Source organism: Oreochromis aureus, linkage group 7 (assembly GCF_013358895.1).
Source record: "Oreochromis aureus strain Israel breed Guangdong linkage group 7, ZZ_aureus, whole genome shotgun sequence".
In the NCBI taxonomy this organism is placed as follows: Eukaryota; Metazoa; Chordata; class Actinopteri; order Cichliformes; family Cichlidae; genus Oreochromis; species Oreochromis aureus.
Window position 1 is genome coordinate 47,285,195 of NC_052948.1, and position 130,125 is coordinate 47,415,319.

At 40.5% G+C, this 130,125-nt stretch overlaps 1 protein-coding gene across 3 annotated transcripts; it reads left to right on the forward strand.

The window, feature by feature from the left end:
• The first annotated feature begins 40,869 nt into the window (after positions 1-40,869).
• ctif (CBP80/20-dependent translation initiation factor) lies at positions 40,870-102,116 on the forward strand. Of its 3 annotated transcripts, none has more exons than XM_031754537.2 (14): positions 40,870-41,085; positions 52,795-53,033; positions 54,292-54,363; positions 55,885-56,007; positions 57,181-57,254; positions 58,840-58,944; positions 59,077-59,155; positions 77,973-78,049; positions 82,910-82,990; positions 86,015-86,588; positions 88,804-89,103; positions 91,557-91,709; positions 97,986-98,039; positions 99,133-102,116. In XM_031754537.2, the coding sequence occupies exons 2-14, from the start codon at positions 52,857-52,859 to the stop codon at positions 99,352-99,354; spliced, it is 2,091 nt and encodes a 696-aa protein (XP_031610397.1). In that variant the 5' UTR covers positions 40,870-41,085; positions 52,795-52,856; the 3' UTR covers positions 99,355-102,116. The 3 variants fall into 3 exon arrangements, with proteins under 3 accessions (XP_031610397.1, XP_031610398.1, XP_031610399.1); XM_031754538.2 differs by having other exon boundaries at positions 52,795-53,024; XM_031754539.2 differs by lacking the exon at positions 82,910-82,990 and having other exon boundaries at positions 40,871-41,085.
• The last annotated feature ends 28,009 nt before the right edge of the window (positions 102,117-130,125 follow it).

Consider the following 130,125-nt stretch of genomic DNA (forward strand, 5'->3'; position numbering starts at 1 on the left):
ATACAACCACCAGTGACAAAGGAAAATGTATATTCCCCTGACTGGTTTGTGAGTGGCTCCTGGAGGTTGCTGACTGTTGCTAGGTGCTGTGCTAGAAACCTGATTGCACTTGGTTTGCTTGCCTGTAGTTTGCACGAAAGCCTCGTGTTTCAAAAAATAAAGCTTTTACTGTGAAGTCAAACAGTGTCTGTTTCTGATTTATGTCATACTTTTTATAGGTTCTCTACTGCTCAGAGAGCAACTAGCAAGTGTTTGCAAACAAGTTGGTGTGTTCTGTGCAAACGGTTGGCCACCACAACAAGAGGCTTTGGGGGGGGTTTTTCAACCAGTAAGTTAGATAAATGCAGTAACTATACAGTAAAAACGGTAATACAGTAATCTTCAGGAAAATGTGTATCTGTATAATTATATTCTTCTGATTTTTGCAGACCATAAGGAAGACTAAGGGCCAGGGGCACCTCCAGAATTTGTTGGGAGGCACTAAAAATATTGGGGTGGCACACCAAAACCAGAATTTCCAGTTGTATTATGTTGTTGTCAAATATAGGTTAAGTTCCTGTTATCAGAGTAGATATAACTGAAAATGGGTACATATGAAAACAAAATTAGATTTTAGAAGTTAATGTTTCAACTCATTGACTCATTATAGGGTGTCTTGTGCTCACATATATTAAAGTTATTACCAACATAGGACAGCCTTGCCAGTGGGGGCCACTGGGGGGAGGTCAGTGTCCCCCCCGGTGGTACCCCTGCTAAGAGCCTATAGCCGTATTATTAAAGTCTGAATTTAGGAGATACCACCAGGTTTGCCATTTCAGTCTAGGGTTTTTTTTTATGCTAACATTTGTATGTTAGTCTGATGGGATATATTTGAGTTTGATCACTGGCTTGAAAGGAGTCTAAATTTTGATGAGATAGTGATGCCAAATAAAACCTTAAGAATCAGAAAATTATTTACAATTCATCCTAAACGGCAGGTAAATGACTTTACCAAATTGTGTATCAAAAATAATAGCTGTTGCGATCTATCCTGTACCAAAGTGGTGGGCTACAACATGGACAAAAGTACCTAACAACTTACACCTACATGGAAACGTTGAAACCCATACTATGAAGCTCCCGGCGCACAGTTTGTGTGCTGATGTTAATGCCAGAGAACATTTGAAGCTCTGCAGTTAATGAGTCAGCGCACCGTTAGCAACTTTTACGCACTACGTACCTCAGCACTCTGGAACTTGACGTGGTTTAGCAGAGTTGCTGTGGCTCTTAAAAACTTCCACTTTCCAGTAATACCACTTATAGCTGATCTGAATTCAAACATTAAGAGTTGTGGCCCAGAACCTTTGGCCTTATACTGTATTTGAAGTTTCCCATGTTTTCCCATCTTTGTCAAATTTTGCCACATTACCCGAAATACCTTCAACATAATGCAATCTGCCACAGTCTGAGAAATACTTGGTAAATGGTGTGTTTTTTCCGCCTGTCAAAATTCTTAAACTTGTGACATACTTCAAAAAGCATCTCCTTAGTTTAAAGCTTCAAGGAAGCAAAAGAACAACAAAAGAAAAAGAGGGAAAAAAACAGGAGACGAGCTCATGTGAACCAGTCTTGCCACTTCAGGGGTGTAACGCTGGTGTACGCTTTAGTGAGAATTGTCGGCACTGCCCATCTCTCAACCCCCTCCACCCGTCTTTCACCAGATCCATTCCTACCTCTCCCTCTTTCTCTCCTTTCTCTTTCTTTCTCCCCATCCCTCCCCGTCTCCCAACGAGCCCCACCACAAAACCCCACCCATAGCCTGGGATGACATGGAGAGAATATGATCTAACCACACTCTCAGAGATATTAGCTCAGCGGCCACCCCCACCCCTTACACGCACATGCACACGCACACGCAAACATCAACTCTTCCATTCCCCTCTGTCATGCCCATGCCCACCCCCACACACCCTCCACACCCCCAGTGTTCCCTTCCCTCACTCCCCCAAATCTCCTCCTCATCCTCCACTCCCTACAACATAGCTGCCAGGCCGTAATGTTTTTCTTAGCCTCTCCTACACAGTGTTCACACAGATTCCCTCTCCCTCTACATACAGCAACATCCCACACACCCTGGGCCCAGCTGACCCACTGAGAGAGGAGGTGGGAGAGCTTTGGTTGGGCAGTAACGCCATCACAGAGGGACACGCAGTGTGACTGTTTCACTAAAAACACGACAGCAGGAAATGTGAACGTGATTCCTCTATCTGCTGCTTTGCTTTCGGTGAATTGAAAAAAAGAAAAAAAAACTTGAGAAAGTATCTTTTCCAGGTTTCGATCCTTCAGCTGGCCCACATTTTTGCTCTCTTTGTTGCGTGCTGATGTTTGCAGCAGCCTTGTCGAGGCCATGATCATGTGGGGTTGACAGGATGTGGTGCAGGATCCACTCCTCTCCACAGAGACAGAGAGAGAGACACAGCTTTAAAGGTTACAGTGTCTGTTATCAGCGGGCCGATACCTGCGATCAGTCTGCTGTGGTTTTCTCAGCATGGCCCTTGAACAGAAACAGCATCCATCTGTGGATCTCAGCAGATTCACTCCCCTGGTGTAGATGTGACAACAACTATTGAGAGTGAGACTGAGGGAAAGTTGATCTGCTCTCTTTCCATTGTCTCATACAAAATATTTGAGTTAGTGGTTACAGAAAAACAAAGAAAAAAAACAAAAAACACTGAGCCTGTCCCACATATATCATCACCCTAAATACAAGAAAAGCTATGCTAACCTGCAGTTTGCTGCATGCTCAGCAACTAATAGACAGACAGTAAATGACTATCTGGTGAATATTTGGAGTATTGAGCACCTGAAGAGCCAGTCAGGAGTTAATGGAGACAAAAACAGAGCTTAAAGACAGAGTTGGGCTAACTTGACAAGAAACATTTATAAAAGTAAAAAACGAAAACAAAAAATCTACTTTTTTTAAATAAAAAAAAAAATCAGCTATTAGGCCTCAGATTTAAGAGAAACAGTCAAATAAGCCTGTTAAGATGGTGGTAACATTTTGCTGGGGTTGTGTTATACTAACCCTGTTTCAGTTTTGATGCTTCTGTTAGTTCTTGTACTGAGGAGTGTAGTTCAAAATCAGACAAGGCAAGTTGTGCACTGATTGGTAATGACGACTGAATCATTTGACTGCGATTCTTATGCTCACTGCTGGACTTTACAGTTACATTTTCAATCCTGACAACACCTCTAACTATTGGGTGGTGGGTTTAATATGTACAGACTCTAAGCAGACAACAGTACAATACTGGCAGCCATAATGCCTGATAATTGCTGGTGTTAGCCAGAGTAGCTAATATTTTCATTACCATTGGTGCTGATGACATAGTCTACTCACACTGGATCAAATTTTGTTAGCGGTCCAGGGCCATGTCCAAAGGGAGGGCATGGGGTGGCACTGGCCTTAAATATCACTGGCCCTCTCTGGAGCTCCAGAGGAGCCTCCCACAAATGCCATGGACTAGGTCACTATTGATCTTACACTACCCAGCACCATGTACTTGAATACTGAAGTACTGGTTTGATGCACTTGTTCTTTAGTTAAGTAATTCTTTGTTATGCTACTTTCAGTTTCAGGTCCATGGCATTTATTTTAAAGCTTTAGTTGCTTATTGCACATAAACTGTATTATTATAGGTCAAGCTAATCAGCAACATATAAGTACTGAAAATCTTTACTTTATGCACTTGAAATATAGTTTGATTGTAAAACTTTTGCACTGTGAAGCTACTTATGTAGGATTATAAGTCTACTTACTTTATGTGAAAGTACATTTGACTTAACAAACAGTTATCACATGAAAATATTAAATTTAAACTCTTAATAAATTTGCAATAGGACACCAAACTGAACATGAACCTCATAACTGTGCCCAGTGTTTGATTTTATTTCTGATTACATATTTTCCCGGCAGTTCAGCTACATAGCCAGGATATCAAACATTGGGAAATATACATCAGTACATGCTTATCTTATTGACCATGATGACCATTATCAAAATGGACCAAAGTATAAAGTGGAAGAATGCATTTTGATAGCTTTTTTATCACAATAGTTTTATTCAGTCTTAAGCTAAAGTCTAGGAAAATAACATATTAAGCTTATAGTAGCAGTCATTCATAAAGTCATGAGTGTGGCTAAAAATACAAGCAAAAATGTATTTTGTACTGACTGAAAAAAGACATAGGAGAATGAGATCAAAATTATTTTCTTTATCATCTGTCTTTTTTTTCCAAACAGTCAAATATGGTATAGTGTCCCATTTGAACAATGTACAAAAAAATGTAAGACATACATTGATGAAGAATCACATTCTTATTTTTAATTTTACACTTTTACACATTTTACAATTTTTTGCATGCATTTTGGACATTTTCTCATAGGAAAAACATGCATCAATGTTAAAGTATAATGGAATTAAAACACATTTTACAATATTTTCACATTATGCAGCATACAGTGCTGGTTCACAGGAGGTCAGATTCCAACTCATAGCTGTCCAATTAACCCCCAACTACAGCCAAGAGTGCTTATATTAAAATGGTTTTATTTATACTAAAAAAAATATGTGAACATTTTGCTCTCCAAACAAAAGTGCATGGTGTTGACCTCAGATCCACAGAGCAGCCAATTTGAGCAGATGATTTTATCAACTCAGATTAAATATTTTACAAAGTATGAGCACACCGAAAGCTGTCTCCTGACTTTAGATAACATTTTCATGAATTTAGTGCATTTCAGAAAAAAACCCACTATGTTTATATTTTATGGATTAGTTCAGTTTGCTTTGGACATTTTCTATGTTTATGATTCTTGGTTATAATCACATATTCTTAAGGTAAAATATGCACGAATGTACGTATTATGGGGCAACCTCAGGTCACAGAGGAAAGAAGCAAAGACAGAAAAAAAACAAAGGCAGAGTGAAAGAAGGATACATGATTGCTTGTTTTCTGCTTTCCAGATTGAGCCAGTCACATGTGGGACAAAATAAAAGCATATTCAGTGAACGATAATAATCCCCCTGGTCTATCAATATCCACATAGTCATTATACCTAGCAGAGAGGAGAGGGTGCTGGTCAGTGGAGGATTGTGGGTTTTGCAGTTCGGAACAGCTAAAATAGCCACGCCACTGGTTGGGCATGTGACTACAGGGTCCGGCAAAACTTGAGAGTGTCCTGGCAGAGTTGACGAAACCACACGCTGACACAAATGACTGGCCTTTTATGCCTTTCATCTCAACACGGAATCAGAGGCTCTTGTCAGAAACAAGCATGCAGTTATAGGCCACAAAAGCACAAGTTACGGGTGTCAAGCCGCGCTAGTGAGAGGGGAAAAACACACAGTGCTGAAAGGACAGGAAATGTTTTATTTAAACATCTTCATGGTCGTTTAATTGAGGAAGACACTCGACTTTTATAGGGTAGGAATGCCTTTATTTGAATGCTATTAGATGTTCTGGGACATCTGGGCCAACATACATGAGGGAACGGATGCACCGCTCGTGTCAAGCAAAAGTATTTAAGCACAAAAATAGCTCTCTTGACTGTCATACACATAGAAATATCCATAAATATAATACTTATAGTTATCATAGTTAACTAATCATGCAAGTCACTGTTAAAACTATAACAATGGAGTTTGATTTATAAGCTTACGGTGTCAAATATAAAATCTCAATCTTTAAGGTCACTAATACCTGTGGTTCTAAAACAACAAAACAAACAAAAACAGATGACCTCACTTAAACCTCACTTGGAATTATAACTTACAGTCATACCTGTATCTGCGTATGAGCATGTGCTTTTGTATGCGCGTGCTGCCTTGTGCTGGAGCCCCCTCATTGGGCGGCAACAGGGCTGAGGTAACATCACACGTTTTCTTTTTTTTTCCCTTTCTTTTCTCTTTTTTTTGATAATATATATAGCTGGAAATAAAAAGCTCTCATAACTACTGTGGTTTTAAGTGTTGCCAGGTCAACCTACCCACTCTACACTCAACAGCACTGGGATGGGATGGGTTGAGCAGGGGAAGAGGTAAGAGAGGAGAAGTGGGAATAATCGAAAGAATTTGGGGAGCGAAAGAGTGAGGACAGGCGTATGGTTTCGTGGCAGGGTGGGGGTACGACGAGGAAGGAAGGGGTTGAGCGGAAGAGGAAGGAATGAGGTGAGGGGTGGGGAGAAATGAAAAGCAAAAGACAAGCTGACAAAAGAGTAGAGCTAAAGAGGAGACAGTCGAAGCATTGAGGACATCACGATGATGAAGGGGGAACAGAGGAGGATGAAGGCTAAGGTGAGGTGGGTGACGATTGGTGTTTTGGCTCCTTTTGCTCTTTAACCCCAGCACTCCACCCTGCGCTGCAACCATCAGACCCTCTATCCTCTTATTCTACATGAGAGATAAAGTGTGTGTCTGTGTGCAATCGTTCATGCGTATCACTGTGCGTGTGTCTGTGTGTGTTTGCGCTGGCCTGGCCTGCCAGCTGCCAGTGTGTAGCACTCAATCCAGCAAAGGCGAAGCCTAATTACAGACGCACGGCTACAGATTTAGCCGGCATGCTAACCATAACGGAGGAGGCAGCAGGGAGGGGATCACTTGGAAAAGTCACGGCTGGACGGGAGCTTCACAAGAGCGGACCACAGGGACAAGGGAGGGGGGGTACTCTATTTCAGGATCTGGTGCTCTCATTATTTATCATAGCAGAAGTCTCGGCAAGAAGAGGCAACCTACAATTGACTACACGCATGGGAACAAATTGGCACAAACCGAGCAACACCCCCCAGCCCCCACCCCGCCCCAAATCCCTCCCACCCAGATCATTTATCCTTCCATCTACAAGCTGCGTCCAAACCGTCCTGCACACAGTTGCATTTCCCTCATTCTTATGCACCAATATTGCCTCAACTGTTGCTATAACCAACTTGTCTCCAACAATGTAACATCCAGTGTGAGTGGGGTGGCACTGAAAGCACACGACTCATTACAGGGACAGATTCCTCTCGTGTCTGGCATATACTAAACGACATAGAAAGTTTTCCAGGTTGTCAAGCTGAAACTCTGCATGCTGGTGTGTATGCATGTGCAAGCCAGGATGTATGTATGTGAATGACTGCGTGTGTGCAATGTGTGTGTGTGTGACGGACAGTTTGTGAGACCAGGGAAGGTTGGCAGTTAAACTCTGAGCTCACCCACGACTCTACCACTTCCACCCACAGTGTCCTCTATACAGCTGCTCTCACTGAGCCAAACTCACACTTCATCCTCATCCCTCTCTCTTTTTCTCTCTGTGCTTCTATCGCTTTCTAGCTCCCTCCCTCATCCATCATCCATCCATCCATCCACCCATCCATCCAGCTCTTCCTTTTAATGCCTAATCTTCCCTCCCTCCAACATCCTTTCTCCGCACTTGTTACCCTCTACCCACCTCTCTCAGTGTGTTCATTTTTATGCAATCTCTTCACACTGTTAAGTTTTTTGCTTACTATTTTAAACTTTTGGACCTTGACACAGCCTACAGATCCCGTATAAGGTCTCGGCATCAGAAAAATGAGTTCACATGTGGACGGATCTCCATTTGGCGGTCTTCTTGTGCCTCCTTAAAGATGCCAGCCTTTACTGACATGAGCTGAAGGTTGAGAAGGGTCACGAAACACAGCTGAGTGGAGGCAAGGTTTGGCAGTGTATAGAAAGAGGTGACTATACATCCAGAAATGTAAGGTTGCAGTTACATTCTCAAACTATTTGCATGTTACAGTACGTTGAGATAAAATTATCAAAATTCACATTTAGCATCCTATTTTTTGAGCTCATATAATTACTGTATAAATAATCTATCAGCCATTAGTACAAAAAGATGACTCACTGATGAAAAGTCATCCACAAGAACAGAGGAGTTGACTCACACAACAACAGCACATACTCAAAACCAAGTCAGTGTTTGTGCTCTGTTTATCAGGGATTAGTTGTCATGCTCAGTCTTTCATTGACAAAAAACCCCAAAAAACTTGCTCTTACAGTCACATTTTTCGGAGACTCTCCATACTCGCTCTGCTGACAAACCTTCAGCACTTCCCGTCAGCTTCATAATAAATGTCCGTGATGTAGCGGCTGTCCTCCTGAAGCTGCCAAACAGAATTGACAAAATTGGCTCTTTTTTGGATATGGCAAGAACAATTGCGCTGATAGAGGTGGATGCCAATTTTGTTGTGTGCCCTTAAAGCAATTTTCATCATCTAAAAATAGGCTTCACTCCCCTTAAAACTGCACACACGTACACAAAAATAATAATTCGAACAATATCTAATGCAATGTTTGGTGCAATTTGAAACTTTGTTGCGTACACCTTTTTCCAACAGTTCAGTCACCCTAGGCAAATTAGAAAAGAGAGGTAAGAGGAAAGAAAGAGAGGAAAACCCAAATAAAATAAATGCATTTGAAAAAAGCAAATTAGCCTTTGTTCAAATGTTAATGAACTGTCACATTTTGTTTCATAAACACATAAAACGGTGCTACTTTTTCTGAACTTTATCACCTGTACCTACTTTTTAAGGATTGTTGAACTGGCTTACCCAATGAGTCTTAAAACCCTGTGATAAGCTGCCACATGCATTGTGCCACTAAGCAACAAACTGAACACCTGATGACCTAAAAATGAAAGTAACCCTACGAAGCAGGGAATAACAGTGAAAAGACATCAAAACACTTTGAGCATACAGTTTCCACTGTCTAAAGCTTTTAAGGGGACCTGCAGAAATCAAGAAGATCAAACAAGACCAGAAAACTTTCAGACTGAAGCTTGTGCTTGCTAGACAGAAAGGCAACCCCCCCCCCCTGCACACAATCAGCGGGATGGTTCAACCACCGCAGGGTGGTGGTGCACATTTCCACTGTGCAGCCCCGATGCACAAACAGGGTCTGCACAGAAGAGTAATACCTGCTAAGTCAGCACAAAAGTCATACCACAAAAGGCTAAAGTGCACCTCTGGAAAGAAAAAGGACATGTTGTATGGTTAGATCTTAGACATTGTGTGAATGCAAAAAGTCCTAAAAGTACATCTGAAAAGAGGGAATCACAAATAAATAAAAAATTAATGTGGGATTGGTGCAAATGGTGATATCTGGAAGGAAAGTGGATTATTAATTACTGGTAAACGGTAAACAGAAGAAAGGTATACGGTTATATATCTGCTTCTTTGCGACTGTGGATGATGGTTCTCTGCAATGGCTTTTTAATAGTACACATAATGGTAGTGAGCAATCATTCATTTGATTAATTCTACAAGTGCCTCTCCTGACATTTGAAAATGTCTGTTGTGAAAAAGAAAATAGGTCTGTGCATATATTTAAGTGTTGACACACTTTTAAGTCACATACCGCAATTCTTATAGTAAATGACTTGAGTTGCAAGTGGTGCTATGCAAAATACAAGGTGGGCAAAATTGTGCCCACAAGCACACACATAACCAGAAAAGCTGACAAACATAAAAACACAGAAATGTCTGTTTCGCACAAACAAACACAGACAGACAGACATACCATACAAATAGATAGATAGATAGATAGATAGATAGATAGATAGATAGGTCTTAACCCCAAAACTCACCTTAAAAAGCACCGCCTACCATTTTGAGCTTTGCCATGTCAGCAGTGCGGTATGGGAAATGAGGAGTGGGTGGGTGGGTGACCTGACGACCTATCAACAACTCGCTCAGGGCCCACCACACACCATCAGCATCTCCCTGCACTCAGCTCCAGCTCAATCGATCGCCCTCATTTTTGCATGTGCAGAAGGAAAAGCAACTGTTTTACAGTTGTGTTGCAAGACGTCTGTGAACTGGGGGAGGTGGAAAGGAAACTGCATCGCAGATGGCTGTTGTGTTTCTTGAACACTCAGTTTACTCACCTTCTGGGCTTGTTATCAGTCTTACGTGGTAGTTTTAGGAGGGACATGACATGAGCTTATGGCTGGTTAGAGTTAATAGATTTAACCTTATGTCTAACATGATTGACAGGGTTTTAAAACCACCTTTTTGCATTTGAATTGTGTTTTGTTTTGTATCCACTGGGCTTCAGATGTGATTTCACTTTGAATATGCACCTCACGTGTGTCTTGCCAGCATGCTCTCCAAATTAAATGCTAAGAGTACCTCTTAGCTTCATCCATGGCTGTGCAGCAGAGCAAACAAGTAGCCTTTGTGAGACTGGACATCTTCACACAAACGCCAAGTTGTGCACAACATACATCAGCTACTGTCATCTTTACATTTAGCTCAATGTGTGTAGTAGAAATATAGTATAGTAAGTACAGCTTGTGCTTAACTGTAAGACTGCAACTATTTATCAAGGTTATGAAACCCTCGAAGAGACATAGCCAGAGGAGACTCTAGCTCTCTTTCTTTCACTGTTCAAGGTCAAAATGAACTTTTTTTTTTTTTTTGCAGTGGACAATGTAAAAGACCCTAGGCAGGTCATAAGTCCATTGTAGGGCTCGAACAGGCATGCAATTGAAATCAATCAAAGTAGCCATCTGAGATTCCTGAAGATATCAGCCGGCGATCACAGACGTCATGCCCTGACAGTCAGGTAGCTTGGCAGTTCGACAGATGGTGCTGGTATTTCACTCTTGCTAATCACACAAGTCACACTCAGCGGGGCGGTTCAGTGTTTACAGAGATGATCTGTCAACCAGCGCGGTAGAGTTTAAGAAGTCTCTTCGAGCCTTTTCTTTGACCGTAACAAGAGCAGAAAAACATGGTAAGAAAAAAAAAGAATAATTCCCATAAGCTTAAATTATGTACAGTATATCGCGCTGTTATCCCGAGTTTGACCGGTGAATGGGTAGGGCTGAGCAGATTTCTCAGTGGTGAGTGATAATGGAGCCAGATGTGGTTGGGTGCTTGGTCTTAACAAGATTCTTGGTGAGATTGAGCAGATGTGTTTCACCATCCTTAAAACTTAGGCTCAAAATAAACAAGCCTATTACAAACATTATCCCATTTACTTCCAAATAAAATTAAAATGATAAAAGACTACATCCTCAGAGCGAGCACAGGACCACTGCCTTGGCCCACCCAAATGCTATTAATTACACCTGTGTTTACTCAGCAGTGACATGATATTCTGTTGGGGAACCTTAGTTCCTGGCAGTCATGTGGATGTTACTTTTTGTACCACCCACCAAAACATTACCACAAACCAAGCACCGCCTCAGTGGCAACGGTAATCCCCGATGGCAGCAGCCTTCCCCAGTAGAATAATACCCCCTTACACACTACAAAAACTGCTCAGGAACAGCTCAGGGAACACAATAAAGAGCCTAAGGCACTGATTATTCCTCTATGTTTCCCCCCTTCCACACTGTCCATCTTGTTTTGGGAACATGACATGATGAATATCACAGCAGTGCATATATCGTATAAGTGTTTCCTGGATTCTCTGAGTGTTTTAGTGGTATTATCTACCACAGATGATAAAATCTGCATACTCTCTACTTTAAAAACAAACAAAAAAATCTTATTTGCCCCACAGTCCTTATTAGAGTAGGGTGTCACTTTAATAGTTAGTTAAAAATGAAAGAATTAGCCTTTAAGGGACGCTCCTGTTATACCCGATCATATTAGCAGTAACCCTAATTAGTTGTAATGCTTTCCACCAAGTGCATTTTTAAAAAAGAAATTATTATTATTATTATTTTGGCCTTATACAAGTTTTGCCTTCTTTATAAAAATAGCATATTATTGCATTCAGATTTTAATTAGGTTTTACAACACATCCAAACTTTTATGAAACTGGGTTTGTTCTTGTGAAATACTCCTACGCATTTACTCAATGGGGCACTAAAATAAAGAAAAATGGTATCCTTCTTATGTATTTGAGATAAACAAACACTGAACAAGATCGCGAGAGCTACGCTTGGTAGAAGAAGTGTCAAAGTAAAATCAATACTTCCCCCCCACAGTAACTGAGGTCAGGGCTGGCTTGTATCAGGTATGAAAATCTTGCAAAAACAACGTGAAAAGCGAGGTTCGTCTTTTTTTCATGGCTGTGGCTTCGGACAATTCAGATAATGTCGTTATCTCAGCAAGGCAAACGGTGCTTGTGCACATTTAAGGGGACGAATGCGTGTGAAGTGTTCATTGTTTTGTTTTTTTTCTGATTTTCAGTGCTGAATCTGCAAGACAAAAGGAAAGGGAGTAGCACTTTTTTTTTAGAGTGAACGAGAACCATTTCTTTCAGAATTATTATTACAGATATTACTGCTGTATAAAAAGCATGAAAATGTTTAAGTAAAATTATTTATTCTTGGTTTATTAACGGTTTTTAAAACCATGTGAATAACTTTAACCCCATTAATGACTGAAAATTAAGAGACAAAAGGATGTACATCTGATAAGAACTGGTGTTGCGTCGTTAGATCGGTGAAAATGACTGCACAAATGAGTAGTAGAGAGATATACTGGTTGAATCACGACGCGAGAAAAGCACTCGATCTTTTTATGTGTGTGCGTGTATGAGAAAGCGAAGAAAGCAGAGAACAGGAAGAAGCTGAGGACAAAGGAAGGAAGGAAGGGGCATCATGGGAAAGGGCTGTGGCTGCTGCGTGCAGCTGACTGCTGTACTTTGTCTTGGAGAGTCATGCCAGGGTTAAAAAACGAGGTGGTGATGAGATAATAAGTGATTGGGAAAGTTGAGACTGGGATGCACGACTGCGCCATGTTAAAGACGTTGTCATATATCTACCAGATCAACCAAAGCAGCTGTCTTTACTCTTGCTACCTATGAATTTTGGTGACACGTTATCATATAAACCACTGAACTGGATTACAGGCAGAGGAAGCCTGAAGAGGCTTTCACAATTGATAAGTTACATAAACCACACGATACTTGAGCAGTGCAGTTATGTGCAAGATTCACTTTTATTTACTTTATGCAACCATTTGGATTTTCAAACTACTTTATAGTTCAGGCAATTGCATTTGTTTAAAATTATAGTTTTAAATAAATGCACATCAAGTTATTGCACAGTTTATTTAGAAAAAAATCACACTGATGATGTAGAAGTCTGACAAAATCTGTGTCTATCAAATATGATACATTAGGTTGTAGGGGTTAATCCTGGGGATAAAATTCAGAAAACTGTTACCAAATAATAATAATAAACATTATTATTATAGTCTATATAAATGCAATCCGTTGTTTTTGTATGTTATCAATTAAAATGTAATTTTTTATAATAATATAATAAAATGATGAGCCAACCTTTTTGAAATAAATTTTGCAGATGATATTCTGACAGTTTTATGTATGTAATAGTTACTGTGTGGTTAATTGGCAACTCTAAAATGCCCGTAGGTGTAAATGGTTGTCAGCCGAGTCCCTGCTTGGCAATCTATCCCGGGTGTACCCCACGTTTTGCTCATTTTCAGCAGGGATTGGTTTCAGCACCTCTAAATGATAAAGGGGGAGTGATTTTATTAACCGTTAAATCACTGAAATAAACAACATTCATTGGTCATTGTTTTTACTAGTCTATTATTTATGGCTGCAGTATACATAACATTCATGCAGGTACCTTGTGTGACATAGAAATTTTCATATCCTTGTCTTCCTCTTCTTATGTCTTCACAGCCAGTACTATGAGTGAAAGGAAGCTGCCTATAAGTGACCTTGAAATCAAACAACCTGTAAAGACTATGTTGTATTGTAAATACACTTAATTCAAGCGGTTTAAAAAGTTGGCTGTGCAGTTTTGTCTATACGTTTCACTGTAACACACATTTCCTCTTTGCCTGCTGTGACCATTGGTGCTGTATTGTGTGGCGCCAACAAGCACTAATCAGCTTACCTCCTTGGGCATCAGTCTCTGGCCGACGGCACAAAAGGCCACGCTGGGACCACCAAAATCCTTCCTTGGGACTTTCACTACCTTATTAAATACCACAAACACACTCACAGGCGTGCACACATAAACACACACAAACATCCTGCTATACCCACACACTCACATTTTGGGATTGCATCAATTGGATCTAAACTCTGGATTTGGGTCAATGTGGTAAGTGAATCCCATTTGTCCTCAGCTCACAGAGAAAACACTCATAATAGAGAAAAGGTAATACAAGATCTTCAGATGACTCCAAAGATTATGAGTGAATGACTTATTAAAAGTCACCTTTTCCCCTCTGCACAGGTGGAAGTGCAAGCATGCACGTTGGTTTGCCAGTTTTAGAACGTGAAGGAAATTGTCTGATGCGCGAGAGACCTCCTTACCTCTTTACCAAACTCGCAGAGTCGTCAGTTTGGGTAATGAAACCACGACGTGTTTCACTGCCTCTCCTAAACTTTAACAGTCTAACTGTAAATGTGACAAGATCATTGCACAAACGATAAAGTTAAATGGGCGTATACAAACACAAGCTCTGCTAGTTATTTAACCTGCATAAAATGCCAAAGCACTCATCAGAAAGTAACCACTGCAGATTTCTTCTTCGTCTATTTTTTTAAATAACAAACTAAGATAGTGCTTCTTCCTCTTCCACGAAGATCAGTCTAATAATGTGCTTTTTTTGCAGTGTGTGGCATTTTTGTACATGAATGGAAAGGGCCTAAGTTTTCTGGGTCAGGCCTGTGAGTAGGCCATATCAGACCATTATGAAGTGGGCCTTTAGACTTTGCGTCTGAGTCACAAACTGATGGCAAAGATGAGACGCATATGCAAATGATGACCCCTTTAGATTAGAAAATCTCTACTGTGCATTGTGTCTGTGAAGATATGTGCATTTCCCTTATTGCTTGATTGTTTAGTGGGGCGTAGTTTTTCAGGTAAACTGAAATTAAATATCAAAGGTATCCAAATGTGAGAGTTTCTTTCTTCCTTTCATCAGTTTCATGATGTGCTGCATCCACGATGCACAAACAAGATTTGCAGCATTCAATTACTTAAAATCACATTACACTATAATTGCAAAAATACTATAAATATACATACTAGAAAAATATAGTGTACGAAAAATAACATGAATTATAATAATTTCTAATAGTATAAATAATTGTGAAATTATAGTAAAATTAATAAAAAATGACTGCACCTTATTTACCTTTAACCAGCTTCTAACCTTTACTATTAACATCTGTAATTAATTTGATTTGTGTTTGATTTGTTTTATGCTCTTTATACCATCACTGTGCATAATTCATTTTTATATCATTAATGTTGATTTAACCAGAAAGTGAAACTCATTAACCTAGCATGTTTTTTCAATGGCCTGATGTCTGATCATATTTTAATTTAGGCAGATAAAATACAACTTTAAAAACACAGGGGATTTTATAGTAGTCTACCATTCTTTGTTAACACTTACTGACCTTCTGATTAGTTAATGATCTGCTCTACCTCCTGAGCTAAAGCAACCCCATAGCTATCACTAGTTTACTGCAATAACTAATCAGTCTTCAAACCTATATTGAATTAGTGAACTTGGAACTCTATTCCAGTCATTTGGTCAAATTTGTCTGGCACAGAGCAACAAAAATAAACACATAAAAAAAGCTGCTGTGTTCTGGAGTATTCTGAACAACATCACGGAGAATTTATCCCCAGCAACAGCTTATTGCCACAGTTTATGTACGCTGCACATCTACGATAATCTCTTGAATCATATCTGACATTGCAAAGCTTGCCTGGCTACAGGGAGGCAATTAGCTCAAACCTGCACTGTTCACCTAATAGTTGGGTCAGATCAAGGTTGGATCGCGTTCTCGGCACAAATGAACCATTCTGGAGTTAATCTGGAACCTTTTGTTCTGCACCTGGATGCGATTACCATGCTAACATCTGCAGAAACCAACTGCGCCAAAGGGGGAAATGAACGAGAGTTTGATTTAAATAAAATAAACAGCACAGGTGTGAAAACACTCTCAATCTAGCTGCCAGTACCTAAGCGATAACAGGGACATTCAGACATTGCAGAAGTTGTATCCACACATGTCCAGAAAACAGTTTTATGGAAAACGATGCACTTCACTATTCCTGCTGTTTACGAGGATTCTTATTTAAGCATAACTTGGAGTTATCGATTAAGATGGTCTGACATGTCTGATGACATTTCACTGGTTGCCATGGTGCACATGAAACTACAGTGTGATCAGTGTTATTGCCATGGTGACAGCATTTCCCCTTTGTGTCCTGCAGGATCAGACTACATTGTAGGCTGATAAGTGTGTGTGTGAGCGAGTCTTCCTGCAGGTGCAGTGCACATGCAGCAGCACACAGTTTATCCAGTTTCGCTTTACTGTTTCCATGTTCTCATCCCTCCACCCTGCAGTTCAGCCCTCCCCTTCCAAAGTCTTTCCTGTCCGCCTGAGAAGCAGAGACATGCCCTGGTAGCGCTGACCTCACCCTCAGACCCCAAGGAGTTGCTGTCCATTACTGTTTCACAGTCAAGCCAGTTATCCCTGCATGTACTAAAATAGCACTGGCTATTTGCCTTCACATCCACTCCCTATTAGTAGTCACATTAGCTCCTACCACTGTCATTGTTTTATAAGAGGCCTGAGTGTAGAGTGCTGTGCAAAAGGTAAAAAAACCAAACAGGAAGATAAAGGTTTGATGGTGCTGATTTTTTTGCAGGTTATGACTGATTTTTTTTCTTTATTTGATATTAAACTAACCTTTAAAAACCACTGAATTATATTTATGTAAGTGAAACCATGTGAGAAGCCTTTGGGAGTCACAGGCCAAACACAGCTGGCTTTTCTTTTTTTTGACAGTATGTTACATTTAATAATCTTCTTTTACTTTTAATCTGAAATGGAAGCAGCAGCTGTCGGATAAATGGAACAAGTAAAATGTAACATAAAGTAGCAAAGATGAAAATAAATGCACAGACTGAAGAAGTAGCTAGAATGAGTAATGAAACATTTCTCCGACTCAAAATACTCAGTTGCTGAAGAACAGAATCAACTTTTTGGGATTTCCTCGCCTGGATTATTGCGCACACATAAAGTCATAAACCCTCAGCATTGTACCTAAGTACAGTGTTTGAGTAAGAGTAACTAGTTACTTTTAACCTTCTGGGTATTATTCAAGTTATTAACTGTGAGCAAATGACACAGTTGAACGAGGTCACCTCTCAGTTTGACTGAATGAATTTTGACATAAGTGGTGGAGAGGAGGATGGCGTGAAGTGACCTTGAGGAAAAGAACTCTACAGGATTTTTCAGGCCCTTACTAAACAAGAAAACTGTAATTGGAAAACGCGCTTTAAATGTTTATGTAGTGATAAGGCTCTTTGACATCTGTAGACATGTGGGGCTAGATGTGTGTATTTAGCATTAATAAAGTGACAATTTTGCAAAGAAATGAGTCTCGCAAGGAGGAGGAGCAGCCAGTTTTATTACTAAATCATCTTGGAGGATTTAGGAGACAACAGGTATAGGGTAACTCACAGATTCACAAAAACAATCACTCAGAGCCTTCCAATTTAAAAATGTATAAAAACAATGAACTTTTTCTTAAGAGTGTACAAAAACACATAAATTCTACATGTTCAGTAATAAAGAAACACATGTACGATTGTATAGTATAGGTAAGAGAATGTAGGTTCTTATTCTTTGGAGGGCTTTCCATTTTTGTGCCGCAAAGTGTAGCTCGGTATGAGCAAGAGGTACAGCCTGTTTTTGTATAAACGTGAAGATTTTCCTCTTAAGTTTTCTTGACTGATATGTAAGAGTCTTATAAGTGAGACTACATGGCGACTCTCTCGTAACCACTGGTCACTAAAATGTGTTCCCTGACCATTTGACGAGAGGTAGCAGAAGGTTGCTTTATGTTGCTACAGGAAATTGGTCAAAGACAGGTATACAGCACTAGTAGATCGCCAAGGTCACTTGTAGTTTGTATTTGCCGATTTGCCTACAAATGCTTGCCAACTTAGCTTGGTGAGCAGTGAAACTGTAAAGCGTTTGACACAAAATGGAAACAAATGGAGACAATTTGGCTTTAAAGTAAAAGCTGCACATTTTGAAACATGTCGGTTTCAGCGGTAAGGCACAACTTTCACTTAGAAGGTAAATGTCCTGCATTTCAGCTTTGCATCTTACTAACCACTTAGTGGTTAGTTAGCCCGAGTTTAAAGACAAACTTCAGGCGACCGCAGCAACCTGCTGGCGAACAAGAGGTTTTTGATCCAGCTCACCCCTTTATGACAGATTTCACCCAGGAACAGCCAGCAACCATTTGCCAACTGTTTGAAGAATACGCATGGACACTGTCAGGGCTAAAGGCTCATGTTGATTCTTTAGTTGCACAAGTGCAGAGTTATGTACCTCAGTCCAAAATAATACTAGGAGGTCTAAGTGTTTGCGTTTCTTATTAGACTTTCAAGAATGAGTTGAAGCAGAATGTGACTGGAGTCTGTGCGTTTAAAGTAGTAAAGGATCTTAAAAATGCAGGTATACAGATATGCTAATAAAGATCCTAGTTTAGCTAATTTGCAATTAGAATTTAAATGAAACCAGCGAGGAAGGTTAGAGGGAAGTGAGACAGGCTACAATACATAGCATACACGTACACATTTTTCTAAGTAGGTGAAAGACAAAAGGATTGAGCACCACTGGCTCAGTTTTTAACAGTGTACTGTATTTTAAGTTAATGTAGTGGAGTCAAAAGTTCATATTAAAATGTACTGGAGTGGAGTACCTTTAAATTGTTGCTAAAAGTACAGCAGCTGCTGTAAGTAGACATAACGTGGTTACTGTCACGGTCAAAAAAGAATTGGTTGATGGAAGAGAACAATAGCTGTGGTTCAACGTGTTTTAATGCTGCGAGAATAAAGTTCAGCTTTAGGATAATAACCCACACACATTCACAAGACGTCTTACTAAATGTGGCATCACATTTTCAGTGCCATGTACAGGGAAAGAGCAGAAACAAAAATCAACAGTTTATTTTAAGAGCAAACAAAGAAAGAGCCTAGCAGCGAGAAAGGACAGGGAGAGCAAACAACACAAAGGAGAAAACACCACCTACAGCAACTTCAAGTGATTGTATTAAACTCTCCTTTCATACATTTTCGACATGTTTAAAAGATCATGTCAGGTTAGCAACAGATGTGTCCCATTTTGTTCTCATCATAACAGAGTGAGTCTGATTGATTTATCTGCTGTACTTTTAGTAAGATTTTTGTATTTTTTTTTAACATAATCTGTTTGTAATAATCTCTGTTGCCACAATTTTTTTCTTCATTATCTTTTAACTTTACTTTTCTTGATTTGAGCTGTTGTAACAAGTAAATTTCCCCAGCGTGGGATCAGTCAAGTCTTATCTCATCTTATCTTAACATAATTTTTGCTACAGCTACGCCGGGCTTTGGATGGCACTTTTGAAACTCACTGATACCCACTTTGCAGTAACTCACTGATAACTGCGTCAACGCGCTGACTGTCTTACTCATGGCAGAAACGTGGCAAACACCTACTGAGACATATATAATGATTTGATACTGAACCATTAGAAGCTGAGTGGGGCTAATGACAAATGCAGGAGGGAAATTTTGCTGCAGTTGGTGGGCCTTCTAAATCATTCATTGTGAGCCCCGCTCCTCAAACCCTACTAAAATCAATTGAACCAAAACTGTTTATGCATTCACTCCTTATACTCAGTGGCACATTACGTTCTGCAATGCAAATAAGGGTGCTGGTAATGAAGCTTATACAGTGTGAAAAGGCCAATTATTCTAGTATGTGGTGGCTGGGACAAGAGTGTGCTTGGGCTCCCTCCAGGCTAAAGACAGAACCTAGTAAACACCTCATCACCTGATGAGACACACACACACACACATATATATAGTGCAGAAGAGCCTCATGACTATTGTGAAACGTGCAAAGGCACCCTCCAATAAAAGGCGCACAAACAAGTGCAGAGGGATGCATTAAAAAGCATATGTAGATGATTGCATCTAAACATAAACAGAGAAGTACATCCAAGAGGTATAAGAAGGTGCACATGCATCAGATCAGCATCAAAACGCTGTATACAAAAAATAATAATAAGTATCTGCATATTTGCAAGCGCAACCTTGCCAGTGGATGAGATGGGAGGAGAGGAGAGGGAGAGCAAAAACGTGAGGTGAAGATCACGGCTTTTTAAAAATTATTATTTCAAGCGTTTGCTGCTCAGTTGTTGTTTGTTTTATGTATATGCTTACAAAATGTGTGTTTTTTTAACTGGAGCGTAAGAACAACATAGACCTGAGAAAAGTGAAGCATGGCGGAAATAAGAGCAAATCGAGGAGACGGGAAAAAGGGGGCAGACGGCAGAGGAGAAAACAGGAGAGGCGTGCAGCAGGAGGCCACTTGTGTCACCAGTTGCAGAGGGTCATGGAGGGGGAGGTGAAAATTAAAGCACGCAGGCGGCGTCTTGCACCTCAGCCCATGCCCTCGTTGGTGTCAGTGGCCTGTAGATGAACGTGTGTGTGTGCAGGATGGGTTCTTGGGGTGGGGGTGGGGGAGTGGGTTAATGGGTGAGGGATATCTCAGAGGTGCAGAAATGCGCAGGTGAGTCACAGGTGTAGCCACACGCTGCATATTTCAAGAGTCTCATCACTGTGCAGTAGGGGCACCTGAGCGTGGGGCGAGCCATGTGCCTCCCTGCTCGTCAGACAAATTATTCTGATGTCTCATTGTGTAGAGCAGGGAGTGTGGATTAGAAGAGGCGAGACCTGTTAGTTGGGTTGACAGAAAAGTGTGCGAAGTAAAGTAGTTAGTCATACTCGGAATGGTTTCGGAGAAGAAGCCGCATTTACCTGTTAATGTGCCAGTGCTTTGTTCTTAAAGCAGGGGATGGGAGACATGTTTGGAGTTCAAATGACCTATAATATTCGATAGGATCTGGATAATAGTAAATGGTGAGCGGGTGTGTTACTAGATGGATTTGTATAAGCGAGATTGTCACTGTGCTGGTATAGTTTCTATTTTAGGTACATAAGTTCACAGCCAGTGTAGGTACACAGTACATGGTTGGTGTAGTCATGAAGGTAAATAATGTTAGTGCGTAATGCTTTATATTTTCTCACCCTCAGTGGTTGCCAACTTGAGTAAGTAGCCAACCAGTTGGAGGCTATTCCCTCAGCAGTGATGGCAATGTCACTGCCATTTAGCTAGCTAACAGGTAATAATACATTTTATTTAAAAATAGCGCCCAAGGACACTGTACAATGAATAAAAACACAAAAACTGGAAATATACACAGAAATAAGAATAACAGATAAAAGTTACAGAGGTTTAGACATAAGCAATTTTAAACAGATGAGTTTTGAGAGTGGACTTAAAAAGAGGGAATGAACTAATATTTCTGAGGTCAGGGGGTAAGGAATTCCAAAGTCAAGGGGCAGAGCAACTAAAAGCTCTGCCCCCCATTGTAATCAGAGGAGCGGAAGGAACAGAGAGAGAAAGAGAAGATGAAGATCTGAGGCACCGGGATGGGAGGTTCATCTGTACTAAATCAGAGAGGTATGGTGGAGAGAGAGAATGAATAGCCTTAAATGTATAAAGGATTATTTTAAAATGGATGCGAAATTTAACCGGGAGCCAGTGTAGCTGCTTCAGGATTGGGGAGATGTGGTGGGTAGAAGAAGTCCTAGTAATAATACGGGCAGCAGAGTTCTGAACACGTTGGAGCTTGTTAATAGATTTTTGTGTGAGACCAAATAATAATGAATTACAGTAATCAATCTGAGAGATGACAAGATTATGAACGAGAATGGCAGTGGCATGAGGAGTGAGGAAAGGACACATACATTTTTATATATGACCCGCTCATCACGGCTTTTGTTACCTGAAGAAGTTTTGGCTCTGGCTGCTATGATGGGGTCGGCATTCACTCAGCTTTAAAATCATAACGAGATCTTGGCTAGCTTGGTGTTAGCATCCTGTCTATACAGAAGCTCTGCAAAGAGTGAAAGTTGTGTTAGCAGTACAATCCAGTTGTTGCTGTCCTGGACGTTTGCGTTTAACCTTCACGTTTGTCCTGCACACAGACTGAAATCAGCTGATTGCAGCGCTATTGCACAAAAACAAAAAAGCATGTTTGTTTGATTTTTTTCAGCGTGCAGACAACTGAAGAGGTTTTGTGACGCAAGTGACAACATAATTGTAATTGAAATGTAATTACATAATTTAGTACAGTAACAGGTTACTCTACCACGTTAATGAAAAATGGTTGTGGGGAAATTTTTAGGAGTTTATAGGTACAAACTTTGTTTTTCTTTCTTTTTTTCACAGAAAGAAAGATCTTTATCATTATTGGTATTGTCATTTCCAAAAAGTGCGAAACTTGCTGTGTTTGATTTAGGACGCTAACGCTAACCTATCAAAATTCCCACAATAGACAAGAAAGCACACTTCAAACGGAAGTATGCAAATTCAGAGACAGCACTTCCCTGCACCAGATTAACTACCCACACGCTTTTTGAATCTCACTGGGTTGTGGTGGTGATTTAAATTTTACATAACGTGTGGATTGTGTTTGTAGAACAGGTCTAGCGCTGCTGGAGTGTACCGGATTGCCTAGCATTCTCCACCACATTCTCTCTCCATGAAAGGAAATAATTTCTTTTTCTTTTGGCCTGTCAAAATGAAATTCACTGCTGAGTCAGAATAACAAGCAAGAAAATGGTCCACCTTAAGTGAGCAGCAGTGATTTTTTTGTCAATAATTAACTAGAAAAAGAAAAGGCAGCAAAAAAGAAATAAAAATATTTTATGTATTTGTTTGGGGGTTTTCGCCGGGGGATGTGGGTAACACAATAAAAGTTAATTTAAGCTAATATGTTACATACAATTATTTATGGCTTTGACATCTGGTTAATAATTTAGATTTTACTGAAGCTGGTGAGAAAACCAAATAACTTCATGATGTATTAATGAAGCCAGTGTAAATTTTTATCATGCACTTAGTTAATGGAATTACCTCTTGAGTACCTCTAAATCTTGAATAATAAAAGACAGTGCATTCAGTGCATTAGCTGGGCTAGTAACTGAGATATTTTGGTCACCTTACCTGTTTTGTTATTAACAATCATACACGATTGTTACACAGCCATTACCCCGGTACTCTTAATATGCAAAACCGACTTGATTGGGTTAAGGTACAAAAACAACAGGTTTATGAAAATGCGGGGTCTTTGTTGTTGTTCCAACAATAATAAACATGCAGCTGAGGTTATAGGAGAGTCATGGGTAAAAGACATGTTGATTACGGGGTTAAAATGGAAAACAAACAGCTGTCTGCATGTTCGCTGTTTTTGAGCCATGTTCAGTATTTTTGTGTTTGGTGGCTGTGTGACCTCGTGTCAATATTTTCACAATGAAATTTAACTATAATAAAATCCTTTATAGTTTCAGTTTTACAGTTTTCTTTTTGGTTTTTTTTTTTAAAAACAATATTCTTCACTTTCTACCTAAGACATCAGCAGGGTAAAAAGCTTAAAATGCTACACATAGCATTTTAAGTTCTTGATTGCAGACGAATCTCAGTACAGCATAAAAATTAAACTTATTTTTGGTGAGTTACAATCTGCCCTTTTAGTGGCTCACATATTTTAGATCATGCATATTTTTTTATCATAGTTAAGTATTTTAGTGTATGATGTACAAATGCATTGCTGAAATCTGTATAACTTGAGTAAGTATAAACAACATAATGGAAAAAATTAGAAAATATAAATGAGTGATTTTCAAGTAAAAAGCTAAACTCTGAAAGGTTTTATGCTCAAAAACAGCAAGAAAGTAAGAACTGTGAAATTCACTTCCATATATTAGAACAATAGAAACTGATTTCTGCCTTTGGTTATGCAAGAAACTAAAAACATTATATGCTCATGTTATGAAATCATTACTGAGGAAGTTCCTCCCCGTCTCTTTGACTGCGCGCCTGTTTTTTTTCTTTGTGTATCTGTTTCATTCACATCCTATGCTGACCTATGTGACTCAGCATGGGTTTTTGTGGTCGTATAATCGGGATGCCCTAGCACATAAACCATAATCATCTTCCTTTCCATTTCTCAACATTAAAGGCTGCTCGTTTTTTTTCTACCATGTAATAATAGGGAGCCTTCAATTCATGCCTTACAACGGCTTGTAACTTTGTACAAATCACATGCCCATCAGAAAGCTGGCGCTTCCCCGCTGGTGTTTATTTCCCTCGGTTTCACAAAAAAATAAAAACGCTTAAACAAATTCTTAAAGATTTTTTACAAATTTGTCTTTTTTGTTTTATTTTTTTCCAAGTCAGTGATGTAAAATAGGCTTAAGAATCAGGTGAAACTGAAATTGCATTAACCTTGAGAACAGCATGAAAGAGAGAAACAAAGACTGTCAAGGTCAGCGTTACAGACAGGGGGAGTGACAGGAGACGAATCTCTGAGAAACTCTCCAAATAAAGCAACGAGATGGGAGGAGGGAGTAATCTCTCTGCCTCACCAGAGGAGAGGCGGATGGGGAGAACTTGGACCTCACTACACACACACACACACACACACACACAGAAATACACACGCATGCACACAGACGCGTTTCCATGCAAACAACTTGGCCATGCCGGGCGGTTAGGTGGGAGGATGTAAGGGAGAGGGCTACACCCTTATGCGAAGCTTTGTTGTGTGACACATAGACAGCCCACCCTAGCATTCCCACCCCTATATTTGGCCTTGAATACAATTGCAGGTTTGAGAGTGACAAATCGGACTGGGCCAGGCAGACTCAGCTGAGGAAAAGGACGAAATTACACGAGTAGAAGGGGAAACCACTATAGCGGAGTGGTTGTTTTGCCATAGCATTAAAGATACGAAAGGCACCATGCTGCACTATTAGTTCAGTTTCAGTCTTAAGAAATTCAGATTTCATTAAAAGAATTTAAGAAATAGGGATCTGACTCCTGCTCATTGTGTGGATACAGTTTTCAAAAGGTGTAAAGAGGAGAGAGTGTTTCTGTATTTATTGATCTATAGATTGGCTGTTTTTCCTGACCAGTCCACACACTGCATGCCAGGAACCACATTGCTCATCTGCGGAAAAGGGCAAAGTGTAAACATAAATAACAAGTATTAAAATAAAAGTTTCAGTTTTAACAGCTGTGGGCTTATGGTTGACTTTTCACACAATTTGTCTGAATCATCCCGAGTGCAATTTTCCTCACGCAGCAGTTGTGCAGGTGCTGTTTTTAAAAATGTATTTAATTTGATTTTTGATGCGTACCTTTGACTGTCTGGTTATGCAACCCACCCCCAGCACCACCTTCAAAAATTTTCCAAATTTCACAACTCTGTTTCTGCCTAAGATTCAAATTATTATAGCCTTTTTCTTTCTCCCATCTTTGCTTCAATCCTTAATAATTTCTCTTATCCTACATCATTTTTGTCAAGCAAAAAGATGAAACTAAACTTCATGTTCTTGTGTGTGCATAAATAATATCTTCCCATTTATCCAAATCAGGGTTGCAAAGGAGGCTGAGGTATATGTGAGTTTAAAATAAAATAACTAAAACAACACAACAGTCGAACACACTTTTGCCATGTACTCAAACAATAGCCATAATCCTGTTAAAGGGAGTTTTCCCTTCCCACGGTCACCAAGTGCTTTCTCATAGGGGGTTGTGTGATTGTTGGGGGGGGGGGGGCATTTATTGTAGGTCTATACCTTACAGTATCAAGTGACTTGAGGCAACTGTTAGTGTGATTTGGTGCTATATAAATAAAATTGAATTGATGTAAATGATAAAACACAAAAGTAGACCAGAAGAAAATAAAAACAAGCCCTACAAGCTGAAAAGATCCATCAGTGTAACAGCCATGTTTGTCTTATCCATGTGCATATGTATTGTATGTGTGTACAGTATGTGTGTGCTTGTGCTATGTGACTGTGTTTGTAATTATGAGTGTGTGTGTGTGTCTGTGTGTGTGTTGGTGTAATTACACAGTAGTGGACTGGTGGTGGGACAGTAAATCAACTGTAGAATGAGTTGGATTGGTCCGCTCTGCCGGCAGCACTCCTCACCCTAACCGGTCATCAGGGAGGGATACACTCTTAGAATAAATACTGTGTGTCTACAGAATGTGTGTGTGCGTGTGTGTGTGTGCAAGCGTGGATGTCTATATCCATCTGTGCACACAGCACATTTTCTGCTTGTTCCTGTCCACATGTGTGCACATGTTTGCTGGGGATGAAACTGTGTGCACGATGCAGTGCGCGCACGTGCAGCATGGGCGTGTCCGTGTACGAGTGTAAATGCACGCGCACAATTTTTTGGTGGTGTGTCAGCAGAGTTCCTCACCCAAACAGGTCATGAAAAAAAGAGGGACTCTTGACTGCTGCCTTTTCACCACAGCAGCCACTCGGCCAGCAGCCACACAGTTAGCTGCTATTAAAAACATTCCCCACAAACCCAGAGTGAAAGAAATATTTCAGTGCGTCACTCACAATCTAAAAACATTTCTCAAATTTTATTAGATGATCCTGCCAAAGGAAGTGGTATTAGTAACGGTAGATTTAGAGGTTTTTTAGTGCGTGTGTTTGTGTATGTCTGTGTGTGTGTGTGTGTGTGAGTGAGTGTGTAATCTTTAAGTTGGGCAGTTTTAGCTTTCTTTGCCCGGGTTCTGAGATGAACAACCTTTAGGTTTAAAGCAGCAACAATACAACACACAACTACTGTTGTGAAAACTCCCTATTCATTTTTGTAATTAAGTAAAAGTTCTTTGAAAGTATCATCAGAAACTTGTTCACACATGACCTGGAGCTGAAATATTAGACGTCCAGGGAAAGAGAAATTTTAAAAAAAATCTATTAGAAATCATCACCAGCATATATCTGGATATATCCTGAAAAGCATGAAACTTCCTAGGTAAAGAAAAGAGAACATGGAAGATACAATATGATTACAGATGGCTTTGGATCAAAGACCTCGTGCAGTGTTGTGTAGAGGGGGGAACCATTAGATGATGCAATATTAACTCATTAAGATAACATGTAATGCACTTTATCACCTTTTTCGACTACAATTATGTCCACAAAGTTAAACTTTGTCAATATCAGTTTAATCCAGTAAGATAAAGCTATCTCATATTGTTTTGCTGCAAAATGAAATTATCAAGTATATCAGCACTGTCACTAAAACCTGCCACAAACTTTGCCAAGAGACAGAGTCAGTCTGCTCTCAGTCTGCAATTGATTGGAGTCAAGTTGGCAATTGCATGCAATCTGTTTCTGATAATACAGCAATTAAGTGTAATAAAGGGTTGCTGTCTACATCGACAGAAATATACATTTAACAGAAATTTCCATGTACCTATTACATTCCTGTTTTATAGGATATAACCAGAATACAACCAGCTGGCAGCCAGTTGAGTCGAGTCCACTCAAGTTGTGCACATTAACAGAGACTCATTCAGAAAGGTAGCAACATGTTGGTAATCTGTCTGAATTTGTAAATTAGCAGTCCAAAAGTTGGGCAAAGTCTCTGAGAACAATTCCAGTCAGGCCAAGTCAGACAATAGCTGTTTGTTGAAAGGCTGTTTCCTATCAGGCAACCTTGCAGCCCTCTAGTATTTTCTAATTTATTTAATAAAACATCGATATTTGGTATCACTGTGCAAAATATCACAATACTTTGGTGTATCGTTTTCCCCCCACTCCCAGTGTTTTGGCTGAATTTGGATTCCACAAAACACGATTTTTTGCGGGATGGTCGAGTGATTGAGCCACACCAAACAGTTTTCTTAGGAACTCTGTCACTCTGAGGAAAACAGTGCTTGGTGACTGAAATTTTTGCAACTGTGTACATTGAATGAACTTGTGATCTTGTTGCTTTTGAAATGATTACTTTGTGGTCTGAGACCACTCACAGTCAGTTGCTATCTTCAAAGCAACTTTGGCTCTTCAACGCAATGATAAAATGGCAAAAAAAACCATAATCAGTGTACTTTTGGTTTGCAATTGAAAATTGTCAAGTTAGCGATTACATGCAATCTGTTTGTGATGATACAGTGATTAACTGTGATGAATCAGCAAAAATCACAAATTTGTTGCCATCTGTTGCAAATCTGCTGCTGTCTACATACATGGAAATTCACATGAAGCAAAACTTGCATTCAGAGTCCAGCCGGAACCTCAGAGATTTGAAACAAATTCAGAAATTCCTCCACAAATAATAATGTAGTCGTTGTAGTAACAGTGTTGGTGTTGGTGACGACAATCTAACTGCAAAATGGCATAGGCATTTAGCAACCTTGCTTTTGTTATTGAGTAACCAGAATATAACCAGCTTGCAACCAGCTGAATCAAGTTTCCTACTGCAGAGAGACGGGTCTCAGACAAGTTGAGCTCTCATGCAATCAGCATTTATAAATTAGATGGAAATTTACAAACCTTTAAAAACCTGTCTGAGAATGACTGCAGTCAATCTGAGTTGGATTGCAGTTGTTTGGAGACAGGTTTCTTTTCACCAGGTGACCTGTGCAATCACCTTCCAGCTGAAAGTGGTCGCCGAGATGTTGAGAGTGTTGCACCCTCAACCTCTGGGTAGCCACAACTATTTGCAGTTCAGTGCAATCACTGGGCAATGACTTGGCAACCACAGATTTTTCCCAGGTGCAAGGAGGTTGTCGTCCTATTTTTACTTTTGTGTGAACGAGGCATCAAACGTATTTTAAATGCTCCATACAGTGAAAAGTCAATGTGGCCTCATTTAAACATGATGACTGAGTTTGTTTATCTATGTGTGCATTCGTGATGATGTTAAAACTGCCAATTCTGCCAGCACACAGAACGTGACTGACTAAAAAACTCAGAAATCTGAGATGCAGGCACGTTCCAACATGAGTCACAACCACACACACACAAACACAGACTGTCCAGATTATTGGAACTAGTGATTATTGGCAATAAACACCAATCAGCTTGCTTGCACGGTATGTCGGTGTATATGTAAATTTTCCTTTACGAAGCATGAATGTGAAACTTGGACACAGCTTGCTGTGTCCTTCCACATAGGTGTTTTGAACCATTTGTTGATGATGAAAAAAAACCCACACACCATTCTTCCTTCACATATGACCCATTAAGCACCATCCTTTGAAGCATGGGGGTGGTTTACTGAAGATATTTCTACACACAACAAACGTTAGTAGTTCTGATCATATCACATCTTTAGCCATTGCTACAGTGCAAAGCCCCTAACCTCTCCCCACCATGAAGACCACAGGCCAACCACACGTACAAATACAAACACACATATACACACACATACAAAGAGACAGCCATACTCTACGTTCTGCCTCTCAAGGCCAGTCATCCACAAAATATGGCTTCGGTTCCAAAACTGGCTCACAGACCATCTCAGTCAGGCCCTTGGCTGACTTACTATTCCACTTATGTGTGCTGACTAACCTTTTCTATCCAGAACTCTACATCACTGTGCGGATTCTGAGTGATGGATAAACGTCTGTCCTCTTTTCTGCATATTTCAACATCAGCGATGATGCCACACTTTGATGATATATATATATATAATACAAACATACATTAATATTCATAGCTTCTGCAATATTTAACTTGTGTTATTAATACAGCCCTAAAACTGTGACTAAATCTCGACCGTGTTTTACAGATGGCTGCAAACACTCACTGTTGTACCTCTCTCCTGACCTTCATCGTACGTATTGATGATCATTTGAGCCAAAATTTTCAAATTTGGATTCATCATAAGACCTGTTGCCACTGGTTTTCAGTGCAGCTCTTCTGTACTTTGGCATACCTCGACCTTTTCTTACTGCTTTCCTTCCTTAAGAATGGCTTCTTGACAGCCACTCTTCGACAGACTATCTCTGATGATGCTTTAGTGAACTAATGGATCAACTGATGGATCAACCGTCTCAGGTCTTTGCTAGATTTTTTTCTTATTTATAAAGCACATGATTTTCAAATACTACTCATCCATAGATGTTTTTTTAGAACTGCCACTAATTCTTTGATTCTCCACATTTCCAATTTCCTCATTTTTTTTAAAAGCACACTGCACACCATGCAGTCAAATCGGAGCATCTAATTATACAGTTTAACACTGGTTCTTTGCTAAGTTGAGTGTTAATGTATAGATGGTCAAAAAAGAACTGGCAGGTCTTCAGAAAATCTGGAGAACCACTTTAAAAAATTACAAGAAAGTCATGCTCCTTTGAAGCAAAATATGATAAAAATGAGGGGGAGCTCGAGACTTTTGTACATTACTATTTACCATGAAACAACTAAAAAGTCGTGTGTCTTTATTAACCAATCTTGCATATGCTGGCTCTGAGATTATGCTGTTCAAAGGGATTTTACTGCACGACTGAAACAAAACACTAATCAGTGCATGCACTGTCAAGAAAAAAACCCCTCAGTGTTAAACTCCTTGACTCATATCTGAATTTAATTGCCGTTTAAAGACACACATAGGCTTGTATGTGTTGCACTGACGCAGGTAAGCTTTCAAAAATAACTCTCACTTCGGTAACTAATGGCATGCAAACGAATGCCATAGCAACTCTATGATTTAACAGCTCACCTGGCTGAGTTCAACCTGCAAGTGAACCATCTGATGGAAGTGCTTGATCCATAACTTTTATTTCTCTTGTAAATAGAAAATGTTCAGCCCACTTCAAGTGTCAAGTGCTATAAAACGCTTCGTTTCTGCCCATATAAAGCGAGTGTCAGAACAAATAAAACACACAGTACTGTGAAAGCATAATGTCATGTTTAAGGTGGGAATTACAGGATCCAACAGCTTGAAAGATGCAAAATTATTGAACGAACACTGATATTTCAATGCTTATATTTTAGTACTGGAATTAAATTTCCTGTCATTTGCTTTGTCTGTTATTTGTTAATTATTATAACATTAATGTTGTCTGTGCACTCTGCTGAATGGAGTATTAATCAGTATGTATTATGTATTATCTATATTTTATATAGTACTTGTGATCATACACACAAACACACACACACAGGAAAGTGAGGAGTTTTAATTAAAAAAAAAAAGAAGTCCAGAGGAGCCAGCAGTCTCTAAGCCTTGTGTGGGATGTAGTTTGGCCGGGCATGAACGCAGTATAACCAGACACCCTCCTTTTCATTTTCCCCCCTTCCAGACAAGACACAAACAAGCATACACACACACACACACACACACACACACACACACACAGATGTTGTGCTTCATAATTTTAACACCCTTCTCTGACCTGAAGGCACCTCTTGTTATCACTGTGTGTACTGTACAGTTCAGACAAGGTCAGTAAGTGGGCTGAGATTTCTTTTTTAACACCCCTAGTTGGAGTCCTCCTGCTCAACACACACACACACACACGAGGAAAAAGAGTGAATGTCAAACAATGTAGCCACATCATGCAGAGAAATATGCATGGGAAAGTAAGTTACTGTAAAGCTGCTGTTATAAAAGCTACTTTTTTATCAAAATCAGGAGACAGCGCAGCAGACCTCGCTCATATCTGCAAACAAGGGGGAAAAGAGAGAGGGTGAGAGAGTCTCAACATTGGCAAAAAGGTAATCCTGACGAGTTTCTACATTTTGGGAAATCTCAAGGTTGAGATTAGGCCAAATCATTAAATACGTCTTGGTTTCAGGAAGTTGCCACGTGCACATTTAAACTGGAGTGTTTCAATACTCGGCTGTAATTGCAATTTGTCGCCTTTTTTTTCTCTTTTTTTTAACTTTCATTTTGTCTTCAAATGGATTCAATTACCCCAGCACTTACTCATGTCCAGACAGCGTAATGCGGCTACATAAACCATAAATGACAGAGACCAGAATAGAATAGTGACCGTGCATTGACACGAGGGGAGATGGTATAATGAAAAATCCCCCGAAAAGTGACGCAAATGAAGAGAAACGCAGGAAACATGTCATCGGGATCTGTCACGAATGCTCAGCCTAAAAGTTGGATTTAATAGTTTTAAACAAACCAATTACACTGCGCCTGGTAGTGTCTGTTTTTTTTTTTTAAGTGGTTACATGAGAATAGGTCTGGGATGTTTTTATGGCTGGAAGTGCTGATATTTTTCCTCTTGAAAGCTAGCACGGAGCAATTATGCTATTCCCCCCTCGCCTCAAGATCGTGTTTTTCTTATTACTTTGATGTTTGCACCTTACAGATTGAGCAACGTTGCACATGTATCTGCATTTATCTGCTCCTCTGAGACTACACAACAACCTTGAGTAAAGAAGATCCCACACACACACACACACACATACACACACACACACACACACAACAAGCAAACTATTTTTGAAGGTCAAAAGTATGTTTCTTCCTCCCTGCCATCTTCCACAAACAACCCATCCTCTGGTACCATCCTACACCTCCTTAACACCCCCATCTAAACTCCTATTCCTCCCCCCCTCTATCCATACCTGTCACTCTCCCTCCAACCCCTGCTGCTTGTTGCATCTCTCACCTCCCCTGTTCCCCTCTCCTCCCCTTTTTTTCTGCCTGGCTCTTCCACTTTCTCCTTCCACCTGCTACCCCATCCGCCCCATCTCTTTCTCTGCATGCCTGTCCCCTACCTATCGCCGTCCCCGTGGCTCCCTCCGATCCCCTCCCTCTCCGTCCCTCTCTGCTTTCTGACACTCTATGTGTCGTTGATGAACTTCCTTCTGTGTTCCATCTGCCCCTTTCCCACCTCTCCCACTCCCTTCCAGCAGACCCACCTACTCAACGGGTGCTCACCATACATGCAGGCGTGTGCACACACACACACTCACGGCCCAGAGCTGTCAACGTGCTCCTCGGACACTCCGAGTTGTACTGCAGATTAACAGCAGGGGGAGTGCCAGGCTTCAGAGGACAGAATAGAGGGGAGTAGAGAGAGCAGAGCTGCCCCCTCTGCTGCTACCTGCGGGAGGCATGATGGAGGGATGATATACAGGACAAATGCACAGAGTTGTTCATTTGCAGCTTGAGTAATCTCTTTTTATAGCTGATGGGTTAACATTTTTTATTAAAAGCTGCTTTGATTGTTGTTTATGTAAAATGACAAAAATGAATTTTCACCTTGTACTGTAACTAGTAGAAAACAGTGCATTTTGTATGATACCATGGATTCTTCAGCTCCAGAATGAACTGCATTGTCAAGAAAATAACCAGCAGATAATTAAACTTCTTCTTCTTTCAGTTGCTGCCTTTAGAGGTCGCCACAGTGGATCCAGATAAATAAATAAAATCAATAATTGCTGATTGCTACTCAATATTTAGGAATTTGGTCTATTCCTGATTAGATCTCTAAAATAAGTATATAGTGAGGTATCAAACTCCTTCTAACCAAATTATTTTAAAGCACTCTGGAAAAAATTTGAAATTATGTTTATATTATTTTGCCACATAGTTGAGTACATGCCTGCCTGACACAATCTGTGTGTGTGTGTGTGTGTGTGTGTGTGTGTGTGTGTGTATCAATAATACCACAGGATTGTTTATTGCAGGAATCATTTGAGATTCCATTAATATATTCCATCATTTACTTTCCGCCCCCCTGTATATGTAGGTTACAGTAAATCTGTGACTTACTGCACATTTTAATAGCACTGCTCACACCACGGTCCTATGATCTGTCTGCTGCCCCCACCTGCTGGTTAGAACGCTATCGTGTTTTTGTTACTCAACAAATTGAACCCCAGCCAATCTCGTGTGTGTGTGTGTGTGTGTGTGTGTGTGTGTTTTATTTGTCCAAGTATTCATGTGTTTTTGTGTTTGCGTGCCCGCGTGTGTGTGTTTTACACAAAGAGATGTTCAGTCACTTCCACCCACTTAGTTTCTCTCCATCTAGTTCACAGTGATCTTTCTCCCACACCTATCTCCTGCAGCCATTCAACCCAACAATAACAGAGCAGAGCTGCAGAAGACCACTGCATCAGGGCCGCTGGCCTGATGAACCTCACAGACTGACAGGCACAAATAATAAGCTGCCCTTTAAAGAAAAAAAAAACATACATACAGTACTAACAGTTTGCTGGCTGGTGTTGTTTATATCACACCGTTGCTCTCAGAAGCCGCAGGAGGGGAGCGTCTGTGACCTTAAGAGATGTGGGGCCTGTACTGTCTAATTCCATGTTTATGGTTTTGCCTTTTATAACACACACAGACGGAGCTGCCCAGGCCACAAGCACACGGAAATATCATCATGCGCCCTCTCTGCTGCTAATTGGTGCCTTGCTACCATCCCTCTGGGGAGGATTCAGCTTTGTGCAGGGCAACCTGAGGAGCAGCTCCAGCTGCAGATTTTGCCTCTCATTCTCCCACTTAGCTAAATGTTCTGCATGACTATCGAACCCATTCATCACAGTAAAAAGATTTAAAAGATAAACCCAAAATATACTCTGCCTCCATGGATGGAACGTAACAAAGTAAATTAATTCATTCAGATTTTGACACTTTTACAGCTACTGATTAATTTTAAACCTTCCAATTTGCTATTTTCAGTGTTTAAGTGATGCAGACAAATTGATACGTGATCATTTTATTATTTTAATTTAATCTAAATAATTAAATGCGTATGCTTTTGTGCATTGCCATATGTTAATAGGATTTGAAATTTTAATTCTGCACTTTGTAGCATTGCTAGGACTCACTCCACCAGTATGTAATTATACAGTGTTTAAACTGATCTGTACTCGCTGTTAGTGCTGCCTAAAAATAAATATAACATTACATGTGTTCAGAAATACATACAAATGATTTATCTCTTCTCTCTGTGTTAAAGAAAAACAATGTTCCACTTTCCTTGTATTGACTTCACTGATTGACTTTTTTTTAGAACAATTAAATTATATACCAATTTGACACTATGGTTTCCTTGGCAACAGTGCGAATTACTTTGACCAGCTTTTACACCTTAGCTCTCACAAAAGCCTTGAATCAAATGTTCAGTAGATTCATTGATTTAACACAGACGCGGGGCTGAATTAGGTTAGATGCAAAATTGAAAAAGTTTTCTTATATTCTCAGTTATGGCAGATTTCGTGATGCCACTTCAAAGGTTTTGCTTTATTTTTTTGCCTCTTTTTTTTTTTCCTGAAGCACACATCTCAATGAGAAAGCTCTGGGTTTTAGCACACGTGAGAAGAAACCAGACAAAATGGTACATGTGCACGGGGGAAGCCTGCTCAACGGCATGGGTGGGAATGGAAGCCTGAATTGGCTGGAGTGCTGTGGCTGATGCGGAGAGGACAACAAAGTAATTATGGGACAGTTAAGGATATGCATAGCACTGAGAGAGTGAGTGAGAAGAAACCAGAGACTAAGAAAAGGAAGCAACAGAAGAAGAAAGGGTCTGGAGGGGTGTAATGACCTGCTGCAATCTCCATCACGCCAATTAATTAGCCTCTGACTAGCAGCCATCTGGAACAGAGAGGGCACTTTTTCCACTCGGCTGTCTGTCTACCTATCCACAGCTCAGATTCATACATCCTCCTTTTAACACTTTATCTATTTTTGTATTGCTTATTCTTCCATCTGTCTGTTTCCCGTGTGTCTAACTATATGCAGATCTAACTGACAGTCAGACTGTTTTGGCTCTCTCCTCCAACTGTGTACCATATTGACTAAAGACCCTGATGAATCCCTGTTGTACGGCTACATATTCATAAAATGTACACATCTAACGTCACACTCAAACACACACAAAACCCTGACAAAGGAGTAGCCGATTGCTCCAGCTGCACTTTCTTCTTTTTCCACAAGGGGTCATGATTACACTAAAAAGACTTTTTCCAGTGTTTCTAGCCCTTCTCTGCAGTCATTTGTGTCTGTGTGCAGGTGCAACCAGACTGTGGGATTCTTTTGTATTTGGATGGTTTTTGCCTGGCGGTATAACAAAAGCAGATTCACATAAGATAATCAATTATGATTCCATATCCAAGCTGCATTCACGCCTAAGATCCTCATAAATCAATGCTGATTGCTCAACTAATAGCAACAAATATTCCAATGTAAAAGAGGAGCAAACATTTAGAAAGAGATGAGTAGTTCACTTTTGTTCACACACGTTTTACATCTGAGACTGGAATTTTGAAAAGGTTATGAGCACTGCAACGACAAATATAAGTAGCAAAACAAACCCCCAAAAAGCTAAGTAAAGACAACTTTTCAGATAATAAATAAAAGAGTGTTGGTTTCTGTGAAAGTCTCTCTGTGTGTCTGTTATTAACTGTTTAAGCTAGAAAGAAGACATTCAAAACAGCTTTAGTTTTTGGGATACACCTTCCAGTGACAAAAGAAAGTACAGCAAATTCTCTAAAGCCTCCCTTAAATGAAACAGATCCTTGAATAGAAAACATTTACACCATATGTGGTTAAATGGAAAGGCTGTAGAATGTTTAATTAAAAGAAAGTGCAAAATAATGCCAAGCTAAGTGGGAAATGATACATAAGGACTTTAGTGATCTTATAATGGAAGCTCTGATTGTACAATTCAACATTTTTTTCTGGGATTATCCCAGAAACATCAACCATGTTTTGTTGGAAAGGTGTAACTGTGCTGAATCCAGAAATATAGAACATGTGACTGTATCAAAAGTGTAGTAAAAATGCTACATTAAGAAGTGTGCAATGTGTTTCGGAACAAAAAAAGGTATTAAATGAGTAAATATCCACCTTCTACAATCTCCTTTACTTATTTATTGAGTAAAATAAATAAAAAGGTGTCAGACACCCTGAAATTGGTACAGAATCTTTAACAGGTAAAGTCACTATATTGGCTATAAGAGATATTCAATAGGAGGGTATTGTGATTGACCTCACGCCATTAAAACACATGAAGTTCTAATTTGATCCATTTCTATGAGCCACAATCAACACAACTTCATGAAATGGCCAAAATTAGCTTTTGAATATTTTTATATGATTTGGAAAACTCACAGTTAAGACCCTGATCAGCTGCAACCTGCAGTTCTTTTGTTCTGCTTTGGACTTAGCAGGTGATTTATTGGCAACCAGAATAACTGCAGTGTTACACTATAATAACTTGCACTGACAGTAACTCTCAGGACAATCATACTACTCCTGTTCAGGTAATGAACAAATGGTGCCACTCTCTTTTGTGACCCCATAATAAAAAATTTCACCAGCTTTTAAAATCACCACTAATCCTAATGCACTAGCTTGTTAAACTGTAATAGAAATGTATCTGCACTGAGTTTATTCAGTTTGTGGTTACATTAAATGTGTATTCTGCTCTTATGTAATTTATTTATGCGCTTCTAACAAGTTGAGAAACAAAAGGGGGATTCTTTAGAGTATTATAATGCTTATTTACTCTTCCTTTGTTGCTTTGGTGTCTTATGTAACTGTTTTTGTTGGAGGGCTGCAAAGTTTCAAAGTCCACTTCAAATTGAGTAATTCTCTCTGGCAGAAAACCGTGCCGCTCGACAGCCTGAAACACCTTTTTCTGCAGGGCTAGACTTTCTTCAGTGCTTATCTTCCTCACTGTGTGATACATTTGCATGATGCTTACCTAACAACCAAAAAGGAGAAAGCAGCAGCTTAACGGTCCCTTCTCTAACTAAAAGCTGTTCTGTTGCTCGCTGCAAGAGCAAATACAAGAGTCTTCGCCCACTTCCTGCAACTGCAGAGCTAAAGTCCCTGTTTATTATATTCATTTAATGGCACCATCCCCAAAGCAAAAGGAAAACCCTTAGTGAGTGAATGAGCCTAATGTCACCTTTAGCTTTGATCATTTGACCCTGGGGCCATTTGGAACTTGTAAGGCTAAAAATCATAGTCTGTGTTGGTTAAAATCACCCGGCCTTTGTTTAACATTCCCAGAAGATACAAGTTAAGAAAAGAGAACATATTTTGCCAAATTTCTCAGTTTAAAAAAAGAGTTGGATCTTGACTCAAGTATAACAGAATCCTTCTTTCGTCTTGTTTCATTTCCAGCTCTCTGAAAGTTTAACCAAAAATTTGTCAGGGTGGCTTTTTGGGTATGTTGTTGATAGACGAACAAACAACTCTGAGGAACAAAAGTTCAGCATGCAAGTAATTACAGAAATGGTTAAGCCATTATCTGAAAGCATTGTGCACTGTGTAACAAAACAGCTTTTACGGGAGTCTGTCCTGTCCCCGATCCAATTCTGGTTGAGCATAGAGGGTTGAACTTAGAAGTATATAAACTGTGCGATTATCAGTTTGGGTTTTTTTTGGATGGCAGTTATTTTAGGTGTCCGCACTGGGCCACCCGAACTAATTACAGAACAGAATTTCTTCTGGAACAGGCAAGTATTGGATTCACAAAGCAAAACAACCCACCACAGAAGAATTCAGCATGCCCAGAACTCATTCAGTGGGTATCCCTTGCTCTTTGATTGAATCCAGCACCAACTATAAAGTAAAATAGGTGACCAGTGACTTATTTTTGTATGGCTAACTGACCACTGAGAGCAGACTGGGAGGGTAGCCTTAAAGAGAGTGAAATTTAGTGTTATGTAAAAAAAGTAACTGGAATTTATTTTGAACAGTGTAGCATGTAAACCTATTTTAGTGGACCGTGCTAAATAAATAATGATGTGCATAATATGGCCAATTTAAAAGATTTTTTTGTATTAATAACTAAAAAAACAAATCTGAAAAAAAAAATCAGAATGCTATTTGTATTTTTATTAACAGAATTAGGTAGTAGCAGTGATTTACCTCTGTTAGATGTGTGTATACATCAAGGGCGTAGATTTGGTTTTGGCATTGGTGGGGACGGGTGTTTCAACCACCGAACCCCGCCCTGTTTCTTTTTTTTTTTCCTTTTCGTCTTTAAATTATGTTAAATTACTATTAAACAAATGACTAAGTATTTTAGACTTTAGTTTACTTCAGCCACATTCCATATAAATCAGGTATCATACAAAAATAAAAATAGCTTCAAATACAGTCAAGACAATAAAAGAATATAACTTTAAGGACTTAAATGTGGGATGGAGCGATTTCGCAGGTCTTTCCTCCCCACTGCTGTCAGACTCCACAACAAAGACTTTTGCAGCTGATCAAACACACACACGTGCAATAAGACGTTGTAAGTTGTATTTTTACTCAGTTGTATATAACATTTGTATTCTATTTTTATCCTAATGTATATTTTATTCTATTCTGTACAGTTGTGTACAGTATATTATTCTTATTGTATTCTAATTTTTGCAATATAACTTTGCACTGTCCACTTTCTGCTGTGACAAAACGAAAGGTAATCTTATCTTAACACGATTACTTCAGTTATAGTACACCAACTTCTCTTATACATTAGCACTAAGGGAACACTAAATGAACTGGTGGTTTTTGTCCATAAAACTCATCTAAGATGCCCACAAAATTATTATTCTGTGCTTGATGTGCCTCACCTTTGGCCCTGGCTTTTCCCCTCTGACTGCACTAGGACATATTGCCTCTTGATAAAATAACACATTGATTCGTGCCATATAAAAAGTGAGACAATTCAGATTCTTTGTCAAATCTACACTAATCAATCAATTTTACATCAGCAGCCAAACAATTGTAGTGCAAACTGCACTACAAGGTGGAATATTTGCAAAATCATGACTACCTCATGATATTTTGTCTCAGAAATTAACCCTATGAATATGTCAGTGCCACTAGGATGAAATTATTGTGTCACCAACATTTTAACGTATAATTTTAACAGCCTCTTTAAACTAATATCCTGGCTTGCTCGAGGCTGCCGTTTTTTCTGACAGTTTCAATCAAAATTAGAAATGTTGCTCTGAGACTGAGAGAACTAATAGAGCTGCCTGTTGTGCAGTTAGTGTCCAAAAGCCGTAATTCATGGTTACACACAATTTTAGACTGATGTGGGCCAAAGCCTAGCATAGCCTGTAACGTTATTATGACGGACACATTTCATGAGTGAGCTTGGCTTTAAGTGACTTACAGGTTTCTTTGAAAAATACTTTCTTATATGCACGTTCTTCCTCTTTGCTACCGTCCTCCTCTCAGCGCAGGTTTGCCGCTGCTGAAACTAAACAGAGCTCCCTGAAAGGCTCAGCCAATCACATTGGCCATATTTGTCACATGAGGTAGGACTCCAGTAGAGAACGTCATTTAACTCTTTCTGCGCCGCTGGGTGACTGAGACGCTGACAGATCGATTTTTTTCTTTCTATCGTTTTTTTTTTTTTTTTTACAAGAAGCGACCAAATTATTGGTGGGGACAATTCAATAATCGCTGGATATTGGTGGGGACGTGTCCCCTCCGTCCATGCCAAATCGACGCCCTTGGTATACATATATATATATTTTTTTTTGGATCATCAATTACCCTGGTTAAAATAATTCTCTAAAAGTAATTATATAATAATTAAAACATTTATAGGACATTTATAGGAGGTTAATGTATGCCACTGGGGGAAAATAAATAAACAACAATTAAAAATAAAAATAAAAATTTCGTCTATTGAAAGTTCATGTTAGTTGTGAGTAATTATCTGGAAATTCTGACTTAATAACTCAAAGATTCGAGATGTTATTTCCAGATTTGACGTAACATAACATGACATAAAAATCTGAAACTTTGATGGAATAACCCACAATCTTAACTCAAAGAACTTACTTTTTTGCAGTGTTGGAACCAAACTTCAATTGTTATATCTAAGGGCTGTAATAATTTAAGGGTTATATGTTTTCTGTAAGTAGCACAGAGATTCACTGGGTATGGAAATTGTGGATAACGACTAATAAGCTAGTAATAAGCCCGTAACGATCTGTTACTTAACTGCACTCTATTTCCCACAGTGCTCCGCTCTTGAGTGCACGTGTCAATGATGCCAGCAGACCGGACTGAACGTCACATTCCTGCATTCCCTTTTCCCTTAGTGTGGGACGTCGGAGTTGCCACTGGATAGCTAATCCTCTTCCCCCCTCGCTTTCTTTTAGAGAAACACACCCATGACACGGCGGATTTAATCTCTGGAGGCGATCCCAGGTTCGCCAGGAGTTCGCATTTCACTTCGGGTGAGGATTTATTTCGTTTTAAGACAACTGAAGGTGTTTTTCGGTTGGAGCGTTTCAACCGTTGTAACCAGATAACAGTTTTAAGAGATGCGCTGGATTTGCTGCGAGTTGTCTCAGTGAGTGACTTGGTTATGCTGGGATTGGTTAAGCCTCCACCAGCAGACTTGTTGATACGACAGAGTTGACGGAGACTTGTTTGAATTTGTAATTTATAGCCTTTCGGTTACTGCTCCTAAGGGCTAACGCTAGCCGGCTGGTTAGCCGCAAAGCTTGCGTCACCATTGTTACCGGCGATACGCGGGCACACGCAGACACACAGACACACACACCAGGGCGTGGAAGTGCCCCCAGATGTGGCTTTGTTACCTTAACAGGGACAATGGTGTGCAGCTGTTTCAAAACCTCTGGCGTAAACGAACCGTCATGTATCTGTTCACTGACCCTGGTACACACGGTACTAGCATCACAGACAGCATGGGCGTGGTTATAAATGCTAAATTTAAAAAAATAGCTTAAGCTATAGTGGCACAGGTTGTTAGTCTTCCTTCGGTTTCTGTAACGTTGCGTCATACTTGCTTGACAAGAATGATGTCAACAGTCGCTTAAAGCGTTAAAGTCAATCAGCTGTGCTGAGCTAGCTGCAGAGCAGCACACTGTCTCAGCTGTTGACGCTCACAACAAAGAGTGGATCATCACAGCTGCGACTGTGGCAGGACAGAGGCAGATCAACATTTCTGACAGATTTGGAACTTCTGTCTAAATATATTTTAACATAAACATTAGCTCATACTCCAATGATGAATGTGTTACATGTTATTCATTAATCATGCTGTCGTTAATGAGAAAACTTGGCAGACTTAATATTTTGATCCCTAGCCGACCTGACTGTTGCTCTTTAGCTCACACTTCGGTGAAGTTTGCGCATGGCATTCCTGGGATTCCAGCTGTTTGGGGACTGATCGGATCAGAGTGACTTTAGTGATTTAAGGAATGTTTGCATGCTGCTACAAGTCAAAAAGCAGAGAAAAAGCTAACCTTTTTAATGCAGACCTAGAAGCTAGACCTGTTTTGCATGATTGCATTATACGGGTGGTATTATTAATAGAGAATTTTAAAAAAGATTGTCTGCAGTGATGAAAGGATGTCTCTGCAGTGTATTTACCTTGTCACATTACTGTGATCACTCAGGAGACATATGCTATTTCATTAGAATGCCAAGTGGTCAGTCAGGTTCAGCCACTTTCTCAATCTGTACATATTGTAGAGAGACATTTAGACCATGTTCCTTTTAGCTAATGTGAAGTCCACCCATTTGGTAACATTTAGCTGTTGTGAAGATAGTTCAGTCAATTATGATTTGGCCATGATCTGATAGTACATGAGCAAAGACATACTTGGTTGAGATTTGCCTACAGTTCCAGGGAATTCAAGGATATGTATGAAATTGAACTTTGATAATATGCCTATATTACTATCATCAAATAGCTGATCAAGAAAAAGAAACATCTGATACACTATGTGCCCCACATATGCTCAATAAAGGATACTGTGGATTCTTAATACACCTTGCTACAGTGAGGAAATATTAGAAATATCCATCCAGTTGCTTTTTCACTTTGGGATATGTTGTGTAGTTAGAGTGCTCTCACATTAATATAAAACTGAATTTTGCTGATGTGTAAATGTGGCCTGAAAAAAAGTTTCATTCATACTAATCTAAGAGTCAGTGCATCATCATCACCCCCTGTGATCTGTTGTCATGGCGCATGCGAATCCTGCATTAACGTGATGAACGATCGTTATTGTGAACTCTGTCCTGGAAGACCATACAGGGCCAAAAAAAGAGAAAAGACAATAATGAAAGGCCGATCTCACCAGTGATGCCAGGGTTAATTTCCATAGCAGCAGGTAACTCTTACCTCTGTGTTGTATGTCAACGTAAGCATTAGAAAATGAGCTGGTGTTTAGGGTCATGATGTAGACCTGGTTCCCTGTATGTGCGTGTAGCGCTTTGAAGAATGTGGAGGAGGTGCAAATATAGCAGCAATGTTACGGAGAGAGTGGGAGCTGCCTGCACAAAAATGGATCATCCTGAGTCAGGCTGTGAAGCAGAGATCTAGCCTTGTTTCAGTGGGGGCTGCTCCTCATTACATTGCTTCTCTGGAACGGATGAGTGAGTGGAAAATGAGAAAGTGAGGATAGAGTGATTACACGGTTGATGAATCAGAGAAACATACAGCACTTCTGTGAGAGATGACGGAGCTCCAACATGTTATATACTCTGTTTTTGCAGTAAGCCATTGTGCTGCTACTAGTTGTGTTGTTTGTGTGGTTGATCTTTTTGTCAGCAGTTTTGTCATCATCTCAGCCCTGACCAATAATAACCACAGCTCTGTTGAACACTCACCTTTGTGCCTGTCTTTTGACTTTTGGTTGCTGTTCACCTTTGAGGTCTCAGGACTGTTATCTACCCTCCATACATGTTAGGAAACCTGTGAGCAGGTCAGCATGCCCTCATTTGTTTGTCACACCTCCACGCTCGTGTGTCCGGACAGAAGAGCATAGCAATGTGGAGCTTCAATCCCAGCAGTTCTGCAGTACTGCACTTGCCCAGTCCATTCCCATTTGGTCAGTACAGGGACAAAGAGGGACAAAAGAGGACAATGAGGCTATTGTTTTAAGTATACACACATACCATTGTACCTCCCCTCTCGTGTGACATGTGCACACTTTTTTCTGTTAGTCTCTTCCACTGGATTCAGGTCGTTCTAATCGCACACTTGTAAGTACACATAAGAGGGAAAAAACTGAATATTTTTATATTTTGTTTTATGTAACTTATATTGCAGCGTGAAAGAATACGTAGCATTTGACTTGAATAGCTCTGCTAGGAGAGAGTTGATCTTTGTAGAATGACTGTGTGATTTTGCAGTGGAGCGCATTTTGTGGAAAAAAAATCTATATTTAAAAAACGCCAAAAAAGAATGACCTCTTAAGCTGATTTACATCAGTTGTTCTTGAGTGAACTTTAATGCGGTCGTTTTCAACACAACAATTAGTGGAGGAGAAACTCTTCCAGCGCTGGGGAGATGAATGAGGGCAGGAAGTCAGACAAATGAAAGGCATTGAGCATCCAGTTAATTTTCAGAGTTAACTGTGGGGATTAATTGCTACCAGTGTGCTCTGAAGCCATCAGCAAAGATCATCATCATCAAGTATAACTGAAGCTGAATGTCTAGCCTCGAGGCTCCCTATCGCACATAAATTTATGTCTTTATATTGTTATGACTGCAACTTTTAGCTATGTAAAGGCATATTGCCCTTGTTTAGCCCTGACAATTCCCTTGTATCCAATGGCATCTTTTAGTAGTAACAATAATAGATCGACAAATGCAGTTTTCTCGATTGTTGCCACCTGTTGCTCTGGTAACAGGATTTCTGCCTCTGTTTTGGTGCTGTACTACCCGATGCCTGTCAGGAGTATCCTGCGGTTGACTACTTACCAACGTTGCAAACTTGACCAACAAGCCACCCCTCTCAGGCTTACAGAGGTTTGAGAATGTCCTTTTTTTGGATTTGTATGAAAACCATAAGATGGACAAATATAGGGGACGTACTCTCTGAAGTGTGTCAAATGGCTGAAAAGAAAATGAAATAGAATTTCAAGTTTCACTACCGAGACGCATTATGCAGAAAAAGTGTTGCTGGAGAAATTGTGATTGATTGGTGCCAGCCACATAATGCTTACTATTATCCCTCGGCTTTGTCAGAGAGTGGCACGCAATGTGAACAGTGACACTTTTTCATCTGCATTTTGTAGGCGATATATTTAAAGTGTTCATGTTTGCTAGGGCTCATCCTGGTACTTCCCGTTCCAGTGAATGCAAAATAAGATCCAGTATTAAAAGGATTTATTTGTCATTTACTTATAAAATAAATGAAGCATGTTGTGGAGTCCTGTATTATGATAGAAAATTGTCCATTTGTCGTTACACACTGGCAGAATCTTTAAATCTCTGTGTCTTCAGTGGCTGTTAATGTTTCATGGAGCTGAACCATATGCACACAGGTGTTATTAGTACCCTTTGCTGACTGTAAAGCCCTTGAGCCTAAGCAAAGTATGTGGTTGCTCCATTTAACCTATTTGCATACATCTATTACAGCAAGTATGTCTGCTGAATGATTAGAGTCAAAGAAGGCACGCAGCTCTTCTGCTCTCAAGAATAGACTACTCCAAATTATATTTAAGCTCAAGTGTGAGTTTCTTAAGCTGCCAGTCAGTAGTAGACCAGATTAGACGTATTACCAGCTCTCACTGCATGGGGTGAGAACATTGACTTGGAGTCCCACTGGGTAGATGGGGTCTCATGTTCTGCTCTGTTTGGCTTGTGAGGATTATGGTTCTTACTGATTGGTTGTTGTGTAACCATATCAAAGGTTGCAAATCACCGAATGGTTTAGGCTTGTTTTTCTGTATTCACACAGTAAAAGCTGTGTTCTTTCCATTACAGCTGATTTCTTTTTAGTGAGTAAAATCCACGAAGAGAGTGACGCACATCACGTGAAGGAGTCCAAAAAGTCTGTTCTGCACTCTGACACTTAAATTGAGTTTATGCTTATGTGTTAAATCTTCATTGTAGGTACACTGAAACCAAAACCCCCCTCCCCCAGCCACAAAAACCTACACCGTAACCTGGTGTGATCCTCGACAGAAATGGAAGACTGGTTGGCCCGTTCAGTACCATTGTTTCTTCCTTTTTGTGGGTTTTCCATCTTCTTTTTCTGCCGCCAGTTTTAGAATTGACTGGAACAACTCAAAGAGAAAAGCTCCATCTTGGGGGTAAAGCATGGTACAGGCACAGCATGCACAGGTATAAATGCTGGTAAAGGCATCAGCCTATGTAATAGGCTCAACATAGATCCAGCAAATATCAAATCAAATTTAAGCTTTAGGAACAATAATTCAGTTTGTTCAATAGTTAATTCAGTAGGCCTGGCAGTGTGTTAACATATCAACAGGCTAACTTTGTGCAGCGTTAGTTACTAATTATATGTATTGCCTGTGCATATTTTTTCATTTAAGAAAATTTAATTTTTGGATATACCCATGCTTCAACGTTCCTTTTTGACCACGGTTTACTTCTAAACTAGTTGTGACGTTACTCTCTCGTTATTCAGACATTAATCAGACACATTGATTAGAGTGTCTGCAGCAAAATTGATTTTTTTGTGTGTGTTTATACACCACTCCTCTTGTAATTTTGCATATATTTGTCCATTAATTGAAAAGTCATGTATATTAAATAATGTTAAATTGTGTGTAAATCTGCACTCTGATTTCGGAGATACATCCAATCACGGACATGCATAGTGAAGAAAGTATCTGTATCGGTCCTCAAACAAAGGCACAGTGTGCAGTCCAGTGCCACGCTGTGTCTGTCTGGCCAGTTTAGTATCAGCCTGAACCCTGCTGGACTTTGGGCATCGATGTCTATGAGGTCAGCTGTGGTACAGTCTGCTTTGCATTTTATAGGGTTGATGTTTCTCTGCTTGCCTGGAGTGTCACTGCCTGAGGTAACCCAGCTTCTCACCGCACATTGTTACTCCACTATTCATGTTGGAAAGGCTTTGTAATAAGTAATAATGTGTGTATTTTTTGGCTGATAACAAGCTGCGAGACTCTAAAACATAGAGCATCTCAGGTAAATAGTCCCTAACCCTAACCGCAACCTGCCAGAACTACTCGTCTAATGACAATGGATAGTAATAAATTATGTGGCATGTCTAGATTCAACTGAAAGGTTAGGAGGAGACTTTGATGTCTGCAATTGTTGTGAAGTTTGAGGGGAAGCTGGACAGGATGGCAGGCAGTTCTTTGTTGTAACAGCTGTTAGGATTGAGGAGAAGGAGTGAAAGGGTGGAGACAGGAAGGAGCAGAGGAGGAGTTAGAGCATTGTGGGTTAGGGGACTGAAAAATGTAGTTTGAGAAGACAGAAAAGGAGAATAGAGAAAGGAGGAGAGAGTGTGTCATACTGTGTTGATTCCACAAGCAAATGAATACTACAGACACAGGTGGTATAAAAAAAAACTCCACAGTGTAACAACCGCTGCAAAAAATTGCTTGAATTCTGGAGACATGGGTCAGGATATTTCATACTTTCTTACATGGTGCACACAGCAGGAATAAGTGGATTCAAATGTGTTTGCACTACTGGAGATAATCTCTGTGCGGTGAGGGAGTTTGCAGGAGGCAGGACACATGAGTTGAGTGTGCTGGACCGTTAACTGGACTGTTTGCACACTGGCGCAATCCAACACTACACAGACTTGTAGTAAAGAGCTGGAAAGTTCTAGACCGGCTAATGCTCAGCTTCATTGTGTTGGACACTTATCTACTTATATGCACCTCGAATGCTTATGCACGTCTGTCTGCCAACCATTTTTTACTACTTATCTTGGTCCAGGTCATGTGACCCTGTTGGGTGATGCACATGCATTATTGGACTGCAGTCTAAAATTTTTGCCACACTGTAGTTCATATCTATTTTAGAATAGCTATAGTAAGTAATTTAAACAAATAGTTGACAGTATTACACAACAGCAAAGTTTTAAAGCTTCGCCCGGTGAACGGTGGGGTTGACGACAACTGGTGTGTTGAGTTTTTATCTAACTGAATCCCCTGCGCCAGGAGGGGAAGACATTGTTGCAAATCAGTGGCTTGTGAGCTTTCTTTCTTGCTCGATACATTTCTCTTCCCATCATTCTTTTACAGGTCAACCTTGGTTTCATCTATACAAAGAATTTCTCTTATCAGAAAGGTCATAGCTCTCTTAGATGTTTTCTGGCAAAATGTAATGTGTCTTTCCTGTTCTTGAGTGTAACCAGTGTTTTGCACCTTGTTGCAAATCCTCTGTTTTTAGATTTTAGCATCTCTCACAGTGATACATCTATCTATTTTAGAGCATTCTTGACCTGGCAAGAAGCTGAGAAGTTGTTTTTCTTAGGCGAGGAAAGAATCCTTCAATCATCTGCTGTAATTAGCTTCTGTAGCCTTTCAGGCCTATTGGTTTTGCTAAGCTGGCCTGTGTCTTCCTTTTCTCAGGCAATTTTCCACATTGTTGATTTGGCTACGTTTTTGCAATCTCTCTGATGGGTTTAGTTTGCTTTTTTTCACTCGCTTCAACATTTTTTTGGACATTCATTGAGAGTTCTAGTGAAAAGGTATGAAACTGCCATGGGCATGAAACTGCTTGTCAGTCAATTGTTCAATGGCTAAACAGTCAACACGCTATTTTTGTAAATCCCCTCGAATTAAAGCTAAAAGTCTGCACTTCAATCACATCTTGATTGTTTGGTCAAAAATCCCCTGTGGTGGTCTACAGATGTAAAAATTACAAAAACTGTGTCATTGTCCAAAAATTCATACATCAAATATTTCAGACAAACAAGTCAGGATACAAGGATGAAGTCAGGAAAAAGTCACATTGGATGTTGTGTTAAAAATAGGCATTAGTGCCCACCCTGTAGCTGAAGTGACTGTATTGATCTTCCCTACTGCCAAGTTAAAGATGTTTGTAAAGTATGCGTGTATCATAGGAGTCAGGATAGGCGTGGATGCAAAATGCAGCTTATTTAAATGTCAGAAACCTTCTCATTTCATGTGAGCGTAGATAGAAAGGCTGGGGGATCATTACTATTAAGTTAATATGCAAGCAGGGCTTCACAATGATTTCATCATTGTCTGCATCTTTTTGTTATTTGAGAGCTCATATCACTGATTGATCTTAGCGTGTATGGGGAAGATGAGACCTGTGTTTGGTGAATCTGAGCTGCCTTGCAATGCTATTTGTGTCCCTGACCTTGCAGAGTCAGTTCCTCTGTTTAGTCAAAGCTCTAAGATGGGCCACCAGCCTGCAGAGCTTCTTTATTTGTTATTCCTCACATATAAACCAAATACAGTAGTATCCTTTTCTTTGTGAAGAGCAGATCCTTGCTTTAATCTCCTATCCTTTTCCTCTTTCCTGCAACCTTGGCTTTTTTTACTGTTACACATGATTTTATTTTATGACTAAACACTTTTCCCTCATGAGAAAAACATTGATTTTTAGTCAATGTAGCCATGAAACAAATCAGAACTGCAGATTTAGAGTGTTGTGTTGCAAAACACTGCTGGGTGGACTTTCATCCCATTCCACAGATGCCTTACTCCTGTGATATGCAGAACAAGCTTTATATCCTGAAGTTAATGCCATTTAGATGGACCTGCTGATTCATTCATTCCCTACAGAAAGCACATAAAGGCACTGTAGAAATTGTCATAGATAGCAAGGCAAAAAACCCCCCCAGAGAGCTACGTGCATTTGGCATTAATCAAAGCGTCAATAATTGCTGGCAGCTGTTTACCCTTAAGCAGTAATCCCACACTACATATCAAGGACAACAGTAGGACATCTGACTGGACTGTAGCCACTACCAATATGCATCTATCAACATACTGTTGCATTCACACTATTACTGATTGCAGCTCTACTTATTCAAACTGTGTTAAAAGTATTATGACTCAATATTTTTAACTTCATAGCTCGAGTGAATAAAAGCAGTGCTGTAAAAAAAATTAGTTTTGATTTCTTTTGTCATTTTTACATGTTTCAGATTATCAAATTTTAATAATAGACAAAGATAAGTGAAAAAAAATACTAAATGCAATTTTCCAATTATGATTTTTTTTAAATTAAGAGACAGAAGATATCCAAACCTTCCTCGCTTTGTGTGTGCCCTAAACCAGCGGTCCCCAACCTTTTTTGCGCCACAGACTGGTTTATGTCAGACAATTTTTTCACGGACCGGCCTTTAAGTTGTCGTGGATAAATACAACAAAATAAAACCCAAAAAAAGGAGATGCATTCATAACACAGGGGAAGAGACCCAGGGAAATGGAGTTAACGATAAAAAAATAACGATGAAAACCGATAAAAACTCTGAAAACCATAAATTTCACACCCAAGGCTCAACTCACGCAGCCCAGTACCAAACGACTCTTAAGACCGGTACCGGTCCGTGACCAGGGGGTTGGAGAAAGCTGCCCTAAACCTAATAACTGGTTGCACCACCCTTGACAGCAAGAACTGCAGAAAGCATTTGTAATAACTGGCACTGAGTGTTTCACATCCCTGTGGAGGAATTTTGGTCCACTCTTCTTTGCAGAATAGTTTTTATTTGGTCACACTGCTGGGTTTTCAAGCATGAATGACCTGTTCAAGGTCATGCCATTATCGGATTTAAGTTCAGACTTTGATTAGGTGTCTCTTATATAAGTTTAATATATATAAGTTAATTTACCATTAATTTTGAATGTCTGAAGTGAGTTTGCTCTGTCCATGTTTCGTAAACAGTGGGTCCATGTAATGTAGTGGTTTACACATTCGATTAACACATGACACATGAAAGGTTGCTGGTAGACCAGTGGTAGACACAAATCCCTTTGGGGTTGCATGAGGAAGAGCGTCTGGCATAAAAATCTGACAGGTCAGATATGCAGAGATACCCGCTGTGGCGACCAGCAGGGAGTATCCAAAAGCAGCAGGTTGTTACCGGTTTGGCTGAGGGCATAGCGAGGGGCACAACTTTGATTGATTGGGTTGTCAGATAAATTTGTCGCCTTTTTGGGCTGCATATGAGTAGGAAAAAGTGGGATGAACATAGCTGGAATTTCACTTTAGATTCAGTCTTAAAATACACCAAATACCATGAAGATAACAAATGTCTCTGAGTCAGCAATGGCAACGAAAAGAGACAGCGCAGGGAAAACTTGTAAAACTCTGTAGAACTTTACTAAAGCCAACAGTGCACCCTTTTATGGTGTGCAAGTTTGCAAACAATCTCATCATAAATGTCACAATATATTTCCAGAGCTGGACTGAACTACTAGAAAAAAGCCCTCCATTGGTCAAAGCCACAGAATTGTTTGTGCTTCCTTAAAATGGGGTCTCAAGTCCATGTACCAAGCATGACTGAGATAGCTGTGACCCTACATCATGTTAGGCAGCTTTCTCAGTGATTATGATTGGCAATAATTGTAGCAAGTGACACAAGATCCAGTATCGCTAAAAATTAATTAAGAAAGAACTATGCTTGATTAAAGCAAACTAATTTTAAATATGGTTTAAAAGTTAAAGGCACCAAAATGGACCCCTTTTTAAACCCTTTAGTGGTACTGCACTGCTGGCAAGGCAGACACCATTGTTTAACAGGTTCTTGCTTTCCATGTGCCCCACCTCTCTTCCTACACTCATAAAAAGCATCCTGTCAACTTTTGCATAATCCTGCTAACAGACAAAAAGACAAACCAGAAAGCAGTAGTGAAATCAGAGGTACCTTGGCAGAGGTAACAAGTAGTGAATCACTGCATCTATACGGAGATTGGAGAAAATATGAAAGCATGCAAACATATATGTAGATATATGCATGGGTGTGCCACGGGATGCTTATACTTGTACATGCATGCATTCATAAACTTGCAGGTCCCGTGTTGCTGAACACACACTTGGTTTGAGTGTGCATACTTCTGTAACCTACTAATTGCAAATCACCAGGGTAATCAAAGCCCTGGTATTAATGTATGGTGGATTATATTATTGACACGTATGGATTACAGTGCTGACTGTGGGTCAGATGCAAAACATGTTGAGCTGCTAGTGTTTGTGGAGATTCAGGTTACTGTCTCTCAACAACAGTTCAGAACCTGAGGTCTGATCTTCTAGTGGAGCTTGTTGATGTTATTTGCTGACTGTTCCAAATTTGTTTAGAGTTGTTGGTATGCTAGCTTAACTTAGAAATGATCCTGCGTTTGTTGTACGTCTGTTTGAAAAACATTGCCCTTCACGCAGTACAGAAATTAGTAAGATCAAATTTGATCTTGGAAAAAGAGATTGCAGACTATGTTTAGGAAATACCACTCCCCATTACTCTAGCATTAGGCAGCACTGTTGCATCATAGCCAAAACAAAGCCTTTAGACTTTCTGTAGCTGACTTGTTGGCTGCAAATGCACAGGACTCCCCAGCGAGACCCAAGGGCTCAGCAGATACCATTCTGCGTGCTCCAGCCATAAATCCTCTTTGCATGGCTGGTGATCAAGCCGTGATGTAAAGGAGCTTAGGAGCAATAGACAGACAGCCAGGAAGCTGCTTCCCTGTTGGCCGGGGGTCAGGTGATCACACAAAAACACTGACAGGAGAGAGAGGGAGAGAGACAGCAAGGTAAAGGTGGGAAAACAAACTGACACCGAGAGGTGTGTGAATGGTGACAGCTAAAAGGGCTTGTGGAGCAACTTTTCAAAAGTTCGATTGATAAGTTGAGTGCCTGCCTGGGCCTGCTGTAGCTCCACTTGAAGACAGGTTTTCTGTCTTGTGTGTTGGACAGTTTGTTGGAAGCAGGCACTGCGTGTATGGGTGTTTGCTGACAGCAGGGAGGCTGTGTACCTTCTTCAAATGTCAGGGAGTTGAGGTGGAAAAGGTAAGAAAAATGTGTTTAACTGTTCCTGAGCTGCAAGCAGTGATTATTTGAGGTAAATCTCCCGTGATATATTTGATCAACTGACTCAACATTTTGTCTGTATTGGGTTGTTGGACTGATGTCCACGCACCTGTCTCAATGTCAAAGTCGAGCTTAGCTTACTCTTGTCCATTTCTTGATCTTCGTTTCCCCACAGGTCACTTTCCTTTCTCCCTCCCTCCCCTTCCTCCCCCTCCACCCATCACTGCACCCGTTGCCATGGAGAGCTCTTCGGTGGCGTCTGCGTCGTCGGAGGCTGGGAGCACACGTTCGCAGGAGATAGAAGAGCTGGAGCGCTTTATCGACAGCTATGTGCTGGAGTATCAAGTACAAGGGCTTCTGGGAGAAAAGGCAGATGGAGACTTGGACTTGGACAGTAGCTGCAAGGTACCCCAGGTCAGAGCTATATTACATTAGCAGTACTGTATTTGATTATTCCAGGCCTTGGTGATGTCTGTGGATTTTTTTTATCTTCCCAAAAAGGACTGGAAGGTTTCTCCTTGTGTCAGCTGCCATTAGTGTTGTAATGAATACTGTGTAAATAGAGAGAAAGTGGAAGGGCATTCGTCAGAGATGTACCACGAAGATAGATTATTGGGTTAGGGTGTATTTTGAGGTTAATGTCAGAGCATTCATTGTCATGAAGGTGGCTGTCTTTTTACCTAGTTAGATTACCATGGTAACTAATGCCAAACACATAATATGGTCCGGAGCAGGTTATGTTCTGAGTTTCAGTTCACAAATGACTGTGTGAGAGCTACATTCTCACAGGCTCTTACATTTTTGGTATGCTCTATGTGTCATATAGCTTTTCTGATGAAGAAATATGTTTATTCGCAGTTTTCTGCAGGATTACTCTCATTTTATTTGTATCAACAGTGTTTTGGCATTTAATGATTTAGGTTCTTTATAGATCGGTATCATCTCTTGCTTTAATACTGTCTCTGATTGGTGGAGGCACCACTTTATCGGCCAGTTTTGCACTGAAGAAAAGTAAAATAACACATCTAATCTCAGACATTTAAACAGAAATTTAGAAGTTGGACTTCAAATAGTGACTTGACTGATTCAGGACGGTGATTTAACTACAATATGACATAGAAGCTCAGCAGCCTTGCTCTTATATACGAACACAACAGAATCTAACCAGTTGGCAACCAGCTGAATAGAGTTCCCCATTGCAAAGAGACACATCGCAGATGATCTCACTGAAAGAGATTAAGATTGATTGCAATATGTTGGCAATCCGTCTGCATTTATGAATTAGATCAGTTCAATTAGTCAATTACTTGCAAGTCTTGCTTTCCACCAGGGTGACCTGTGCATGTGCCATGTGATCAACCAATGTACGACCAATCACTGGACAACCACAGATTATTGGTTAATTAGTTGGTGTCCCTATTGTAGCGTGACAGAACCATAATGCAAAGAAAGCATGGCAGTGTTGAAGTTGCACCTTTAGCTGCTTCAGCTTCTTTGACCTAGTTTATTGGCTACTACACAAACTATACACCAGGCTTTAACATGTGGTCAGAAACATAATTTTGAGCCAGTTATAAAAGCAGAACTTCAAAGTAACTTTTAATATGTTTTAATAAGACTTTAAATACGCCGTAATTGTGAACCTAACTACTTTGTTTTCTCTCTTCTTCAGTGGACAGATGACTGCAATGATAAGAAAGATGGTAGCTGGACATCATCACAAGGACGAGGCACATCTAAGCCAGTGAGTGTTTGTCTGTTCACAGCTCTATCTTTGCTAATAGAGGTGGGGATCACGAGATATGAAAATTATCACAATATATGACTCACAATACAATATTATTGCAATTTTTAACATTTTGCAAGATGCTGACCATTGCAATAACATATAGTGGGACTTGTCATGTTTTGTCCACCGCAAATGACATTACATACATGATGACATACACTTTGTCAATATTTGTTTTATCCAGTAAGATGAGATAAGTTGCCTCACTTTAATTTTTTTGTTTGCTGGAAAATGAGCATATCGACACTGTCGCTAATATGTGCTATAACTGTTGCTATAAAATGGAATCAGTTTGCTACGAGTGATTGAATGGGGTCAAGTTGGCAATTACACGCAATCTGTTTCTGATAATATAACAATTAACAGTGATAAATTGTGAAAAATCACATATCTGTTTCTGTTTACATAGACAGAAATTCACATTTACCTATTACAGCTGTATTCAGCAACCAGCTAGTAACCAGTTGAGTTGAGTATCTTTGAGTTGTACTCATTGACAATGACTTATTCAGACTGATGGCAACACATCTGTCTGCATTTGAAAAACCAGATTATTTGCAGACCTTTGACAGTCTGTGTAAGTCTGATTGCACTCAGTCCAATTCAGACTGCAACTGCTTGCAGATAGGTAGCCTCCTATCAGTCGATCGCCTTTATGCTTACCATTATGCTGAACATAATGTTATTATGGTGCTGTTGCGTTAATATAAAGATGTTAAATCACTAACAACCAAAATAATTTGGATGCCTAAAACAATAATACAAAAGCTTTAGTTATTGTAACACATCTCCTAGGCAATGTCAGATGTATACCGTTGCACATGGTAGTTGCTGATCTGAAAATAGTCCTAATTTTACCCAGTGCAGCCTTTCAGTCTGCTACCTGCTGCATTTTGACTTACCCTCTGGTCACTGGATCACCACAATGATTAAATCACATGTTTTCCTTCTCTCTGTTCTGTATCTGCCGGTCAGTTTCCTGGGCTCTGTCAGCTCTTCAGTGTATGATTGAAAGAGCTCTGTAACACCAACCTTTAGTCATTCATCTACACTTTCTACATTGAAATCATGTTCATAGTGACTGTCATGGGACACTATGACGCTAGAGCCAGTTATTAAAAAATACTAAATGAGTTACCAGCTAGTTAGTCTGTTAAATCTGAGTCTGTGTGTGTCACTCTGGTGTGTTCTCACAATGCAGATTTTGGTGATTTTGAGTATTGTTGCTCTCCAGATGTGACTTTTTAGCAGCATGGATTAGAATGATCTAACAAAATAAAGTAGGGTAGAGCTGAAATGTGACTATTTATGGTAACAAAATGAGAAAGCAACAGAGATCAAGCTTTTTCCATTTTCCATGTTCAGCAGGTTTTGACATTGACTATCTAGAGCACAAAGCATGAGCAAAAAGGAGGAAAAATGGAAAACCAAAAACAAAGACCATAATTTCTTTTTTTAACTCTCCCAACTCCACAGGATGAATGGGAACACAGCAGTAATGGCAGCACAGGTTCCAGGCCCAGTTCAGGGTCCAGACCTGGATCTGGCTCACGATCTGGCAGCAGGGGGCACAACAACCAGTACAAAGGCTCTGCCAAGGTACAGAAACACATGGGTTTGTCTGCTTTTGAGTTGGATTAACTTTCTGAAAGTGCTGTACTAACATGACTTTAATCAAGATAAAAGTAAATGAACAAAAACCTGATACCATGGTCATTTGTGTGCTGTGCTGTCAGAACAGATTTAAATGCTTCAATGCTCCAATTCATCCTCTTTAAGTGCCCCTCCTGAGAAGCCAGGTTTGCTCTGATTTGTCAGCTGGTCCAGCAAAATGAAGGCAGTAGTTACTTACAGAGCAGACACAGCCTTCAGTGAGTTGTATGCCTACAAAACATAAGACCAGGAACGCGGGGGGCTTTGAACAGAGATCACTGCGTTACACAGTACATGATAATGTAATGCCCATGACCATTTGTTTCTCTGCCACTGCAGTTGAGTTAAGTTTTCAGTTCCATCATGGTACAGACTGAAAAGGTCCTGAGCCAAATTATGAAACCTTGTGGAGAGATAGAACAATAAAAAGGCAAGGGCAAAGGAAGAGTCAGTAAAGCTTTGGTTTGGTTGGCCTGAGCAGAGGATGAGTTTGTAGTTTTCCTCATGTCCTGTTGGGTAATGCTAACATAAAAGCCAGATAGGCTTAGTTTGTGCCACAGGACACAGTCTTTTAATGAAAACACATTAACATACATGGATTCCTTTCTCTTTTTTACTGATTTCAAATCTGTGTTCATGTTTCCACAGTTTCTGTTTAAAATTTTCACATAGTTCTGGCATATTGATATACAGTCACAGCTAATGGTCATATTAGCCACATTAGCTGCTCAAAATCCTGAGAGTAACAATTTCCCTTTTGTTGGGGATATAACAGTAGTCAACTGGGTCTCAGTTTTAACAGCAGAACGCTTCAGAGTTTTAGGCTCTAAACCCTGCTAACAATGACGGAATGTAAAGCAGGAAGCTGCTCATTCTCTACACAAGGCCTTGCTTGTTGAGTATTTTGCTTCTGGTTATGGTTGGTTATGGGGTTAAGTCACAGAAAAGTCTAGGCTACAAATGTAGTCTTTCTAGAATACCTTTGGAGGAACAAATGATTTGGAGGATGCTTGTGAAATGTTACATACAAGTTGAGTAATGTGGAGATGGGATTGATGAGAAGTGTTTTGTAGTCATGCTGAAAATATTCATTCATCTTTGTCCTTGTGTGTTAACTAGAACGGCAACAGAGAGGGATCCTTTGACATCCTGGGGACAGACATATGGGCTGCTAACACAATGGACTCACATGGGTAGGTACCTTTCTGTTTCACAGACCTGTCTGCTGAATATAATTTTTGGATGGTCATGTGACAGACAGTAGACAGCACAGTCTCGTAGCAATTGTTTGTTCCTCTCTTTGGTGCATATTGTAAATTTGTTTGGTTGCTCTTTTCACTTCTTTAAAATTTCCTCTCCACTTGTGATCAACAGATGCAGTTTAGCATTTGAGCTCCATTAGTGTCCTGTTTTTAACCTGTTTTATCTTTGTAGTCCAAGACAGTAGTTTCAACATTCAGCTTGACCTTTAGCAAATCTGTTCAGCTGTCATTCCAAACTAAGTATCTCTTCACTCAACCTTAATCACGAGTGAGAAAAAAAACATTTAAAATACATTTGAGCTACCGGAGGCTCGACTGTTTGGCCTCGGTGCTCAAAATCCTGTTACTCTTTATAAATGACGTCTCTGCGTGAATCAGCTTCTGTGTGTCCAAGAGGTTTTTCAAACAAGAGCTAGACGTTTGAAAGAGGGGGGAAAAGCCAAAACATTAGAGAAAGGAAATAAGCGAGACATAAATCAGTTAAAAGTGGAGGCAGGACTGGTTGCCATGGTAACATCTGCACAGCAGCGACTTCCGGCCACGCTGGCACAACGGAGCATGCAGTGAGTGATGCAGGCGGCACAGTGGGATGATGTAAGCAGTTATTTTCCTCACGCAGGTGGAGACGCGTGACAGGGTTAAATGTTTTATTAAAACACACTGATTCATTCACGTATGCATTCCTGATAAAAGCTCTGTGTGTGTGTGTGTGTGTGTGTGTGTGTGTGTGTGTGTGTGTGTGTGTGTGTGTGAAATATGGCAACATAGTATATTATATATAGTATATCAGATGATGGATTAATAGGAAAAACTAAGGATCTCATTAGCAATGAGATCCTGCAAGTAGATTATAAATTATACAGTATAAAACATGCAGAAATGTGTAAATTATTTTATACACATATAGAGCCAGACATATAGGTATGAAATTTCCCCTTGTGGGATTAATAAAGGTATATCAATCAATCAATCAATCAATAAACAATTCACATGTTTACACATCTGGATTAACACACCAGGCATAATAAAGAAATTACATATATTACATTAATCAATGACAACCTGAAATATTAAGAAAAGCAAGCCATTCGTCCCCCCAAGAGAACTGCTTCTTGAACACCAGTTGCTGTCATAAGTAGAAGCTTGTGAAGTTTTATCTGGATTTAGTGAAAACCTAAGTATAATTAAGGCCTTTTGAAAAACCAAAAATAATTTGAAGGATAACTTTTAAGGATGGTGATGTAAAAGAAATCAAGAAATATCACCATGTCTATCTATATCTTCAAAGTAAAAAGGCAAATAAATCATTTCTAAGGAATTTGATTAAAAAGAAAATGTCCCACATCATTTTTAAAATGGGTTTTTGCAACTTTGTAGCAGTTTTCCTCTGCAAGTGATCCACATAAAGTCCAGGTTATCCCACACAAGACCTGCTAAAGATCTGCATTTCCCCTCATATGCACTTATGCAGAAACTCTCCATGACTCTTAACTGTTGTTTTGTCTCCTCCTTGTAGAGGTGCAGGCTGGGACGTGCAGCCAGAGAAGCTGGACTTTAGCCATTTTCACAGAAAACACTTCAGAGGAACGCCAAAGCACCTGCCACACATTGACAGAGAAGGGTAAACTATACATTTATTTATGTTCAGTTATTTTGTCTCACCAGTGGAACTCAGAACAGTTTTGATTGCTCCTTACCACCTTAATTTATAGCATGATACAACCTCCTGATCTCACCCGTTCCTCTCTTACAGGATGATCAAAAACAAGTTTGAAGAAGATGACGGTATAGACATGAACGACATAGAAAGGTTCCTACCCCATCTTCGCTCGGTAAGTCACTGATTTTTTTCTTGTGTGAAACTACGCCATCCCGGTTTAGTACTGCAGTGAACAGGTATGAGAAAGCCATTCACAGGTCACAACTTTAACAAGCTTTAGCAATACTGTGTGATTTGCTGTTAGAGAGTGACCCCTGGTGGTTAGGTGAAGGAATAACGTGCACCAAATGGAGTTCAGAGTCAACAGTGCTGGAGTCCAGTTTTTGATTAAATTAGAATATTAAGCATAATTACAGGAATGATCTTTCTTGTACTAAAAGAGAAATGTGTTGTTAATTTCTTTTTTTTTAAAAGAAAAAAAAAGGAACTTAAGAGTGCAAGATCAGTCTGTGTTATATGTACTTTCTGAGACTTGTTGATTGAAAATAAAAACTTTAGTGACACCTGCTGGTCAGATGCAGGAGTGAGCTGTAACTGTGAATAATGATGTTATATCTTCCTCTAGTGGGCAAATGTTTGCATAACATATATGCGTAGATGCCCAAATGATTCACACGGAAGAGATGTGGGTTGTTGGTTTCTGAGGCAGTCGCTGTTTTAGTCAGCGTCTGATTATCTCTAACAGCACTCGTGCAAAACTTAATGAGTAGGTTCACATTTTCTCCAAGTGTGTCTCAAAACAATACTTGTACCGTGATAGAAGTTATAATGCTTGCTCATTTTCATAGTCTGAAAATGCAAATCTATTAATAGTGACTTCAGTCCACAAAATACAGAAATGTATGCCTCAGTATTTCTGTGTACGTGTATTCTTTAGTTTAGCTGAAGTCCCCATGCAGTGTTTTCTTGCTCTGTAATAAGACAAATATACTGTCAGGTCAGTGTACAAACAACAACATAAGTTGACCCAGAGTCTTCAAGCAACTTAAAGAAGTCCAGTCGCTTTTCTTTCCAAGCTCAGACTACGATGACCTGGATGACTGAGAACCTTCACAGACATATTGACCCAGAGTGTTTTCCAGATCACCAAGAACCCAATAATTTCAAAAACAAGAATGAAAAGAATGAAAACATAAATAAAATCTATGAGTGGTCAAAAGAGTCAAATAAAAGAGCAATAGAAAATATTTACATTGAGCTGTAATAAAGCATATAATAGAGCAGAAAAAGAGAGTCCTTTAGAGCTGATTTAAGAAATTGCCAGAACCTCCGTGACACAGAGGAAAAAAGATTTTTAAAAGAACTTCTTCAATATAGTACAGATATATTGTGGACTTTAAAAACAAATAATAAAATTTTAAAATCCATTTGAAATATCACAGATAGTGATGTGCTATTTTCATTGTACTGGTTAAGCTTTGATCAGCTGCATAAACCATGTGCAACTGAGAGAGAGAGAGAGTATTGAGAGTATTGAGAGCTGCAAAACTGGCTTTAACTTAGTGATGGTTCTCAGTTGGTAAAAGCTTCCTTTAACAACATTCTTGATTTGATCGTTAAAAGTAAAATAACTCTCCATAAAAACACCATGATTTTTAACTGCAGTTTGAACTTATCTTGATGTTTGTGGAGCTTGGGATGCCAAATAAAATAACCTAAGTTAAGTGAAGTCATTTTGTTGAAGTGTTTTTTTTTTTTGTCTGCATAACAGTGATAGTGAATTTTGTATCTATGAACAATAGAACAAAAGAGGTAGCGTGTACAATTTAAGTAAAAAAGGACCTAAAATGGATCCTTGAGGGATGCCGCAGTTAATGGAAGTTAGGAATGACGAGCAGTTTGGAATCTAAAGGTGCCATCGAATAAGGAAATCCAGTTTAAAAATATTTAGTTTAGATCAGTAAAGTCTGCAGTAAAGTCTAGAAGAGCCAAAATCAGCAGATAAAAGGATATCATTATAAACTCTTAACAAGGCAAAATCTGCATCTTTCTTAAATTAGACTGAAATCTTTTAAACATATTAAAAGTATTCAAGTATGAAAAAACTTGAGAAAGGCAACTTTTTCTAAAATCTTGACAGGGAAAGTAACCTTATATATAATAGGGTTATTCCGAGTTCCTGAACTATTGAGGAGGTTTAGCATCTTCTCTAAATGGGATCTAAGTGCCTCTTACTTAGATTACTTGCAGTCTAAAGGGCAACAGCAGTGTTTCTGAACGTGACGTGTCTCGCATCAACAGAGTAAAAGTCATTTTGCAGCTGGAATGCTTCTCTGTATAAGGTATTGAGCATTGTGTTTTCCAACATGATTTGTGATTCATTGAGGTGACGAGAGTTCACATTAGGTCACCCCTGTCACCCTCCTCTCTTCCTCCCCTGCTTTCTGAGCCAAAATATCCTCCGTCTTTCATGGTGTTTAAGCTACAGTGTCTTCCTCTTTCCTTCCCCTCTTGGCCTTTGAGCTGAGCTGCGCCGCTCACGCAGCTTGGGTTAAGATGGATCTAGGTGAGCGATCGAGATGACTTCCTCACTGTATCATTTCTGAGCCAAGATTGTCGTTTCCGTTCATTCAGTAAGGGCCAAAAGATAGATGGGGTCATCAGCGTTTCTGTGCTGCGATCGGGATCAGAGACGCAGAGCTGGGAATTGTGTGCCACATTTTCTGTTTTGTTTTCCCTGACATTTCTCAGCTGTTTCTGGCAATTCTCATCTTCTCCCAGTTACTCTTTTACGTTCCGATTGTGTGAATATCGAGCCCTGGCAAGCTGATCCCAAAACCATGCCCTGTGGGGTCATGCAGCTATAAAGCAAGGCCACTGATGCCCAGTTGTTTCTCATACCAACAAGGCCATTCACTGACACTCTCTTTGGTCTTGAATAGCCCTCAAGATAACAGGAGGGGTACTTAAGTCTTCCACAAGAGACCACAGTGTAAAATAAAACAAAATCAATGTAAACCTTGGTTGGAATGATAAGCACAGGGTTTTGTGTTCGAAAGTATGTACATCTTTTTGTGGCCCGTTAGATGACTAGAAGTTTCGTAGTTAACTGGGATTACATTAAATTACAAATTGCATACCCCACTGAGCATGGTTTTGTTACTAATAGAAAGGGAGTCTTGTTTCTTCAGTATTGTCATCGCTTTTATTGTCATGAATCTCTATTAAATAGATATATATCCTCAGCATCCTGGCTCTATATTTATGTTTGCAGGGATCTCTCCTTTCTGCTGGCAACTTGTTGCACTTAAACGGTGATCCTTAGTCGTAGACATGGACAGCTGAATATCCCATAGACTAGTAGATATTCCAGTTGTACAGTACTTTTCCACTGGAAGCCTGCCTGATCAGCACGTGCATGTTGTTGCAGACAAGTCTTCCTGGTCACAATAAACTGGTAGACATGCAGACATCCTCATGGGGCATCTTGTTCACCTTCTGAGGAAAAAAACATTTACGCTTAGGCCTTGACATGCTCACAAATAAGGAATCTCTTAAAAAACATCTGTATTAAATACCCATTCTCCCTAACGTAATATTTAGTCATTAGTGGATTTTTATTTATTTCTTTTGTCTTTCAATAGTTTCATTTTGTGCTGTTATACACCTACAAACAGTGAAATTCTGTATTTTTTCCAACACAAACTCCTAATTGTAAGATTTTTGCACCCATGGCCGTGCAGCCTGCTGACAAACCAGTTTCTGACAATTTGGATAATTCTTTCTAAAAACTATAATTGGCAGCATATACATTTAAAAGTCAGCTTTTCTTCAATGCAAAATTTTATTCTCATAATAAAATCATTTGAACTTCACACTTCCTGTACACCAATCTTTACCTGATATAAGCTTCTTTTCTACTTCTACTTACTCAGTTTGGCTCGACTTGACTTGGTTTTCCATTTGGCAGTAGTATGGGGTACCAGGTACTTTTTCAGTACGTACTTGGGCGGGTTTCAAAGCCAGTTGAGTCATACCAAAAATGTGATGTCAACAGACAGAAGGGCACAGAGTGACATCACTGCATGAGCCATGAGAGCGACTCCTACGCTAGAATCAAACCCACCATTTTTCAAACCCTGCAAATTTAGTTTGGCCAATTTTGTGTCTTCCTCAGTAAGAACTCGCTGACAGATCACAACCACACAGATCACAGTGTTGTTGATCACAGTGTTGTGTGTTTGCTAATGTCCAAGTGACTATTTTCCTGTGCTACTACGCGCATGCATGAAAAGAAGGGGCTCGTAATCTGACATTCGTCACGCTGCCCAGCCACTCACCAGGCGAGGATGCTGAAAATTATCTGATTCCTGTCCCTGGTCGGTTGATCAGTGTGTCTTTATATATAATATCAAATATTGTGATTTGGAAGCGCACTTTTAGAGGGCATCTTAAACCAAATCTTGCATAATATATGCACATTTCTCCAAAACAGAAGTAAACTGGACTAGGGTAATGCAATATGGGTTTCTTCTTTTGTCCACACTCTACCAAAGCTGTTCTCACATACAAAAACTGGACAATGTCATGAGAATCAGGTCTAAACATTGTCTGAAGTTGTTTTTTCTCACATGCAGCACACAGAAGGTTCCACCTCCTTTGTGGAAGAAACAATTAAACCACTGATTCATAACTATTTTAACTTAACAGGCACTTAAGAAAAAGCTGTGAGTAGACATTGCTCCTTATCATTTGTCAGTTGTTGACAGTTGTGCCATAGAGACATTACTCGTCTCAACTTCTTAGATGGAAAATTAGCCTTGGGGGCCCACTTGGGGCAAAGAGATGTCAGTTTTAATTAAGAAGCAGTAGAATTGCATCAAGATTAAAGGCGAAAATATAAATATGTATCACAACTTTGGTTCCCACATTCCGATCCTTTTACTCATATTATGACTCTATATATTTATCATGTGAACCCGTTGCTGCTAAACTGCCCTATTGTATATTAACTGCCTCCATGGATGGAAGGATAAATAGATAGAAAGATATCATCAGGTATTTTTCCACTCATAATGTAGTGGACTTTTCCAGAGTCATCACTTCCAGCTACTGCATGGCAGGACTACATCATCCAAAGTCCCCGTCTGCAATCCACACTTCCTTCCAACATTCACTTCCCCTTTTTCCAGGAGCCACAATGCGCTTACAAATAGCCCTGGGACGTGGAAAACCTCTCATTTGTGCGAGGGCGTGTGAGCAACCCAGTGAGAAAGGGCTTCCTCCCTTTGCTTTAAGGTTCTGCTGCACCTCCACTGGCCTCTGTGGAATGTCATCCTGCAGACACAATGACCTGCCTTCACGTGCAATTTCAGGTTGTAACGACAGAAGCATCCAAGGGTCAGGGAGCAAGTATTTGATTCATGCCACGTATCCAATGGATGCTGGGAAACATGAAAGGCTGTATAAAAAGAATACTTGTAATCGCCCTCACGTACAAATTCCTTCGCACAAAAGCAAATAAATAAGACAGAGACAGTTAAAATAAAACAGGTATAGACAAAACATGGATGTGGCCACCGTGACATGGACTATCATTTAATTGTTTGCCCTAAAGTATACCCTCCTTTTTCATCCTTATTGCTTCTAATGAGTACCATGTTTACAATTGAAGATGCTGTATAAGGCTCGAAAGCAGCTACTGAGACCATAAACTCATCAACAAAGTGTTTCCTGAGGTCACCGGTCAAGTGATCAGTAGGGTCATTTTTCCATTTAATGCTAACTAATCTGACTTATTCTTGCAACCACATGACTAGCCCCCCTGCTGGCCATTTGAAAGAATGCAAGCCACTTTCACATTCAGTTGACTTTTCAGACCCAGAGCCAAAGCCCGTACCTAATATAGAGTTTATGCACTTGTTGTACTGTGTTGTCTTGTGACTTTTATTCTATATTGTTCCATATTTATTTGTGTGTAAGAAAGCAAAGTGTAAAAATATTCCATTGGCTAAGTTTAAACATTTTCTCATTACACATGTCCTTTTGTATGTATAGTTGTTCAACTGTTTGTTAATACAAACATTTAATCAACCAATTACATGGCAGCAACTCAGTGCATTTAGACATGTGGACACAATTGAGAGGTCCTGCTGACGTTTAAACCGAGCCTCAGAACAGGGAAGACAGGTTATTTAAGTAACTCTGAACATGGTGTGTTAGTTGGTCCCAGAGGGGCTGGTCGGAGTTTTTCAAAACTGCTGATTTGCTGGGATTTTCCCACGCAACCATCTCTAGTGTTTACAGAGAATATTCTGACAAAGAGAAAATATCCAGTGACCAGCAGTTCTCTAGGCAAAAATGCCTCGTTAATGTCAGAGGTTTGAGGAGAATGGCCAGACTTCGTCGGCCTGATACGAAGGCAAAAGTAACTGAAATTAATACTTGTTACAATCAAGACATGCAGAAGAGCATTACTGAATGCACAAAATGTCAAACCTTGAAGCAAATGGGCAACAGCAGTAGAAGATCACCCCGGGTGAGACTCCTGTCAGCTAAGAACAGAAACTGAGGCTACAGTTCACACAGGCTCACCAAAATTAGACAATAAATGGATCCATATTCCCTCATATCAACCATTGAGGCTGGTGGTGGCAGTGTAATTGTTTGGACAATGCTTTTTTTCCTTCTTTTTTCCTTGTACCACTTGAGCACTGTTTTAATGACACAGACTACATGAGTATTGTTACTGAACGTATCCACGTCTTTATGACCACTGTGTGCCCATTTTCTGATGGCTGCTTCAAGCAGGTTAATGCAAGTAGAGTATCCAATAAGTGTATACTGTACATTGTACTGTACAGCAGTGGGTTCACATGATAAATATGTGGTGTCATGTATTAATATTAGGTTTTTTGTGTTTGGTTCAGTAAAAAAAAAAAAATTGCTTCTCAAAAAAAGAAACAATAAAATAAAAATAAAGGGCACCAGATAATGAGGAGAGCACTTGGGTGCAACCCGGGAGAAAAGGAGAGTGCAGCTAGTCACTGAGAAGACATCCGGTCTCTGGTCTGTGAACAAAGCCGTCCAAACGGAGAACAAAGCAGGAATCTGGAGCTGAGATATTACAGACTGGTTGGCCCCTCAGTGTGGAAGTGTACGTGCCGCAGAGCAGGACTCCCGTTATAGAATGACACTGGGGGCGGGGTTGGTTTCTTTGGTGGTCTGTGTGTCAGCTGTCAATTTGTCTGAGACGTGCAGTTCATACGCATTCATTTGCTGATCTTTCCGGTAGTTTTAAGCTAACCTTAAACCTGTCTCCTTTATGGCATTTTTACTATCTGTTACCTCTTCTTGCTGTGTTTCCTGCAGTTTGCCTTTTCCTTTTTCCTACTTATGACCACTACCCTTATGCTCTGCCCTCCACCGTCCTCATGGTGTCCTTCACTCCTCCCCTCCATCCTTCAAATCTTGGTAGGCAGCAGAACAATATCCATAGGGTCATGGTGACCGGCAGCCCCCCTCCACGTGGTTACTTCCTGCTATTGTCTCTGGTCCTACTACCGATTGGCTCCTACACTCTATTAACCGCACACATACTGGGTTAATCATCATTGTACTCTGTTCTGCTCTGGGCTCTGGCTTGGGAGAAAGACTAGAGCCATGCTTACATGCATGCATGAAAGCACAATACCATGGGAAATGTATGACCACTCACACAGAGGTATTCAATACGTCACCAGTGACTTGACCCGTTTTATCACATATGAGTGGCAGAAAGAATATGGAGTGGTGTATGCAAAAGCATAAAATATATCGTAGTGGAATGCCAAAAATTAATTGTTTAATTGATTTTATTCCCTTTTAATCAAATTTTATGGTCTTCTTTAAAGAAACAGTGTAGCACACTCTCCATGAGTTTAGGTTTTTGTCACAGTAATTATTCCTACTCTTCATAGAGACCTTTCTCCGAGAAGTAATTTGACAGGAATTCCCAAAGCTTCACAAGTGTACTTAGTACAGTCTTCACTGAATATGTTTGCTTGTTGAACTTTAGAAGATGCATGCTTTCTTGTAGACACTTAGTTTTGTTGTCTGAATCTGAGACTCAAAATGAGATAAACTAATTATGTTGGTTTTTGAGTTGCATGTTGTTTTAGAAAGCTCAGGAAAACATTTAAAGTAAAGAGGCTGATATGCCAGTCGATATTAGCTATTTGTCAATCGATTAGTATAAACTTTTATAATTGCTAATAAATAAAACTTTAAAATTTCAAGTTTAGAAGGGGGAAATGCACTTTAACCATGTTTTGAATATTGAGCTTGCATAGTTTGTCCACCAGAGTGCAGTCTGCAAAGTATGTAGGTTATTAACACACCCGCGGACTAGCTGAGCCAATCAGAGTCAGGCAGAGTGTAAATAAATAATCCAGTCCAATAAGGATTCATGTAACAAATGGTAGAGAAATCAGTTTGTGTTTGAAAGAAAAAAAAATATATAACTTGATGTATCAGATTCTTAATTATTAACTATTGTTATCGGTATGGGCCTTAAAAATTAGTTGGGCTCTAGTATAAAGTGAGTTGCCAATGTTTTAATGATTTCTGTTTGTGTGTGTTTGTCAAAGCAATACTATAATACTTACATCACCATGCACCTTTAGTTTCTCGTGATTAACGCATTATGTCTTTTTTTGGACGCACCTACCCCCTCGGCAGCTGCTCACAATAGGCTCTGATGAATCAAGCGTGTCAGTATGTGTAGTAATCTTTGCAATTGAGCACACAATCATCAGAAAAGTGGCTCTTTTGACAGCTTGCTGTTTTACGTCAGAATTTTTTCTCCTACTGTGGTAATCGTCCTCTGAGAAATAGGCTCAGCCAATTAGCGGTAACGCGGCCTTTAAAGGTTTCCTCGGGGTAAGTCTAGGGAGAGCTTTCATCTAATGCTTGTTACTTTCAGATCATCCTGGATAAACGCAGACACCAACCATATTCTTATACACAGCAGAAGTCCACTCATAAAGGCAGTGTTGTTGTAAGACAGACTTAAAATTGTCATACCTGCACTATGATCATAATAATTTGCATTCCTGTGTGCTTATTCCTAAGGAACGAGGTAATCTTAAGTTTGTGATTACAGATTGTAAAGTTTTACTGTAAGCAGCAGCAAAATGTCCTCATAAAAATATGTATATGCTATTTGCCGGTCTTCATAAATATAATAAAGAACATCACACAGACACACACACAGAGTATTGGGATGTAGAGAGAACATATGATTGAAGCCTTTTTTCATTATTCTGAGAGCTGCCAAGAGCACAGCTATATGCACTTAAAACCTGCTGCAGCAGCAGTTAATTTCTATAGGGTACTACAGTTTTTCTCCCTTTTTCACTCTCCGACACTTTGATCCTGCAATGTTCTCCATATCCTCCAGTAGCAAGACCCCTGAGTTCTTTGATGTACCTGTCTTAGCATCTGTGGCGCTGGCCTCTGATCACTTATTAAATGAGACATGAATGTCAGGACCTCACATCTTTGCCTCTTATCACAGATCATCTTGTATACGCGACTGTGGCAGCTCTAAATCTCCTCAGCCTGTACTGTTAGCATGCATCAGCTACAGACTAAGTTACATGAAAGGCAATGAGTATCATGAAACATGAAGGAAATCCTGTACTAGAGGGGTTTTATAGATTCTGAATACTAACGTGACAAGATGGTCCGATAAAAAAGATCCAGGATCAGCATGTTACTGCTCATTTATCTTTTCCTGCTACTTAAATCTAACGGTAGAAATGCTATCTTTCATCATATAAAGTTAGTACGTAAGAGTGCTAATAGTTTGCTTTTTGTGAATAATTTAAAAATAAAATCACTTAGTACTGTAAAAGTCACACTATGTGTAAAATTTCATATAGTACTGTGCAAAAGTCACGCTATATTTCTTTATACTTACATATGTTTCAGTAAATGCTAATTTTCCTATGAAAGGATACGTGGAAATACAGTAAATAGGACAAAAACAGAGTTTGTACAATTGTAGCTAACTTGAAAGTCAAAATTTGGTATGACCTCCTTTATTCTTCAAAGCTCTTCTTTGGATGTTGGCTGCCTTTTGTTCCTTTTGTCAAGGTGATCCCACACTGCTTAATATTGTTGAGGTCTGGGCTCTGGGGAGGCCAATCCTGGTGTGCTTTTACTGCACTGGAAATGTGTTTGGGATCATTGTCAAAATACTTACCGTAATTTTCTGGGTTCATAACTCCATCTTTTGATTAGATCCCCAACATCACTGCCTGAAACACAACCCCAAGTTAGATACATGACTCCATCAGCGTAGCTGCTGATTCTCGGTCCAGTTCTTATTTCTCTTTCTTAAGAATGGCTTCTTGACAGCCACCCTTCCACCGAGACCATTTCTGTTGAGGCGTTGGCAAACAGTAGATGGATGAACTGAAGAGCCAGATGCATCTCTCGGGTCTCCTATTTCTTAAGCATATGACTCAGATAATGTTCATCTGATGTAGTTTTTAAGCCTGCTAGTAACAAAGTTAAACAAAGAAACTGTTTAAAATCTGCCCCCCACCCCACCCCTCACCCCCAACAAAACAAAAGACAAAAACTTCCAACTCTAATTTCCTTACAGACACAGAAAGGAGCGTTATTTGTTTGGTTTGGCCTGTGAGTGAAACGTTGAGGAACGTTTTTGTATTTTGATTTTACGTGCCTGCTGTCTTGTATTGACAGCGGCTTTTGTTGTCATTCTTGCTCGCTCCCTCTCCTCTGCTCTCAACAACCTGTCCTGTAATGCCACCCTTGGGGCAGCTTTAAATTTATTGCTTTTGGCTGAAAGCCCTTGCAACATAAATAAACTAAGAGAAACAATGGAGCGACTCAATAAGCATCATACCAGAATTGTTACAAAGCAGAAGGGAAAGGAGGACATGCATTTCATTTTCTATGCTATAGCAGACAAAGTTTTATAATCTTTATTCTCCATTTCCATTCTCCACATTTCCACCCTGTTAACATTTCTCATTTCCTTACTTTCCTTCCTTGCAACTTATACTCCTTCCATACTCATAATTGTTATGAATAGATCAACAATGGCATTTGACCTGGTATGTGACCGTTTAGGCTAGGGCTGCCACAAACGATTATTTTGATAGTCCACTAATCAGATCATGCATCCATTGGACGTAAAACGTACAGTTTATTGCACCACCATGCATCTGCTCTTATATAACTATCATTGGCTTACAGCTTGAAGTGTTTAAGGTATGTGCTAACTAAAAATAAAGACAAGATGATAGTTTATTAAATTTTAATGACATTTGCAGATTGTTTCGGTGGAGTTCAATAAACTCAGCCGTCTGCTCCTTGCTATCTAAAATATAACAGGACACCGGAGTATACTCTCGAGCATCTCACACTTCTGATAATCAGTTGTCTGCTTGACGTTTATTCAGCTGTGTAAAAACTAACTTTTCTCAGCCAAACGGATTTACTCAGGAACAAATAAAATACAAAAAAAAAAGCCAAACAATAACATTTTTAAGTTATCTAAGTGACTTATATTACATGTTTAACCTGAGTAGCGAAAGACAGCGGTGGGTTTGAAAACGATTTGCCGGGAGTCCGGTGTTCTCACCGACTCTAATGAGCCTTGAACCCCGGCTCGTTATCGAGCTGGTGGGTAACAGACGTCTCCGAAAACGTCGGAGTGCTTTTGAAAATATGTGGTGTCTTGATAAACTGAGCAGATATTTGAGGTTAAACAGCTACATTCTGGCCTGAAAATATGTTAAACTTTATTTTGTGACCCAAAAAAAATAATAAGAGTAATATTAAAACTAACTAGCTGCCGCCATTGTTGACAACTGCGCTGGGCCGCGCTATGAATTCTGGGACACAGCTTCTTCTTCTTCGGGGTTTAACGGCAGCTGGCATCCTTACACATGCAGTGCTGCCATCTTCTGTTTCAGTCCGTTATTACACTCTTAAATACTACTACTTATTCCTGCGTCTTTTGGGATCTTACAAAGCTTCAAACGACGCGTCGACTATTAAATTAGTCGTCGACGATTTTAATAGTCGACGTAATCGTGACTAGTCGACTAATCGTGGCAGCCCTAGTTTAGGCAACTCTTTAGAAAAACTGAATCCTCTCAAATACTACTAAATATTAGTGGGGCCAGATCAGTGAAACTACATGATAAATGTGTGAAATTGGAGAAACGGACATTTTTATATAGCAGACAGTTTAAATACTGACACTTTTCTGACATTTAATTATTTATCTGTTACTTAATTACTTTGGTGTAGTATAAGGAGAGTCTTTATCAATAGGAAAAGATGTAAAATGCATAAAAATACAGTTCAAAGTTCAAAATTTATAGTCACATTTTACAGTCATGTTTTTGGAATTTTCAGTTCAATTCAATTCAGTTTTATCTATACAGCACCAAAACACAACAACAATTGCATCAAGGTGTTTTATTTTGTAAGGTAGCCCCTACAACTGAGTGTTTTTAACATATTAACTGGCTTTGCACTTTATTTTAGCTACATGAAATGCTAGTAGTTATTTAGCATGTTATTAAGCACTAATTATCTGGACATCTGTGAGCTTTGCCCGTAAACTTTGCAAGCTTGCTAGCATTAGCTAATAACTAGCTAATTGCTAATAACACTCCACACTTTCATCCAAATATGGCAGCTTCTGGCTCCAAAATAACAAAATAATATGGTGGCAGCTAACATCAAAACTTTAGTATGTGTAGTTCAATTTTAGACAGATTGACCTTTTTTTTTTTCCTTTAACCTTTATTACTAACGTTGATAGGAAATTAGACAGTCGACAGGAAAGTAGCAGCAAGGGGGAATGATGCAGGAAATGAGAGCTATAATAGCATCCCATCTTTCACTGGTACCTACATGAAATAGGTTTCTAAACAGGTTTTCCTTTTTTTTAAATTTATAATTGAGCTGGATGGGAAAAAACAAGCACTATCCACTAACTATAATGACTACTGTGTGCCAAAGTCAGAACAAATGCGTGGCAGAGGTGCTGCTCTTGTTTCAGACTGCTCCTGGTGCAGATGAACACCTGAAGGTAACAGTCTGGAGGAATCTGCGTGGTTGTTTTAGGCAGTCCTGTAACCGTGGCAGCCTGTGTCTAAAGAAAATTCCAAGATGGTAATGATGACAAAGAGTTCACAACCCAACTCCAGAGTGAATTATTTACTGTGATTTATGTGCTAACCTGTGAATGTCCTTGGCATGCTACAGAACCAGTCAACTTCCCCTGAAGGCGGACGCGCAACACCCAAGCGCAAAACACAATACACGCATAAAAGAGACACCACAGTCAGGGCTATAAAATTCAAGCTGATTTATTTTTCAGCTGTTGGCACGCTGTTTGACATCTGAGACTTGATGTTGTTTTAAACTTGGAAAAACTTGAGTTTGATGGTTTACATCGCCATGCTGTTTACTTTTCTACAAAATAAGGCTGCGTACTATGCATGCATATCCACGACTGAAGACTGAAACTGAGGACTGCAGGAACGATCATTGTTAGCTATTAAAATGCGTGTGTTGTGCCAGCTCTGGCTTGTTAAGGCTTTGGTTAAAACAAGCGATGAATGTTTTAAAAGGAAGCTCTGCCTTCACATTAGCAGGGCTCGAGCCCTCATCACTGCCAGCTCCATTATTACAGACTACTTCAAGCATATAAAATCCAAATCGAAAATATTCCTCAAATTTAGCTGTCATGAGTCTGAATCCTCATTATTAGCCCTAATTGTCCAATGGACGATAAAATTAAGAGTCTGAAAAAAAAGACTACAGACAGAGGTGATAAAAAGGGTTAATCCTTCTTTTCATTTTTGTAGTGCAGTTCGTCATTCATCTCCACCAGTGTATCGTAATCTTTAAAGAGCTGCATTTGTCTTAAAAAAAAAACATACAGATGTGATCAGATCCACAGATAAAAATCAGTCTCCTTTTCTATCAGCTCTTGCGCAGGCAGTCCCTCCCCTCCATCCTTGTCACGTCCACAGGGCTAGCATGGCCTGCCTCGAGGTGAGAGGTCTTCTGGCTGGGGACCAGCACAGTATGGGTCCTCACTTTGATCTGCCTTAAACTGGCTGCTACCTGCAGATAGCATATTCACTCATGCAGCTGCTTGAGAGGCAATTCTACATTTCTCGTTTCCTGTCTCTCGATCACGTCTCTCTTATCTGATAGAAACTGCTCACATTTTTTTTTCTATTTTTATATTAATAGCACTTTCTAATGAGATCTAACTAGCAATAGGAAATGCAGCAAGTAGAGTGTTTAAGAAATATGTGGTGGAAATTGTTTGCTCTAGTGTGTGTGTGTGTGCGTGCGTGCGTGCGTGCGTGCGTGCGTGCGTGTGTGTGTGTGTGCACTCACTGTCATCTGGTTACCATTTGAGGGCAGAATTATAGCTAATGATATCCTAGAGGAGAACTACAGTAGCTAAACATGCAACAGTTTCTCCGTTTTGTCTCTCCACTTCTCTTTCCTCCCTCTCAGATCATTCCAGTGGTAAGAAGAGTTAAATCATGAGGGAACAAAGGCAGAGTCTATAATATGGGTTAGTTTGTTAGAGGCTAAAAGCCATGTGTGTATTTAGATTTCCAGACTCTTTGCATCTCAGATTTCCATCAGAATTCAACTATAATCATTTTGGGCTCTTCAGTTTTTCTTTTGAGTGTTTTTAGATGATCTGATTTTGCAGTGCGATGCTGTACAGGTATGGTCTGTACTCTGTGTGTACTCACTGTCCTTGGAGGAGGTTTATGAAAGGCTGGCATAAGTCATTACAGGACTAAAGAACCGCTGACAAACATTTTCTGTAACACAGTTTTCTTTTCACTTCATCTCACTCTTCTGTAATATATGGAAACCAAAGCTTGCAGCTCTAAAAAGTTCTCTCTCGTGTTACTTCTAAACCAGAGCGGTCATGAATATACCAACACCAGAATTGGCTTGCCCGGGTATCCAGTCTAGTGCACTGACTGGATCACTTCGCAGTGTGCCAAAAAAAACTACAGGAGGAGGATGGCTTTTTTGTTTTGTGCACTCGGACGCATTGTGTTAGAAGTTGTTAAGAATGCATCATGTCACACGTGGTTGTCTGAACATTTAAATTCATCCAAGCCACAGGTATGAGTCATTATCAGTTTTACAGCCGTCTTACCAAAGCAAGCCAAGGAGCCATGCTGATGCATGTCTTTATAATGACAGCAGACTGAATAAAAAACAAAACAAAACAAAACAAAAAAAAAAAAACTGAGACCAATTCTTAAATTGTTCTAACTTCTCGTCAGACGTCTCAGGCTGTTTATGATCTATGGTGTAAATGGATGATTCATTAAATGTATTCCTAACATTAAAATAAAGGGAGAAATGTACTGTTTTACTTATTTTGCATTGAATTAAAAAGTCTAAGAGCCCGGCTTCATGCCAAGGTAAACTAAAAAAATGCAAACAAAATGTTAAAAGTGCTCATGTGATCATTATCAAAAGGCATTATTGTCCTTATACGGTGGATATTATCAGGTCATGAGACAAAAAAAGCTTTGAGATTTTTTTGTCATACTTTTATGTAGAAGAAGAAAATGATGATACAGAATTCTACAGTATCGACCAAAAACTGCACAGCGCTCTGCCTCATGCACTTTTTTATTTTAATCCTGTCCTGTCTGGTAGCTGTTGCAATCAGAATTATGATCTGAATGCACTGTTGTGCCAAATGCATTATAGAGCCAGGTTCAGCTCTATAAATTCTCAATAGGCTCCTCTTGTTCAGGGTTTATCTGACTATTTCTTAATTTCTGGTCGTTGTATTTAAAGTTATTATATTATATGTGGTATACATTATGACAATGTCTAAGGCAGGACAGGATAGAGTACAAATAGAAATGCATAACGTGTCGTCAACTGCTGCACCTGTAAGGAAAACAAACATACAACACCTGGGACAGAGAAATTCGAAAATGTGTGTATGTGTGTGTGTGTCGCACAATGTACTTGAAAATGAGGGTGGGAGACCTGAAACCAGGCGTACCAAGCCTCCCGCACTCACTCTTATTGCACACTGCCTGCGCTAGTCCTGCCTGTAACCATGGTAACAGCGCATAGTGATGATGTTTGACTGACAGGGCTGATGTTTAATGGATGACAGACAGTCTTACGTCCTTTTCACAAGAAGTGAACTGTATAAGTAAGACATCCAACACAGTGTGCATTGGAAATATCCATGTTAGAGCTAACTGTAAAAACATGCTCATGTTTCTTATTTGTTTGATTATACTTTGTCGCTTCTAATGCAGGGCAACTTGTGCTATTTATTAAACTGTGGGGAGTGGATTTACCAGGCTGGGCCAGTTTTAAAACCCTGGGGAGTGTTAAGTCTTGATTTAAACTAAAAACATTGATAACTGTTCTTCGTCCCTGAATGAATTATTGTTTATTTTCATATCTCTGCTGCTTTCACCTGCACAAGTGTGAGGATATCCTGCTTTCCTCTATCCTATTACATTTTAAACAGAATATGTTTGAGTTCAGTTATTGATACAATAAAAAAAGAGACTTATAATAGCTTTTGTTTCCCTCTTATCCATTTTCATGCAGTTTTAGACACTTGGCTTCTTTTTAATACATTTGTATGATGATTGCTGGTGCTCAACTTCTAATGATTCCAGAGTGCATAAACACACACACACACACACACACACACACACACACACACACACACACACACACACACACACACACACACACACACACACACACACACACAATGTACTGGTCATTACTGAGTAAATTACTGAGTGTGTCTGTTTGCAGTGAATGACATGAGGCATTTCACCATAGCCATCCTATTACTGTAGTTTGTCAAAGTCATGCCTGCGAAAAACTAATCAGAATCAATAACTCTCACTCAGCTATTACTGTGGTAATAGTTCAGTCATCCTTTGGAAATGAAAAGGATGTTTGAAATCCTTGTTTGAAGCAGCCGATCAAAGAGATCTTCAAGGACATTTCTACATACTATAGGTGGATCAAACAGTTCCAGGAACTCCCTGAGGATCACTGCCCAGCAGGGAGCTCCGAAGAGAGATGGCTTATGCCTTAAAGGGATTTTTTTTTTCTGCTTTTATTTGCATGGCCAATGGGAACTCTACATTGATGCAACAGCTATTCAATTCAGTTTTATGTTACTCATATAGCACCAAATTATAACAAATGTCTCATCAGGACTCTTTGCATTATAAGGTAAAGACCATACAGCAGTAGAGAGAAAACCACAACATTCAGATGACCTCCAATGAGCAAGCACCAGTGGCGACAGTGGGAAGGAAAAACCCCATTTTAACAGGAAGAAATCGTCAACAGAACCAGGCTCGGGGAAGGGCAGTAATCCACCACAGCCGGTTGTGGCGAGCTGGTGGTTGGCAAAGGAACAACAGCGGCAATAACAGGATAGAAGATATCGCCAATAGAGCGTGTATGTTATATACTCTTAATGTCCAACAGGATATTAGAATATATTTTTTCTTTTCTTTTTTTCTTTTTTATTCTTCTTCTTGGGGCAGCACAGTGGTACAGTGATAAGCATTGTGGCCTCACAGTAAGTGGGTTTGAATCAAATGGCAGACTGGTGCCTTTCTGAGTGCAGTTTGCGTATTCTCCCTGTGCCTGTGAGGGTTCTCTCAGGGTATTCCAGCTTCCTCCCACAGTCCAAAAACATGCAAACGAGGTTAACTGGTGATTGACTGTAGGTGTAAATGTGAGTGTGAATGGTTGTCTGTGTTAGCCATCTGGCAGCCTGCCCTGGGTACCCTGCCTTCCTCCCATGACAGCCGAGATGGGCTCCAGCCCCACTGTGACTCTGAATCGGCTAAGAGTGACAAAATCGATGGAAGTTCTCCTATTTGTAACACCTAAATAGAAAAGCTTTTAACAGAAAAATATTTATGTCAAAATGTGAGACTGCATTTGAAATGTAGCATATTCTAGTTTCTAAAAGCGTGCCTATTTAGCATGTGGCTAAAACAAAACCCAACCGTAAATTTAGATTGGTTGCTGATGAACCAACAGATGCTAAGAGTCTTTTAAGTCCCATGGCTATGGCCCCTCCAAGGGTAAGAGAGCTGCCATTTTACAGTGCGGAGCTGCCTACCTGTAATGCTAAAATGGTTTTTGTGGCACAGACTCACAGCCTAGCTTTTCACACACAGCATGAGTGTGGTCTTTTTCTTTCTTCTAATCCTGTTTCTTTATTTTCTTCCTACATCATCAGGCTGAGAGAAAATTGTGAGCTTCATTTCATGAATGAAATTTTCAGTGTATTTCCTCCGGCACATATAGGCTCCACTCCCAGTCCATTTTCCCCCCAATTTTGTTCAATTTTAAAACCAGAAGTTGTTTGCACAGCTGATGCGATACTTAGATTTGTAAAAACAGGCGCTGGTTTTGTGAAAAAAATATGCTTGTGTCTTATCTTGTGCTAGTGAGTATGTACCTTGAAGGAGGGTTTGAAAAAGATCCTGAAAACAGGTTTCTATGAACTTAGATACTTCCTCATTTCAGAAGTATCACAAGCACAAACGGGGGGGGAGACTTCCTCCATGACTTACAAGAACTGTGGAAAAAGTTCCAGCAGTCGCACAAGCCTGAATAAAAATTGTTGGTCATCTAATACTGTGAGAATTCTTGTAGCAATACTTCAGTCATCCTGTGGAAAGGAACAAGATGTTCAACACTCTTCAGACATATATTCAAAATCAGCATCAAGGACAGCTCTAACTGTAGATGTAGACATTTGTGCACATACACACAAATCAAGTGTGTTTCAATGGATTATTATTGAAGTCATGTGTATAATTTTTACGCTAGTTTTGAAAGCAGCGATGCTTACTCTTACTCGGTGATTTGTCTTGTTACAGGTCTTCCCACCCCTTCCTAACGAGGCTGAGATCGCACACACCAAAAAGCTCTTCCGGCGCAGGAGGAACGACCGACGGTAAGCCTACACACACACACACACACACACACACACACACACCTACCTCAGTAAGAGGAAACATTTTTCTGTGTTGTTGTCAGTGCAGTCAGGCCCATAGCCCTAACATCTCTCCCCATCCAAAGAAAAGTTGAGACAGGAATGCAGGTTCCACACTCCACTGCAGACGGGGAATAAAGAAAAAGCACGGAGGAGACATTGAAGTTTCTCCTCCATTTTCAAGTTGATTAGGTCTCTATACTAAAACCTCTGCCAGCTTTTTAGTCACTTATTTTTGTGCCTACAATGTTCAAGTAATCTCAAGTCCAAACTAGGTTTCACACTGGCACATCTACTTTAATTGTATACAATGAAATCTAATTTCACCCAAGTCTGACTTCATTGAAACCAGGTCCTTAAAAGAAGAAAAGAAAAGAAAAAAAATCGCTCTCTCTCACTCTCTGCCCTGATGTCACTGGAAAACTGTTCTTCAGTTGCTAAGCGACCAGCGAAGAGAAAATATTTTGATTGTATTTGTGGTTTAAAAAGAGGAAATTGTCTCTAATACAAATGGAAAAAAAGCACTTTTATACTTGTTTTTAAGCTCAGAGGATAATTACTTTTGTCCAGAGCTTTTGTATTTATGTTTGATGGCCGCAGCAGCGAAGGCTTGGCAGAAAGAAAAGAACAAAAATATGGACCAACATCAGTTTGCTTGGGTTTTGGTCTATTTGTTTTTAAATGGGAAATATTAACACAAGACCATCCTGTTTTCTCGTGCACTCTGCTCCCAGGCACTCTTACAGCTTACACGTTAGGGGAAGTTTTACATAGAGAAACTGCTGGCCTGTGTCTGGTTTATGCACAATTGTCAGAAATTTACACAACTCTCGTCTCATAAATTTGAATCTGCCGCCAACATTTGCATTCAGCCATCCGTGCCTGAATCCAACTGAAAAGGAATAACATTAAATGCGAAGAGGCATCTTGACAAGAAAACCTTGTCACAAGCTTCCGTTAAATTTACATTCATTAACATTTAACCACAATGAATTACTAGGCAAACAGGTTTCTGCTGAATGACTTGTTGATGGTGGACTCTGAAAGTGTATTCACATTTTCAAACCTTAAATTTCTTTCAGTGATGAGTGCGTGCTGTCAGAGGTGCCACCAGGCTACCACTAGTGCTCTGCAATGCTGTAAATTTTGGTATTGATCCGATACCATTATCAATACATGGCCAGTATTACCAATACTGATATTTTTAACCTGTAAAGGCAGCTTGTGTAAGGGAGACCAGTGTATCATACTCTATGAGATGAATTACCTTCAATTCTGAACACATTTATGTGACCACTAAACCACTGTGATTTTCACTTTCCATACAAAGTATCGATCCTATCATGCTACTATGGGTCTGATGCCAGTGATGCTAGCTACCACCCTAAGGCCGCACAGTCACAAGGGCCTAGAGGCAGGTCGGCTGCCCTCTGGAAACATCTGGTTGCTAGGGAAAGAAGTACACTCCCCAACTGAGAACTTTCACATAAAGTGAAAAAAGTTGTATCTTTCAGCTGAAACCAACGCATTTCAAAACGTGCAACTTTAGTTTAAATGTGAAGGTTGTCCACTTACGATTTGCATTAAGCCTTTTCACAGTTTCCCTACCACTAGCTGATTAAGTGGGGAGCGTTTGCAGACAAGTCAACATCTTCCATGCAAACTAAAGGTGATCTGCTAATAACCAAAGCAATCACAAAGTGACAGCTGGCAACCTCTGCATACTACTCACCAACCAGACAGGGAGTACACATTTTTACCTTAGCAACCTATCGTTGTCAGGGGTCTTTCCCCCATGTGACAAAGGGTTGCTGACCCGGTTGTGTTACTGGGAACTAAACTGCCTGTAAATATTTTTTGGCCTGACCTACTTCAGAAGTTGATTAAAAATGTACGTCCCTTAATGTTTATCAATAGTTAACAGCAAAAAAAAAAAAAAAGACCCAAGAGGAATTGTTTATACTACAGGTTGGCCCAGTAACATCAGAAAACTGTGGTTTATTTCGCCCCTTATAAATCATCTTAATTCACTGTAGTTTAACTCCATATTTTCCCCCTGGTCCTCAGTAAACAACTGCTTTACATTACAAAGAAGCATCACACAGAAAGCAAAATGAAGCTAAGGATGAAACATGTCAAATGAAGGATGAGGCAGAGGATAAAAAGCTGGGCAGACATGAAATGGGGATCAGTAGAGCTGGAAAAGCAGGGAGCAAAAAGGAGAAAGCCGTGATTGTTCTCACAAGCCAAACATGAAGGCAAATTTTTAACAATACAATTATTAATGAAAAAGAAAAGCTGGGAGTTGAGAGGAGTGTGGAGTAGAATTAAAGTGGAATGGCTAAAAGTAGGTGCAGATTTTATATGCAGTGGGTCAGGAGAAATGAAAAAAAAAAAGTGATATGATTGGGTCATGCCAACAGAGCAACCTCCTGCAAAGCTAAAAGCCTTTCTACGTTAGTAAGTAAAGCCAGTTAACGAAGTGAAAGGTCTTTAAAGCTTAATGTGTCTGCTCATCAAATGCATTTAACACAATTGTTTCTTTGTAAAACACGTTAATCTTTTCCCATCGTTATTGTGCAACTAAACACCAGCAGTCACTGTAAATGCGAATGTTGTATTTAGTGATTTATATTGTCTAATGTCTCAACACAGCTGAGGTAGGAGAAGGAGAAAAAAAACATGAGCAAACGTGCTAAAAGCAGAAGATGTTGAAATATGGAAATAACTATTGATCATTTGACTATTTGTCCGAGGCATGCGGGCTGCGCTGAACAAAGCTCAAGAAAGAGAAACAGAGTGGGACTGAGAGATTGAGTAAAGGAAAAGTGTAGGCTGGCTGTGGCAGGAAGGAAAAGAAAGGGGAGGTAGTGCATGTGTTTCTACTTTAGTAGGCACGTCAAGCAGGGCTGAAATTAGTTGTGATTTACTGGAATGTGCTGCTTACCGCTTTCTGCTTCAAAACAGAAAAAGGGGCAAAGAAAGAGCGTAGCAGATCCTTTCTTCATCATACCTTTAAGTCTTTCTTTAAAAAACCAAAACATTCTATTAATTAACAAGAAGCTTTTACACATATTGACTTAATTTTGTCTTTGTTGGAAGAAGTGCACTTTGTCCACAGCATCACTTTAACTGTACTCACGACTAAACAAACAACAAACACTAATCGGGGATGATAAACATCCCATTTACAACACACCATAGCTGAAACCTGTTAAGTGTCATTTGAGCTGTTGAACTGAGAGTTGAAACGATTTAAAAACAGTTTGTGTGGGACTAAATGTCACCGCAATGACTAACAGTTCCGCTATCTTTATGATTTTTATGCTCTCAATTATGAGTAAACATCTGGGGCCAGAAGCATGAAATTGTGCACCAACAAAAAAAAAAATACAAAAAAGAAAAACAGAAATGCACACTTTCTGTTAGATTATGAAGGTGAAAGTAGGCCTGGTTCTGTTTTTATAAATCTCAGTTCTAGTACGAGCCTTATGTGCCCTGCTGAACTCACGATTTCATATCAGGGCTTATCCCCGCTCAGTGACTCATTAAGCCTGTGAAGTAAATGCATTGTGTGGCACTTGGCAATGTCTTTGAAGAGCTGTCATTACAAACGACTGCGATTATTTATAGCACCTGTTTTATCGCGTGTATACACACACTCACCAGCCACACACTCGACGCAAATATCTAATCAGCCAATCACATGAAATCATCTCAAACTCTTGAAAATGACAATGAGTTTACTGCAGTCTCCAGGACCTATGTGATGCTGTCATGCCAATATGAGCCAAAGTCTCTGAGGAATGTTTCCAGCACCTTATTGAATCTGTGTCATAAAGAATTAAGGGGAAATGCAAAAGGGGGTACACCCAATACTAGCAAGTTTTAAATAATAAAGTGACATGTGAGTGTATATGACATGTCATTTTAAGCCAACATCAGGTAAATGAGCCATACTGAATAGCTGATAACACTCCTATTAAACATAGCCAATATTTTGAGGGTTTTTCTTTGTTTTGTTAACTAACTAGTCAAAATTATTTAATGTGAGTGCTTCTCAAATTTAGAGTGATGGAAACTGCAAAAATTATTTTTAAAAAATCATCAACATAGAATGCATTATACAGAAAATGGTATGTGCATTGTCAACATGTGTGATATACATCTGAAAGAGGTCTGCTGCTGCTTCTTCTGCACCCACCATGAAACGCCTGCTTTACTGGGCGTAATCAATAAAAGCTCTGCATGCATGTATGCACACACGCTCAGTGTGCTTTGGACTTTTAAATCTCAAGACTTAGCAATGCAAATATTCAGTCAAGCAGTCGAAACCCATCTCCCCACAGTCCATTAGGCCAGCGTGTTGTGTTCTTTATGAAGCTTTGGCCCCGTTATTGACTTGTCTGGCCTCCGGGCGTCTTTCCCCTGGGCCGATCAATTGTCCAGTCTGGGTCAGCCAGTGGTTCCATGAATTCTCCATCCACATAACCGTGCACAGCAACAGTCCTGATTGATCATCAGCATCCTGCCTCCTCCAATGATCATGTCTGGCCATTAATTTCACCTCTTTAGTTACCTTAGCATTCTTTCTGTAGTTTTGTGCCTGTTGATTTTATGACCATTATCAACCTGTAGTTTTTGTTTGTTTCCCTCTTTGCCGCTTTGCTTTCCTTCTCTTAAAACCTTCCGTTTCCTCCTTTTACGCTATCCATTAAATCCCCCCTGCTGTTTTCTACAAACTGTGCTGCCACTGTACTCAACTCTTCATCCATCCTTCCAATCACCTGCACTGTGGCATCCCATCTGTCTTGTCTGTAGAACATTTGATCAGTTCACCCGAGACCAGTTAACCGTACTTCTGCCTACTGGCCCAGGGGGAAAGCGTCAAGTCTGCGCCAGGTTAGTGACAACATAAGAAAGATGCTCAGAACAAGACCTGAGTACAAAACGGTGGAAACTGCATTTGATTGATTCTACTCAAGACACCCAGAGGTCAGCTGATGGTGTGGTACTCAACTCAACGCCCCCCTTCAATCAAACACACAAATGGCTCCATATAATGAGGAGGTGGAGCCAGCCAGGCAACATCAAACACTAATTTAAACCGGTTAATACCTTCATATTACCAAACTCATCATCCTCAGCCAAAAAAAGAAGTAATTTCTCATTTCATTAGAAGCTCGGTCACGCCAGAGTCAGGTCTGTTTCCAAGTAACAAGACAGTGCGAGATGAAATTTCATCAGTGGCCCCATCATTTATCCCTAATGCAAACATCTCTTTGGCATTAATATGACTGATGGGCGGTCAATCTGAGCAACACTCTCTCTACCGCAGAGCTCACAGTCATTAAATATGATTTACATTTTATTTCATTCTCACTTTCACCCCTCATCACCAACACCAGTAGATCAGAATGGATTATTAGTGTTGAGCCTGAACTAACAGCTATTGTAAATATCTAATGAATCAAATCAGAGTATATGTACGTGTGTGTGTCAAAGAGAGACGTGTCATATTTCTCAGCTCTCTCGTCTTGCAGTGAGCAGCTTAGCAAATTAAACATGATTTCATCATTAGCACTGAAGTTCTAATCCGTAAGGTATCTGATTCTTTAGTCTTAAACCTACAGTAAATATTCCTCAGGTGTAAACTCTCTCAAATATAGAACTGCAGGACCGGCTGTTTACAGCTCAGCCTAATCAAAAATGTCAAAAATAACTTGGACACCAAAGCGGGGACTGTTGAATTGGTCGCTCACGATGACCATAAGCCAGAGAATTTAATGATTTAAAGCACTGGTAAAAAAACAAATAATATTTTTTTAAAATACAGGAAAAGTTATAGGATAATTTTTTGATGTAAAAGAAAATCATTCCTGTGAAAGAGGCGTTGTCTTTCTTTACAGAGGGAACCGCTTCAATTAGCAGTGCGATTACAAACACGTCAGGCCAACGCTGATCAGGCTGAGACCGAATATTTATGAAGTGATGAAGGTAGGCTCTTTGGCAGAGGAGAGTCACAAGATGAACTGTCTTCCAACCTCCCAGAGAGAGTGGAGGGGGGGGGGAACATAAACCACATAAACACACACATAAAAACGATAAATACGTTCACACAAACACTCCTTTACCGAGAGAGCTGCCAGACAGGAAAAAAAGCTAATTGTTTTTTATTACTGATGGAATCAATTATTTACTCCATCCATAAAAAAATGGACTTGACAGTTATTTGTAGAAAAAAAAAATTCCTTAAATATCATGCGCAAAACTCTCTCTCCAAACCATGAATATTTCAGTTTACATTGCTTTAAAACAGAGAAAGCCGATCCTCACAGGACAACCTCGATCCAGCAAATGTTGGACAACTAAGCCTTAAATCCGACATAAAGTCTGTTGTGCCTTGTAATTTATTTATTAACTTAACAGGCAATGCCTATCAGTGTGCCACTACCAGTTAATTGAACCATTTAAGCCAGGGGTGTCAAAAGCAAGGCTCGGGGGCCAGAATTGGCCCAACAGAGACTCCAGTCTGGCCCACTGGACGGCTTTGAAAAATTAGCAGGACGGTGTAAATTTCAGACATTTAACTGTGTTTTCATAGGTTTTACAGAGTTTGCTGCTGACAGACCTCCTCCACAGCCATTTATACGACTTTAAAGTATTTAAGTCATAGATAACAAAATTCAATGAGAGAAATATCTCATTGAACTTCTTTTTTTAAACAATGGTTTCAAAGTTAAAAAAAGGACATTTTCTGTGAATTAACAAAAACTTTGTTCTGTAACTTTGCACATCTACATTTTAAGCCCAAAGAGTCACGCTGACAGATTTCTTTCAACTACAGAAGTGTAGAAAAACTAAATATAAATAAATAATATCATGAAATATCTGCGCGATTCAATGTGTAGTTAATCAGATGACAGGTGAGTGGCGTGACCCACCATGTATGCAAAATGAGTTTGACATTCCAGATTTAAGCTATTATTTAAATCGTCCTTATGCAGCACTTTTATACTGTAACTAAACACTCTTAGTGCTTTATACAACTTGCCTCATTCACACGAGCATATTTTTATCCTTTTTTTGTTTTTGTTTTCTTTTTTTTTTTTAAACGCTAGTGCTTTCTATCCAACATTCATACTTCAAAGGATGCATCTGAGAGCAGCTTGGTTTTAGTATGTTGCCAAAGGATATTTGGCGTGCAGACTGGAGCAGCCAGGGATCAAACCACCGACTTTCTGATTAGCAGATGACCCGCTGTACCTCCTGAGCTACAGCCGCCCCACCCCCCACCACGACGTTTCAATGCATACGTTTTACTGGGTTCATGTACAGAAAGGGCTTACCTCAAACAAGCGTATAGATGCTATTTTAGCATATTTGGGAACTAGCTACTTTTCTTTTGCAAGTAAAGTTTGTAACCACCTACACCAAAATGCTAGCAGGGTGTCTAAACATACTGATTTCATTTCCTTCATTTACAGATCACATCAGTGAAAAATTAACATTAAACATTAAACTACATGGATACAGTTAGGCATATCTGAACAAATGCTTGCTAGCTGCTGCTACCCTTTGAGCTAGTTCACTGGCTGAGGCAAATAATAGGTTGCCTTCTCAGTGCCAGGGTGACTAATCCCTTGGACCATATGTCAGCGGCTTGTCAAGCCCAGAGCCAGTGCAGCAAAAGGACACAGCCATGCGGGACAGGAAAACACAGACACACTGTGCGTCCACATGTAAGCAGGCACTGGGCTTATGATTTTCTAGATGTAGTTCAGTAGTGGTGGGTTAGTGCTTTTGTGTAGAGGTTCTCACAAGAATAATGTTTGATCTTTGTGAGAAGGTGTGTCACAAAGCCGTTTAAGATATAAGGCGGCTGCCATTTCATTACACTGCACCTAAAACCTGCCCTCATTTCAGGAGACAGCAGCGGCCTCACGGCGGCGGAGGTGGCGGAGGAGGGAAGAACCAGCCTCAGTCACCGCAGCAGCAGAGGGATCAAAACCAGCAGCAGTCCCCAAACCAGCAACAGCAGAGTTCAGCAGAACAAGGAGATAACAGAAACACTTGCGCCGGTCGGCCCCCTCGCCAGTACCAAGGAGGACATGGGCAGCGCCAAGGAGGGCCCTCACATCACGGATACAGCCAGAACCGGCGTTGGCACAACAATCAGAAAGGTCAGGGGCATGGACAGACAAACGCTACGGGTGATAAAGGAGTACCCCCAAGAACAACCAAAGACAAAGAGACTGAGAATGTAAAACTGGGTGACGAGCACATCAGACCTCTTCTAGACTGCAGCAGCAAGAGTCTCAGTGAGTCACCCAAATCTGACTCGACGCCAAACACGACCGCTTTCCCCGATCTGACGGCTTACAAGGAATCTCCCAACACACCGCAAAGTGGAAAGGCAAGCGAGGGCCAGTCGGAGCAGCCCAAAATCTGCCTTCTGCAGTCGTCAAAGGAGAGGCTGAGGAGGAGACTAAAGGACAAGGTACCGAAAAGCTGCTTAGTGACTGTCAGTCAGTATTAAAGCAACCAGAACCGATGTGTATATACACACACAAACACAGTCACACGACACAATTTGCTCTTATAATTACCTTAATTATGTTCAAAAACATGCGTGCACTGTCATAATGTACACACATGGAGAAACACTTTCCTCCCTGCCTTGCTTGTCTGTTCATTTTTACAGCATTCAGGTTGACACACACACACACACCCAGACTGGCAGGGAGGGGAGCACATGTTCTCACTAAGGAGGTGAAGAAACTAAACCAGCATTAGCTTAACAGTTTTTGATGTTTTCCACTGTGCCCCAAACTGATGAGTTGGCCAACTGTAGCTGCCCCCCTTTTTTTTCCTTCTTACAGCTAACTCATTACCACCAGGAGACAATTGATTTGACAACACGGGACTTCCCAAGATGCAGCAAGGCAGGAATTAGTAAATATACCCTCTGTGATGCCAGTGAATCAGTGAAACCAGTCTAGAAGGGAACTTTTGCTTGATGAGATGCACCGCGAAATAAATCTAATGTTTGCATCATCGTTGTTTGCAATAATGTTTTTTCCTAACCGGTGACAAAACCTGGTGTATTCGCAACATTTTGCAAAACCTTGACTGGGTTACACGTCATGCGCTTTCAGCAGGGCTACACAATCTGTTGCTTGGCAGTAGTCGGATTGCAGGCGATTTTAAATCAAATACATTTTGCTACAACTCTGCGTGCACACAGCGAGATGAGCGGGGAACAGGTGGAAGGTGAATTTATTCATCTAATACGAGCAGCAGCAGAGCCTCCCGCTAGATCAGACTCAATTTTTTACTTTATTTTTTTTCCCCCAATACTCGAGCCACCTGAAATGGAGTGAAATGAAACAGCCACCTTGCTGCTCACGCTGGCCTCCTCACATCAGTTTCTGCCAGGATTCCTCTGTGGCGAGAGGGATGGGGCAGGTGGGCCAGTCCTATTTCTGGTCACCAGTTTAGGGGGTGCATCTCTGCACCCCCTTTCCCTGCTTTGTTAGAATGGTAGCTGAGCAAGGGAAACGCATTATAATTGTGCCATGAGTCACCACCTTTTAAATGATAACGAACCCACTGCCTGTTTTGTTCTTTTCCCTCCTTTCACTCATACTCCTACACTTTTTTTCCCAGTGGCATTGACAGTTAACAATGGAAAACAATGCGTAACAATACAGTTAATAGGTACAAAGGTACAAAGGCTCAATGTAAGAAAAATGGATATACCTGTGATTTATCTCTCTTTCTCTAATCAGCTTAATTATAAACATAGTTATAAACTTGCCTTTGAACCAGAGCGTTATTGGAAAAGGATATAGGAAAACTGGAAATACAGTATCAGTCATACCTGCCTTGGCTCACTCTATGTCTACTGAGCCAACATAGCAATAATGGGAGCCAGGGTGGCTGTCCACTTAAAATGACACCCCAGATAGTGCTCTTTTTGAAAAATCTTGAGTGGTTATGAATGTAAATTTTAAGTTTCTGTGACAGTTTCTGTGGGAGTATCAAGGACATTGCATGATAGAAGAGGAATGTTTCAGCAAAAAACAAAAAATCATCATATGACAGCTTATAAAGAAGAAAATGTTGAAAGCTGTGGCCCGTGTACGTCACTGAACTTAACTGCTGACCCTTTTTCCACTGACCAAGTCAGTCAACCCAGTACAAAAAGTGTCTGTACCCAAACATGGAACTGTCAGAGGTTATTGGGAAGTGTTTCAACAAGAAATATAACAATGACTGGCACATGAAGCCAGGACTTTTTCTCTACTGTGAGTGAACTTGGTAAAACAGAAAAAACCCAAAACAGAAAAGTCCAATGGTGTTTAATTTCACATGAGAGATCATTACTAGTCAGAGTAATGCATCACTGTGTAACTACCATTTTTGAAGCATTTGCTATTTAAGCTACAAATGAGCTTTAATATGTCTGTCCACATATTCAGGACTTTAACTAGAGCAACTGTTCCCTAAGGAAAGAAACATGACGTATAAACTTCCTAAACATTCTCATTAACTCAACTTGCTTTGTCATTCATCACAACTCATGTGTCAGATTAGCTGACATTTATTTCTCTGTAGGAACATCTGATTCGTGTTGAAATGTACTGTGCTCTGAATCTAATATCATTATCCTCACCAACCACTTACATGTATTATCCCGTCTTTCCCCTAAGGAGGAAGCATGCGTGCAGCAGTCGGGCCCCGGATCACGGAATATGGACCGGCTAGTGGAGCTTCTCAACAGCATGAGGAGCAACAGCAGTGGAGTAGAGCAACAGCTGGCGTCCTTCATGGAGGAGGCGCAGTCCTCGGCCCGTTCGGAGGAAACCCTCGCTCAGGTGGTCAGCGCGATCTACTCCAAGGCCGTGTCGGACAGGAGCTTCGCGGCAACAGCTGCGAAGCTCTGCGACAAGATGGCGCTGTTCATGGTGGAGGGGACCAAGTTTAGATCGCTGCTGCTCAACATGCTGCAGGTGAGATGACAACAACAGCGTCCAAAGCTTATCCTGGCTCCTTAATGTTTTCTCTAAATACTGAAGCAGGTGTAATTTATTTTATTTTTATTTTTTGGGGGGGAATCAATGGATTTTTTAAAATAGTAACCTGTACCGAAAAAACATTGTGTGCTAAACTGTTCTTAAAAAAGGATTGTGTCACTTTTAACAAGAAACAACAGTTTTTGCGACCGTGTCCAATGAACTTGAGAGCCTGTTGCCTTTTCAAATAGCTGCTTTGAAGATGGGGATGAGGTCTGTGACCACTCGCAGTTAGGTAGTGTTTTTAAAACGACGTTGGGGCATCAAAAAAGGCAATAAAACAGACATAAGATGGAGTCAGTCTGCTGTAAGTCTGCAATTGCATTGGCAACTGTATCCAATCTGTTTGTGAGAATATGATGAGTAACTATGATAAATTGATCAAAATGATAAATCTGGTAAATCTGAATTTAGATATTTTAAATCCATGTCACACTGTTGAGCTTCCAGCTAAACCATTTTTGCAGTTAATCATTAAAAATTAAGCAGAAAACAGTTTCATATTTAATTGTTTGTAGAGCAACAAAACCTCTGCTCTGAATCATTTTTATATATTTTGGGAATAGACTAAACACTTTTAATTGATTAACCAAAACAACATTTTCAGATGAAGCAATAATGACCCTGAAAATCTTTTGTCCAAAGTCTATTGCTTTAATGTTTGAATCCCCCTGACTATACCTGACATTTTATGCCTTGAAATGCATGAGTTATTGTAAACAAGAAGTTTAAATGAGCATTAAACATCATAGTTTATACTCCATGTTTTAACATAATAATCTCTCATTTCAGCAGCTTCCTTCAAGCTTTGCTTTTTTGAGAACGTTCAGGTTGAAGCCCACTGTGTGTGTGTGTGAGATGCTGTAAATGTCAGTAGGCACAGCAGCTAATCTAAACACCCAGGGGGGAAGAAAGAAACCAGTTCCCCCTTTTTCCTCTTCGTGTCTTCACTTAACTGCACCGTTCCAGTCTCGCACCCTCCGTGAAAACATCCCCTCCGCCGTTGCATACTTCACTCCCCCTTCCTCCTCATCCCTCATGAGCTCTGTATTCCAGAGCTGCCCCATCTTATCGCCCTCCCCTCACCCAGAATGACACAGGCCACTGCCTCGCTACTTCATCCTGCATAGTTCCCATGTCCATCTCTCGCCCGCCAAACTTTTCCTTTCGTCCTTCGCAAACTCCTGAGAGCAGCAGACAAACTAGAAGTAGACACACAACACATCCTTGATGCCATCAAGCTCTAAATGTTAACCCCCCCCTTCACTCCTACGCTTTTCTTTTTCCTCCTCCCTTGAGCTTTAGTGTTTTTCCACCTCTTCCTTTAGATGTTGAAACTTGTTTTTATCCCAAATCCAGCAGCAGTGAATCTTGCCTTGATCCTTTTACCCTCCCTTTTTTTTTTTTAATTCACCCCCTCCTCATCTCAGCTATGAGGTCCCTTCTTTTCTTTTATTCCTCACTTTAAAATCCACTTCCTAGCTAGCCAGCCAGCATGCCCCCCCTCCCCCCTTGTCTTTGACATTTTGCCTTTTTTTTTTTTTTGCTTTAAAATATTGTAAAAGTCATAAGTGGGCTCATGAAAGCTTTAATTAATGATGTTGCTTTCAGACCCCTGGATCTCAGTATGGGGTGGAATTACTGTGCGACTGCTGTGGCTTTGCTTGAACATAGTCAGACTTTCTCATAATGAAATATTTAACACAGCTCAGAAGTCCCAGGGGCCCTTTTTTGTCTATTACTGTTGACACCTTTTGATATTATAATATGATATGATAATTTGCTGAATCATTTTAGTTTAATTTTGAGCGCGTGTTGGGCTTGTTTTTAAGTGGGCGGAGCTTCCTGCCAAACCTCTTTATGGCTCTGTTGTCTGTGCACAGGCAGACTTCTAGTGTAGCCGTTCAGCAGCCCAACAGGCAGCAGAGCGAGCGGCTCTGACTGTTGATAAAGTTTCACTTTAATCTGCTGAATAACATCTTTACAAGTGCACATTAAGCATTAACACATATTAACCTCGGCACTTTAACAGCACCGACACAGTTCACCACACTTCACTTCAAACTAAATTAACACACTCGCCTCCACTTCTGGCAGATAAAAGAAATTTGGGAATTTGTTTAATGCGTTTTCAAGCTGCTTTTTGGCTTCAAGTACGTTGAGGAACGAGGTTAATATACGTGCCACCTACCAAAAAATCCCATTAGAGAGATGGAAAACTTGTTAATAGTGATTAATGGTTCTGCCAGGAAGATGGTTAACCATCCTTACTTATGAATTTAACACCTACCTACCCACTGCCTACTTGTACTACACAGCTACTGAAGCTGGATAACCGGGAATGTTTTAGTGTGTTTTCTAAACTAACCAAGCATCCTTTTTCCACTCAGAGGGATTTTTCCCGCCGCGAGGAGCTCCAGCAGTCAGATGTGGAGCGGTGGTTGGGTTTCATCACCTTCTTGTGCGAAGTGTTTGGTACCATGAGGAGCTCCGGCGAGCCGTTCAGGGTGCTGGTGTGTCCCATCTACACTTGTCTACGAGAGGTTTGTATCTGTTTTTTTTTTTTAGGTCACTAGCCAAAATCATCAACCCCTTTCACGCTTTTCGAATAAGAGAAAGCGCCCGGCTGCGTCTGTGTATCGTGCCTGCTCAGTTCAATACATGCACTGAATCAGAGTTTCCTGTTTTTGGCCAGACTCAGTCTAGACTCTTGAAACCACAGCTCTGTTTGGTTAGTGGTGCAAAAACAGCCAGGACACCATCAGTTCCAGGAACATTTTGTGACCCCAGGTTCACTTCTCATCAGCTGGTCTTGCTCACTTAGACACGCTCTCTCGGTCTCCATGGAAACCATTAAGGGAAGCCGCAGCAGACGCACGGCGATACAGAAGTGGTTAATGACAAATGAAATACTGAAAGGGGAAGCAAGCGAGGTGAGGGAGGTGAGGGGAAGTGGGGGAGACTGGCTCAGGTTGACTGTCAACTCATGGCACAACAGGTAAAAAAGAAACCAGCAGAGAGGAAGTTTGGTTTTAATACAGGGTCAGAACGAGAGAGGAAAAACAAGGTCAGGTGTCGGAACTAGTCTGAACACTATAAAAATATACATCCACAAAATACCGTCACTGCTTGGTTAGGTACACCTGTTCAACGGCTACTTAACGCAAGTATTTAAATCAACAAATCACATGGCAGCAGCGCAGTGCATTTAGGCATGTAGACATGATAAAGACAATATGCTGGAGTTCAAAGCGAGCATCAGAATGGGGAAGAACTGTGACATGGTTGTTGGTGAGTATTTCCGGAGCTGCTGATCTGCTGGGATTTTCCCCACACAGAACGATCCGCAAAAGAGCAAATATCCAGTGAGCAGCAGTTGAAAATGCCTTGGTGATGCCAGAGGTTAGATGGGAAAGCAACACTAAATCAAATAACTGAGTAAGGCTGTGAGGGTTAGTGTGTATTCCCTTCAGTGATCACAGTAGGCATGAACTCACAGAGGCAGACTCCATTTCTTTTACTAGCGGCAATTTTTCTAATTCTTCATCCCATATTTAGTGGTGAGTTGAACAAAGTTCCACGGTGGATACGCATTTCGGACCGCATAGAATAACATGGCGTTCGCAGAGGGAGAATCAAATGAGATGACATGAGAATCAAAACAATTGTGATTTATGAGAAATCCATTTTAAAAAGAGAGATGTAAAAAATTGCTGTATGTGTGACAAAGTTTAATTCAGATAGATCCACCCAATAAGGAGGAGATGGGGCAGAGACAGACATACGTATACTACAATCGTTATAGTAAGATTCTTTATATTTCCTTTGTTGTTTGTATCTTCTTAATGTGATTTTACATTAACAAATTCTATCATCTGCTACACCACATGCAGCTGTAAGATGAAGTTCTATTTGTTGTCGGATCAGCAGAAGGAGAGTGAGGTTTGGTTGCATGAGTGAGAGGAGATAGAAGTGAACTCTATACGGAACAAAAGGATTCGTGTAATGACACTTCAAACCGCCCGCATCTGATTTGAAAACGTATCGTCCAGCCCTCAGGGAGGCAAGTAATTTTTTGGCATCACTGGAGAACATTTCCTCATATTGAAATTCAAGTGGGGTAATTGGAGACCTCTGCACCCCCTTTTTTTTTGTTCTGTTTTTCCAGGCATTAGAAAATCTAGCCTGTGAGATCTTAGCCAAGCCCCAGATCAAGTGATCTAGTACAAAAGGAGCAACAGCCCAACAGTCGGAGCTGGTTAAACAGAGGACCTCCTCGCAGGCAAAGAGGGGTCAGCCTCCCAGCATCTATGCTGGATATTTGGTGACATTATTTTTAACTCCTACACAGCGCGTGCATTTTTCTGGTGAGGGTGGAGGGCTGGATTCTGAAATTCAGCTTTTGTTTCTCTTCAATATTTCTAGTGTAGTTTGAACACACCTGGCGTCTCATTAACAAACAAAACAATCGCACACAGTTTAAGCCATCCACACCCTGTCTGATGGTATGCCCAGGGCTTTATCTCAGGCTTGTTAAAAGGCTCAACAGCATGACCAAGGGTGTGGACTAACCAGTCAGCAATATACACAAACACGCCTCTATAATCTACATCAGCAGTATGAAGGGAGCCCCGAGAAGACTAGAGGTCAGAAGGCGCCTGTGAACAACTTAAACACTAATAATGAGGATATATGGTGTGTGTGTGTGTGTGTGTGTGTGTGTGTGTGTGTGTGTGTGTGTGTGTGTGTTTTCAAGCCCACGTACTCTGTCTAATAATCAGTTTCCTAGAGACAGTCTTCGCCACTTTGATCTGGCCGCTGTTTTGATTGTCCTGTTGTAACATGCGGTTGTCAGATTCCTGCTACAAGCTATGTGCAATAGGTGTTTGCACACGCACACCCGCCTTATACGTGCAGTCTATGTGTTTGCATATGCATACATATGTCCCTGCAGAGGAGACACTTCTCCAGTAAACGTAGCTGCACAACAGGATCAGGTAACAGCAGAGGTGTGTTAGTGTTTGGGCTTAAATGCCAGCTCCTATAGCCAGAGCAAATTAATGAGTGCTGATCCCATCCATTAATAACTGACAGGCTGCTATAGTTACAATCAAATGGAAGACTTGCCCCGCACAGAACAAACTAAAAGAGATAATCCTCAAGTAAAATTAAATTTAAAGCACACCTTAAAACGAATGACTTTTTTCCACACATCCTGCCATTACAGAGCAATATTTGCATTTGTTTGAGTCCTACTTTTGACTCAAGCTCCAGGACCTGCTGTCCTTTTTAGCTCAGTTGATCTGTGACTGCTCACCAACTAGCTGTTTATTTTGCTAGATTAAGTGACCCGTTCTACAGCTGTACATGCGTTGTAGCACAATTAAAATGACATGTTCAGCTATCTTTTTGTCTCCTGGGCTTACTACTTTTTTAATATGTTGCCATGGTAACAAAGGTTGTTAAGAAAACTTTGAGAAGATTTCGTGAAACTTTTCGGTGTAAATTTAGAACAGCAATTGTGCGCCAACAGCTGGAGTCAGTGTATTTAAAAGGTTCACCCACTCTCTAAGTTTTGGTTTAAGGCTGGGGAATCCAGCGATGTTTAGCTTACTCTGCAGTGTGATGTGCTTTTTAGAGGAACTGTGTAGATTGCATCATTTTTATACTGTGTCCAAACTTTCCTTTTCCACATAAACTTAAGTGAAAGCATGACTGCTTATAACACTGTTAGGACGACACTCATTGGAACATTTGGATGGGTCACATTTTGTCTATAAGACAGCACTGCAGATAACGTAAAATAAATGAGATGACGAGGAGATCCAAAACAACCCTTCTGGTCAGAACTTACTAAAAATCATATCAAAGATTTTTAACTTGGACCTTTAGCCTTGAGTTAAAGCAGCATGCTTTGTGTACCAGTAATCATACACACTACCAGTTATTGAATCACTTGAGTTCAACTCTGTTATTTTCAAATGACGGGGAAAAACTGGGATGCAGTGTGGCTCATGATTCTACCCCAAAGGATCATCATGTGATCATGTGACCCATAGACGTCGTCATCAGGATATTGGTTTGCAGTCACTCCTAGTAGACAGCATGTACATACCCTCCAGTGGTGACATCAGGACCTATTTATATGGTACCTTGGCTTCTCTCTTAGAAAGCTACCAGTAGCTGTTTACTAACTTGTTCAGTGGATTTTAACTTTTTCCCCCATTAAGATGACATTTGACAACCTCCTCTGTACTCTTAATGACAAGTTGACACGTCAGTATGTATTAATAAAGATGTGGTTAGACGATCATTAGAATAGTTTCCACTCACTTTTGATGCACACTCAGTCATTTTGTTCTATGACAGAAACCACTCAGTTCAGAAGACAGCTTTAAGGGTTTTCAAGGGGGAAAGAGTTTAACAGTTTTACATTGTTAAACTCTGTATTATTGTAGGTGTTTACCTTACAGTATAACGCGCCCTGAGGCAACTGTTGTTGGGATTTGGTGCTACATAAATAAAATTGAATTAAATTAAATTACAACAGATACCAGACAAATACGGGTCTGGTCCTGAAGCGTGAATTCCAGTTTTGTCTAGTACGTCAGAATCCTTCTAGTTTGTGTGTTTTTAATAAAGTATGTTTCGCTCTGCTTCATCCCGTGCTGCTGTTATTGAAGATACAACCTTGAAGATATACTAATACGCATGTGAAGTCCAAACTCATTTAAGTCACTCACAGAGCTGTGTTTGGATTTATTTCTTCTCTTCAGTGCTGTGAAACAATCAAAGGGAAAAAAATAAGACGGCTGTATTTTCTAATCCTGATGTCTTTTAAACAAAATACTGTAAATGGAAGTCACACAGAATCCCGGGTTTTCCCATGGCAGTAAGATTAGTTTCTTGATGATATAACCAACCAAACATCCGAGTGTTTTCAGCTTCAGCCGGAGAGACTGAGTGTTAAGCTGTCTCTCAAAAACTTTTTTTTTTTTAAATGCTGATTTTTCAGCTGGAACACACCATGTGTTACGGTGCAGCAGTGACAGGAGAGCTAAAGCACTGGAGAGAAGAGAGGAAAAGCTTATTGCAACGGATAGGAAAGCCGATGATAGATGAGTATAGATTAGATCGCTATAAGTGTATTGAACAAAACTTCCTCCCTCGGTTCCCCGGGGAACTCATTATGAGCTAATCCTGCTTGTCACATAGTTCTCCTGCTCTGGAAAAGGACGGGACTTGAGTTTCCACATCAAACAGCCACACTGTCACCACACCCGTCTGAGCATACTGAGGAGCTGACGTCTGAGCAACTGTTGGACCTAAATGATAGGTGGAATACCATTAAGCTTACAGTGTGGAAATAAGAGGCCTGCTCACAGTGAATGTGGAGCATAGCATCAAATGGTGGAGGATTACTTTTTTTTTATGTTTTCACCTCTGAAGAGTCAGACATTTGAATGACTGGTTTTGATCACAGCGTCTTTCCTAAAGCATGCATTTAAACAGGGTTTGGTTTGTCTGCTCAGTTTTTAAAATGAAAACACTCTGATCGTGTTATTTAGCTCTGAAATACAGAAGCTGGGTTACTTGAGTGGGTTGGAGTCTCTATAGTGGGTTCTATCTAGTACTCACATATTATATCATTGCCTTTTTATAGTGAACTTATTAATATAGAATTGTTTGCTTTAATCATTGAATAGCTTTAGAGCAACATGAGCCTTTATGGAGAGTCAGTCTGCCATTTTTTTAAACTCCTAGTTTTAAGCTGCACCAATTCCTGTGTGAAATATTGGGATTTGGCAACTTAATGCTGCTCTCTGCCCATCAGCTGGTTGCTAATTGTGTCTGTCTGCAGTCTGGTAGCGTGCAGTGGGTTTAAAAAGCTTTTCTTTTCTGTTTTTTTAAGAGTGAGCCAACACTGCTAAGCTGTGGGACAGTATGTTAGGTAATACAGATTCAGGTGATAAACCATATATAGTTGGCATTGAAAAACAAATTGGATTTATGGATCTTCTCCTGAACAAGGTGATGTCCTGTTTATTCCCTCCATGATCTCACTTATTTTTTCCTTTACTCTGTCGCTGTACGGCACATTGATGCGTGACAGTATTTTCCTCATTTTCCAAACACGCTCCCCCCTTCCTCCATGGTACTTCCTTCCCTCCATCAGTTTAATCAAAGCAGAGCTTTGTAAACAGTGTTATGAAGGCTAAGGCAGCATTGGAGTTGAGCATTTAGCCAAAGTCCCTTCTGCTGTAAACTGAACCTAGAAGCTCATATTCTGGCATAATGTTATTCTACCTCTCTTTGTCACCATCTCTGCCTGCATTGTTTCAGGGGGGTATTTGTATGCCCATCTGTGCATGCGGGCCGGCATTGGGGTGTGTGTGTGTGTGTGTGTGTGTGGTAGTGGGTGGGAGGGGGCTAGCATGTTTACCCAATCCACTGTTTGTTTTTGGCCACGCTGTGTGTTTACGTGTGTGTGCTACTGCGTGTGTATGTACATTGTGCGTAAAGGAAGGCATGATGTGTGATGTTTGCTGGCAGCCTGGAAGCTCAGTGTGTTGTCTTCCGGGATTTAAAATGTTAATGTCAAAAATATTTACAATCAGGATTAGGTCCCTCCCCGTTTCTTTGTGAACTCATGAACACATTTTCCTGCTCTCTTCATCAATTGGTTTAAATCAGAGTTTTTGTATGTATACTGTGCGTCTTCCATCATTTCTACTATGCTACTTCTGGACTTGTGTTATGCTAGTTTGCGCAACCCTTTGCTTTGTAAGTCTTACAGTGTCTGTTCTTGTCCTTTGCAGCTGCTACAGTCGACGGATGTTAAGGAAGACGCAGTCCTCTGCTGCTCCATGGAGGTATCAATGCATAATTACTTAAAGTCAAGTCTTCATACTCAAAAGTCAAACTGGCCCCTACAAACACAAGTGCTCACCTATACAGACACCACAGACTGTATACAAAAGATGGACATAGTCAGTCATTGGTTTCTGAATTTGCATATTGAAGCCTTAATTTAAGCATTTTGGCTGTGTAGTGTTTCTAAGACTGAGAAGCAAAACTATATGCTTATCAGTCGCATTATCAGTCGAAGTATAGCTAAATTGTACTCTGCAGATGGATTTAACATCACGAAAGACTTGAAAGTAGCGATCACGAACATTAGTTTATTAGGAAAGGATTTACTCAGGTCATAAATGTGGTATGCAGATGGCCCGTTTTTCCATAGACTTCTATACATTTGAGCTTCTTGTTGCAGCAAGACTAGTCGCCCCCTGCTGGCCATAAAAGAACACAGTTAAAGCACCTAACTGGCTTTGCAGTGGGGTTTTTTAGACCAGAGGCTGTGTCTTTTTTAAACGAAGCTAGCAGAATTGTATACATTTATAAACCTCTCAAATGTTTTATATTATGATCTTCTCTTTCACTCTTAAACACAAAAAAACCCAGTTTGCTTGTGTTCAGGTCCAACTGAATGTAAAAACACAGAAATTTAGCCCCCTGGAACAACTATCTTGCAAACTACATCAGGGGTCTTGTTATCAGGGGTGGGTGGGGTGGGGACGAGTACAGTCTGCATCACCCATAGAGCCACAGCCTCCACATTTAATGGGAAATCTGCCAGGCAGCAATAAATCCTTTAAACGGCAGAAAGTAATACCTAGAACTAAAAGAACAGAAAGGGCTAAGGCAGGTGAGCTCTGATTGGAAAAGAGTTCCCAGATGCTCGCAAACACAATGTTTGCAGTCTTGATTACATACTGGCAGCCTCAGCATGCACACATCTCCATGGCCAGAGGGTGTGTGAACCTCCGCTTGTCTGACTGTATCCACAATAACAAGGTGCCAGACATTGTGTCTTGTTCTCAGTTAAGGACGCACACACGCACTCTTTTCTCTGACCTCCTACCTCTTTACTCCCCCACCCTCCCTCCCTTGTCTCTCCACCAGCTGCAGAGCACAGGCCGACTGCTGGAAGAGCAGCTCCCCGAGATGATGACAGAGCTCTTAGCAGCTGTCAGAGACAAGATGCTTTGTCCCGCCGAATCTCCGCTGACTCGCTCTCTGCTCATGGAGGTCATCGAACTGCATGCGCACCGTTGGAGCCCCCTGGAGGCTCTCACTACCCAGTACTACAACCGTACCATCCAAAAGCTCACCACCACTGCCTAGGTGCCGGCTCCCACAGGAGAAGAGGAGATGTGTCCTCCTCACCCCGACGAAACAGATGTTTTGTGGTTTTGCATTGTAATAATCTCTGTTGCCTAAAGAAGTAAATGTCGCTATTGAGCTTAACTGTAAATTCCATTATTAAAAAACAAAATGGATAAGAAAAGGTGACCACTACCACAGACAAATCATGTAAGAGCCTCGTAACAGGTAACCCAAAAAGCCAACACTACATGTGCCACATTTGGCACACATTTGAGAAGATGGTAACTGATAGGTAGTCAGTGTGGGTGTGTTCGGCCACATGGAGCCTGAGAGCTTGGCTGGCTGCTGGATAAAGGAGGGAAGAGACAAGAGAGGGGTCACGTAGCAGAGAGGAGGAGAGGGCAGCGGTCTGTCCGTGGGGAATAGAGAGATCTGTGCCCAGAGATGAATGGAGAATGGAGAGCGAAGGGGCGGGTGGGGGCCGGGGTGGTCTGTGTCAGTCTCTTCATTGTGTTCGTTTGCCACACCTCCCCTCCTCCCCTTCCCTCTTCTGTCTCTCCGTTAGCCCCCAGGGTCTGTGTGGCTGATAAAAGAGAGGAGGAGGCAGGGAGCAGACACAGTGCTGTCTGTCTGGGCTGTCTGCCCTGCCAGGCCAGGGACCAGGTCAAAGGGCCTCGCTGTGGAGCCCCCCCACAGCTCCTCCCTGCCTTTGTCTCCCCGACCCCCCCCAGTAGGAAGCCCTTTTGAGGGGATGAGACAGCGAGCCTGCTGGGCCAGGCTGGGTTGGGGATAAAGATCAGGCTGGCTAGAGTAGGGTGACAGATGGCTGCTTGAGCCCCTGTGAGACGACACACTCCAAGCACACCCCACTGGCACCCCAACTCCCTGTTCCCCAAGCTCAGCTCCACACAGCCAATAGAAGCAGTAGAAATATTGCAGAGGGTGGGGTGAGGGGGGAGCAGCATTAGGAAATTAAATCAGACACTGCTGTCTGATAATTCCTTTGTTTTTGTCTTGCTACGGAATGTCTCTTCTCCTGTTAAGCCGTGCACGTCTATGCTTTGTTAACCACATCATCATCATCATCATATTTTTTTTTATCATTTATTGTTTTTGGTTATCAATGTTTCATTTTGAAGTCCTGTTTTAATGGTAATATGTATGAGATATTATAGTCGTAGGCCTTATTGCACAGGATCGATTTGTTTTGCACTGTTTTGAGGCGATTTGCTTTAAAAACTCGGAAAAAAACAGAAGTAGGAAGTTTGAATTGGAATCAGTGCTTGCAGAGTAACGGTGAATTCAAGTAGAGAGAGGTCTGAGTTGAGCATAGTGAGGGATTTGAGGATGTTTTAATGGACTAGTGGCCTTGTCAATTATCCTTTTTTTCTCCCTTGTTTGGGGCACAGCAGCGAGCGTGCTGAGGACTTTATTGCATCGTTGTGTTGTTGAAGGAAATATATATAAATATAAAACAACAGAAAAAGTGATGTGACAACTAAAAGAAAAAAAATAAGCATGGCACACAATGAAGCAGAAGTACAACGCTTCTTTACAATTTCCTCCTACGCAAGCCATTCTTTGCAGTGGACGTTTTTGCAAGTGTTTAATATCGACTGTATTTTGGTCTTGATTTTTTTTTCCTTTTGGAGAGAAATGACAACTATTAACCTGTGTATTTGAAAATGACAATGACGACAAGAAAAATCTTAACTGTTTGACCTCATATTAGCTAGTCATGTGTGACCCTTATTCCAGCTAACGTGTGTACTGCGATAGTCATACCAAGCCAATCACGTTTGTTTGGGGTTTTTTTTTAATGGGCTCTCTATATATAATCTGCATACAATATATTTACAAGTATTTTTTAAAAAGAACATGGGAGGACAAAAAAACACTTAAATTTGGGGAATAATGCAGCAGTGATGTTACACATAGGAAGACTGTGGTTGTGTGGCTACAAGTTAGCTCATGCTTTTTCATCAGGAAGTAGCTGTTTGGGAGTAATCACACACACATATATGCTTAGTTCCCACTGATTCTCTGTGGGCGGTTTTTATATTATTATTATTTTTTGTGTCTTGCATCAAGAATTAAGATCCTGTGTGGTAGAAACACACCCCAGAAGATTAGTTAGATGAGATGGGTGACTTTTATTTTCCTTTTTTAAGCTCAGATGTTTTTTGAAGATGCATCCCAATCATCTGTACATGTGTGTGTGTCTGCTTAAGAAGTGATCTGTTTTAATGTTTTGTCTTTTGTTGTCGTCTTATTTTGTTTTTAGGTTTGTATTTAAATTATATTTAGCTCATTTATATATATATATATATTAAAAAGAAACATTTTTTTTCTTCTGGTGGGTTTTTAAACACATCTGAAGCAGTGATACCTAGCTTGCTGGCAAGTGTGTAAGTTTGGTATTTCTGGATTTTCCTTTGTGAAAAAAGAAAGAAGGCCATCAGTCAGTATCCATTATGCAAAGAGCGGTTCCCTCTCTCAGCAGATTGGGGCAGGTGGGGATTGCCCCCATCGTCTGTGGCACCCCCTCCCCCCACCTCCAACCCCTTGTGCCCTTAGACCCCTGCGCTCGGGTCACGTGACTCAATCGACGACTGAATGAGATGCACCCTCATTTGGATATTCTCGTGAATCTTGACAAAACGAGCAGGCCGACCGACACGCGAACGAGCTTTTTGGATTGACGACGGTGGGTCATCTGTGATGAGCTTTTGTTTTTGTTTTTCTAAGCAGCTGAAAAAATAAACTAACAGGAAAGAAAAGATGTGCTGGAATAAACTCTGGTGTGTGTTGGGGTTTTTTTTTCCTTCTTTTCTGTCTCGTCAATTTCTCAGTGCAGTCACATGGAAGCTGGCGTGGTATCACTAGACCAAAAAAAAAAAAAGAAAAGTCATTCAGACACGACAAAAGAAACAATGGCACACACGTGGTTGGCTCCGCCGTCAGCAGACAGACTGCGTAACTAATCGTGGCGCCGCAGTGGGTCATTTTACTAACAATTCATACGTGTGCACGCTGCAGCTCATTTACATCGTCACACATTAAGCCGAACACACTTTAGAAATTAACAGCGCCGTCTGTGTTGGTGTGCACGACTGCCGTGCGGTGACCTTCATCAGTGACTCGCCTTTGCTGAGCCCCCCAACATATGCCTGGGGGCTCCACGACTTTGGCGTCCTGATGGGCGCTCTTAATGCAGGGGTTACCTCCCCGCTGAGGGCCCCGTCCCTCAAACCTATTGGATGTCCTCCAGCCCTTATCCACAGCGATCAACATAATCCCACGTGATTATTCTGAACACTTAAACACATGTGACAGGCTGAAACGTTAGATTTCTCTGTTTTATTTCACGCAGAATCACAACACAAACAGGGCCAGTAAGGAAGTTATAGACATGCTAATCTGGCAAACAGGGAAGCGGAGACACGCCAACAGCAGATGCAAGAGGGGATAGAAATGAGGAAACGGATAAATACTAAAAAGAGTGAATGCTCATATCATACTGGGGATGATTAATGAATAACTGACACTGATGGCCAGCACCGGTCACACTTAATTCAGCTTGGCACAGTAAGAACAGGCAGAAACACTAACTTTAACGGATGAAGATTGTGTCTTTTCCTTTGTCTGTCACTGGGCCCAACACTAACTGATGAGTGAAAGAAAGGACTGTAATCCAGGATTTGAGATGACATCTGCCCATTTTCCTATTGCTCCATAACTATTCCAGAACTACTAACTCTGGGCTTGAGGTGGGATTAGGGCTGGGTAATTACAATTTTGGTTTGCAAAGATTAAAACAACATAATTGGGGGCAAAATGCTTACTGTTTTTTGGGGCTGAAGCCTATCCCAGCTGTCATACGGCGAGAGGCGGGGTACACCCTTGACAGGTTGCCAGTCTATCACAGAGCTAACACAGACACACACAGCTTACACCCACATCCACACCTAGAGTCAGTTTAGATTCACCAATTAGCCTAACCACATGCATATCTCTGGACTGTGGGAGGAAGCCATATTACCTGGAGAGGACCCACTCAGAAAGGCCCCAGGCTGGAGTCAAACACAAGACCTTCCTGTGCGGTGACGGTGCTAATCACCACACCATCCTAGATGCTAGATAAGCTGTATGGAGCAAAAAAAAACACCCACACTTTTCTACTTCTAAAAATGTGCATATAATTAACATAATTCTGCTTTTGTTATTCACTATTCTGTTTTCCATTGTTTCATTCCGATGTATTTTTGGTTGTCAAAATCAAACTGGTTAACAACGGATCATACGTTTTGGATCAAACCAAACCATTAATCACCTTGTTTGAGAAAATCATTGGCAGGTCCTTTCAGTGTCTAAACAATCATTAGTTAAAGCCCATAAATAGAGCACAGGAATAAATATAATCAAGCCTCGGGGCACCGTATGATGACTCGAGCTTTGCCGACTTTGTGCTGGCACCGAAGAATGAATGGATCCGTGTGCGTGTGTGTGCGCAGGGTGACTCACACCAGCATCGTCCATTGTGTGAGCCAGACAAAAAGCTGGCTGCATCTCTGCTGGCCTCGATGACGAACCAAAGCCGAGGAGGGAGGACACTCGCTTTAAGATGACGGTTTACGAGCGCAGACGCACTCCCACAAACTTCAACACACAAGTGCCAGCGCAGCTCTTTGTGGATGCGTCTTGTATTTTTATTTTTTTATTTTTTTAAGTTGTCTGATGGCTCACACACTGTATTTTTTTAGACCCTTGGTGGGGTTTTTTGTGTGTGTGCCCTTCTGTCTGTACAGCGTGCGTGTTTTTGTGTTTGATCGGCACACAGGCAAAGCCGGAGGAGAGCACTCCAGATTGTTTTCTGTGTAGTCCGAGGGCTGCAGAGGCCAAACATTGTGTAAAACAAAGTAGATTTGAAACGCGCAGAAGCATCCCCAGATGTTTTTTTTTCCTCTACTGTATGCTTTGCTGTGGGAGAAATCAATAACTGTGGGCTACCAAGTGGTTTTAGCTCGCTCTCTTGACCTTTTCCAACTCAGCAGCAGCTACTGCGCGGCAGTTTATTCCACTCTCCAAAAAAAACTGACTCCATCTCAACTATAATTGGATTCAGACATTTTTAACTGTGTCAACATATTCTGGAGCTAAAGTAGATACCGAGACGTTTAATGATTAATCATATCATCACTTTGTGGCTGCTGCCAAATTAAATCCTACAGTCACATCCACCTACAAATCTCTGCTGTGTGCTCTGTAAAAATACTACTCGTCCTTCAGTATACACTCACCAGCCACTTCATTAGCTACACCTTTCTAGTACTTTCTAGTACCCTTTTACCTTCAGATGTGCTTTAATTCTTCTTGGCATAAATTCAACAAGGTGCTGGAAACATTCCTCAGAGATTTTGGTCCATATTGATTTGATAGCATCACAACAGTTGCTACAAATTTGTCAGCTACACCTCCATGATGTGAACTGTCTGTTTCACCACAATCTGAAACAGAAAATTCTCTCGGTTACACTGAGATCTGGTGACTGTGGAGTCCATTTGAGTAGACTCAAATGGACTCACTGCATTTGGATGCTGGAGACTGGTTGTGGTCTTAAGTTGATGCTCAAGAAAGTACTGATCACCAGCAGCCTGGCCTACTGAGGCGGTATCCATGCTCTCATGTTGTTTATGTTGAATTCTGATCCCACCATCTGAATGTTGCAACAGAAATCACGATTCATCAGACCAGGCAACCTTTTGCCAATCTTCTGTTGTCCAGTAACAGTCCACGGGAATGTTAGCCTCAGTTTCCTGTTGTTAACTGACAGCAGTAGTGCACGCTGTGGCGTTCTGCTACTGTAGCCCATCTGCTTCCAGGTTCCACACTGTGCATTCAGATGCTCTTCTGCACACATTAATTGCAATGAGTGGTTATTTGAGTTACTGTTGCCTTCCTATCAGGTCAAAACACTCTGGCCATTCTTCTCTGATGTCTTTTTCACAGCATTCTCTGTAAATGCTAGAGATGGTTGTGTGGGAAAATCCCAGTCAGACCAGCCTGTCCTGCACCATCAACCATGACACTTCAATCTTTCTTCCTCATTCTGAGGCTCAGTTTGAACTTCAGCAGGTCATCTTCACTATGTCTACAGGCCTAAATGCAATAAGAAGCTGCCATGTGTGCCACACACACACACACACACACACACACACACACACACACACACACACACACACACACTCTTAATAGTAAAATGGTGTTTTTTTGAGAAAAAGTAAAAGGTGATCTCAGGCAGAGCGGAAACTGAAAAGCCATAATACTGTTTCCTGTACAGGCTGTGGAGGAAATGATGTCATGACCTGCTCACTTCCTGAATGAACTCTTTCAGTGGCTCTTCTGGTGAAGAACCTGCTGACTCAGCAAAATAAACAAAATATAGGTTTCTTTGGCTCTAAATGAAGTACGTCCACAACTCACTGACTCATTTGCACCAGGCTGAGATATTGGATCTATTCTGAGAAAAGAACTGGAAGTCTGCTCAAATCCACAAAGCTGCTTTGAGCTAAACACTAAAATCTTCATGCCAAAATGCTTACAACACTAATAATATATCAGCCAGCCAGCACTGACCTTCCTGACAGCCTTCATATTTACTTTTTTTTTTTTGGCAAACACAGCATTTATCACTGGCAGTGACTGATATTTATCTATTTTGTCACATCAACTAAATGTTTAAAGACAGCATGAAGAAGAGTTGAAATTGTTTTTATTCCAAGTAATTGAGATGTTCGTGTTTCATTGGCACAAAAGGGATAATCTTTCCGGCTCCTCACAGCTCCATCATTAACATCCACCATCCTTCCTCCGTCTTTGTCGCCGAAACACTCAATCTGAGCTTTCCCTCTCATCCACTCATTTCTCATCTGGTGTTTTCCTCAACTCTACTACCTCCACCTTTTGGCTAGTGCCACCATCTCCAGACCATGCATCATAGCAGGTCTCACTACCATCTTGTAAACTTTCCCTTTCACTCTTGCTGCGGTCATTCTGTCACAAATCACCCCTGACCCTCATCTCCACCCTCTCCAACCTGCCTGCACTCTTTTCTTCACCTCTCTTGTGCACAGTATGTAGCTTTGAATGGTTGACCCCAGGTGTTTAAACTCATCCACCTTCTCTACCTCTGCTCCTTGCATCTTCGCTGTTACACCTGTCTCCCTCTCATTCACACACATGTATTCTGTCTTGCTTCTACTGCCTTTCATTCCTCTTCTCTCCAGCGCATACCTCCACCTCTCCAGACTCTCTTCTACCCACTTCCTACAGGGAGTGGGAGTCAGAAGTTGGCACGCTGCATCCATAAACTGCACATGTACAACGAATATTAGCTAATTAAGTAACGGACTAATAAAATATAAGATTTCAATCAACAAAACTACAGTACAAGTGAATGACTCATTTAAACACAAATAAATAAAATCACACTCCCCGGAGCTGTTATAAAGCGGGAGGCCAGGCAGTAAATATGTTTTAATGCTGTGATGTTGGGCAGTTTAAATGAACTGTAGTTTTTGCCAGTACCAGAATGCCTTCAGTTTTTTTCTTTTTTCCATCCAACATGTCTTTTTCATGTTGGACTATCATGCCAAATTTCCCCATCGGCACTCATTTGAGGATGCGATCAACTGTCACTTAAAGTGTGGGAGCAACTGGGATTGTGATAGACTGGCACCGTTATTACAATTCATCCTAAAACAAATTTCCTGGCAGTGCCTCCAACAGTTTAGACACCATTTGGTGAAGGAAAAGTCCGGGAATAACCCAGATAGTTACAATTCACCCCATCAGGATCAGAAATTTCCATTAGTAGCAAACAAGTCATCGCAGTCCGTCCAGTAATTGTTGAGCTATCGCAGATCGGACCAAAGTGGTTAACCACACACCCAACAGGCTTACGTCCCCACAGCCAGACCGCAAAACGACTAATAAACACAAGACTCTGCATCATGGAAAACCCACCATCACAATCATTCTACAGAAAGTATGAAAAATAAGAAAAACACAAAGAGGGACTTAGAGATTTTAAGGATGTGCTCTGCAATACGATGAACACACATCAGCAGCCTGAGTAAGTGTGGTATGGCTATTTGAGCTCAGTGAAAAGCATAACAATGTACACAGATTAACACTGTTTTTGTTGCAGACTTGTGAATCGCACGCTGTAAAGCATTTCATTCACACAAGCTTAGAGCAGCTTGCTTTTAGGGGAAGTGTGACGTCTTTGTTGTTCAGGAGCATCTGTGCCCTCACAGTGGCCTGGCTGAAAACGGAGCTGCAGCAGGCTTCTCTCACTTGCTGCCAGAGAGAGCTGATGCGACCGGTGTCAACAGATGGACTTTCATACTGGGAGAGGAGTGGTGAAGAAACACGAGGTAGAGCGGATTTTTTATTTATTTATTTTATGGAATAAACTCACAGACTAGATAAAGATTCGCAGCAGAGCACAGAAAATAAATGGTGGGGAATGATCAGATCATTCTATCCTTCTCTCCCTTTATCTCGCTTACAATGGTCATCTCAGCTAAATGCTTCAATTTATGAGAAGTGGCATGTGTGTGCACACGAGTGTGTGCGTGTGTGTTCGCATGTCCGTGTGTGACATTTCCTAACCTGACCAGACCAGCCACCCAGAAGTGTCTCTTTCTTTGTGGTTGACAAGCCGGCGTGAGCAAAGCTTCCGCTGTGAGCTGCACTCAGTGACCGACCACTCGAGCAGAAATCAACACAAACACACACACACACACACACACACACACACACACGTGCACACTATAATTAGAGATGGTGAAGGGACACGGATAGCGTCTGCAGAACCTCTCCTGCTCACCAAAGCAGAAGTGAACACACAAACCTTGTGCACACACACACACACTCAAACACACACTACAGCCATTGGACATCGATGGAAGTGTCCACAGACAAGCAGTGGGAAGTAACACCTGATGTCTTTGTTGCCAGGCTCCCGCCTAGCGACTGTCAATGTGGGAACCTGCTGCGACAAGCACGACCCTGTTGCTAGGCAACCCGAACTTCTGCGACAGATAGTGGCAAAGTCGTACGGCAAGAGCAAAACTGAACGATACGGGGAAAAAAAAAAAGAAAAAGAAAAAGCGGTGTTGGATTCAGACCTCCATGAAAAGCATAAAAATGAATTTTTAAAAAAAGGTCTATGGACAGCTTATCAAAGAAAGCACTGAAGCACAACGGCAAGAAGTGACATTTCAACTTGAGTGTGTCTTCAAGAAAACCGGTGCAGCTGTCTGCCTTTTCCTACTTTTTACAGACCTGCTCCCCTGCGTGCCAGCAGTCCTTTGATTTGTGAGGTGGCATGCAGGGCGAGGCGTGTTCCTAGTATACTGTGTGTGTAAACACACACATAAAAGAGCTCTGCGCACAGCCAGGGGATCACATGAACTCTTGTACAAGGTACTGCTCTGTCCGTGGACATGCAGACTCTACCTCAGCCTGCTCTGGCACCCCCCCCCCCCGCCAACACACACATACACACTCCCACACATGTCAAGTCAAGCCAAGTGCGTTTTATTCATATAACACAATTTCACAACTCACAAGTTTGCCTTTAGAGACTGCACAATACATGTAACACCCACTGTTGTTAGACCCGTGAGTGATATAAGGAAAAACTCCCCACCAGAAACCCATTAACATGAAAAAATGAACTAACTACTAACATATTCCTAAAAAACAAACATAGCCCGAGTAAACTTCTTCCACACAAATGCCCCAATGCACAACCCTACATGTTTGCTTTGCAGAAAGTGCGTGCACTACCCCAGATTTCATCCTCTACAACACAATAATATCCCACAGTACTGGCAGCATTTTGTGTTTCTGCACAGCAACTACATGCCCGCAGATCTTGTGCATGAATTCACTCATTTATGATACAGACACACATGGTAAAAACAGTCAGTTGCTTTCCTTCCATAGTGATTCAATCTCTTTGTGAGACTACAACAATACAATGTGATAAAATGGCGATACTCGCAAATATTCCCATCTATTTTATATCTGTTGCAGCTTAGCCTGGCAACCAGCGGTGTTGAGTCCTCTATTGAGAAGAGATGCATAGCAGACAAGTTGCACTCATCAGTGCAGACTGACTGATAATCTTTCTGTTTAGAAATAGATGCAATTATGTGCAAACCCCTCACCAATCTGTCTCAGTGTGACTGCAGTCAGTCCTAGTCAGACCATGATTGTTTGGAGTCAGGTTGCCTCCGAACTGTGCAGTCATCTTGCAATTGAAACAACCGGTAAGTTGGTTGCTGCAACTACTTGCAATTGGTCACCAACCTCAAAAGGATTCAGTGCAATCACTGGGAAACTCAGTGACTGAGTAGTAAGACTTACTGAGTTATATTAAATTTTCAGAGATTATCTGAGAACGTGATTGTTCTATTATAGTACTCCTTGAATAATTTTCTGTTGGCTTGTCCATTAGTAGTGTAATAATTACATCATCTGCCAGTGATAGTTTAATAGTTAAATATTGCCAAATCAAATAGTTGCCTCGAGGTGCTTTATACTGAAAGGTAAACCTCGACAATAATACACAGAAAACTCAAACAAACCCCTATAAGCAAGCACTTGGCAAAAGTGGGAAGGAAAAACTCCCTTTTAACAGGAAGAAACCTCCAGCAGAACCAGGCTCAGAGAGGGGCAGGCATCTGCTGTGACCAGCTGGGGGTCTAGGGGAGGTAAACAATAATTAAGTTTGATTAAAAAAAAAATAAAAATATATATATATATTTTTTGGGGTTCTAACTGGTCAATGTGTAACATTTACATGTCTTAAGACACAAAATGTTAATATTCAAAGTCAGAATATTTCACAGTTATTCACATAGATGACATGATCTCAACTGCATGAGACTGTGAGGGTTTATTGTGGTTTGACCAAGTGTAAAAGCCCTTTCCAAATACAGAAAAAAAGGTTGCGCTACTATTGCCTAATTGCAATTGTTAGTGAGTCCCCCTCTGTGAGCCAGGTATGTCACAAAGCCCACTCCAATGAACTCACAGACCCCCGCAAACTGTTCATAAAACGTTACTAAAAATAACCGCCTTTATCTCCTTTTCCCTCCGGCAGACCTCCGGTCTCTTCCTGTTAAAAGGGAACTATCCTTTCCTGCTATTGCCAAGTGCTGTTCATAAAGAAAGGTGTGACCACTGGGGTTCCACCTAATACTGTAGGGTTTTTACCTGGCAACATAGCACCTTGAGATTTCTGGCGCTGTGAATTGGCACTGTATAAACAAAACTGAATTGAAAAGAAAATTGAGTTCTTTTGCCAAAATGGCAAATGGAACCTCAAGTACTCAAGTACACTCAGAAGTTGTTTTCCACAGCACGTCCACATCAATGAGTTTCACATCTGCAGATGTCTTTCATTTGTGTTCGTTTCTCTTTCTACCACTCCCATTGCTGTCACCACAAAGACAACAACTACTGCCAACAGGTTAGCTTGGTTTTCAACTACAGTTGGGTGCATATTCAGGCATGCTCTGGTTTGGACACCGGCTCAGCTCAGACAACCTGTAGCCTGTCAATCTAATGCTGAAGCTTGGGTTCAAATTTGCTTCAAGGCCATTTATTGGATATCTTTCTCCCAGCTTTCCTGTTGTCTCTCTCTAGCTATACAAAAATGGTAACTGTGAGGATAGTCACTAACATGTCAGGAGCTAAACAAGTCAGAAAACCTGACGTGCCCAATAATGGGCAAGGATGATTCACAGGGTTATGCATTGGCAATGCTAGCCCCCCCCCCCCAAATATAACTGTTAGCATCCAAACTCCTTTAGTATTGGCGGTGTGTGAATATTTGTGATGTGTGAGTCAGAGTGAATTCGGCTGCTGAGTGTCGTACACCCACGAGATCCGGCAGTCGCTGTAGACTCTGTTTCTAAATGATGCTGCGTTTCGGAGTGTTACACTGGTTTTTTTTTTCCCTCTGTCTTTTTTTGGATGAGTGATCAATTTAGTGAAAGTTGAATCACAGTATCTCAACAGTACTCTTTCAACCACATCCCCTTTCTCTGTTAACCGTTATGTCTTGATTTTGTTGAGCACACGCAGTACAGTACAACCCACACACAGCCTACATATCTAGGAAGACACGCTATGCCCCCTGAGATACCAGAGTGAGTCTTTGTGTCCAGCACAAAACACAGCAACAAAAATAACAAATTTGTTCTGCGTGTTCAGTGGAACTGGATTTTGGTTTTCATAGTCAGCCTCCATTAATTTGATCAGATCTAAGAAAAATAAAAGAAGGGGGAATAGCTAGGATGCTTGCTTTCAAAAAAGAAGATGTAATATTTTTCTTGTTTTAGTCCTTTAACTGCACCATTAAAAAAATAAATAAGGGAACACTTAATCACAGTGTAACACAAAATCAGTTAAACTTCAGGGATATCAAAGACAGCCCTTAAAAACAAAGGAATGATTTTGCACGTCTCCTCTTTTCTCTACATTTACTTTTTTCTAATGTCTGAGGCTGAAAACGGCTGAAATGCAAACTCCAGATGAGTTGATGCCCCAAGTCGAGGAGTTGAAGTATCTCTGGGGCTCAGGAACTTGTCATGAGTAAGGGGAGCGTGAAGCAGGAGACTGACAAATGTAATGAAGAGAGAGCTGAGAACAAACCCGCTTAGATTACTGCCTCATATCGAGATATCTGGCAAAAAAATTGATGGATGGACCTGCAGCCCACTAAGGTTCCACAGCTAGTCCGACTCCTTCACGATGCCACATCCATACATGCAGTCACAAGAAGGTTTTCTGTGTCTCCCAGCGCAATCTCAAGAGTGTATCAGAAATGGGCTGTTACACAAGGACACCTGGACAGGGCTGTAGACGGGCATCAACCCAGCGACACGACCAGTATCTGCTCTTTTGTGCAAAGAGGAAACCGAGGAGCACTGTCAGAGCCCTAAAAAATGACCTCCGGTGGCTGCTCATCGTGCATGTTTCTGACCAAACTGTCAGAAAGTGAGAGACGCCTTCAAGGTTCGCACTCAGAGCTGCCTGACCGTTCCACAGTAGGGGTGGGACAGACTACTGATAAGCCAGTCTGATCAAACTGGTCAGAAATACGTTTCATCAAACTCAGCACTCTGAATATATTCTCCCGCAGACTGACACAGCAAAGCCAGCACTACATGGTAAAAATCGAATGAGAGAACAAACTCTCGAGGGGAACATTGCGGACAGTGTGGGGAGGGAGATAATTACAGAGTTAATTCTTTTAATTGACACATTTTTAAATGAGTAATAATGACAACGTGCGCACACACTGACACCAAAATGGAGCGAATAAAAAAATAATTTGTGCTTTATGCATCTTCAGAGAGATTTTTGTATTCTCTTTAATTCATCACAGAGTTGAGATACGATTATTACTGTGGGCACTGTACCATGTTAGCATTGTACTGTCAGTTACCCAGCCTGTTTCTCCTTCTAAAATTTGAAAGATTCATAGCGTCAAACTGAGACTGTGCAAAACATGACAGTAATTTCGCAGCGAGCTGAGCTGTGGCTGAGGGCCAGCAGAAGGAGAACGGGGATCACGATCACAGAGCTCAGCTAATTCATCTAATTAACAGCACTGCTGCAAACGTATCAGCACATCACAGCATTTTTAGTTTACTTGTCCTAGTTTCCCTTTGAAGTATGCAAAACAAACAGTTAAAAGTGAATTAATAAACACAAGACAATTGGCCAGTGGGTGAATTATTCATTTCTTCTTTTGTCTGTTTCCATTCCAGCAGGTTAATGGCTCTGAAGTCTTTCATCTTACTGGAGACGCAACACTAAAAGATGTTTTCTTTTTCCTTACCCCCTTTTTTTTTGTCCTCATCCTCTCTCTTTGTATCTTTGTGGTTTTTGTTCTGTCACACAGCAATAACATGAATCACACATAAATTATAAAATGGCCCACATGGTTATAAAGGTTATAAAAACTTTTAACAAGCATGACTGACATGCATACGTAATGTCAAATAGAAGGAAAGTCGTCATAACAGAATGCTCAAAAGCAGCTAAGCCAATAAACTGCTTCTGTGTAAATCATCGTTTCCCAAAGTCTCTTTGACTGAGGTGATGAGTGCAAAGTTGCCTTGTCCCAGTGGGAAATGTTCAAATACACTGGAATTTCCCTAGAAAGGTGTAAACATTGTTAAATGAGAATGCTGAACAGAAAAGAAGTTTCTGTTCATCTCATGCCACAAATCAGCTGGCAATGAGGAAAGTATAGACGCAGCCATTCAGTATAAGTGTAAGTGGAGCTGTAGTTTGTTGTACGTTAAAAAAAAAAAAATCACTATTAACCACCAACAAGGCCCGTCTAGGAACGTTTCCAATTTTTAGAAAGACATGACTTATCACTCAAAGACGTTTCCCTTCCAGAGTATTAATTCAATTCAGTTTTATTTATTTTATATAGCGCCAAATCACAACAACAGGCACCTCAAGGTGTTTTATATTGTAAAGTAGACACCTTGCAAAAACGGAGAGAAAAACCAAACAATAAGACGATCCTCCACGTCCAAGCATGAGGCAACAGTGGGAAGGAAAAACTCCCTTTTAACAGGAAGAAACTTCAGGCAGAACCAGCTCAGAGAGGGGCGGGGCCATCTGGTACAGAAGACAGGACAAAAGAGACACTGTGGAAGAGAGGCAGAGGTTAATAATACTTAATGATTAACTGCACATAGAGTGCATTGTGGGAAGCCCCCAGCAGCCTAGGCCTATTGCAGCATAACTAAGGGTCACTTGATCCAGCCTTTAGTATATGCTTTATCACAAAGGAAACTTTTTAGCCTGATCTTAAAAGTAGAGAGGGTGTCGGTCTCCTGAATCCAAACTGGGAGCTGCTTCCACAGAAGCGTGGCCTGAAAGCTGAAGGCTCTGCCTCCCATTCTACTTTTAAATACCCTGGGAACCCCGACTAAGCCTGCAGTACAAGGGCAAAGTGCTATTGGGGCGATATGGTACTATGAGCTTATGCCACACAGGTAAAAATCAGCTATACAGGACCTCTGAGTCTATTAGAGGGTCTGCGGGATGACTGGGCTCTCAGAAACTTGGACAGTTTTCCAGACATGGCTAAGCCTAGTCCCAGACTAAAAGAAAAAATTCAATATAGAACTCCACTGAATAAAGGTTATGGTCTAGAACAAGGCTTAATCCATGTCTGGGAAACTGAGTACATGTTTGATCTGTCACCCTCCTGTGTTTTAAAGCTTATGTTGCATTTCCATGTAGCTTAACTCATAAAGGCTTGTGATTGCGATTTTTCCTCATTTATTTTGCACTCGTCCAGTTGTCTGACAAAACAAAACATTAAAAATAATAACAATATCACAACCTAAACACTGTCTGATGAACCTGCCACATATTCTCTGTAGACGCAGGTCCAGAAAGTGGTCCTAGTCATGTGTTTCCCACACCACTTTCAGTCCAGGAGGGTCACAGCAGGAATGTTGATCTTCCATCTCAGTCTGATCTGATCAGTCTGACAAAGATGAATAAAATGGTTTCTCTTTTTCCCTTTCCTCCTGCACTAAGGCAGAGCAGACAGTTTGGTGTAATTCAGCCTGATTTTTATTCATGTTGTTTTCAGCACAGGGTCACTTGGCAGTGAAGAAATACTTCTTTTTTTTTCCTCCCCAAACATAATTGCATTTTCATTGCCCAAGAAAAGGAACTGAGAGCAAACGAAATAACCTTTTCGGATTGTTAACCTGGCAAACGGTTTTACTCTAAAGCAGCGTTAAAATGAAATTTGTAGCGACGTGAAAATGAATTTCCTTTACAGCGACTTTATGACTCCCAGAGGTAAGAATGTATATTATTGCTTCTTTATGACAATAACAGGCACGCTTAATGAGATGAGATATGATGCCGAGTCTATATGGCCCAGTACTCTTTATCCAGCAGTCACGCTTTCATTAAATGTGTACATTTTTTGACACTGAGCCACGAGCGATATGCCAATACAATATATATGATAATTACAATGTGTGGGTTACAGCAGCTCTTACCTATTTAAAGTCATTCATTATCACTCTGTTTCATATCTGAGCAGCTATATGTATGCCTGTGCGTGTGTGTGTGTGTGTGTGTGTGTGTGTGTGTGTGTGTGTGTGTGTGTGTGTGTGTCTAGCCTCTACCCTACGCTAAACCCTGTAGATGGATGTAACAACACTGTGTGTGCCTTTGTGTGCGTCTGCACTTCAGACACGAGGCCCACAAACAAAGGACCATTCATCGTCCCATTTGGGCGATTGCGAGGGCCCTACTTGGAGACACTGGGGCTGACACTGAGATTCGTGCCACTGGACAATAGCAACATTATGTGGTGTCAGAACAGCTACACACACTTCTTGGAAGAATGATTCAAGGCTCCAAGCTCTGAATCCCAAACACACACACACACACACGTAAACGAAGCATGTGGGATATGTTTGTGAATCAGTTGCGCGTGCGATTCTCTCAGAAACAAAGTAAGGTCGGGATTTGGGATGCTGGTTTTTCAGGAGCAGTAGCCGTTAGATTGATGAGTTTAAACATTCTGAAAAATGCCGCAGCTATCAAGTTTCTTCCTCTTACAAAAACTGGTGACAGGAAGCGCTGATTTTCGTGGCAATGACCTCCATACGACACTGTGTGTGTGCATTTCTTCTAGTCATCATGAGTTTGTAATGGTCAGACACTGTAGGACATAATTATTGTACATCATTGTGACATCAGCATGCTTCTCCACAGACAGATTAAGACTGACTCTTCACTACAAAACATGACCATTATGTTTAGCATGTCCTCTGGCATGTGTTTTCTAGTCCTACAAAGGCCCTAAATTATACATTGAGTGTACCTCTTGCATGTGTACATGTGAAAGTAAAGGTCTAAGCAAAAGGCGAGATTGTGGGCTGAGGCAAGTAAAAGTAGGCAGAAACACGGGGAATGAAGAGTTAAATGGAAAACAAAGCACAGAAAACACGACACAGGCAGGTCTGATTAATAAATAACCTCAGTCGTGATCTTCATGAGCTTCAGTGAGTCAAAAGCCGTCCTCGTGGCGGTTTAATGTGCTCTTACTTTGTGTTTTACAGCGCAGTGTAACTTAAGTGGGGAGTGACTGCTTGGCGAGCAATTAAGCTCTAGTTTGTCTTAACACTCACGTCAAAGCCAAGGGAAACACTAGAGTGTCAAAATTAACATACAGGTGTAAAAAGCTGTTTGGCCCTTTTTATTAGGTCCACAGCCTTGGCTGACCCACCCGTGTTAACACACAGGCTCGCACACTGCAAACTAACCAGCACAGGCCAAGGTCTATTTGAGTGTGCATTCACGAACCTTTTAAAGTACACATATAACAACATTTCTGACTTCAAATGAAAACCGCTGAAAAATAAATGTAAATAAAGTGGCGGCGTTTTTTATTTTTCTGTGAAGGGCGCCATACTTTTGTGTTTTTATTCAAAATGTTAACTATGAAGCTATTTTCATAAGCATCTCCTTTAAATTTTATTTGCACTCTCCCACTGGTTTATATTTTAATCAAGCTCCATTGCTTGGAAATACAAATCCACCCTTTAGTATTTGGAAAGGTTACCATGTGTGTCCTTGGAATATGAGAAAAGAGACCTGGAAATGCAGAACAGTATAGCCCTTCTCCACTTTCAGGAACAAGAGATGCTGCTTCTAGAAAATAAGGGTTTTCGCAGGTTGACTGAATTTGCGCATCATTATATTTGGATGAGAAAACATTTGTCCCTTTAATGGCAGAGACAGACATAATGGGCGATGGACCACACCAGTCTACAGTCAACAACTTTAAAGTCTCCTTGCATTATCACCCCTCTCCTGTTTCCTGTTGACAAGCAAAGCAAGAAGAGCAAAAAAACCCCAAATGTGATGCACAAAGTGAGAGACACACTAGACGAACTGTTAACTTCTTCAACCCACCCCCATTCATCTTTCCCTTACACACACACACACACACACACATTCACTCACCCTTTGTTCCAGCTCTCCCTCTCCTATCTTTTTTCTTTTCCAACCCTCTCCTCCGCCTCCTCCTCCCTCACTGCCTCTCTCTATTCAACCTCTTTCCTCTCAGTCACTGCCTTTGACCTCGCTCCAGTATAAAAGCTAACCTTACACGTCAGAGAAAGGTCACTTGCACACAGGGGGAGGGTCACGGTGAGGTTGAATTCAAGCCCTGGGGCGCTGCCTATGTCCCAGAGGACTGCGGGCAATGTGACAAAGATGAGGCGGGAGGGGCTCCCACTTGACCTTAGGGGGTGTTGTGCATGTTCATCTGCACACATATATAGCTGTATGCAGCCACTGTGCTGAATATACGGGTCTAACATCTAGAAGATCATTCAGATACCAAGAATAAAAACCAGCAAAAAATGAATGGGCTTTGGTTTGAATAAAGGCTTAGATTCACATTAGGAGGAGTTTTCACTGGTAAAAACGTTAGCACACGTTTCTCGCCCACATAGAATAAATGTGCTCGCTAGATCTTCATATTATAGAGCAGCTGGTCATAACTCATTAGGATTTTGCATTAAAAAACATTTTTCTTACTTTCTCTATGCCTCACTTTTCACCAGTCGTGTGCATGTGTGCACATGGGTGTCCAGTGATTGCCTCCTCCAAACTGATCTGTCTTCCTCAGAGCAGGGTGACAGGTCCCTCTGTGTCTCACAATAGAAAGACAACCCCCTCGTACGCACACACTGAGTCACACTTACCATACAGCCAGATGGGCTTGTGTCCCCCATCGCCAGACAAATTAAGTTTGGGCCTCCAGATTAATATTCAGGCAAAGCAGCGGCTCTATATAATTGAATCATGGTGCCATGAGTGTACAACAGGGGCTACTTTAGATGCAGTCACCATGTGCGCACCCACACACACAGACACACACACACACACACACTCCAACATCAACACTTGGCTGCCAGCTGCGCTCACTATCCTGTCTGCTGGTTGGGGACAAGACATGAATACACAATCACAGCTCTGCATGCACCACACTCTGTTTTATGGTGGGTTTTGTTTTTTTACCTGTAGGTCTCCACTTGCTACCTAAAACTCTATTGAAGTACACTAGAGACACACAACATTTCGTATTGTTTTTTTAATGTCAGAAAAATATGTCTATACTGTCACTAATGAAGTAAGCAGTAAAGTTTTTTTTAAAGTAGACGGCTGTTGATTTTTAAATTAATTTAAAAAGAGGTGATCATTAGGTGATCAGAGGTGATATTTGCTTATCAATTGGGATAACTGTGAAGCATCCACTGACACCACACCATTATAAATTGCCACGCTCAGAAAGCCTTTAAAATACAAACAACTTATCTACATCTATACTTTATACATTGCTTTTCTAGTGACATCTAACGACATCGCTATGAATTACTGAGGGCCATTTACAAGAATGTGACATGACAAAACAATATCTTATGCCTTATAATAGTTCTGGTTTTCCATCATGTTTGGACACTTTGAACAGAGTAACTGTGGCACAGGTATTAGACTGTAAAAAAAGAATAAAAAAACAACTTGATGTTAAGATTGTGTGTTTATGTTACAGTAGTGCATCTCAAAAATGTCGATTATCTAGCATTTTAATTCAAAAAGATAAACTTTATTATTTTCTAGACTTATTACATGGCAAGTGAAACATTTTAATTTTTTTTTTGTCGGCTTATAGCTCATGAAAGGTCAGACATCTAGTACGGTATATCAAATTATTAGTAAATGGACATGGATGTCTACATGGAAATCTGTAAATGGACTGGTTCTTATGAAGCGCTTTTCTACTACCAAAGCACTTTATGCAAAATGCCTCATTCACCCATTCATATGAGCACTTTCTTTTTGTGCTCAAGTGCTTTCTGTCCAATGCTGACATGCATTCATACTCTAGTAGGTGCATCTATGAGAGCAACATGGGGATATTTGGCATGCAGCCAGGGATCGAACCACCAACCTTTGTAGTTAGTAGAGGCCCTGCTCTACCTTGTGAGCTACAGCCACCAGGTCCAGAAGGGCTAACAATACAGAAATATCCAACTTCTGAATTCAGAACTTGGTTGGGACTCACTTTAGCATGAATTACTACATCAGTGTGACAAGGAACAGAGTTCCTCCGCTGAGGTTCAGCTCATCTGTATTTTGGGGTTGAGTTTTTCTCATCATTCTATTGGTAATACATCACAGATTGCTTGTGGGGTTCAGATTAAGCAAGTTCGCTGTGAGCAGGTGGAAACACTTACGCTGCAAAAATAAATCTCTAATCTCTGGGACCTTGATTTCCAAATGAAATGCACAAAAAAATGACTTTCATCAGAAAAGAGCAACAATCCAGTTCTGTTTCTTCTTAGCCCATGCAAGATCTCTGGCTATGACAGACTCAATAATAGTAACGCTACAGTTGTAGCTTCTTTCCTGAACATGTCTGAGCGTGGTTGGTGCACTGACACCAGCCTCAGTTCCCTCGTTCATTTGTTGAACAAACTTTTCCGTATTTCCATTCTTGAATAATCATTAAACTTAAAAAAAAAGACTTGAAAATGTTCACTAAATGTCGAATGAATATGAATACATTTAAATCACGAAGAAAAACCTATGTCTTGCGTGTTCTCTTTGATCAGCTGTGATACGTGCTGGTCATCATTGTTAGACAAGAATCAGGCTGCTTAGGCTAACTCCACTTGTAATGCTTAAAAAATGTATTTATACCACCATCCAATATAAGCTTTATGCTTAAGGTTTAAGCTCCATTGATTTTCAAACTGTTTTACAAAAAAGGAGAAAATAATAAAATGTGTTATTATTGTTTTTGATTAAGATGCCAAATTACAGTTATTTATTTGTATTGCTGAGCAGAAAAAATAATTTTAGTGGTTAAATGTTATGCTTGATTAATTTCTGTGGTGTTGTGTCAGCTCAAATTTGGCTATAAAAACATTAATTCAAGTTCTCGTTTGCCCAATGTGGACTAATGTGTAAGTGGACTAATAAATTTATTAAGCACTGTATATGACCTGCAGCTTCAGATGATGTGCCTGCATCAAATGCTGCCATCCTGTCACCTTAGTATTTATGCATGTATAAATAAATAAACACAAAAGGTAATTTCCTTGAACCTGTGAAGGTTCATGCATGTCTATACATGTTGTGCAGGTGGAAGCCATAGGTAAAAAAAAAAAAAAAAAAAAAAAAAATAGTAATGAAATATTTAAGGTTCCTTTTGATGAAGATTTCTTTTTGATGAAGCATGCCTCTTGAATTCAAGTTTTATATGGTTATTGTCTTAGCACTTTAACATAAAAGTATTGTTAGCTCTCCTTTGAGGAGGAGAATTCAATTAATCATTACCTCCAGGACTTGGAAGAAGAACCGTTTTTTTAATTAGCAGAAACAATAGTGTGAAATGCAATAATTGATCAGTGGCTTTCTTCCTTCAAAAGACACACTTTTTGGTCCCACAGGGAAGAGCAACCAGGTGCTTCAGAAAATTAATATTGGATTTTGAAGTGCAGCATGTACCTGTCAAAGCAACGATCTGACTGTGCACATCAGCCAAGCTGCAGTTTGGAGGAAACACGCACAGAAAAGGGGGGAGATTAAAAACGTTGTGATTTTTAAATTGTTTTTTAAAATCACACTTTTATATACTTTGACAACATAGTTGTCGTTCCTCAAATGCATTTTTGGCACCTTTTTTTTTATTGTTTCAAAAAGGTGACAAAATATCGATCCTAATAATAGATCAAGTGCTAGCCGGCTCAACAAGCTGCTACAATGCCCACACACACCAACACATACACAGACTCACACCTCCACAGTCTCTTTTGCTTCCTGTTCCTCTCACAGGCTGTCACCCTCACAAGTTTTGGTGCAGAGAGAGGAGGTGACATGGACAAGCGAACACACACACACACACACACACACACACACACACACACACTATTCATTTCTCACCATTCTTTTGCTGTTATCCCACACGACCACCTCCTCTTCTTCGCTCCTTTCTGTCTCTCGCACTCTCTGTTACACGCAAGGTTCAGTTGTGGGTTATCTGCCACTGGCCCTGCTCATTAAATTTCATGGCGAATATCCAACTTACATCCACTTTTGTCTTCATCATTTCTTTAGGGTTTTGCATCAAGTAAAAAAACATTATCAACATTATCAACATACATTATGTGCAAATAAATCTGCATTAATTCCCAGCTCTTCCCAAACACAAAATGATGAAGATTTTCTGCCAGTGAGGCGGTAATAACACCCAATTTCTGCCTTTTTGTTAATTTCGTGACATCTCTACTGGCAAATATGAGCACAGAGGACATTCGAGAGGACTGAAGGTACCAATTAGAGTCATTTTGGCATGAATACCACCTTTACTCCTCTCACTGTTCCAACCCAGTATCAGCACACAGACATACAGTCTTTAGTTTGCAAAGAAGCTTCCACATACTTTAAGTGATTAAGTCCCTAATGGCAACAAGGCCAGACCGGTACAGTGGTATCTGGCATCCACAGCTGCTTGGATGCTGTGTGAGAACTATCACTTCCAGTGATTAAATCCCAGCAGTCATCTTATCTGAAGGCAGCAGGGCAGGTAAAGTGCACTGCAGTGGCAACTGTTAATCTGAGGGAAGTGCTGCGCATTCTCAAAGAGCAACCCGGTTTATAAACACCACTTCCTGTGTGGGTGCCTTGTTGACTGAACCACACTTCACTTTGTTTCTCTCTACACTAAACTGGCTCTGTGGATTTCACAAGGCAAAACGTGTTTAATAAGTTGTAAAGGGAGTACGAGGACAAAGTGCTCATGTGGATGCCAGATACGGTTGGGTTCGTCCCAGTACGTGCACTTGCAATCTACAGCACTTGAGCACAATGTTGCATAGCCAGATAGAAAAAACGCATCCCATGCAGTGCACTCAGCCAACACTCATCCTAATAAGATATTCACAGCTGTATCCTACAATTTACCATGGTTTATGGCAGCACACTAGTCCAGCCACTGGGGGTAGTGCACCTGCTGGTTTCAGGACAAACAACAATCAGCAGACTCAAAAATTAGAGGACATGGAAGACTGAAGCTTCTTATGGTGCATTCACGCCAAGCGTTCTTTGTGTGAATACATGCGTGTTGGAAAAACCACAAATGTTCGCCCCTGACAGCCAATGAGGACTACGACTGATAGCTGGAATCACGTTACGCTAACCCTTGATTTCACTCACTTTTCTTCCTGTGCATTAGTTGAGAATGACCGAGCTAAAATCCTGTGGGACTTCCATATACAGACAGACAAACTGGTGATAGCTAACCAACCAGATATAGTAGTGGTAGCCAAGTAGAGGAAGACGGCCAAGCTAGGCGAGTGGCTCCAGCAGATCCCGGGAACAACATCCAAGATCTCTGTCCAGAAGAGCCCAATCCTAGGAACAGCAAAGATACTGCACAGGCCTCTGGTGAAGGACCCAAGCTTGAAGGATAAAGACCAGTTTATTCCAAGATCCAGAAGTTTTTCACTGAAGCAGAAATATTTTAACCTTCACAATTAGAATGACATTGAATTTATGACACTTGGACTGATATTAAATATGTTTTGTTTTTTTAAAACAGTGAACTTATTTGATCCACTCCAATCTTCCTATAATATTACACTTAGTGTTTTTTGTAATGCATGCTACGTATGTGTCGTACTATGATTTAATCATGAGGTGGCCTGTTTTCTTCCTTAAACATCATAATTATCAGAGATTGTTAGTATGACTCAAGTAAACATGTTGTGAGAGGAAAAATGCCACTGGGAAATGGTGGAGCCACATTTATGAGTTATTCATAGTAAGAGTCACTAAAGTCTTAGAGAGTTATGTATAAAACCTAAATGACAGAAAATGTTTAAATTAGGGGAATAATGAAAACACTATTTAAAATGTCTTTTATGTACACTGCTCAAAAAAACATTAAAGGACCACTTTAATCAGAGTGTAGCATCGAGTCAGGTAAACTTCCAGGACATTGATGAGTTCGGTTAAGCAGCAGAGGAGGTTGTTAATCAATTTCAGCTGCTTTAGTGTTCATGAAATTAACCGGTGCAGTAGAGGGGCAACTCAAAACAGGAATGGTTATTACACGTGGAGGAAACTGACAATTTCACCATCCTCATCTTTTCTGTCAGTTTTTTCACTAGCTTTGCATTTGGCTAGGGTCAGTATCAATACTGGTAGCGTGAGGCGATACCTGGACCCAACAGAGGTTGCACAGGTAGTCCAACTCCTGCAAGACGGCACACCAATACGTGCTATTGCAAGTATTGCTGTGCATCCCAGCGCAGTCTAAAGAGCATGGAGCAGATTCCAGGAGACAGGCTGTTACTGTAGGAGAGCTCGATAGGGCGGTGCAAGGTCCTTAACTCATCAGCAGGACAGGTATTTGTTCTTTTGTGCAAGAAGGAACAGGATAAGCACTGCCCAAGCTACAAAATGACCTCCAGCAAGCCACTGGTGTGAATGTCTCTGACCACACGATGAGACACAGACTTCATAAGGGTGGCCTGAGGGCCTGACATCCTTCACTGTGCCTTGTGCTCACTGCCCGGCACTGTGGAGCACACTGACATTTACCAGAAAGTACCAGAATTGGCGAGTTGTGCAATCACCTTGTGATTGAAACTGATCGCTAAAATTACTTCCGGTCAGTCGCTAAATGTTAAAAAATTCAGTCTAATTGTTCCATTAAATTCGTTTTTCTAAGGCAATACAACACATTAGCTAGTCAAAAAGTTCACCTCATCTTTTTATTTTTATTTTTTTAAATCTCCAAGAACAAATGTAATAAGTTAAAATATGAACTACTTCAATGTTTATTCACTGACAGAAACACTGTCTATGAGTTTGTTCATGTTAGAATCTGCGATCTCATTTAAGAACCAACTGCACTGTTGTAAAGTGGAGCTTACTTATTTGTTTATTATGCTGATTTTATTAAATTAACTTAATCATGGAACCATCTGAGCCTGACTTGGCAGTGTAGTGGTACACTGTTTATCAAATAAGTATGTCTAAATGCTTTCTGTAATCTTGACACATGCATCTGTGATTTCCCAATCACGTCTCCTTGTTAGGCATGAAATCAACAGTTACTTTCATCTATTAAGGTGTGTTGAACTCACAACATCCACAAACAGAAACAGCGAAGGAGTAAATTAATCTCAACGCCCAAAAGAAGACAAAAGCCCAGAGAGCTGCTCTGTTTTCAATAAAGGATGACACACCCTTAAAGTTAAACCTTTAATCGCAGCAAAAGCACTACTAGTGACAAGCTTTATGCTTTGTAATACCACACCTTTATTAACCTGTACCACAACATAGCTAATCAGGGAAACCTAGGCCTTTGAACTGCTGAAAACAACATACTGTAATCTGCAGTGCTCCTCCTGGCAAGATGAAAGTATCAGCAGCATGAATAATTAGGCCAGCAACACCCAGCTACTCTCTTTTCACAATTTAACACACGTAGATAGGAGGTCATTGTAAAAGAGGCACAGGACAGTCTGCAGAACTGGAGAGGTGATTACGTCATGGCGACACAAACCAGGAATAGTTTGTATCATTAAAGAGCAAGGGAGTGAAGAGCAGGTAAGAGAAGACCTAGATATCGCCGCCAGGCCCTGCAGCCATGTTTTTCAATGTCTGAACCACTTAGCGAATGAGAGAGAGACACAGAGAGAGAAAGGACAGAGAGAGAGTGACACACCAGATATTTCATAGCCTAATGCAGCCTGGAAAGTGGCAGTTCTGTTGAAAAGCACATGAAGCCTCCAGGCAGCTTTCTGGACCTTGGTAATCTTCTTCAAATCTCATGCCTAATGCTCACTCACACCCAAACACCCATCTGAAATGTTCCCAAAAAAAGAAAAAGAAAAAAAGGCTGACCGGCCGCCTGGATGGCTGGATGGCCGGATAATTGACTGGGTGAGTGAAATCAATGCTGTGAACTGGATGAGCTTTTCAGCTCCACTAACAGCACGCTGGTTCAGTAAGAGTTCAGCATGCCACAGTAAATGGTCTGGGGGGTTTGTGTGTGGCTCAGCTGGGAGGACACTGAATCTTCACATGAATCCGCTACAAAGGCTGCTCTGCTGGCGCATGTCACCGAAAAGGACTTTAGAGACGAAGAGGCAGAGTTCATGTTACACTTTGTCACCATCCATCATTTTGACTCAAATGAAACTTGAATAATCACTAACCATAAGGTTATTTTTCATTGTTATCATTCGCTGGGAGCAGCAGCCACTGAAACACAGCTGTCACTGTGCCCGAACAGGCAAACTTATATAATGAAATTATACAATTAATTAAGACAGTACAATTAAAATATGAGTAAACCATTTACAAGCAATTACCTCAACAATAACAGTCCAAGTAGAAGTGCATTAAACTGTAGCTGCATAAGCCAGTAACACAGACAGAGACACACACACAGCAAAAATGCACAATTAATAAAGTGCAAAATACAAAACCAACCCAAATCTCTGAATTTAAGCACCAATAAAAACTAAAATATCAGTAAAATTTGTTTGGGCAAAATATTAAAAAAAATAGGGGCAGTGATAGGCAAAACATGTGCAGCCTGAAGGAACTGCCTGCAGGTCATTTAAAAATCACCTCAAATTTATTCACCCAAACCAGCTCCTTAACTTTCAGTTGATTTTGCAGCTGATGCCAGGAGCTGCAAATTTGAATGCTCTTTTGCCAAATTTAGTGCAAACCTTTGGGGCAGACAGAAGGAACAAGTCGTGGGACCAGAGAAAATGATTTCCTACACTTTGCAAGGCAAAAATACCCTTACAAATATAACTGTACCAGTGACTGAAACTCCAGAATGACAAAAAAAAAAAACAGACAATCTGAACCAAGCAATCAATGTACAATGGTGGGTAAGAGCTTTAAGGTTTGTAGTAAATGTGAGGTCGTCAAGATAGACAGTATCCAGATATGTAAGCAATGTGAGAATGCACGCAAATGACATCCCCACAATCTAGTGCTGACATAAAACTGGAAACAACAACTGATTTTTCCACCAGTTCCTGAATTTAATATGGATTTGAGAAATTATAATGCAAAATATTCAATTTTGCTCAATTTCACAACTGTAAACAATCCTTTTGTATATTCCTGGATCCAGATCTGATCTTCCGCAACTCCAAAAGACTCCAAAATCCTGACAGAGGAAGAACTGCAACGAAGCCTCGACTAAAGCGCTGAAGAAGATTGTCGTGAGAGTTTTGATGACTTCTCTTGGTTGTTGTTTTTTTGGTTTGTTTTTTTATTCTGCAGACTGAACCCTCACTCAGAGTTTCAAAATCAGGAAACATTTCTCCCAGGGAAGTGATCAGAAGTCAGCAGTGCTCTATGAACATGGGATTTCCTGATCCTGCTAGCACTCGCTACAGTGGAAGGAAATCCCACAGCACACTCTGCACAGCACGCTCCACTCTGCACAATGCAAAGCTGCACCTTTCTGTGGCCCGCAGATTCCACAATGCAGTGTTTTTGGCTTTATGTTAAGAAGGAAACCAAACCTAAGCATTGCACACACATACACACACACAGACCCTTGGACGCCTGCTTGTTGTATCTTCAGAATATATATACAGAAAATCTCCTCTCTTAGCTCGTTGCAAGACATTAAATAGGGATATCTGATAATGTCAAACGCATCCTTGTAAATAAATACATTTACTTCTCATTAACTGTTTTATTTAACTGAAGATTAAAAGCTGAAAAGCACACGATCTGAGAGAGGTATCTTAGTATGATTTTTTTTCTAGAGGGATTTCTTTGCTTGAAAAGCTTTTCACGTGGATGGAAACTGTTGTATGCCAATGGCATACAACGAAGCTATAGTTGGAAAAGAAAAAACATGCACAGCTAAAAAAAAAAAATGCCTCTCCTGATTTCTGCTGCATTTAGGAATAACTTAGTTTTGTTGTTTACCTGATACATGGCACAGTCTTCATTTAGATTTTCCAGAGTTGAACAACATTTTGATTAAATTTTGCATTCACAATGAGATAATGAAATGAATTAATATATTAAGGGGGGATTTATAATAAATATTTTTTAATACATAGAGATATTAATAACTATATGCCTATATGTGATAATGCGATTAGCCCACATATTAAGGAGGAATGAAAGTACATGCAGGTATATATACACATATAGGAAGATATCACCATCTGTTGCTTGGCTTGCTCTTAGCAGCACTTGAGGGTTTTTTTTAAAAAAAAAAAAAAAGCATTCAAACAAATCTAAAATAATAAATAATATAAAATATCCAAGTAACAGACAGTTTAAAAGATGGAGGTAAGCTTCAAAAATAGTGTTTTGGTCGATGCCATATTGTTTTTTTGGCACCGGAAGTAACCTTATGAGCTAGAACTAGCTAGCTTGGTTTGCAAAACTCACAGGCACATATTGGCTAATTAGCAAGCTAATAAATTACTAGAACTTCACTCACCAAAGCTGAAGCACAGACTTCTTGAATAGTCTGTACCACGAAGCAAGCCATGATATTAGCCATATAATCCAGATAACGGCTAGAAACAGACTCTGATTGGAAAACATGTCAGTGAAAGTGGCCACACCCCTAACTCAATTACCCAAGTGGATGATTTTTATTTAATTTTTTTTAAAGAAAAAAAGAAATCACCACACTCACAGCTGCAATGACAGAGGGGTAATATCCGTAGAAGCTTAAAGTGTTTTTGAATCAGGGTGTAAATATGCTGTAAAGTTGGCCATTGTAATATTTTAATATAGTGTAAGGGGTCTGACTCGCTTTTGGGTCCAGCGTGAAGCGGCACCTAGGGGAGGTGCAGTTGGGTTAATTTTCCATCCCTTCACTTGGAACCCAGCGTCTCCTTGCTTTTAGGCAGCACCGATGACCACCAGTTATAGGAAAAGTCACGCTAAATATAGCGATAATGAGGTGATGATCACTGCTGTGGGTGAGTCGGATGTGAAGCACTCAACCTGTGTTGACATGCATTTCCACATTTATGTATATATGATCTTTCCTTGTTGATGAAGCTTATAGTTAGTGTGAGAACAGGTGACCCTGAGCCCTCTCTTAGTTGTGCTTAAATAGCCTTAGGTTGCTGGAGAGCTTCCCATGATGCACTGAGCATCAGTCATTTTCACTTTCTATGTGTTTATACACCACTACTGCATTTAACCATTAGTAATTATTAAACTCTGGAACTTTCTCCCACAGTGTGTCTTTTGTTCTGTCTCATTCCCCTCACCTCCACCTGGTCACCGCGGATGGCCACCCTTCTCTGAGCCTGGTTCTACTGGAGGTTTCTTCCTGTTAAAAGGGAGTTTTTCCTTCCCACCATTACCAAGTGCTTCCTCATAGGGTGCTGTTTGATTATTGGGGTTTCTTTCTAATATTGTAGAGTTTTCAGCTTACAATATAAAACTCCTTGAGGCGACTATTGTTGTGAATTGATGCTGTATGAATAAAACTGAATTGACTTGAATATATTTTTGCCTCTATGTCCAAAAATTCCTACCCAACAAATAAGGATCCAAACAGTTGCATGTCTGGGTACTGAGTGGGAACACCGGCTCAGTCATGTATAAAATATGACCGTGTTGAGCACTGCAATGTTCTCCCTGCACTTGGCCTCCTCTTCACATGTCAGGGCCTTTCTTTCCTCTCCGTCACATGTGCTCACTCATCATCTGCAACTATCACCGAGCGGGCAGGCTTCCACTCTTGCGCCCAGGGTACCTCTAAGACAGGCGCAACGTTTAAATCAGTCCCCAGGAAAAACTGGATCTCTTCCACTGTTTAATTCCACAGACTTTGAGGCATGCAGTTGCTAGGCAACAGTAGAAATGTGTGCCCTTCTCTGATATCCATGTTGGTTTCATTTCTGCATATGCCAGCTTTGACTCAGATCTAAGTTAAGGAGATAATTGTCATTTATAAAAATACACTCCCAAAGCATTAGGCGAGATTTAGCAAACAAACAGCTTCAAATGAAACTGTGTGTAGCTTTGATTTTCCATGTTTTTATTTATTGTACAAAGGGAGAGCGCTTACACTAAAGTGTTTGAGTTGTGGCTGAAAAAATGAGTTTTAATGAGTTCTGACTCAGAATACTGAGTTATTCAAATATACTCAACACACACACTCAGCTTCTTGGTATGCTAACATGCGAAGAGTAAACAAAGTTTCACTGTGTCACAGCATCTGGAACAGAGAGAAATATTTAGCTTCAGAAAAAGAAACAGCATATTTTGGCATCTCTTTAAACTAGTACATAGACACGTCAAAACAATCAATATTTTGTTGTGTGGCTTGTCCTTATCTTTACTGAGCGTACCTTTGCTTGTAACAGACACACATCACAGAAAGCGTGTTTCAGTTCCGATGAAAAAATCAGTGCACGTCTTTGTGTTTTTGTGACTGTGAAGCTAAAGAAAAACTGCGTGTGTTTGTGTGGCTTTTGTGTCTGCTGCTATAAAACCCTCTACTGAACATCCCCGTCCCCGGGGTGTTATGTTTGTGCATGAGAGGCTAGTAGAGGTGGAAATTGAAATCGAAATGACTGTGTGTGTCTGTTTTTCTTTGTT

What these genes read in the sequence shown, in the direction of transcription:
- ctif (XM_031754537.2), top strand. Translation starts at nt 52,857, where the DNA reads ATGGAGAGCTCTTCGGTGGCGTCTGCGTCGTCGGAGGCTGGGAGCACA. An exon ending in TCCTACCCCATCTTCGCTCG is followed by an intron (nt 59,156 to 77,972) that starts GTAAGTCACTGA and finishes GTCTTGTTACAG; the next exon opens with GTCTTCCCACCCCTTCCTAA. An exon ending in AAGCGTCAAGTCTGCGCCAG is followed by an intron (nt 82,991 to 86,014) that starts GTTAGTGACAAC and finishes CCCTCATTTCAG; the next exon opens with GAGACAGCAGCGGCCTCACG.